General features: G+C 38.5%; 3 protein-coding genes and 1 pseudogene across 9 annotated transcripts in view; 1 reads left to right on the plus strand and 3 right to left on the minus strand.

Annotated features, from left to right (window-relative positions):
• The window catches only part of LOC147003578 (vomeronasal type-1 receptor 4-like), a 7,652-nt gene extending 997 nt beyond the window's left edge, over window positions 1-6,655 (minus strand). Inside the window, exons 1-2 of one of the 2 annotated variants that reach the window (XM_085842255.1) lie at window positions 6,468-6,655; window positions 1-3,310 (exon numbers count right to left, since the gene is read on the minus strand). The exon at window positions 1-3,310 is cut by the window's left edge and continues 997 nt beyond it. In XM_085842255.1, coding sequence (XP_085698381.1) covers window positions 200-1,117 — 918 coding nt within the window. In that variant the 5' untranslated portion in view covers window positions 1,118-3,310; window positions 6,468-6,655 and the 3' untranslated portion in view covers window positions 1-199. Of the gene's footprint in view, window positions 3,311-4,452; window positions 4,497-6,467 lie in introns of those variants that run through there. The other variant, XM_085842256.1, reaches the window with a different exon arrangement.
• Window positions 6,656-21,359: 14,704 nt separating this feature from the next.
• On the minus strand, window positions 21,360-92,473 carry LOC147003579 (vomeronasal type-1 receptor 4-like). 6 transcript variants are annotated; one of them, XM_085842262.1, is made up of 4 exons: window positions 90,717-91,220; window positions 50,318-50,446; window positions 32,370-33,178; window positions 21,360-22,103 (listed from the first exon to the last, which is right to left on the minus strand). In XM_085842262.1, exons 2-4 carry the CDS (start codon window positions 50,382-50,384, stop codon window positions 22,062-22,064), a joined length of 918 nt encoding a protein of 305 aa, XP_085698388.1. In that variant the 5' UTR covers window positions 50,385-50,446; window positions 90,717-91,220; the 3' UTR covers window positions 21,360-22,061. The 6 variants fall into 6 exon arrangements, with proteins under 6 accessions (XP_085698388.1, XP_085698387.1, XP_085698384.1 ...); XM_085842261.1 differs by lacking the exon at window positions 21,360-22,103 and adding an exon at window positions 92,330-92,473 and having other exon boundaries at window positions 32,225-33,178; window positions 90,717-90,893; XM_085842258.1 differs by lacking the exon at window positions 21,360-22,103 and having other exon boundaries at window positions 32,225-33,178.
• LOC147003580 (cell division control protein 42 homolog pseudogene) lies at window positions 33,841-34,694 on the plus strand (annotated as a pseudogene).
• Window positions 91,239-97,778, minus strand: LOC147003581 (vomeronasal type-1 receptor 4-like). The gene is made up of 3 exons (XM_085842257.1): window positions 97,645-97,778; window positions 95,632-95,755; window positions 91,239-92,946 (listed from the first exon to the last, which is right to left on the minus strand). Exons 2-3 carry the CDS (start codon window positions 95,702-95,704, stop codon window positions 92,024-92,026), a joined length of 996 nt encoding a protein of 331 aa, XP_085698383.1. The 5' UTR covers window positions 95,705-95,755; window positions 97,645-97,778; the 3' UTR covers window positions 91,239-92,023.
• Window positions 97,779-111,938: the final 14,160 nt, after the last annotated feature.

Below are 111,938 nucleotides of genomic sequence, written 5' to 3' on the forward strand. Positions count from 1 at the left end.
GCTTAGTATTCGATATCAAATTCTGTAAAAATAAATGCTATGATAAAATGTCTACTGATCACTCCACATAATGAAAGAGTCACTTCCAAGAAGCTTGATGTTTTCAAATTACAGTCTTAACATTTTACAACAGATCAAACAATATGCCAATATAGAAGAAAAAATTGACCACAAGATCTTATGTCATACATGGAGGAAGCTACCGCTTACCAAAGCAGGGTAAAAATGGGCTGGAACTAACGTTCATGTTGCTAATGATAACAAAGGGACAAAATATGGGAAAGCATATTTCTATAAATGTAAGTACACTTACCCCCCATAGCATTGGATATTTGGAGTAGGTTGTAAAGATGACCACTATGGAGGAGAATGAGTAAGAGAGGACAAATGTGCACATCAGAATGAGGATAGTTTGTGTGGCTCTGTCTTCAGGAGAGTCTTTTAGAGCATGCTGAACACTGTGGATATGTTTGACTTGTCTTTTATGTCTGTAGAGGATACTCACCATGGAGACACTTGAGCAGGCCATGAGAGTCAGACACAGAGCATCAGAGAAGCACAGTAATAACATATACAGTGCAGTTGCCACATTGTCTGAAGCAACCCATGAACAGTACCCATAACTCATGTTAGTCACATTTTTCTTGTAATTGGGGCCTGACACTCTTGCTGGAGTCAAGATGTTTAGAAACAAGTGCAGAAGCCAACTGACTGAGCAGCAATGACCAATGTACTTGGTGGTTCTGTGCTTAAGTGTAAAACACCTAGAGTTGCTAGGGTTGATAGTGATTGCTTGGAAACAACTGAGTAGGCACATTGCAGAAAGGGACATCCCCCTTGTTACTCGGCATATATACACTATCAATTTACATGCAATATCATCAAGAAAATCCTTAAGTCCACAATCTGACATTGCCCGTGGAATGCCTCTTGAGATGATAGACAGGCAATTGGCAAAAGTCAAGTGCTTTAAAATCAGATCTTTGGGCACTAAGTGTTTTCCAGTGAGTATCAAAAAAATGTAATGAAATAGTATTGAGGAATTGCCAAGTATTCCCAATGTAATCTGGGAGAAGAGAAAAATTCCCATTGCAAAGTGCCTGGTAGCCATTCTCATTTCTTTTTAAAAACTAAACAAATTTATTATGGTCAAGAGAGCAGGTAAATACTTTGTCAGTGTACATTGTTTCATGGGGTTAGCTAAAATAATATATTAATCATTTATGTGCATTTATATGGCTTTTCATTGAAGAAGAATGTCTAAAATGTTCTTTTATTATCTAATATTTAAATGGAAAGTATTGTATATGTTTACTGAAGAATGTATTCACTGGGCAAGATGCCACATGTCCTTTAACATAGCAATCAAGAGATATAGAAAGTCAGATATATGAATTTGAGGCTAAGCTGGTCTACAGAGTTAGTTCTAGGATAGCCAGTGCTTCACAAAGGAAAATCCCGTCTTCAAAAGCCCTACAAAATGATTCATGTTTTTGTTGCTTTTTGTCTAAACACAATAATTTGTGGTAAATTTGCAAAGAAAGAATTTTTACAACATGCAATTATTTTAGAAATTAACATGAATCATAATTTAAAATTTATCAAAAGAAACAACAGAAAGTATTTACAAATCATACTTAGACACAGTAGTAAAATGTTCAAAATATATAAATAATACTTTAAATTAATTTTTATATTTGTGTTCAATTATGTGTGTGCTGAGCGTGTTTGCATGTGAGTGTGAATGCCAACAGGACCCAGAGTTTGAGATCTACTAGAGCTGGATTTTTAGTTGGTTGTGATGCACTGAAAGGGACTAGGAACTGAACTGAGGTCCAAAGTAATAGCAGGATGCAATCTTAAACATGTACTCATCTCTTTATCCTCCAAAGAATATTCAAAAGTAAATTTGGAAAAAAAAACCCTAAAATATAAAACAAATGAGCAATGTGTCATGTTTTAGCTAAATCTACTATTAACAATTTGGATGGTCAACTTGTGTGTAAAATGGGGGTCAATGTCACAAATAATTAAGGAAAGACATTGTGGATATGAAAATCAAAGTTGTGATAAGAGATCATCACATCCAGGGATAACAGATATTAGTCAAAACAAATTAAGATAAATAAAAGCAGGAGTGAAAGTGGCAGAGCATAGGGTGAAATAAGAGCACTTGTGTAGACTTAAATGTTGTAGCTACCATTCAAATTAGTAATGTTTTTCTTCAAACAATTGATAAATTATTAGCAAGTTCTAATTATACTGTCATAAAGATCTGGGGGCATAAAAAGATCCAAAGCCACAAAGGGAATGAGCAGTTTTGAGTAATAAGGATACATGAGGGGTCTGGCTTTCCCCGATGTTACCCAGCTGAGCTCCAGCATTTCTCAGGAAGAATTCAAAAAGAAACAATCAAAATTTTGTAACTGAATGTTTAGTAGGTCTTGGTGGTCAGAACTTCTGATCATGTGTAAAATGGGTAAAATAGATATTCACCTGCAGAAAAACAGGCTTATGTTTATCACCCCTGACCTTGCACAAAAATTAATGTTAAATTATTCAAAAAACTGAAATGCTAAAACTCTTCATGAAAATTGTTAGTACTACAAGACAGAGTAAGGGGCAACAGGACTCAATAGCACAGAAATTGCACCAAGAATTAATGAGTGGAACTACGTAAAATGAAAGTCCTCTGTGCTTTAAGAGAAATCAACTGCTGAGTGAAGATATAACCTACAGAGGGGGAGAAAAAAAATTGACTTCTGTACTTTTGTTAGGAGCTTAAAACCTAGAATGTATCAAGAAAATAAAGATTAAACAACCTTTTTGGGAACATTCCTGTCAAGAGAGTAAAGGAATGGGCAGATATTCCTTTTAAAAAATGTGCAGTGAATTCATTTTAAAAATGGTCAACATATTTAGCCTTTCAGGAAATTCAAATTATAAACACTTTGAGACTACATTATGTGCCTTAGAATGATTATCATCAAGAAAATAGACACTAACAAGTGCTGGAAATGGTGTGGGGAAAAGGAATCATCATTCTATACTGGTGGGAGGGCATAGTGCTACATTCATAATAGAAATAAATACTAAGATTAGTTGAGAAATTAAAAACAGGATTGCCATGTAATACAGCCATATAATTTCTGGGCTACACCTGAAAGACTCTATGTCCTACTACAGAGATGGTGGCACATTCACATAAGATGTTGCTCTATTCACAATAGCAAAGAATTGATGTTCATCCTAGATGTTCATCAGCAGATAATGGAAGTATGGTGTCGCTACATAGTGGAATTTTGTTTATCTGTAAAGGAAAATGAGATCATGAAAAATATTCAGGAACTATACAGACTTGCAAAGAATTCAACAAGGTAACAGTCTCAAGAAAGCAAAAATCATATGTTCATCAGAGACATGTCCTTATGAATGTAAGGGAAGAGAAAGTGATGATTATAAAAACTGAACGGAGATCAAAACATGCAAACAAAAGACATGGAAATAGAATCAAGGGGATGTTAATACAGAAAAAGTGACATTGAAGTGAAAAGTATTATAAAGGATACAGAGAGGTACTGGGTAGTGTCAAGAGACTGGAGAAACAATATGAAGAGGAGAATCAAAAATAAATTTGTTTGAAAATAAAATGAAACCTAATAATCTGCATGATAATTAAAAATTTTAAAAACAAAACCAAAAGAGAATTATGGTTATGAAGTAAATTTTGTTATTGAATAATGATAATTTAATCAATGTGATCTTACATACTCACACTCATACTTAAAATTAATTGAAATTGTAATGTCATTCTGCATTATTTGTTTTCTATGAATTTTATTTTATTGGAAGTACTAGAGATTGAACCCAGAGTCTCATGCATAAAAGACCAGCAGTCTTGTCCTACTCTTTCAATAAGAATTTTAGATCAGTATGCCATATTGTAGAAGAATTAAATTTGCAATTCTTATTTCTTGGTAGTACAGCAGCTATGTTTTTATATTGTTCTAAGATTAATTTGCAGAAAATAGTCTTGCTTGTGTTCCTGAAATTTTTCTTGAAGAACATGGCATAAATATACATTCATCTTTGCTTTATAGAATATATTCTGAATTTTAAAATTTTATTCCTAAAAGAAATGCATTTTCCAAGACTTAGGCTGTATTTCTTATGCTCTATTAATTTTGTTACTATTATAAATACCTTTCTGAAATAAGTTCTTATAGTGTCTATGCCCTGAGAATATAAAGTACATTTTCATATGGAAGAGGAATTTCTATTTCATCCATTAATTCCATTTTTAAAATGATTTAAAAAGATTTAAAATGAGGGTCTTGAAAATGTACCTCCTTAGTCACTTCCAGAGCAGAATCACTCAAAATAGCTGAAAAGCAATCATTCCACACATCCATCAACAAAGAACTGAATGAAGACAACAAAGTGTATACATACAATGGCATTACATTTGTCCTTTGAAAACACAGTTGATAAATGCTGCAACATAGATAAGTACAATAGTGTTAAGTGCTATGTCTAGCTATACTGCTATTTGTTTTTGTCTAGCTCTTGTAGCTACAGTGAACAACTACCAAAAACACAAACTAAAATTATGAAAGGTAGCAAGCATGCTCAGCAGGTAAAGGTCCTTTCTACAAAGAGCAGTGACCAGAGTCCACCAAGCGTCACACATGGTAAAAGGAGAGAATCAGTTCCCAAAACATATCTTCTAACTGCAACACAAGTATGCTATCTTAGGTGCACATGCCCTCTCCCAAAATAAAGGGATCATTTAATGAAAATTGAAAGGAGAGTAGAATAATGACTGACAGGATGCAAGGAGAAGGTGATAGATGTTTGATTCATGGGCAAAGGGCTTTGGATTTGTCATGAAACTTTCTGGAGATCAGCTGCAGAACAATAGGATCCTCTTTCCCATGAGTGAACTGTGTAATCACAGTGGGTAGCATAATAAATATATGTATTTTGACTTTGGTTTTACCTTTAACAATAAAGGCATTGTGTTTAATAAATGAGAAGTTCTTGTTATGTTGTATGATATGGATCTACACTGATGACAGTCAACCGAACAGGACACTTAGTATAGGTTTGTGATATAAATCTTAGTGTCCCAATGATGAGTTTGAATTTTTTGGTCGCTAAGGATGATTTATAATTGGATAAGAGTATAATATAAGGGAGTTTTGTTGTTGTTTTGGGCTTCACTTATTAACAGCAATCCTTGATATCAGGAAGATATATGATAGCATCTGAAACATCAAAAGTGACTATGTCAATAGGGATAGAGAAAGCCAAACACCAGTGTATATTTTCCAAAAGTGGACCTGCCTAACTCTTTACATCAAAAGAAAACAATATCTGCAGGACCCTCTACCAGGCAAACTAAGGGCTTATTTAGTGAAACATAAAAATAAAATCAGGAAAACATCAGACATATTTTAGAATAGTTTTCTACCAAAAACTTTAAGCAAACTCCTAGTATGCATTCACTCCTTTCTTGTAATTCACTGAACTTTTAATTCTTATTCTCAATCTCCCATAAAATTCATTTTTCCTCATAGAAAATCATACAGTACTTCTCTTCTGGGATTGTTGACACAATTTTAATTACTGGAATCTATATTTGATACAAGCCATTCCTATACTAAAAGAATAGAAACACAAAACCAGAATGTAGTATTGTTCTGAAGTATATAAATAGTTGAACAGGACAATTGAAAAGAATAAAATACTTCAAGTTATTTAGCATAAGGTGGGGATGTAGATCATGGCCTGTCTAACCTTGAAAGTCCCTGGATCTGAAAATCAGTGCCATCATTAAACAAGGATGAAGAAACCAAAGAAATCTTCATTTAAAAAGTAAAACTAGGATGACATGGAGAGAGAGAGAGAGAGAGAGAGAGAGAGAGACTAAGTGAAAAAAAAGAAAGAACAAAATGAGATGATGTCAGTGATAAGAGACATAGGATTGGAGGCAAGTCTTCTCTGCCCTTTGTTGAAAATAGCTGCAATTTTACCCAAAATTACATTCATGTTCCCACTTCTTAAACAGAACCTGAGTTCCTTTTCCTTATCCTATCAATGTCTTGAGTTTTTCTTCCTTCCCTCCCTTCCTCCCACCTCCACCTCTCTTGTTTCCTCTCTCCCTCCTTCCCTCCATTCCTCCCTCTTTCATCCACTCCTTTTCTTCCTTCCTTCCTTCCTTCCTTCCTTCCTTCCTTCCTTCCTTCCTTCCTTCCTTCCTTCTTCCCTCCATCCCTCCCTCCCTTCCTTCCTTTCTCTCTTCTATCATTCTTTTCTGCAACAGTGATTTTGAAATAAGTTCTTAATACATACTGACTTTAAATACAGCTACAATTAAGAGACGCTTTAGAGAGCACATGAATGGCTTCTCTAAGGATTGCTTTCTAACATCTTGTTTTTACTAGTCCGATGCTCTGGTCACTCACCTCAGTACTTGATGACACCATGGTTATGCCTGTCACGATGAGAAATGAGACTCTGATGAAACTGTGGTGAGACACTCTTCTTCACTTAAAGGTTCATGATCTCTGAGTATTCTTTCCCAGAAGATTGGTGATTTTCAAGTCAACTCTGTATCCATGATGACAGCCTCTCCACAAGGATCTGCAGTAACTTTTAATCACCTTACTGACAGAACTTTGCAAAACAAAAAGTGGAAATTACATGAGCTACTACAAGAAGGCAATTGGGACTCTGAATAGGAACTTTTCTGTCAGTCTTTAGAGTACAAAGAGTATGGTAGAGAAAGGCATGCAGAAGGAACATCAGTGCTATTAAGTATAAGCAAGTTTCATGGCTTTGCCCCTGGAGGGCCATTCCTTATCACCCAGTATCCTAGAAAGTTTAAATGACTCAACCTTCTTTGGTCCCAAAGACCATGAGGATCAATGGGTTTCTGAGATGTCGATTAACATATCAGAGCATATGCTAGCTGCCAGACTCTCTCAGCATTGCAAGGACCTCTTACAGAGTCCTGATTCCTCTCCATACTTCTCACCCCAGATTCCTATCCTAAACCTCTGTAGCCTCTGGGATACATTTCCTTTCCCCTTGCTTCTCTTTTCTACAAACACAGACATTTTCACCATGTGCTCTTGGGCTCTTGGTTCTTCGCCTGCTCATCTTTCGCTTGGTTGCTTGGTTCTTTTTACCCTTGTCCCCCCATTAATGAACTTATTTTATCCACGTTTACATCCCAATCAAAGCCTGCCTGCTCTTTCCACCAATTTCCACTCACATGGTCCCCTACCTGAATTCCCACTCTCATTCACCTCTGAGAATGGGGCGGTACACGCTGAATACCAACCGACCCCGACAACTCAAGTCACTACAGGACTGGGTATATACTCTCCTACTTCGACTAGACAAGATAGCTTAGTTAGGAGAACAGGATCCACATGAAGGCAACTGCTGCATGTAACAATTAAAAAACAATCCATGCTATCACCGGCTTGGCACTGGTCAGTGGTCTCGGACTGTTCCCAGCTCTACACATAGCCCAATACCGTATGTTTCCCCTAGCCAAAGCCTCTTCCAAGAATGCTGACTCTGCCTCTCCAGAACTCAGATAGTTCTCTTAGACTCCATGGGCAGCTGGGGGTGTGCTCTTGCCAGCCTGCACCCCACTTGCTCACTATCTTTCAGAGCTCAGTCCTTGCCCAATCTTCCCATCTCAAAGCTTCATGAATTCCACCTTGGCTAAGTTGTTTCCCTCTGTCCCACCTGAGTCACTGTGGAATAGAAAGCACCAGACAATCTTAGTTTGTTATCAACAGATAACACAATTTCTGGGCATGGAATCTATCACCCCAAATCCATCAACTATTCTATGTCAGAAATCTTCTGGTGGATTTCTCTACCATTTCTAGCAGTCCCTGGTCTATATCTTGTCTGCTTTGCTCCTGCCTCTCCATCCAAAAGGGGCCCATTCCTTTCTCCTTGTACCCTCTCCCTCTCTTGGACCTGGAAGGCCTGCCTCCTCCTCACCCAGTAATTAGCTTCTTGTCATCTTTATTACCCAATCAATCAATTATGGAAAAATTCTGCTACAGGCAACAAAGTCAGGTTCTTCAGTCCTTCCCTCAACTCTTCTACAAGATTTGCTGAGCTCTATCTGCCTTGAATGTCAGGTAGTGTTACAGCCTTCCTCTTTCTTCTCACATCCACTGGAAGTAAATTTATGATTTCCTACACTCTTTCCAAACTGAGCAATTGTTACTTTTCAGAACCACTGAGTATCTGTAACCCCACCTACCTGAAGGATTGAAAATTACTTTTAAGTCACTTTCACTTAATATTATCTTGACAGCACTTGGGAGGCAGAGGCAGGCGGATTTCTGACTTCGAGGCCAGCCTGGTCTACAGAGTGAGTTCCAGGACAGCCAAAGTACACAGAGAAACCCTGTCTTGAAAAACCAAAAAAAAAAAAAAAAATTATCTTGAAATAAAAGTAAGAATAAATAAAGCACCAATAAATTCAAAAAAGCAATTATGATGTATTGCAAACCTTTTCCATGAGTGCTTAGAGTGCTCTGTGTGTTCCTTGAAGAAGCTTAGATGAGAGAAAGGTTCAATGCTAAGCCATGCCCTAGCATGTTATGGAGATGACATGGACATTGAAGATTTTGATGTCAAGTGTGGTTTAATGTGTAAATCCCAACAACCAACACATTAACAACAGCATGCTTACATGCCTGCAAAACATATCCTGCAAAAACAAACAAACAAACAAACAAACAAACAACAAACAAATTTCAATACACTATAAAATGTTTCCACCAGAAAAGAATATTCCTGTTTGCCAAGAAGCTTTTATATAGTGTGAAGTAGGCAAACTTTTCCTGGCTGCAAGGACTACAAACTGCACAGGAGCATATTTTATAGTTTTATGGTTGTAGATGTACAGAGCTCATCCCCATACCCCCTCCCCTTCACCTCTAGGAGGGTACCCCCCTCCCAGGAATACCACTTCATGGGCCATCATGTCTACAGAATAAGCTCATCCTCTGCCTCTGAGGCTAGACAAGACAGTCTCTGCTACACATGGATCAAGGGCCTTAGACCAGACCGTGTATACTCTTTTCTTGAGGGTTTAGTCTCTGGCAGCACCCAGGTGCCCAGGTTAGTTGACACATTTGGCCATTCTATGGAGTAATTTTTGGCTACTATCCACTTATCAATGAGTCCATACCATGCATGTCCTTTTGGTCTTGGCTCCCTCACTCAGGATGATATTTTCTATTTCCATCCATTTGCCTGCAAAATCCATGATGTCTTTGTTTTTAATAGCTGAATACCATTCAATTGTGGAAATGAACCACATATTCTGTATCCATTCTTTGGTTGAGGGACACTTGAGTTGCTTCCAGTTTCTAGCTATTATTAATAAGGCTGCTATAAATGTAGTGGAGCACTGTCCTTGTGATATTGTGGAGCATCTTTTGGGCATGTGTCTAAGAGCAGTATAATTGGGTCTTTAGGTAGAACTATTTCCAATTTTCTGAGTATCAGCCAGGTTGATTTCCAGAGTGGGTGTAGCAGTTTGCAATCCCACCAGCTATGGAGGAGTGTTCCCCTTTTCCACATCCTAGTCAGTATGTGCTATCATTTGAGTTTTTAATGTTAACCATTCTGATTGGTATTCATGCACACCTTCTCCTTGCCTGTTTTGTATGTGTGTGTGTGTGTGTGTGTGTGTGTGTGTGTGTGTGTGTGTGAGTTTGTTTGTTTGTTTTTTACTCTTTCACAACAGATTTTATTGGTCGAGGAGCAGAGTACAGACCTTCCAATTCTTATCACACATACCCCAAAAGAGCCATATACTGTGTTAATGTACCCAAACTCTGAAGAGTCACATTGTGTTTATGTACACAAATGAAGAGCTACATATTGTTTTTCTTTGAACTTATTCCAGTGATATTCCAGTCTCAAACTCGGCAAGTTACCCTAAGACCTCTCATAACAACCAAATGCCTGTAATGCTCAGTTCCACCAATTCACAATGTTACGCCACACACACAACAGACTCAGGATTTCCATCTTTCACAGCACATTATCACAACTGTTAGGGAAATGGACTGCCATGACCACATGATTCGCAGCACAGCTGAAGCATATTAATCAATGTTCAGTCTTAAACCTTGAATTACAATTCATAAAAACCTAATGGCTGTGACTAATTGTCTAGTGCAGAACAATAATAACCACTTCTTCTATTGGTCTTCATCTGCAAAATCAATATAATAGTTAATATACCAGAATGGTTTTCATCTAACTTGAGGAAGATCTTCAACATAAACTTGTTTTCTCACATAAAATCTCAAGCAGCTGTCAAAGAGAAATAAGAGACATACACTTGTTATTTATTCTCCATTTATCACACATGTATTTTAAATTTGACTTTGTAGAAGCATTTGATGAAGAATAAAAATCTGTTTTATATATTTTGGATTATTGAAGACATTTTAAGACAGGACATATAATATCTAAGCTTCTTCATATTATTTTTAAATTATTAAAATATATTTATTCTTTAAATATATTTTATTAAATATATTTATTCTTTGACAATTTTACATAATATATCATATTCTTTTACATTGGTCAGTTCCTCTCAGATCTTGCCTTACTCCACACACACTGGACTTTATATTTATTCTCCTTTTTAAAATTGGTTATTTAATTTATTTACATTTCAAATGTTAGCCCTCTTCCCAGTTTCCCCTCTGCAAACCCCCTATCCTACCCCATCCCTATTCCCCAAAAAAGGAAACTCCAAAGACATGAAAAGAGAGAGAGAGAGAGAAACACTAAAAATGAGTCTGAAAAGTGTTGTCTAACTCTTCATGAGTATGAGGCTTGATCTCAATACCATTGATATCCCTGGTGTTACTCTAGTGAATAAAATTGATTTTACCTGTCTTTTTAGCTATCATTTGCAAGTTAGTTCTTACATAGGGCTGGAAATTTCATAAATTCACATCAAAATTAGAATGTAAGTTCAAGGAGGTAGGGAGGAAGGAATGCATGGAAAGAAGTAAGGTTGAGATATTAAGAGGAGAATTCCACTTAAAGTAGGAAGGTACCAAAGATAGCCTTTGGGATATTAAAACATTTTGGCACCAAGCAATAAGTATCTTCCAATTCCTGTTAAAATCATTTCAATTCTCAATTCCAGTCACAGCATCATGGTCAATATCCCTGTACCTAGGTGAGTTTCAAGTTTATAATTATCTATCTCTTGACATGAAAGCAGTTCTCACCTGCATATTGTGTATTGTCACAAGAACAAGTGATGAGTCTGTTCTGTGTTGACATGAGACTCTGGCTCTTGATGTGTAGATTTTTTATTCACAGGTCCTCTTTTCTACTACAGAAGTGATTTTCAACTCAACTCGAGATCCACAACACCATCTACATAAAGGGCTGTGAGAACTTTTAAATGTCTTTCTAACAATTATATGTCAGTGCAAAGATGTCCACATCACAGGAACAAATGCAATGAAGCAAATAGGAATAATCAGTAAGTAAAGAGGTCTGTGATCCCACAGTGTTACAAGGAAGAAGGCAGAAGTCACAAAGAGCCAATTTTAAGCACATAAAGTTCATGAATACAAAATAAGTTGAGACCTATTCCCAATGTCTAGATATCCTCAGATATATGTTTAGACTCTGAATAGAAATAAAATTAATAAGCCTGAAGGAAGAAATTACAGTGAATGGCCTTTGTCTTCCTTTGTTCAGGCCATATTTCCTAAAAGATAGATTAATTTTACTCTGCAATTGTCATTCATTCTTTTTGAATTACACTTTACTCCATTACATACATAAAGTAATTTATATGGATAGTTAATTTTTGACCTCTTATTTAAGAGCATTTCCTCTGAAATTTTTCAGCTAAGTATGGTGCACACATGAAATGTTTACCCATGCAGACTGAAGACAGCCTTATGATTATTGGTGGAGTTTTGTAAATCAGTATTATTATTAATTCATTGAGAATGTCATATATGCATAAATGTACTTTGATAATTTTCACCCCATTACTTGTCCTTTTAAGTCTGATAGATCCACCCTACATTCTCAATCACTTACAGTTTCATGTCTTCTATTTTTCTTAACCAACAACATCCGTTTTCTGCTGTCTATATATACAAGTTGTGTGGGGACACCTAGATTATTTATCTCCATGTAGCAATATTATCTCATCTCTTAGCACCTATCACATTTTCTCTAATAGTCACAATGGTAGCTTTTATGACAAAAGAAACATAGCATTTTCAAGAAAAATATAAGCCAGTATAAATGTAGCAATTTTCAAGCTTCTTTCTTTGTAATTTGTAATATGTAGAGAAAGCTCACAGATACTGTATTGGATAACAGGTTAAAATTAAATCAGAGAATATTTAAAATAGTGTTAAGCTTCATAAAAATAAAAATATATATATTTTCCTTCTTTCATGAAATAGGCAAATGAAAGTAAAACTGAAAATGAGGTATCTGAACAAAACAATCTTAAAAGTGTGGATACAGACCTAATAAACAGAGTTGAGGCTGGTGCTCATGGCTTAGTGGTTTCACACATATTTAGCAAATAAAATATCAATTCTTCTTAAGAATGGAAAGTTGGAGTGATGTTGGAACGTGCCTTCTTTAATCCTAGTACTTTGGAGACTGAGGCAGGTAATTAATTCTGTGAGTTAAACACCAGTCTACTCTACAGAATGACTTCAAGGATAGTCCAGATACACAGACAGACTCTATCATGAAAAGTCACAAATAAACATAAAAGAAAGAAAATGAATGGTGAAGTGTACCACAGAACTGTAATAATAAAAATTTCATGTCTTTGAAATAAAAATAGGAATGATTAGCAATGTAATTGAACTTAAGTCTCTGACTTAAATCTACAAACCTAAGGATAGCTGAGATTTTAGAAAATATACAATGGGGTAAAAAGAATCTTTAACAAATGGTACTGGTCTAAATAGATGTCAGCATGTAGAAGAATGCAAATAGACCTATATTTACCACCCTGGACAAAAATCAGGTCTAAGTAGGTCAAAGTCCTCAATATAAAACAGATACAGTGAGGCTGATAGAAAAGAACCTGGGAAACAATCTTGAACATGTTAGCAGAGGAGACAACTTCCTGAACAGAATGCAGCACCATAGGATATTTCTACTTAAAAATGAGTGCAATATAAAGTTTGTTTTTTCATGTTCTATGTTACTTTTTCTCAGAATAATTTTGTTCTTATTCCATTCAAAAGACTATTCATGACTGTGTAGCTTACTTGTTGAACACTTCCCCTTCTACTAGGTTGCCTTGTTCACCCTTGATGTGATGGAATGTGCCTGTTCTTATTGTAGCTTGTTATGCACTTTGTGTTTTATGTCCCCGAGAGGGCAGATTTTTATAAGGAAAGGTGGGAGGTCTGCTGGTGGATCTGGGTAATGGGATTATCCATGAGATATGTTGAGGGGGTGGGAGAGGAAGGAGGGGAAACTGAAGTCAGGATATAACATATGAGAGAAGAATTTTTTGAAAAGGTCAGGAAGTTTGGGTCTAAATTTAGAATTTGAACATTTTCTCCCATGGTTTCATTTATTTCCTCTCTGCTTTGAGATGTTGCAGCTATTAGCCTCTATACTGGAACAATTAGGTGAATATTCTGAGAGACCAATGGAGCCCAACCTAGACCAATGTCTTCTTTGTGTAAAAGAGAATATTTTCCTAGGAGAAGTTATTATAAATTAAATATGTTAGTAATATAACTTCTCAGGAAAATTGGGAAGACAGACATGTATTTTTGAAGAAATAAATATATGCAAAAAACCATAATTGTACACAACTAAAGTATTTTGATGAACTTCTTGAAAGTGGGTGTTATAGAACATGGTATGGAGTAGCTGGAGTCAGGGAGATTGTCAAGTGAGTAAAATGAGCCAAATGTGAAATGGAGCTGTAGTGACAGGTTTTGAATAAGTTTTATTTAAAGAGCATATTAATAGTATATAGAAGGAGATTGCACTGTGAAGTTTACATATCTGTGTGTAGTGAACATATATGTATCCATTATCAAATCTATCTCCCCCTTTCCTACTCTCTCGTTCTTTTCTTATACTCAGTAGCTCATATTTATACAACCTTTTCAGGCCAGTAATGACACTGGAAGAACTGTGTTGTCCTCATATGAGAAGCAATACACAACAGTTTGGAGCTATAAACAACACTTAAATTCAGTGGAATTTTAGCATATATTTGATATTTCATGTCTCTGAGAATTAACATTTTCTTACAAAATATAAGAGTAAACATTTCTATTGAGCCTCAGTTTGTGGAATCCCAGTGGATATATTGAGTTACCTATAGGTTGCAAAGAACTTCCAGTATGATTTGCCCTCATGAAGTTTTAGATATGTAGGTCTGTAAATGTTCTTATAATTAGAGGCATTTTGGAAAAAATAATATGGCGAGGTTAATATGAGTTTGATTTGGCACTCTTGAAAAGCCCCTTCTGAGCTTGGCACCTTGTCCCTACCTGTAAATCTTGACAGACTTAATTATTGGTTTTGATAGGATTGTGACATGATTCTGAAAGAAAGATGAAATTTCAAGACCTGTAAGTCATATAAAGTACTTAGAAATTGCTGGTTGTTTGTGAGCCTAGAGGTTGCCTGGGGCTGAGAACAAAGAACAAACCCTGGCATGCCCTGTCATTAAAGCATTCCTGGGGACAGCTTGACCATAAAGATAAAGAGGAATGTGAGGACATAACAGAGCTATCTGAACTGAGTCAACAACCATCTGGCCCGGCACCTCCCTCTGTCCATTGCCCTTTGACACAGTTTAAAGTCATAAATTAACCAGATACTCTGCTAGCATTGATAAACATCCAACTCACAGAACCCTGACACCTGACCTGCACGTATTGTTTTGCTGACATGTAATCTTTCTGCTGATGTTTGAATAAGCCAATAGTGTGTCGCTATGCTGAATTCCCCACACCTAAGCCCTTTACCCCATAAAACCCTCTAGTTTTCAAGCTTCAGGGTCGAATCCACTGTCTCCTGCGTGAGATACATTGTGACCTGGAGTTCCGCCATTAAACTGCCTCTTGTGTTTGCAGCAAGAAGGATTCTTGTGTTTCTTTGGGTGCACTCTCTCTCCCGAGACTAGAGTGGGGGGTCCCTGAAAGGGGGTCTTACAATTCCTCACTAGCATTGGAATCCCTTGCATCCTTCTATCTCAAAGTCTTGAACAATGCGTATCAATGTTTCTAATGCTTCAATACTTTAAAAGTAGTCCTCATTTGTGGTGACCCCAACCATAAAATTACTTTTGTTTCCATTTCATAATTGTAATTCTGCCCAATCTGTGCCCCAAGATCATCCTATGCCACAGCACTTCATACGCAAATACTGCCAGGAGAAAGATTGTCTCTCAGGAGTAGAAATACACCTGTGAGCACAGGTAAGACCAACATTTCTGCTCAGAAGGACCTGCCAAGAACCCTCAGGACACAGAAACCAAGAAGTAGCGTGGGAAATAATCCTTCCAATTTCCATCTGTGCTGGGAGCTTATCCTGTGCCATAGCAACCTGAGCAGATCCTGTGCCACAGTACTCCATATCCAAATACCCCTGGAAGAGAGCTGGTCTCCCAGGAGTTCCAACACACCTGTGAGCACAGGTAAGATCACTAATTCTGACCAAGAGGTACCCACAGAGAGCCAACAGGACACAAGGAACAAGAAATAGCCAGGGACAGGATCCTTCTGGTTTACATCTGTACCCTGGAGCTGACCCTGTGCCATAGCTCTCCATACCCAAATTCCTCCCAAAGAGAATTGTTCTCCCAGAAGTACTGACACACTGGCTTGCAGGAGATACAAGCCACAGTCAGATACAGCAAGACCAGCTAACACCAGAGATAACCAGATGATGAGAATCAAAGGCAAAAACATAAGCAACAGAAACGAAGGCTACCTGGCATCATCAGAATCCAGATCTCCCAACATAGTGAGCCCTGGATACCCCAAAACACCAGAAAAAGCAAGCCTTTGAATTAAAATCACACCTCATGATGATGATAGAGGATTTTAAGAAGGACATAAATAACTCCCTTAAGGAAATATGGGAGAACACTGGTAAATAGCTAGAAGCCCTTAAAGAAGAAACACAAAAATCCCTTAAATAATTACTGGAAAACACAAATAACAAGTGAAGGAATTAAACAAAACCATTCAGGATCAAAAATGGAAATAGAAACAATAAAGAAATTACAAAGGGAGATAACCCTGGAGATAGAAAAGCTATGAAAGAGATCAGGAGACATAGATGCAAACATCATCAACAGAATACAAGAGATAGAAGAGAGAATCTCAGGTGCAGAAGATACCACAGAAAACATTGACACAACAGTCAAAAATGCAAAATACAAAAGGCTTCTAATTCAAAACACCTTGGAAATCATAACACAAAGAGAAGACCAATTCTAATAATAGGTATAGAACAGAGAGAAGATTCCCACATTAAAGGGCCAGTAAATATCTTCAACAAAATTGTAGAAGAAAACTTCCCTAACCTAAAGAAAGAGATGCATATAAATATACAAGAGGCCTACAGAACTCCAAATAGATTGGACCAGAAAAGAAATTCCTCCTGTCACATAATAATCAAAACACCAAATGCACAAAACAAAGAAAGAATACTAAAAGCAGTAAGGTGAAAAGGTCAAGTAACATATAAAGACAGACCTTTCAGAATTACATCAGACTTCTCACCAGAGACAATGAAAGCTAGAAGATCCTGGGCAGATGTCATACAGATCCTAAGAGAACACACTGTACTACAGAATAAAAATGTGGCAGAACCTTCCCTTAATGAATAAAGATTATAAGGGACCAATCAGTGGGCAAGTAGGCAGGACTTCTGGATCAGGTAGAGGAAGAAGGAAGGCAGGAGAAAGGAATGGCCCTTTTGGACAGCAGGAGCAAAGGGAGTCAGACAGAATGTAGAAAGCCAGAGGCTGTCTGTTTGAGTGGACACTTAAGGATTTAACATAGATTAGTTTACAAAATTAGGATGCTTGGTTCTGTGCCCAGCAATTGTGTCACCTATTGATTCTAAATTAAGATTGTGTCATGTTTTCCTTCATGTGGCTACTCAACTGGGTTCCAGAGAAAGGTATGGTGGTAGAACATGGGTGTGCAAGAGTACACCACAGCCAGGTACAGGAATTTAGAAGCACAGGGCATGTGTGACTACAGCCAGCCATGGGAACTCAGTGAATTGGGTGGAGAGAGCAACTTAGGAGTTCAGGAGGAGCAGAGCCAGTATGGGTGAGACAGGCCCTGACTAAAATGAAAGAATGCAGTCTCGGCCTGTCTGCTAGGCTAGAGACAGACCTAGGCTGCCAGTAGGTGCCTAGCTGGCATAAGCATGGGATGTTTTTCTATATATCACACAACACAAAAGTGACAAAAACTGCATAGTATTTGTACAAAAACAGATACATTGATCAATGCAATTGAATCAAGGACCCAGAAATGAAATCACATCTCTAAGAATACCTGATTTTTGGTAGAAAAAAAATCCAAAATCATATAATGGAAAAATGGAAGCATCTTCAACAAATGGTGCTGGAGTAAGTGGAAGTCTACATGTAAAAAATGATAATAGACTTAAACTTATCACCCTGCATAAAACTGAAGTCCATGTGGATCAAGGTTCTTAGCAGAATATGAGACATGCAAATCTCATAGAAGAGAAAGTTGAAATACCCTTGAATGGATTGGTATAGGTGACAAGTTCTTGAACAGAATACCAATGGCTCAGGCTCTAAGATCAACAGTTGATAAATGAGACCTCATGAAACTGCAAAAACTTTAATAAGGCAAATGACACTATCAATGGGAAAAATCAGCAGCCCACAGATTGAGAAGGGATCTTCAACAACACTATATCTGACAGAGGGCAAATATTCAAAATTTACAATGAATTCAAGAAATTAGACACTAATAACCCCCCAAAATAATTTAAAATGGGGTACAAAACTAAACATAGTTCTCAACTGAGGAATCCTGAATGGTTGAGAAGCACTTAAAGAAATGTTAAAAGTCCTTAGTTATCACAGAAATGCAAATCAAAACAACCATGAGGTTCTTTCTTACAACCATTAGAATGGTTAAGAAGATCAAAAACTCAAAGATAGCACATGCTATCCAGGATTTGGATCAAGGGAACACTTGTCTATTGCTTGTGGGAGTGCAAACTTACAAACACTTTGGAAATCAATTTGGTGTTTTCTCAGAAAACTAGAATTAGTTGTACCTCAATATCCAGCTATACAACTGAATACCCAAAAGATGCTCCAAGATCTCACAAAGATGCTTCCTCCACTACGTTCATAGCAGCTTTATTCATAATAGCCAAAAACAGTAAACAATCTAGATGTCACTTAACTGAGGAATGCATTTTAAAAATGTGGTGCAACTAGGTAATGGAAAACTATTCAGCTATTAAAAACCACTACATCATGAATTCTGTATGCAAATGAAGGAAATGAGAATATCATTCTGAGTGAGGTAACCCAGTCCCAAAAGTACATGCATAGCTTACTCACTTATAAGTAGATATTAGTCATAAAATACAAGTACTATGTTGCAGTCCACAGACCCAAAGAAGCTAAACAAGAAGGAAGGCCCAAACAAGAAATTAGCATCTCACTTAGAAAAAGGAATAAAATTGTCACTTGAGGCAGATGGATGGAGGGAACTGGGATGGAGTCATATGGGGAGGGGATTAAGGGATTCATAATCAGGTATGGGGAATGAAAAGAAAGATGGCTAGATGGCCATGAAAATGTATAGAATTGTTTAACTGATGGTGGTGAAGAGGTTGGGGGTATCTGCAGGACAAGCAGAGACCTGGGATAAGGGAGACACAAATGAGCCAGTGGGGATGACCTTAGCTTTGACTGACTACATTGGGCATATAAAACTTGAAGAGGCCACCTCTTGTAGCCAGACAGGAACCACAGTGGAGTGACAGAGTTAGGAGCCCACCCACCAGCAGAGTCAACTAACATGGATCTTTGGGTTTCTCAGATTCTGAATCACTGAACAAAGAACAAATATAGGTTGGACTTAGGCTTCCCTGCTCATATGTAGCAGATATGCAGCTTTATATGGGTCCTGAACAACTGCAACAGGGATATATATATAAAGCTATTGCCTGTCCATAGGATTTATTTTACTAGCTGGGTTGCCTTGTCTGGCATCAATGGGAAAGCGTGTAACCTCACAGAAACTTGATGATCCAGGATTGGGAGCATACCCCCGGGGCTCCCCACCTACTCAGAGGACAAGGGAGAGGGGATCAGGTAGAATTGTGGGAGTGGATGATAGGGAGGGGGCAGTGAATGGAATGTAAAGTGAATAAGTGTAAATAAATAAATAAATCCACAACAATAATTTATTTCTGCTTTTGCAATGGTAATTTTGATATTGAGCAGTGTCTCAGTTCCTAAGACCATAAAACATGTGTGCTTTCCAATGGTCACAAACAACATGTTGGGAATCCCCACTATTGACCAAGTCCCAAAGCCAAGCAGAAAATGGCTGCTTACTCCAATAATAGTTGTGCTGCAAATATAGCCATGTAAGAATCTTACTAGGATGGTCATTGTATTTTACAGTGATCACCACTGAGTAAGATTATTAATCTTTTCTTTCCTTCAACATTCTGAGTGTATCTTGAGTAATCTAGAATGTACCAACATCACGGAATCATATTGGTCAATATGAACTTTTTTTCTCATGTCCTATCTCCAAAGTGTGTGGTATCGTCAGCAAGTTGGTCTTGCAATAGTGTTGCAGTTGGTAACGAAGAACAATTGCAATTGTTAGTATTATTTGGGAGCCTCCAGACACTCAGACCAAAAACTCAAGGATAGGACAATTGCTTTTTAGTTGGCATCCTATAGCTTCTAAGATGTACATAACAGTCTGTATAGAATAAGCCCCAATGTTCATTCATACAGATAGATATACACTGACTTTCCGTATGTCTTTTTCAAGTCTCCTTACTGTTAGTTATCTACTCTGTTCATCCTCATCTATTTCCTTAATTTATGTAATGTTAAGTGATTTTTCTGAAAAGATTAAATTTATACCATAAGTATAAACGTTTCAGGGTTTACACATGCATATATGTAGACATATATGTATCAGTACATGTATGTATGTATGTATGCATGTGTTTGTGTGTATGTATGTGTAAACATATGTATCCTTGTTGATTCTGTGTTAGGATTTTTACATCAATTTGGTCAGAATCACTTTGTGTCCTCATGGTCAATTATGAAGTTTATAGTTAGAAAAACCTGTGCCATTTAACTTTAAAATATAAACTTTAATTAAAGGATTGATTTTATTTAAAATACTTGGCAGAGGTGGGAGATTATACCTTTTGTGCCCAAATAATTGCATAGCATTTCTATACCTCCTCTACCAAGTTTTAGCTCCTGAAAAAGACACAGAGACCTGGAATTTTTGTTAAAAACCTGCATGAACTAAGCTCAGAAGGTTCTGATCTAATTTAATCCAACTAGGGTAGTATTCTCAGCCAAATGCCCTGATGCATGCCATCTGGTCTCCTATGGCCAACTCTAGTCCACGTGTATCTTCATGGCTACTCTTTCATTAGTACCTCCTGGTGAATCCTCTTAGTCCATTCTCTTCCTGTGCCTCTGTCTCTTCTTTTCCTGGGGACCCTCCCAGACTGAGATTGGAAGTCCTACTTTATTCTCTTCTCCTGCCCAGCTATTGGCTGATCAGAACTTTATTAACCAATCAGAAGTGATGGAAAGCAATCTGTACACATCACTTATAGAGGAGATACTCCAATGATTACGACAATTCCAACACTTGGTTTGCAAGCAAATCTCTGGACACAAACATCAGCATTTCAATAGACAGGGCACAAAAATACCCTCTAATATTTCTTTAACTAAAAATTATATGTATATGTATCAACATGACAATTATGACTTCTGGTCCTCTTATTTCATTGTGGATATGACTGTAAGTCTTTCAGAGAGGTTAAATGAGTACAGAAGACCCTTTAATTCTGCATGATATCATCCCATACACTGATGTAGAGTCTTTTTTTTTTTTTTTTTTTGCTTAGGGGAGATTTTATTTCTTTTTTTTAATATTTTTTATTATGTATTTTCCTCAATTACATTACCATTGCTATCCCAAAAGTCCCCCATACCCTCCCCCGTACTTCCCTACCCACCCATTCTCATATTTTGGCTCTGGCGTTCCCTTGTACTGGGGCATATAAAGTTTGCATGTCCAATGGGCCTCTCTTTCCAGTGATGGCGTGATGGCCTACTAGGCCATCTTTTGATACATACGCAGCTAGAGTCAAGAGCTCCGGGGTACTGGTTAGTTCATAATGTTTTTGCACCTACAGGGTTGCAGATCACTTTAGCTCCTTGGATACTGTCTCTAGCTCCTCCATTGGGGACCCTGTGATCCATCCAATAGCTGACTGTGAGCATCCACTTCTGTGTTTGCTAGGCCCCGGCCTAGTCTCACAAGAGACAGCTATATCAGGGTCCTTTCAGCCAACGCTTGCTAGTGTATGCAATGGTGTCATCGTTTGGAGGCTAATTTTGGGATGGATCCCTGGATATGGCTGTCTCTAGAGGGTCCATCCTTTTGTCTCAGCTCCAAACTTTGTCTCTGTAACTCCTTCCATTGGTGATTGTTTCCAATTTTAAGAAGGGTCAAAGTGTCCACACTTTGGTCTTTGTTCTTCTTCAGTTTCATGTGTTTTGCAAATTGTATTTTATATCTCGGTATACTAAGTTTCTGGGATAATATCCACTTATCAGTGAGTACATATCATTTGAGTTCTTGGATTGGCAGGATCAACAATGTAAAAATGGCTATCTTGCCAAAAGCAATCTACAGATTCAATGCAATCCCCATCAAAATTCCAACTCAATTCTTCAACAAATTAGAAAGAGCAATCTGCAAATTCATCTGGAATAATAAAAAACCTAGGATAGCAAAAACTCTTCTCAAGGATAAAAGAACCTCTGCTGGAATCACCATGCCTGACCTAAAACTTTACTACAGAGCAATTGTGATAAAAACTGCATGGTACTCGTATACTGACAGACAAGTAGACCAATGGAATAGAATAGAAGATCCAGAAATGAACCCCCACACCTATGGTCACTTGATCTTCGACAAGGGAGCTAAAAACATCCAGTGAAAGAAAGACAGCATTTTCAACAAATGGTGCTGGCACAACTGGTTGTTATCATGTAGAAGAATTAGAATCGATCCATTCCTATCTCCTTGTACTAAGGTCAAATGTAAGTGGATCAAGGAACTTCACATAAAACCAGAGACACTGAAACTTATAGAGGAGAAAGTAGGGGAAAGCCTCGAAGATATGGGTACAGGGGAAAAATTCCTGAATAGAACAGCAATGGCTTGTGCTGTAAGATGAGAATTGACAAATGGGACCTCATGAAACTGCAAAGCTTCTGCAAGGCAAAAGACACCATCAATAAGACAAAATTTTTGTCACCAACAGATTGGGAAAGGATCTTTACCTATAGTAAATCAGATAGGGGACTAATATCCAATATATATTAAGAACTCAAGAGGGTGGACTCCAAAAAATCAAAAAACCCCATTTAAAAATGTGGCTTAGAGCTAAACAAAGAATTCTCACTTGAGGAATACCGAATGGCTGAGAAGCACCTGAAAAAATGTTCAACATCCTTAATCATCAGAGAAATGCAAATCAAAACAACCCTGAGATTCCATCTCACACCAGTCAGAATGGCTAAGATCAAAAATTCGGGTGACAGCAGATGCTGGCGAGGATGTGGAGAAAGAGGAACACTCCTCCATTGTTGGTGGGATTGCAAGCTGATACAACCACTCTAGAAATCAGTCTGGCGGTTACTCAGAAAATTGGACATAATACTACTGGAGGATCCAGCAATACCTCTCCTGGGCATATATCCAGAAGATGTCCCAACTGGTAAGAAAGACACATGCTCCACTATGTTCCTAGCAGCCTTATTTATAATAGCCAGAAGCTGGAAAGAACCCAGATGCCCCTCAACAGAGGAATGGATACAAAAAATGTGGTACATATACACAATGGAGTACTACTCAGCTATTAAAAAGAATGAATTTATGAAATTCCTAGGCAAATGGTTGGACCTGGAGGGCATCATCCTGAGCGAGGTAACACAATCACAAAAGAACTCAAATGATGTAGAGTCTTAATAAAAAAGGCCAAAGAACAAAGAACTGAGCACAAGAATAAACATCTCTACTTCCTGACATTGAACTTAATATTGCCACATTATCTTGTGGTGTTCTCCACACAAATCCATCTCCACAACTACTTCTTTTTTTTTTTTTTTTTTTTTTTTTTTTTTTTTTTTGGTTGTTCGAGACAGGGTTTCTCTGTATAGCCCGGGCTGTCTTGGAACTCACTTTGTAGACCAGGCAGGCCTCGAACTCAGAAATCCGCCTGCCTCTGCCTCCCGAGTGCTGGGATTAAAGGCATGCGCCACCACGCCCGGCTTCCACAACTACTTCTACCTTAGCATTATAGATAGAACCTTCAGAATGGGGGTGAAAGAAACCTTTCCTTCTTTGAGTGCCTTTTTCAGATCTTTTGTCAGAGAAAAAAATAACACATATATTAAATGGATTCCCACAAACTGGCTATTAATCACTCCACAATAATGAAGGAGTGAGTTACAGGAAGCTTAACGTTTTCAAATTGCAGATTTTTCATTGTATGTTAAGAGAAATGTAAATGATAATATATCAGAAAAGAGAGATGACTAGAGTTCATATCATATGTGGAGGAAGCTATCTCTTACCAAAGCAGGGTAAAAACAGGCTAAACCTAGACTTCATACTGTTGATGAGAACAACGGGGCAAACTATGGATAAACTTATTTCTATACTCTCCATAACACTGGATATTTGCAGCAGGTCCTAAAGACAGCCAGGATGCAAAAGAATGAGTAAGATCTGACAAATATGCACAGTAAGATGAGCATAGTTTGGTGGGGCTCTATCTTCATGAGATACTTTCAGGAAGTGCTGAGCATGACGGGCATGATTGACGTGTCTCTTATGTTTTAGAGGATGCTTATAATACAGACACTTGAGCAGACCATAAGTCCCAGACACAGAGCATCAGAGAAACACAGTAAGACTGTATATAGTGCAGTTATCCTATTGCTTGAAGTAAACCATGGGTAAGCAAACATAACTCAACATTTTAGAGTGTTTTTGTTTGTTGGTTTTTGGTTTTTGGTTTTTTTTCAATGCAAAATTTGCAATTTGAAAACGTTAAGCTGGATGTTTTCTTCTTTATATCTAAAATAAATCCTCCTCCTTAACCATACCTTATTATGGCATGCCCACATTTCATTCAAATATTTCAACGGAATCACTCTGTGTGCCTTCCATTCTCCATGTCAAGGTTTTGAAATGATTCATTCATCCTGTGTGTGTCATTCCTTGTTGCCTTCACACTGTAGAGAACTCCACTATGTGTGCATTAAAGAACTTATATTGATAACTGTTAGGTAAATCATTCTAGTGTGAGCTATCACATAGGATTTTTGCCTATGACTAAAAAATATTTTCCATAAATAACTATCCTATAATTATTGAGCTAGATCCGGAAACATGAACAATTGTTGATGAGTGTGCTTAATACTCTATTGTGCTCACCATTGAACAAATATTCCTTGAAGAACACTTCACTTGGATTCTTCTGCAGAATTATAAAAATAAACTTATATGTTTATTTCCTTTTATTAACAAAAAAGCATTTTATGTACACTGTAAAATTTTCTTTAGACAGACTTGTTATGATTTAATTAAGTAAATTATCTTAAGAAGTGCTTAAATGTCTAGTTCTGTATATAGGATTTGTAGCCTAGGTGTATAATGAAGGTAAGTGACAAAAGAAAAGCAACAGAAAATGATATTATGACCTTAAAATGGGAATTATGAAAAGGAAGCTCTTGCTACCTAATGAATTATATTTACACACTTTCTATAAAAGGGCAATATTATCTAGAAGGAAGTAGCTCCCACATTCATTGTGTTGCTGTCATATAGTTGAAAGCAGACTCCATATTACATGAAGATGCTTTCCATAGTAAGAAGTATCCTCCACAGGTAAGGAAGCAGTCTATCCTAGCAAGAAGTCATCACATAGCAGGGTATGGAACCATTACACAAATCCAATTTTAGAATCTCACTTAACAAAGTAGAAATAGAACTAAAGTGCCCTACTATCTTTTTCTGCAGTGTGTTGTTTCCTCTCTCTTGATATGAAAGAAAATATGTTCTAATGTACACCTAAAATCACATGGGGAATGTCTTATTTTGTCCTGTGATTATGATCAGATATGTGAATCCAACTTAAAATTTCTTATATCCTAGCCTCTTTCCAAAAAGACCAATTATAATTTTCATATCAACTGTGTATCCGTAACACCATCTACCTGAGATATTGAAAATTATTTTCCAATCACTTTCACATAATATTATCTTGAAGTATAGACAAGAACAAATTACACTGATATATTCAAGAAAGCAGTTATGAAGATTAGGGAGAACCCTTTTCCTGTGTGTTATTGGAGTGCTCAGTGTTTTTCTTGAAGAAGCATACATGACACAAAGGATTAATGATAAGCAGTATCCTAGACAGTGTTGGAGATGAGCTGGACATTCAAAGCTTTGTTGACAAATGTAGGGGTTTTTTTTGGCTAAATCCAAAGGAAAACCCATTAACAAGATACAGACCTTTAGCCAAAACATTTTTATATGCTTCAAAGAAAAACAAAACTATGCAAAGGGTTTCTATAAGAAAAGAAAAGAAAACAAAAAACCAACAACATCAGTCATATTTGGCAAGAAGTTTTTATAATAATGTGCAAAAGAGCAACGTATATGGTTGTAATCTGAACCAGGCAAGCTTCTGCTGGCATCAAGAACCAAATACTGCATAGCTACATGATTAGTACATAAGGAGTTTGGGGAAGAGCCATCAGGCAGACATTAGACTATTTCCCGTCATTATTTAATCCTTTCTAAATGGACACCTTTTCCTCTCCTGTATAATAATAGTTTAGTACTGGATGTGAGCAAACATGAGCCTAAACCCATTACTACCATTTGCCCACAAGTCTTTCACAACGTATGAAAGTACGTTTCCTTTCCTTCCTTCTGTCATTGTTGAATCAATGATTAGAAAATATTTGCCCCTTTGGTATCTCTCTTTGTAAGTAATATTTCTTTGTCAAGCTTCTACCACCAGCCATTATCACCATATGTTTACTTTGTAGTACTTGGAGTACATTTCAAATTCTGAATGAGGAGAGTGAAATGGATCAGAGTACCACAGCCCTTGCTCCCCAATGTGAGGAACAGAATTTTATCTGAGGAACCAAAACTGTGAAAGGAAAAACCAATTCCCATGCATATACTTGAAGACTCTTTGGAAGACTGTGAGACTTTGGTCTTCATTTCTTCCTAGTTGGAACTCACTGTTCTCTTACATGAGCTACATTCATGAATTTTAAGGCACTGAAAAATATTTCAGAGGAAAAATGCTTGACTTAGAATTATGAAAACATTAATTTGGATCTAAGGAACATGGCAAAAGTCAGATCTAAAACCTGCACAGATAGCTCTGAGGCCTTCTGGTCAAGAGCCTTTATTATTTCTTCAGATGATCCAGGTTCAGTTCCCAGAATCTACATGTGTCATTATTTCAGATCTAGGCAACTGGTCCACTTTCTGGCAGACAATCTCTCCTTCACATATATGGTCAAAGTACATGAAGTTGGTTGTACAGCCTTGGAAATATATGGGTCAAGCTTGGGGCCTCTCCAATGTCCAGACATCCTTGGATATTTCTTTAAACTCAGAACTATAACCTAACTGGGAGTCATGAAGGAAGGTGAGGCAATGAATGATCTTTAAATTCTTTTCTTGAAGCCATACTTTCTAATAGATATATTAATTTTTACTGTGCAGTTGTTATTAATTCTATATTAATTATCCTGTGATTAACTCCATGTTTTAAAATTAATTTTATACATTATATAGACATTTAAATGTATAGACTCTTATTTGAAGTTGTTTTGCTCTCACCTTTCTTAAAAGAATTATGCCACACACATATGTATGTTTTGTTATATACACCTAAGGACATGTTATGGTTATTAGATCTATCTATCTATCTATCTATCTATCTATCTATCTATCTATCTATCTATCATCTATCTAGCTACCATCTATTTTTCTTTTCATTTGCCCACAGGCTCTATAGCTGTAACTTTATGCCTGGAACCGTTGGTTTATATACATTGTGATTCTGGTTGTTGCATCTACTCATGAGGAAGCTCCTACATTAGCATCTAGATCAATAATGCAAAATTGTTATTTTCTGTCTGGAGTTCTCATGATCTCTATTTGAATTATGTTGTTGCTGGTATTTTGTTGTCCTAGCCTAAGATGGTCTTTATAATTATGACTTTATATCTTGAAACATTCTGCAATTTTTACTCTCAGGTAGCTGAGGTTTTCCCATCTTCTATCTCCATTCATTAGTTTATCAGTGGCCCATTCCTCTCCAACTGTTACTTCACAATGTTGTGTGACTGGGCTTTGTTCCTAACATTTATAATTATTTGTCTATCTCTAAGATCCCTAGCCATCTGTAGCTTTAATTGGGGGTAGGTTGTAAGTTTATTATTGAGTCCTCAACAGAACTCATTGCTGACTGAAACCAGTTCATCACCTATGTATGTCTCCACAACATGCACACTGCCTCTGCTCTTAGACTGCACTTTATAGAAGTAGTTTACTGGACTCGGGGTTAGTCATGAAATTCTTAATTAAAATAGCAAAAAAATAGAAAAGAAAGTAAAAGAAGATAGAACATGAATCTACTCAGTTTGGTCAAAGCATTGTAATTTCTTGTCAGACCACAATCTTCACATAATGTCTATCAACTACCATGTTTCACCATAAGGAAAAGTAACCCTTTTTCTATGGAGAGATATTAGCCTGGTTCACTCTCTGTCTTTTATATTATGCTTCCAACTATCCCTGGAGTCTCATTCCACTGGCAATTGTTAAACCTTGTTCACTGGAACATTTGAGATCCAAAACTGTGGAAATCAGGACAATTTTTAAAACTATGAAATGAGTCATATATGAGAACACAGGATCAGAATTCACATGTGATAAATGGCAATTTTAAGACTGATATGCTATAATATTCCGTCTGTCATGCTCCTCATTCATTACCAGGTCCTGTCTGTCTCTGGGATTGCCTGATTCTGTGCAATGTTGTTTGCTGACAGGAGTGCTTTTCAACTCAAATGTATATCCACAACATCATGTACATAAGAGACTGAAAAACTTTAAAATTACTTTCTACCAATTATTTGTCAGTGCAAATATGTCTGATTCACAGGAACAAAAGTAATCAATCAATTAGGAGTAATTGGGAAGAAACCATCTCTGTGATTTCACAGAGTCACAAGGAAGGATAGAGCTGGAAATAAGAAACAAAGCTAAGAACATGACGTTGGTTACATGGCAATGATAAATGTGGAAGAACTGAGAGCTTTCCCCAATGCCAAAACATCCTTGAGGATTTCTTTAAACTCTGAAGGACAACTAAGTTGATAGTCATGAAGGAAAAAGATGCGTTGAATAGTCTCTCTCTTCCTTTCTTCAAGCCACATTTTCTAAAAGATAGATTGATTTTTACTGTACAGTTGTTGCATGGTATATATAAACTATGTTGTAGACCATGCCACGTTTATAAACTAATTGGTATGGATAGTTAAATGTTATTTGGGGTTAGTTTGCTCTGAAATTCCTTGTAAATGGTTTGTAATATACATGTTTTTCTGCATAGACTTAAGAGCAGATTATGGCTATAGGAATACTTTAATATATAGTATGTTGATAAATTTTTCAAGTTACATATGTGTACAACACACTAAGACCATTTTCCACCCCTTTGCCAGTCCTCATAAGTCTTGTAGATTTATGTCCACATCCCCAAATACACTCATTTTCATATATTTGAATTTTATAATCCACCATGTCAAGTTCTGGTATACATATATTTATAGATATGTAAGATTATTCACCAGTGCTTGGATAACCTCCAAGGGATCATACCCTTATGAAACACTTCACCTCTCTGCCAAGAAGACATGAACTGTCAATAGCTTCTCAGTTAGGACTGGGTTACCATGAAACCCTGCATCATACTCTAATGTTGACTAGCCAAATATTTTGTGTGTGTCTTATGGAGGCACCCACAACTTTTGTGAGTTCCTGAGTGAAGTGGTCCTGTCATAGCCAGAAGATACTCAATTCATCTGATCCAACATCACATCTGGTTCTTTGGAATTTTTCATTGTATTTACCGTGATGTTACCTGAACCATTAGAGAGTGGAATGATGTAGATAGCCCACGTGTGACTGACCATTACAGAGTAACTCATTCTCTTCAATTTAGCCAGTGTGATAACTACATTCACAATACCCAGAAACTTTTTTGATGAGTTCTGCATCTTGCACAATTCTATTTCTATAGATATAAAAATTTGAAGGGGAGATTGACACTATGTCCATTTAGCAAAACAACAGCATCCATGGGTCCTATGAGGTCCTCCACCATGAATTTTGGTCCAATTTTCAGCCTGAAGTTTCCTGTAGAGCAATGGTTCTCAATCTGTGGGTCACAGAACACATGCATCATATGGTCTTAGGGATCCGTAACAACAAATTTAATTTTGTTGTCACAGGTCTAATTTTGCGACTGAGTAGTGGCTCAGTTCCTAAGATCATTGGAAATAATTGTTTTCCAATGCTGACAACTCATTAATTGAGAACTGTTACTATACAGGAAGCACCAAATCCAAACAAAAAGTGGCTGCTTACCACAATAAATGTGTTAACAATGTATCAATGGAAGTGTCTTATTAAGACAGTCATTGTTGTAGTTAGTAATGTTCATGGCATGGTAAGACTATTATTGACTTCCTTCCACCAATATCCTGAATGCATTTCAGGTGGTATGGAATATATATGTCAAGAATGAATCATCTTGGTCTTGGTGAACTTGATTTTTCATTTTCTATATTCAAAGTGTATGTTGTACTAAGCAAGTGGGTCTTGGCATCAATTTGTGGTTTGTAACCAAGAGCAATGGGAATAGTATGTATTGTTTGGGGGGTCTCCAAAGATTCAGACCAAAAACTCAATGGAAGCTTCTCATATATTGTTTTTTATGGCTTCGGAGATGGGTATAATATTCTGCATAGCATAACTCCAAAGAAACCCTCCCATAGACAGTCATTTGTAGTCCTACCTTATGGATTTTGCAAGGATGAATAGTGTTAGTTACCCTTCCCCACATCCCCACCCTGGTCCATGCTCATCCATTTCCATGATAATATAATAGAATCTTGTTTTCTGGAGTGGGAATAAAATATATCATGAGTGAAAATATTTGGGGGTTTACATAAATAGATATGTAAAGGAAGTGAAGTATGCACACATGCTTGTGTATATATATATATATATATATATATATATATATATGCATTTGTTGGTTTTTGTTTTGGGATTGTTTCATCCATTATGGTACATATTATTTTATCTCCTCATGTTTAATTATGCATTTTAGAGTTGGGAAACTGATACCACTTTAACCTAAAAGTATAGGCTTTTATTAAAAGACTGGTTATTGTAGTTAAAAATCATATGTATGAGTATCAACTTGACAGTATTTATTTGTATTTTTTAGTCTTCATTGTCCGTATGACTATTTGGGTGTTTCAGCAAGGTTCAACTAAGGGCAGAAGACCCACTTGAATATGGGTGATATGATCCCATTGCTGGTATAGAGTTTTAATGAATAGCCCTCCACCCAATTATGTGAAACAATAAACACCAGCTTGGAGACAGAGAACTGACTCACATTTTTAACGGTTTTAGTGATTTTGCAAAGGACCTGAGTTTAGCTCCCAGCAAACATATAGTGTCTCACCAGCACTTGTAACTATATTTCCAGAGGATCCAACACATTTTTCTTGTTTCTGTGGGCAGGAGGAATGCCTCTTCTATACATACTTACATTATGCACAAAAATATATACAAAATTAAAAATTTAAAATATTATCAGAACATTTTGGGGATGGACACAAATTTTGCTCCCTAACAGCACTGACTGTTCTTCTAAAACTTTGTCCCAGTTTTTCTTTCCATCACTTAATAATGGCTCAAATCCATCAGTAACTGAAGTGCTAAGAGGTAATGCCATATTCCACACTATGAACGTATTTTATACATGTCATACACAAACATATGCATGAAAAATAGACATTCATAAAAAATAAAAATGATGTTTTACATGTACACACACACAATTATTTCATGAGCCATTAGCTAATATCTGGTCTCTCCAATGTATTTTCTCATGTTCACCCATACTTTGACTAACATTTTGTATAATATTATAATTATTGGCTAATAAGTACTGTAAAAATATCATATGATTAAAAAAGAAAAACTAGGCTATGCTAGTGCCTGAAAAATACAGAAATGGATGCTCACAGTCATCTATTGGATAGAACACAGGACCCCCAATGGAGGAGCTAGAGAAAGTACCCAAGGAGCTGAAGGGTCGGCAACCCTATAGGAGGAACAACAATATGAATTAACCAGTACCTCCAGAACTCGTTTCTCTAACTGCATATGTAGCAGAAGATGGTCTAGTCAGCCATCATTGGGAGGAGAGGCCCTTGGTCTTGCAAAGATTATATGCCCCAGTACAGAGGAATGCCAGGGCCAGGAAGCAGGAGTGGGTGGGTTGGGGAGCAGGCTGGGGGGGTGTATAGGGGACTTTCAGGATAGTATTTGAAATGTAATAAGAAAAAGAAATAAAAAAGAAAAACTATTGATGATACTACATAATATCTAAGTGAGTTATAGAAAGCTTTATATTTTTAAGATGATGTCTTAGCATTGCACAACAGATACACCAATACATAATAAAGGTCAGACAATGAGGCTTCATCTTATTCTTTGAGAAAGCTATCTCTTACCAAAGCAAGGCAAAAGTATGCTGGACCTAGACTTCATGCTGCTGATGAGAACAAAGGGGCAAAATATAGGAAAACATATTTCTAGAAATGTAAATATACTTACCACCCATAGCATTGGATATTTGGAGTAGGTTGTAAAGATTATCAAAATAGAGGAGTATGAGTAAGAGAGGACAAATGTGCACACCAGGATGAGGATAGTCTGGGTGGCTCTGTCTTCCGGAGAGACTTTTAAAAAGTGCTGAGCACTGTGGATATGCTTGACTTGTTTCTTATGTCTGTAGAGAATACTCACCATGGAGACACTTGAATAGGCCATGAGACCCAGACACAGTCCATCACAGAAGCACAGCAAGAATAAATACAGTGCAGTTGCAAAGTTGCCTGAAGCAAACGATGAACAGTACCCAAGATTCATCCTGTTAGTAGTATTTTTGTTGTAATGGGGACCTGACACTCTTGTTGCAGCCAATATGTTTAGAAATAGTTGTACAAGCCAGCTAAGTGAGCAGGAGGGACCAAGGTACTTGTTGGCTCTGTGTTTAAACATCATCCATCTGGAATAGTTGGGGCTGATTGTGATTGCTTGGAAGCAACTCAATAGACACATAGCATAAAGGGACATCCCCCTTGTTATTCGGTAAGTATATATTATCAATTTACATCCAAAGTCATCTAGGAAATTTTTATATCCATAATTTGACAGTGTCTGTGGAATACCTTTTGAGATGATAAACAGGCAATTGGCAAAAGTCAAGTGCTCTATGATCAGGTCTTTGGGCATTAAATATTTTCCAGTGAGTTTCAAACTGACATAATAAACTAGTATTAAAGAATTGCCAATTATTCCCATGGCAATCTGGGAGAAGAGGAAAATTCCAAGTACAATATTTTCAAAAGCCATCCTGATTCCTATTAAAGAAGAAAATAATTTTATTATTGATCTGAGACTGGAGTAATACAGTATAAGTGTGCATTACTTCATATTGCTAACTAAAATAATATATTTATCACTTTATTGTATTTATATACATTTCCCCTTGAGGAAGAATGCCTAAACATTGCTCTTTATTAAAGCAAATATCCTCTATTATTAAATGGAAAGATTTAGAAGTACTTATTGAAGACTTATGTTTTCACTGGAAAAGGTGCTACATGTTCTATAAAATAACAATCAAGATATAGAGGCAGATAGAGGTATGAATTTGAGTCTAAACTGGTCTACATTGTAAGTATCAGGGAAGTCAATGCTATAAAAGCAAAACCCTGTCACAAATAGCTCCCGAAAATGAACATCAGCGTCATTTCTTTTGAACAAACACAATAATTTAGGGTTAATTATTGAATAAAATTTCCAAAAGAAGTTTTAAGATATGCTATTATTTCTGAAATTCACAAGAAATGGAATTATAAATTCATTAAAAGAAATAACAGATACTTAAAAATCATGTGTAGAAAGAGGGCTTCAATACTCAAAATGTACAAAAATCTTGACTTTTAGTTTTTACTTTCTTTTTCATTATGTGTGAGTGCTGGGGTTGGTTGCATGTGAGATGAGAGCTAGCAAGGGCAGAATGTTGGGACCTGCTACACCTGGATTTGAAGAAGGCTGTGAGCCACTGATAGGAGCTAATAACAGAGTTCAATCCAAGGAAACAGTATTATGCATTATTAAACAGTGGCTTACCCACATATCCAATAAAAATATTGAAAGTATATTTGAAAAAAATGAAACATAAAACAAATGACAAATGGGTTCTACACGTGAATCAATTTCCTATGCACAATTCAGATGTTCAAAATGTGTACAAAATCAGGCTCAACATCACCATTAATTAATGGAATACAATGAGGAAATTCAAATCAAATTTGCAATGACTGATCAACACATACTGTGTAAATAGATATTAATAAAAATAAATTTGAGTGCTGCCAACTCCCCAGTGGAGAAGCTGAGAATTTTGACAACTATGCAGTCACAGTTATGATTGGTGGAGAGCCATACACTCTTAGACTTTTTGATACTACAGGGCAAGAGGATTATGACATACTATGACCGCTCAGTTTTCCACAGACAGACGTTTTACTAGTATGTTTCTCAGTGGTCTCTCCATCCTCATTTGAAAGTGTGAAAGAAAAGTGGGTGCCTAAGATAACTGACCACTCTTCAAAGACTCCTTTCTTGCTTGTTGGGACCCAAATTGATCTCAGAGATGACACCTCTATTATTAAGAAACTTGCCAAGAACAAACCAAAGCCTATTACTCCAGAGACTGCTGAAAAGCTGCCATGGGATCTGAAGGCTGTCAAGTATGTGGAGTGCTCTGCCCTCACACAGAAAGGCCTAAAGAATGTGTTTGATGAAGCAATATTGGCTGCCCTGGAGCCTCCAGAACCAAAGGAGAGCAGCAGGTACATGCTGCTATGAACGCATCTCCAGAGCCCTTTCTGCACAGCTGGTGTTGTCATACTAAAAGCAATATTTAAATCAAAATAAAGATTAAAAATTAGGGCTGGTGAGATGGCTCAGTGGGTAAGAGCACCCGACTGCTCTTCCGAAGGTCCAGAGTTCAAATCCCAGCAACCACATGGTGTCTCACAACCATCCACAACAAGATCTGGCGCCCTCTTCTGGAGTGTCTGAAGACAGCTACAGTGTACTTATATATAATAAATAAATCTTTAAAAAAAAAAAAGATTAAAAATTAAAATTTGTTTCTGCAGTAATGGCAAATACCCTGCACCTACCCACATGCACTCATGTGAGACAACGCCCATTAGTATGGCCCCTCCTTGCCCTTCCAGTAATAGTTAATTTTGAATAATTGTGTATTGTCTGGAAAGCAATGAGTTCAGTTTTTGTTTTTCTTTTTTTTTTTTAAACAACAAACATCCCCCACAAACGTTTTGTTTTGTTTTGTTTAAAAGCAAGCATGCTTGAATTGTCTGTAACAGACTAATTCAAATTGTCAAAGCTGCTCCCTGGTTCCATTTTGGAGAGTAATCTGGGGCATCTTAGTGTCTTCTGTTTTTGTTTTGTTTTGTTTTTCCTCAACCCTTCTCTCCTCTTGGGGCATGTATGCGGTTGTTTCTTAGACTTGTATTTTAAAATTTGTTAACCATAGGACAGCCTGTGGGGGAGGATGACAGATTATTTCCACATTCCACTCCCTAGGTCTAGTTTAGCAAATATACCCCCATCTGGTGCTCTTAGGAAGGAGTATAGAAATGCCTCGATTAACAACATACTCCTTTTTGAAAGTTGCCTTTTCTCTCCACCTTTGAGTGGATCCAGTCTTTGATGAAACTCATGAAGGTGGGTGGAAGCTGTCTCACCCCTCTTTCTAGGATGCACTCTATATGTGACTGTAACTTTCAAGGGTATTTGTTTGCCATTTGCTGATTTGGGGAGGAAGAAAATTTCTAACTTCTTTCATTGAAAAATGAAAAGTATTGCACCTTTTAAAATAGAGCAAATGGACTGAGTTCCTAATTTAAAAAAGTTCTTTTGCAATAAATAAATAAAAATAAAATAGAATAAATTAACAGGATTTTGTACCAAAGCTCCCAGAACTGATCCCCTGCCACAGCGATACATATTCAAATACTGCTGGGAGAGAGCTAGCTTCTCAAAAGTGCAGACAAGCTTGTGAGTGCAGGTAAGACCACCACTGCTGCTAAGAGGAACCCTCCAGGAACCCTCAGGACCCAGGAACTGAGGAGCAGCCTTGGACAAGAGCCTTCCAGTCTCTCTCTGCTCCCAGAGCTGATCCTGTGCCACAGCACTCCATACCCAAATACTGCCAGGAGAGAGCAAGCCTCTCAGGAGTGCGAACAAACTTGTGAGCAAAAGCAAGACCACCACTTCTATTCAAATCCCTGGCCTGAGAGAGACCTGCATAGAGCCATAACAACACAGGAACCAAGGAACAGCTGGGGACAGGATACTTCTGGTTCCTGTCTATACCCTGGAGACAGCAAGACCAGCTACCCCAGAGATAGCCAGATGGCAAGAGGCAAGGGCAAAAACATAAGCAAGGGTACTTGGCATCATTAGAACTCAGTTCTCCTATCACAATGAGCCCTGGCTACTGCAACACACCAGAAAAGCAAGACTCTGATTTAAAATCACATCTCATAATGATGATATAGGACTTTAAGAAGGACATAAATAACTTCCTTAAAGAAATACATGAGAACACAAGTAAAAAGGTAGAACCCCTTAAGAGGAAGCAGAAAAATCCTTTAAAGAATTACAGGAAAACACAAGCAAACAGGTGAAGGAAATGAACAAAACAATCCAGGATCTAAAATTGGAAAGAAAAACAATAAAAAACTCACAAAGGGAGACAACCATGGAGATAGAAAACCTAGCAAAGAGATCCGGAGTCATCAATGCAAATATCATCAACAGTATACAAGAGATAGAATCTCAGGTGCAGAAGATACCATAGAAAACAGTAATACAACAGTCAAAGAAAATGCAAAATGTAAAAAACACCTAATCCAAAAAATTCAGAAAATCCATGACACAATAATAAGACAAAACCTAAGGATAATAGGTATAGAAGAGAGTGAAGATGCCCAACTTAAAGGGCCAGTAAATGTCTTCAACAAATTTATATAAGAAAATGTCAGTAACCTAAAGAAAGAGATGCACATAAACATACAATAAACCTACATAACTCCAAACAGATTGGGCAAGAAAATTCCTCCCTTCACATAATAGTCAAAACACCAAGTGCACAAAACAAAGAATATTAAAAGCAGTAAAGGAAAAATGTCAAGTAACATATAAAGGTAGACCTATTAGAATTACATCAGACTTCTCACCAGAAACTATGAAAGCTAGAAGATCCTGGGCAAATCTAATACAGACCCTAAAAGAACACAAATGCCAGCCCAGGCTACTATTCCCAGCAAAACTGTCAATTACCATAGCTGGGGAAACCAAGATATTCCATGACAAAAACAAATTTACATATCTTTCCACAAATCCAGCCATTCAAAGAATAATAGATGGAAAACACCAACACAAAGAGGGACACTACACCCTAGAAAAAGCAAGAAATTAGTCTTCTTTCAACAAACCCAAAAGAAGATAGCCACACAAATGTAAAAGTAACATCAAATATAACAGGAAGCAACAAACACTACTGATTAACATCAACGGACTCAATTCCCCAATAAAAATACATAGACTAACATATTGGACATGTAAATAGGGCCCAGCATTTTGCTGCATATAAGAAATGCATCTCAGTGTCAAAGACAGACACTACTTCAGAGGAAAGGTCTAGAAAACAATTTTCCAAGCATATGGTTCCATGAAACAAGCTGGAGTAGCCATTCAAATATTGGATAAAATTGAGTTTCAACTAAGTTATCAAAAAAGATAAGGAAGGACACTTCATACTCATCAAAGGAAAAATCTACCTAGAAGAACTCTCAATTTTGAACATCTATGTTCCAAATGCAAGGATACCCACATTCATAAAAGAAATGTTACTAAAGTTCAAAGGACACATTGTACCTCACACAATAATAGTGGGAGACTTCAACACCCCACTCTTATCAACAGACAAATCATGGAAACAGGAACTAAATATAGACACAGTGAAACTAACAGAAGTTATGAACCAAATGGATTTAACAGATATTTATAGAACATTTCATCCTAAAACAAAAGAATATACCTTCTTCTCAGCACCTCATGGTACCTTCTCAAAAATTGACCATATAATCGGTGACAAAACATAGCTTAACAAATATAAGAAGATTGAAATAATCCCATACATCCTATCAGATCACCATGGATTAAGACTGGTCTTCAATAGCAACAAAAACAACAGAAAGCCTACATACACATTGAAGCTCAACCACCCTCTACTCACTGCTAACTTGGTCAAAAAAGAAATAAAGAAATTAAAGACCTTTTAAAATATTATGAAAATGAAGGTACAATATGCCTAAACTTATGGGTCACAATGAAAGCAGTGCTAAGAGAAAAACTCATAGATCTGAGTGACTCCAAAAAGAGAATGCAGAAAGCATACACTAGCAGCTTAACAGCACATCTGAAAGCTCTAGAACAAAAAGAAGAAAATTCACCCAAGAGGAGTAGAGGGCAGGGAATAATCAAACTAAGGACTAAAATCAATCAAATAGAAACAAAAAGAACTATACAAAGAATCAACAAAACCAGGAGCTGGTTCTTTTAGAAAATCAACGAGATAGCCATACTAATCAGATAGCCCTTAGCCATACTAATCAGAGAGCACAGAGACAGTATCCAAATTAACAAAATGAGAAATAAAAAGTGAGACATAACAAGAGAAACTGAGGAAATTTTAAAAAAATCATCTGATCCTTACTACAAAATCCTATACTCAACAAAACTGGGAAATCTGGATGAAATGGACAATTTTCTAGACATATGTAGAATATCAAGATGAAATCAGGATCTGAAAAATGATCTGAACAGTCCCATTTCCTAAAGAAGTAGAAGCATTCATTAAAAGTCTCTCAACCAAAAAAGCCCAGGACCAGATGTGTTTAGTGCAGAATTCTATCAGACCTTCAAAGAACTCCTCATACAAATATTCAATCCATTCTACAAAACAGAAACAGAATGAACACTTCCCAATCCATTCTATGAAGCCACAGTTACGCTGATACCAAAACCACAAAAACCCAACAAACATTAAGAACTTCAGACCAATTTCCCTTATGAATATTGGTGCACAAATACTCAATAAAATTCTTACCAGATGAATCCAAGAGCCTATCAAAATGATCATTCATCATGATCAAGGGATTTCCCTCAGGGATTCCCGGATGGTTCAATATACTGAAATCCATCAGTGTAATCCACTACATAAACAAACTCTAAAGAAAAAACCGACAAGCCTCTTCCCGTCAGAAAAGCACCAGGGTAGCTAGGGCACAGGGTCGGCTGACACTCGCCAGCTACCCACAACACCCGCCACAGGATCTTAAGACTTCTGGTGAGTGGAACACAGCTTCTGCTCCAATCCAATTGCGTGCGGGACCTGAGACTGAATTAGTTAGGGAAGCAGAAAACCGGCCTGAGTAGGGCCACAGGCCTCTTCCGGCCTGACCAGCACCGGAGTACCTAGAGCGCAGGGTCGGCTGACACCCGCCAGCTACCCACAACACCCGCCACAGGATTTTGAGACTTCGTGTGAGTGGAACACAGAGTCTGCTCCAATCTTTAAACAGTGACAAAGATAACAACTAACCCCAGAGATTACCAGATGGCGAAAGGTAAAGGTAATAATCTTACTAACAGAAACCAAGACCACTTACCATCATCAGAACCCAGCACTCCCACTTCGCCCAGTCCAGGGCACCCCAACACACCGGAAAAGCTAAACCCGGATCTAAAAGCATATCTCATGATGATGGTAGAGGACATCAAGAAGGACTTTAATAACTCACTTAAAGAATTACAGGAGAAGATGGCTAAAGAGTTACAAGTCCTTAAAGAAAAACAGGATAACACAATCAAACAGGTAGAAGTCCCTAAAGAAAAAGAGGATAACACAATCAAACAGGTAGAAGTCCTTAAAGAAAAACAGGATAAAACAATCAAACAGGTAGAAGTCCTTAAAGAAAAACGGAAAAACACATCCAAAGAGATGATGGAAATGAACAAAACCATACTAGACCTAAAAAGGGAAGTAGACACAATAAAGAAAACCCAAAATGAGGCAACACTGGAGATAGAAACCCTAGGAAAGAAATCTGGAACCATAGATACGAGCATCAGCAACAGAATACAAAAGATGGAAGAGAGAATCTCAGGTGCAGAAGATTCCATAGAGAACATCGGCACAACAATCAAGGAAAATGTAAAATGCAAAAAGATCCTAACTCAAAACATCCAAGAAATACAGGACACAATGAGAAGACCAAACCTACGGATAATAGGAGTGGATGAGAATGAAGATTTTCAACTCAAAGGACCAGCAAACATCTTCAACAAAATTATAGAAGAAAACTTCCCAAACCTAAAGAAAGAGATGCCCATGAACATACAAGAAGCCTACAGAACTCCAAATAGACTGGACCAGAAAAGAAATACCTCCCGACACATAATAATCAGAACAACAAATGCACTAAATAAAGACAGAATACTAAAAGCAGTAAGAGAAAAAGGCCAAGTAACATATAAAGGCAAGCCTATCAGAATTACACCAGATTTTTCACCAGAGACTATGAAAGCCAGAAGATCCTGGACAGATGTTATACAGACACTAAAAGAACACACATTCCAGCCCAGGCTACTATACCCAGCCAAACTCTCAATTAACATAGATGGAGAAACCAAAGTATTCCACGACAAAACCAAATTCACACATTATCTCTCCACGAATCCAGCCCTTCAAAGGATAATAACAGGAAAAAACCCATACAAGGACAGGAACCACGCCCTAGAAACAACAAGAAGGTAATCCCTCAACAAACCTAAAAGAAGACAGCCACAAGAACAGAATGCCAACTTTAACAACAAAAATAATAGGAAACAACAATTACTTGTCCTTAATATCAATGGATTCAACTCCCCGATAAAAAGACATAGACTAACAAACTGGCTACACAAACAAGACCCAACATTTTGCTGCTTACAGGAAACTCATCTCAGAGAAAAAGATAGAAACTACCTCAGAATGAAAGGCTGGAAAACAATTTTCCAAGCAAATGGTATGAAGAAACAAGCTGGAATAGCCATTCTAATATCTGATAAGATTGACTTCCAACCCAAAGTCATCAAAAAAGACAGGGAGGGGCACTTCATACTCATCAAAGGTAAAATCCTCCAAGAGGAACTATCAATCCTGAATATCTATGCTCCAAATACAAAGGCAGCCACATTCATTAAAGAAACTTTAGTAAATCTCAAAGCACACATTGCACCTCATACAATAATAGTGGGAGACTTCAACACACCACTTTCACCAATGGACAGATCCTGGAAACAGAAACTAAACAGGGACACAGTGAAACTAACAGAAGTTATGAATCAAATGGATCTGGCAGATATCTACAGAACATTCTATCCTAAAACAAAAGGATATACCTTCTTCTCAGCACCTCATGGTACCTTCTCCAAAATTGACCACATAATTGGTCACAAAACAGGCCTCAACAGATACAATAATATTGAAATTGTCCCATGCATCCTATCAGATCACCATGGACTAAGGCTGATCTTCAATAACAAAATAAATAATAGAAAGCCAACCTTCACGTGGAAACTGAACAACACTCTTCTCAATGATACCTTGGTCAAGGAAGGAATAAAGAAAGAAATTAAGGACTTTTTAGAGTTCAATGAAAATGAAGCCACAACATACCCAAACTTATGGGATGCAATGAAAGCATTTCTAAGAGGAAAACTCATAGCTCTGAGTGCCTCCAAGAAGAAACTAGAGAGAGCACACATTAGCAACTTGACAACACACCTAAAAGCACTAGAATAAAAGGAAGCAAACTCACCCAAGAGGAGTAGACGGCAGGAAATAATCAAACTCAGGGGCGAAATCAACCAAGTGGAAACAAGAAGAACTATTCAAAGAATCAAACAATCAAGGAGCTGGTTCTTTGAGAAAATCAACAAGATAGATAAACCCTTAGCCAGACTCACTAGAGGGCACAGGGAAGCATCCTAATTAACAAAATCAAAGGAAAAAGGAGACATAACAACAGATCCTGAAGACATCCAAAACACCATCAGATCCTTCTACCAAAGGCTATACTCAACAAAACTGGAGAACCTGGATGAAATGGAGAAGTTCCTAGACAGATACCAGGTACCAAAGTTGAATCAAGATCAGGTTAATGATCTAAACAGCCCTATATCCCCCAAAGAAATAGAAGCAGTCATTAATAGTCTCCCAACCAAAATAAGCCCAGGACCAGATGGGTTTAGTGCAGAGTTCTATCAGACCTTCAAAGAAGATCTAATCCCAGTTCTTCACAAAATATTCCACAAAAGAGAAACAGAAGGTACTCTACACAACTCATTCTATGAAGCCACAATTACTCTGATACCTAAACCACAAAAAGACCCAACAAAGTTAGAAAACTTCAGACTAATATCCCTTATGAATATTGATGCAAAACTCTTCAATAAAGTTCTTGCTAACCGAATCCAAGAACACATCAAAACAATCATCCATCCTGACCAAGTAGGTTTCATCCCAGGGATGCAGGGATGGTTCAATATATGGAAATCCATCAACGTAGTCCAGTATATAAACAAACTCAAAGACAAAAACCACATGGTCATCTCGTTAGATGCAGAAAAAGCATTTGACAAGATCCAACACCCATTCATGATAAAAGTCTTGGAAAGATCAGGAATTCAAGGCCCATACCTAAACATGATAAAAGCAATCTACAGCAAACCAGTAGCCAACATCAAAGTAAATGGTCAGAAGCTTGAAGCAATCCCTCTAAAATCAGGGACTAGACAAGGCTGTCCACTTTCTCCATACCTATTCAACATTGTACTTGAAGTCCTAGACAGAGCAATTCGACAACAAAAGGAGATCAAAGGGATACAAATTGGAAAAGATGAAGTCAAAATATCACTTTTTGCAGATGATATGATAGTATATATAAGTGACCCTAAAAATTCCACCAGAGAACTCCTAAACCTGATAAACAGCTTCAGTGAAGTAGCTGGATATAAAATTAACTCAAACAAATCAATGGCCTTTCTCTACACAAAGAATAAACAGGCTGAGAAAGAAATTAGTGAAACAACACCCTTCTCAATAGTCTCAAATTATATAAAATATCTTGGCATGACTCTAACTAAGGAAGTGAAAGATCTGTATAATAAAAACTTCAAGTCTCTGAAGAAAGAAATGATAGAAGATCTCAGAAGATGGAAAGATCTCCCATGCAGGAGATCATGGATTGGCAGGATCAACATTGTAAAAATGGCTATCTTGCCAAAAGCAATCTAGAGATTCAATGCAATCCCCATCAAAATTCCAACTCAATTCTTCAACGAATTAGAAAGTGCAATCTGCAAATTCATCTGGAATAACAAAAAACCTAGGATAGCAAAAACTCTTTTCAAGGATAAAAGAACCTCTGGTGGAATCACCATGCCAGACCTAAAGCTTTACTACAGAGCAATTGTGATAAAAACTGCGTGGTACTGGTATAGTGACAGACAAGTAGACCAATGGAATAGAATGGAAGACCCAGAAATGAACCCACACACCTATGGTCACTTGATCTTCGACAAGGGAGCTAAAACCATACAGTGGAAGAAAGACAGCATTTTCAACAAATGGCGCTGGCACAACTGGTTGTTAACATGTAGAAGAATGCGAATCGATCCATTCCTATCTCCTTGTACTAAGGTCAAGTCTAAGTGGATCAAGGAACTTCACATAAAACCAGAGACACTGAAACTTATAGAAGAAAGTGGGGAAAAGCCTTGAAGATATGGGCACAGGGGAAAAATTCCTGAATAGAACAGCAATGGCTTGTGCTGTAAGATCTAGAATTGACAAGTGGGACCTCATGAAACTGCAAAGCTTCTGCAAGGCAGAAGACACCATCAATAAGACAAAAAACCACCAACAGATTGGGAAAGGATCTTTACCTATCCTAAATCAGATAAGGGACAAATATCCAATATATATAAAGAACTCAAGAAGGTGGACTCCAGAAAGTCAAATAACCCAATTAAAAAATGTGGCTCAGAACTGAACTTAGAATTCTCACCTGAAGAATACCGAATGGCAGAGAAGCACTTGAAAAAATGTTCAACATCCTTAATCATCAGAGAAATGCAAATCAAAACAACCCTGAGATTCCACCTCACACCAGTCAGAATGGCTAAGATCAAAAATTCAGGTGACAGCAGATGCTGGCGAGGATGTGGAGAAAGAGGAACACTCCTCCATTGTTGGTGGGATTGCAAGCTTGTACAACCACTCTGGAAATCAGTCTGGCGGTTCCTCAGAAAATTGGACATAGTACTACCGGAGGATCCAGCAATACCTCTCCTGGGCATATATCCAGAAGATGTCCCAACCGGTAAGAAGGACACATGTTCCACTATGGTCATAGCAGCCCTATTTATAATAGCCAGAAGCTGGAAAGAACCCAGATGTCCCTCAACAGAGGAATGGATACAGAAATTATGGTACATTTACACAATGGTGTACTACTCAGCTATTAAAAAGAATGAATTTATGAAATTCCTAGCCAAATGGATGGACCAGGAGGGCATCATCTTGAGTGAGGTAACACAATCACAAAGGAACTCACACAATATGTATTCACTGATAAGTGGATATTAGCCCAAAACTTAGGATACCCAAGATATAAGATACAATTTGCTAAACGCATGAAACTCAAGAAGAATGAAGACCAAAATGTGGACACTGTGCCCCTTCTTAGAATTGGGAACAAAACACCCATGGAAGGAGTTACAGAGACAAAGTTTGGAGCTGTGATGAAAGGATGGACCATCTAGAGACTGCCATATCCAGGGATCCATCCCATAATCAGCTTCTAAACGCGGACACCATTGCATACACTAGCAAGATTTTGCTGAAAGGACCTAAATATAGCTGTCTCTTGTGAGACTATGCAGGGGCCTAGCAAACACAGGAGTGGATGCTCACAGTAAGCTATTGGATGTATCACAGGGCTCCCAATGGAGAAGCTAGAGAAAGTACCCAAGGAGCTAAAGGGATCTGCAACCCTATAGTTGGAACAACATGATGAACTATCCAGTACCCTGGAGCTCGTGTCTCTAGCTGCATATGTATCGAAAGATGGCCTAGTTGGCTATCAATGGAAAGAGAGGCCCATTGGACTTGCAAAGTTTATATGCCCCAATATAGGGGAATGCCAGGGCCAAAAGAATGGGAATGGGTGGGTAGGGAAGTGGGGGGCGCTATGGGGGACTTTTGGCATAGCATTGGAAATGTAATTGAGGAAAATATGTAATAAAAAATATTAAAAATTAAAAAAAAGAAAAACACAAACATTTCATTAGATGCTGAAAAAACATCTCATCTGACAAAATTCAAAATCCATTCATGATAAAAATCTTGGGAAGATCAGGTATTCAACATCCATATGTAGAGATAGTAAAAGTAATATACAGCAAACCAGTAGCCAACAACAAAGTAAATGGGGAGAAACTTGAAGGAATCACACTAAAATCAGGGACTAGACAAGGCTGCTGTCTCTCTCCCTACCTATTCAATATAATATGTGAAGTTCTAGCTAGAGCAATTAGACAACAAAAGGACTTCAAAGGGATACAAATTGAAAAGGAATAAGTCAAAATATCACTGTTTGCAGATGATATGGTAGTATATTAACGTGACCCCAAAAGCCCCACCAGAGAACTCCTAAACCTAATAAACAACTTCAACAAATTGGCCGGACATAAAATTAACTCAAACGAATCAGTAGCCTTCATATACTCAAAGGATAAACAGGTTGAGAAAGAAATTAGGGAAACAACATCCTTCACAATAATCACAAACAATATAAAATATCTTGTTATGACTCTAAGCAAACAAATAGAATATCTGTATGACAAGAACTTCAAGTCTCTGAAGAAATAATTCGAAGAAGACCTCAGAAGATGAATAGATCTTCTTTTAGTATAACTAAAATCCCAGGATAGTGAAAACTATCCATCCCTGATCTCAAGCTGTAATAGAGCGCAGTACTGATCATTACTGCTTGGTACTGGTACAGTGACACAGGCAGGTAGTTCAATGGAATAGAATTGAAGACCTAGAAATGAAACCACACCACTGTGGTCACTTGATCTTTGACAAAGCATCTAAAATCATCCACTAGAAATAAGACAGCATCTTAAACAAATGATGCTGGGTCAACTGGCAGTCAACATGTAGAAGAATGCAAATTGATCCATTCTTATCTCCTTGTACAAAGCTTAAATCCAAGTGGATCAAGGATCTCCACATAATATCAGATATACTAGGACTAATAGAAAGGAAGTAGGGAAAAGTCTCAAACTCATGAGCACAGGGGAAAAGTTCCTGAACAAAAGACCAATGACTTATGCTCTAAGATCAAGAATTGATGAGTGGGACCTCATAAAATTGCAAAGCTTCTTTCTGTAAAGCAAAGGACACTCTCAATCAGACAAAATGGCAACCAACAGATTGGGAAAAGATCTTTACCAATCTCACATCTGATAGTGGGCTAGTATATACAAAGAAATAAAGAATTTAGACTCTACAGAACCAAATAACCCTATTAAAAAATGGGGAACAGAGCTAAACAGAGAATTCTCAACTGAGGAAACTCAAATGGCCGAGAAGCATATAAAGAATTGTTCAACATTCTTAGTCATCAGGGAAATTTAATTCAAAACGACCCTGAGATTCTACTTCACATCAATCAGAATGGCTAAGATCAAAAACTCAGGTAACAGCAGATGCTGTCAAGGATGTATAAAAGAGGAATACTCCTCCATTGATGGTGGGATTGCCAGCTGGTATAACCACTCTGGAAATTGGTCTGGTAGTTTCAGGAAATTGGACATAATACTACCTGAGGACTATACCACTCCCTGGCATATACTCATAAGACATTTCAATATGCAATAAAGAGACATGCTCTACTATGTTTATATCAGCCGTATTTATAATAGCCAGAAGCTAGAAACAACCCAGGTGTCCCTCAACAGAGGAATGGATGCAGAAAATGTGGTACATTTAAACAGTGGAGTACTACTCAGTTATTAAAAGTAGTGACTTCATGAAATTCGCAGACAAATGGATGAATCTTGAAAATATCATCCTGAGTGAGGTAACACAATCACAAAAGAACACACACAGTATGTTCTCACTGATAAGTGGATATTAGCCCAACCATTTGGAGTGCCCAAGATTCAATTCATGGACCATATGAAGCCTAAGAAAAAGGAAGGCCAAAATGTGGATGCTTCAGTCCTTCTTAGAAGCGTGAACAAATTACTCTCAGGAGGAAATATGGAGACAAAGTGAGGAGCAGAGACTAAAGGAAAGGCCATCTAGAGACTGCCCCACTTGGGGATCCATCCCATATACATCCACCAAACCTGGACCTTATTGTAGGTTGCTGGGAAGTGCATGCTGGTGGAAGCCTGATATGGCTGTCTCCTGAGAGGCACTGCCAGAGTCTGACAAATACAGAGGTAAATGCTCTCAGCCAACCATTGGATTGAGCATGGGGGTCCCCAATGGAGGAGTTGGAGAAGGGACTGAAGGAGCTGAGGGGGTTTGTAGCCTCACGGAGGGAGCAATGGTGACAACAGGCCAGACTTCCCCAGAGCACCCAGGGATTGGATTACCAATGAAAGAACACACATGGAGAGAACCATCATGTTGTCTGCATACGTGGCAGGACATGGCCTTATTGGACATCAGTGGAAGGAGAGGCCCTTGGGCCTAAGAATGTTTGATGCCCCAATGTCAGGGAGGGAAGACCAGAGTGGGTGGGTTGGGGAGCACCCTCATAGAAGCAGGGGCAGGGGAACTGGATAGAGGTTTCCGAAGGGGCAACCTGGAAAGGGGAAAACATTAAAAAATGCAAATAAGGAAAACATCCAATAAAAAATTAAGATAGTTAAAAGTGCCAGTTACCAGAAAATCAAATAACCCCATTAAAAAACTGGGGCTCAGAGCTAAACAAAGAATTCTCACCTGAGGAATACCGAATGGCTGAGAAGCATCTGAAAAAATGTTCAACATCCTTAATCATCAGAGAAATGCAAATCAAAACAACCCTGAGATTCCACCTCACACCAGTCAGAATGGCTAAGATCAAAAATTCAGGTGACAGCAGATGCTGGCGAGAATGTGGAGAAAGAGGAACACTCCTCCATTGTTGGTAGGATTGCAAGCTTGTACAACCACTCTGGAAATCAGTCTGGTGGTTCCTCAGAAAATTGGACATAGTACTACCGGAGGATCCAGCAATACCTCTCCTGGGCATATATCCAGAAGATGTCCCAACCGGTAAGAAGGACACATGCTCCACTATGTTCATAGCAGCCCTATTTATAATAGCCAGAAGCTGGAAAGAACCCAGATGCCCCTCAACAGAGGAATGGATACAAAAAATGTGGTACATTTACACAACTGAGTACTACTCAGCTATTAAAAAGAATGAATTTATGAAATTCCTAGGCAAATGGTTGGACCTGGAGGGCATCATCCTGAGTGAGGTAACACAATCACAAAAGAACTCAAATGATATGTACTCACTGATAAGTAGATATTAGCCCAGAAACTTAGTATAGCGACATATAAGATACAATTTGCAAAACACATGCAACTGAAGAAGAACGAAGACCAAAGTGTGGACACTTTGCCCCTTCTTAGAAGTGGAAACATTCACCCATGGAAGGAGTTACAGAGACAAAGTTTGTAGCTGAGACAAAAGGATGGACCATCTAGAGACTGCCATATCCAGGGATCCATCCCATAATTAGCCTCCAAACGATGACACCATTGCATACACTAGCAAGTGTTTGCTGAAAGGACCCAGATATAGCTGTCTATTGTGAGACTAGGCCGGGGCCTAGCAAACACATAAGTGGATGCTCACAGTCAGCTATTGGATGGATCACAGGGCCCCCAATGGAGGAGCTAGAGACAGTATCCAAGGAGCTAAAGAGATCTGCAACCCTGTAGGTGCAACATTATGAACTAACCAGTACCCCGGAGCTCTTGTCTCTAGCTGCATATGTATCAAAAGATGGCCTAGTTGGCCATCACTGGAAAGAGAGGCCCATTGTACATGGAAACTTTATATGCCCCAGTACAGGGGAATGCCAGGGCCAAAAAGTGGGAATGGGTGGGGAGGGGAGTGGGTGGGGAGGGTATGGGGGACTTTTGGGATAGCATTGGAAATGTAATTGAGGAAAATACGTAATAAAAAATATTTTAAAAAAAAGTGCCAATTAAAGTTGCATAGAATATCATGAAATAAGGACCCTTATACAGACAGTAAAAGAAGTAAAATGTTGCAGTAACCATTAAAATTAGTACTGTTTTTTCCTGAAATAATTGACTAATTATAACCTAGTTCCAGTTATAATGTTACAAAGGCCATGGGACTTGAAAGGATTCAAAGCCACACTGGGAATGACCAGTTTTGAGTAAAATGAGTAAATAAAGGATCTGAGTTTATGTGTCATTGCCCTGCTTAACCTCAGAAGTTCTCAGGAAGAATTTGAATATACAAAATCATAATTTCTAGAATGTTTGTTTAGGAGGACTCTGTGGTTAGAACTTCTGATCCTGGATGACTTCTGTAGAATTCATATTCACATGTAGAAAACAGGATTGCATTTATATACCCTAACCATGCACAAAAATTAATGCTAAATTATTCAAATACCGAATGCTAAAACTCTTACTGGAAAGTATTAGTGATTCAAGATACAGGTAGAGGCAACAGGACTACCTGTTGTCAAGAACAGTGACAATCTACCAAAAAATTGAGTTGTGACTGTGTGAAACTAAAAGTTTTTGGCCTTTAAGAATAAGTGACTGCGGAATGAAAATATTACCTACTAAGTGGGAGATAAACATTGATTTCTGCAAGTCAATTAGGAGATTAATACCTAAAATTTATAGAGTAAAATAATGATTAAACTCTCTCTTCACAAACTTTCAGTCAACATACATGGTAATAAAATAGGCACAGATTCCTTTAAATATTTAGAAATGTACAAGTAAATGCTTTTTAAAATTGTTCAACATTAAGAGCTTTCTAGGAAATGAAATTATAAATACTTTGAGACATTGCACATCTTAGAGTGATTATCAAGATAAGAAACAATAAAAATGCTGACCACGATGGGGATATAATCATTATTATATACTGGTATGAGGACAAATTACTACATTTACTATAGAAATAAATATAAAGATATCTTAAAAAATTAAAAATAGAATTACCATATAACATAGTTATTTAATTTCTGTGCTATACGGAAAGAACTCAATGTCCTACCATAAAGATGCCTCCACATCCATATAAGCTGCTGTTTTATTCTCAATAGCAAAATGATGATGCCCATCTTTGATGTTCATCAGCACATAAAGCCAATAAGGTGTATCTGTACAGTGGAATTGTGTTCATCTATAGATAGAAATGAAATTGTGAAAAAATATTGAGATACTAGGTGGACTTGCAAACAATTCACAAAGGTTAGAGAGGAAGGAAATCTAAGGTCACATGCCATTTGTCAAACAGGGACATTTGCATATGAATGTAAGTGGAGAGAAAGTGGTTTGGACTATGATAGCAGAAAGAAGATCAAAAGATGCAAAGAAATGACATGTTGAGGAATCCAGGGAGAGTAAGAGAGCAAATGTGGCATTAAAATGAAAAAGATTATAAAGTATGTATAGAAGTGCAAGGAGATATTGGGAGGACTGGAGAAAAAATGTTAAAGAAAAGAATAAAAATAAATTTGTTTGAAAATCTCATAATAAAATTAATACTATGTATGATGATTAAAAAATTAAAAACCAAACCAAAAGTGGATTATTATTTTATACTAAGTATGGCCACTGAATAATGACAGTTCTTATAGTCAAAGCAATTTTAAAAACTCACATGCAATACTTATATTATCATGACCATTCTTGTGGTTTTTTTTATCCTCTCTGGCAAAAATGTGCATTCTTCTTTATTTTATAGAATATATTTCAAATGTTAATAATTTTATTCCTAAAAGAAATGCTTTTCATAAGATATTTCTTATGCTTTATTAATTTTGTTGCTTATATAATACATTTCTGGAAGAAATTATTATGGAGTAATAACTTATGCATATAAAATATTTTTAAATGGAAGAGGAATTGCTATTTGAACAACTACTTCTACTCTTGCTATGATTCAAACAGAAGTAAAATTAGAGTCTTGAATAAATACTACCTTTGTTACTTCCACAACAGAACTTTCCAAAGCAGCTGAAAGATGCAGTCATTACACGTGCACATCAACAAACAATCACATGAAGAAAGCATGATATATTTATACAAAGGTATACCATTTGTCCTTTGGAAAGAATTTTAATACATACTACAAGATAAATTACCACTATAGTTCCTGTGTTAACTCCCATGGTCAATTATACTTCTGTTTGATTCCATATAGTGGTTGGTGTAACCAGAGTGAACAACTACAAAGCTACAGAAGTTAAGCTGATAAGACCCATCAAGACTACTCAGCAGGTACATATTCTTTCCAAAAAGCCCAATGCCTAGAATTTAATCCATGGACCCATGAGGTGAAAGGAGTGAACCAGTTTCATAAATGTGTTCTCTAAAATCCACACATGTGTGTAGTCTTAGGTACGTAAGCCCTCACCTACAGTAAATAAATCATGTAATGAAAATTTGAATGACAGAATAATGACTGATGGAGAAGCAAGGAGAGGATAATGCATGTTTATTTCATCCACACAGAGTTTTGCATTTGTGATGAAAATGTTCTGGAGCTTCCCTCCAGAATAATAGGATTCTTTTTCTCATGATTGAACTTAGGAAATCCAAGGTTGTTAACATTGAAAATGTTTGTAACTTGACTTTTAAGTTTTACAATAAGGGCATTATGGTTTATAAGCGAGGAAGGAGTTCTTGCTATATTGTATGATAAAGTTTGCTGTTGTTGTTTGGGGGGGTGGGGTTCACTTATTAACAGCAATCCCTGACCTCAGGAAGATTTATGATAGCTTCTGAAACTTCCAACCAAAACATGAGGAACACAGAAAGCCAAATATCTGTGTACATTTTTTCAGAAGTGGACATGCTAAACTCTTTACATCACAAGAATACTGTGTCTGCAGGCTTTTTCTAACAACAGGTAAGCTGGGGTCCTATATAAACCATTGTAGGACTGACTGCATTAAGTGTAACATAGAAGCAGAGCTAGGAAAATATCTATTAAATTTCAAAATAGCTGAACTATCAAGAAATTAAACATCCTTCTGGTATACATTTACTGTCTGATTGTAAGTCATACAAATTTTAACTCAATCTACAATCTTCCACAAAATTCCCTTTTCTTCATAGAAAATTACCCTATAATTCTATCGTTGATAAAACAATTACAATTAATATTTCCACTATTATATACAGCCCACTATTATATTACATCTATTCAAACACAAACATGGGATTTAATTTTTCATAAGTATACAAATCTGTGAGAAGAAGTATTTAAAGTAATAACACTTCAAACTACTTAGCATAAGATGGGCATGTATCTCATGGCTTGTCATGCTGTTGCAAGGCCCTAGGTGTGATCCCTAGTGCCCATAGTTTTTTTTTTAAAGAGAAAGATTCCAAGTGATTCCTTCTTTTAAAAATAAAAACTAAAAAAAAAAAAATGCAAAATGAGATGTAGGTGAGAAAGATGGAGATAGAGACAGAGACAGAGGTTAATTGAAGGAACTAAAGAAGAAAATGAGGTTGTATTAGTGATAAGAGAGACTCAGAACCTTCTTACAGGAGGAGCAGGGTTTACACAGCTTAGGGAAAACTCGAGAACGTATACTCTGTTCTGAGTTGAAAACACCTGCAATTCCACCCAAAAGTCCATTCCAATCCCCACTTGCTAAACAATACCGGAGAACCTTTTCCCTACCTTGTTGCTTTGAGATCTTTTCCTTCCTTCTATCCTCCTTCCCTTCCTCTGTCTCTCCTTCCATGTCTCCATCCTTCCCTTCCTACCTTCCTCCCTCCCTACTTCTCTCCCCTCTCTGTCTCTGTCTCTGTCTGTATGTCTGTCTTCCTCTTTTTCCTCTTACCCCCTTTTCTTCTTCTTTCTTCCTTCTTCTATGCAGCATTCATGAAGAGCAGGAACATGGATTCCCCTAGGATTGTTTTCTAATGTCTTTAGTTTTTATTAGCCCTATGCTCTGGACACTCACCTCAGCCCTGGATGACCCCATGATGAGGATGGTCACTATCAGAAGTAAGTGTGTACTGAAACTGTTGTAAGACTCTGTCCCTCACTTAAAGGTTTAAGATCTCCTGGTATTCTTTCCCAAAAGAATGGTGATTTTCAACTCAACTCTATACTTATGATTACAACATCTCCACAAGGATCTGAAGTAACTTTTAATTACCTTTCTAACAGAAAATAATTTTAAAAAGTAAACAAAATAAGAAGTTCAAAGTAAATGAGCTACTTCTTCAAGGAAGTAATTAGGAATCTGGACAGGAACTTTTCTGTCAGTCCTGATTAGTGGCAGAGAGGTGTACAGAACTTCTTCCCTATTAAAGTACAAGCAAGTTACATGGCCTTGTCCCTGGAGGGCCTTTCCATATAACCTAGGCAACCCAGACAATTTCAGTATTCCAAATTCCTTTGATCCCAAAGAAATTCAGGACAAAGGGCTAACTGAATTGCCTATTAACATATCAGAGCAGAGGCTGGCTGCCAGGATCTCAGCAAGCAAGTCCATCTTGGCTTAGAGGAGTCCTGGCTCCTCTAAGCATTTCTCAGCCCAGTCCCCTACCCTAAACCTCTGTTGCCTATGAGCCTCATTTCTTTTCCCTTGCTTCTCTTTCCTATAAGCCCAGACATTTTTACCATGTGCTCTTTGTTCCTTGGTTCTTCTTTTGGTTCTCCTTCTATTCTTTCTTGTCTTGGCACTGTGTCTTTTGCTTCTGTTAGGTGCTCTCTCCTCTCTCTTCTCTTTTTCTTACTCTACCCACTTCTCTCACCCATCATGGCCCATGCAGTCAACTGCCCATGTACTGCACTACCTTCTCAATCTGCTTTCAACTCTTTCTGATACATCTGGATATTTTATACCACATATATACAATATAAACCTTTTCCTAAATGATCCCTTGTATTGTTCATGTCCACATTTCCAATAAAAATGTCCACATATTAGGAGGTATGGGAGAAGAGAGCGCTCATAGATCTGTGTGCAACATATCCTTAAGGTAAAAAATTTCGAAATGATTCATATAAGCTGTGTGTGTGTGTCACTTTTGTTGGCTTCTATGTGGCAGTGAATCCATTACATAGCTATTAAAGAATTTATATAAATAATTGATAGCTTAAATTTTTTTAACATGAGCTATAATGAAGGAGGTTGTTGTGAACTTTGCTTTTGTTTAATTCAGATATATATATATGTAAAATATATATATTAAACTGAATATATATGATATATATATACATATATATATATATATTCTTGTTTTCTAAAGATGCTTTGAGATCAAAGCTTAAGCTTTGATTAAGTATAACTATATATTGGAATTTCCCTTTTGCAATATATGACAGAAGATTTAAGAAATAATTACAATAGTAACAATATTTCAAGAGCCATAACTAAGATTTGCTCTTTGATCTGACTTTGTTGATGCTTCACGGTGGCTGAATTTTGATCTGTTTTCTATTACATGGTTTGGAAATTCATGCTATTACAATAGCACTTATTACTTTTACAGAGGAATAGGTTGAGCTTCAAGGACTCAGTGGATAAAGCCATCCCTGATGAATCTACACTATATTCTGACCCCTATGGGTAACAGGAGAACAAGTGGTACACAAATAAATATAGAGCAAAATAGTCATATATATAAAAGTAAAGCTTTTTTTTTTAAGATAGTTAACTAGTCACCGGAGAGCTTTATTTGCTTGAGTTTTTTTTCTGCAAAAACATGACGCATTCTGACTAAGTGTGAGGTGCTTAAATCACAGAAATGTCTTCTTCCTTTGCCAGCTACTCAGAGAAGGAAGATGAATGTGCCTAAAACCTAACCGCTCTAATCATTGAGGGAAAATACCCAATAATTCCCTTGAAGAATTAAAAATAATAGATCTACATGTCTGTTTCTCACTCATTGACATAAACAGTTTTTGGATATACAATAATTTCCTTCAGATAAAACTTTTATTATTTAATTAGTTAAACTATCTTAATAAATTTGTGAAAATTTGTAGTTCTGTACTTAGGATTTGAAGCAGAGGGCCTCATAATGAACATAAAGTTTGGGAGTAAATAGCACAAAAAATATTTCAGCATTCAAAAGTGTACTAGAAAGAGGAAACTCTGATTACATAAGGAATCATATTTGCACAGGGTATAGAGAATGGGAACACTCCACCTAGCAAGGGAAAGCCTCTGTATAAAGTGATTTCCCTCCATACAGCAGTAAGCAGCTTCCATATAATAGGAAGCAGACACAGGAGCAATAAAAGGGGATAACATTTGAAATGTAAACAAAGAAAATATCCAATTAAGAAGGAAAGAAAAAGGAAGGAAAGAAAGAAGAGCAATGAGGTAGCAGTCATAAGCTATTCTTCTATACCTAATTAAAAACAAAATTAAAAGGAAAAAAAAAAGAATTAGCCTCCATATAGAGAGAACTGTCTCTCCTAGAAGAACTTGGCTCCCACTACACATGAACATCCCCTAGGTTCTTACTTCAAAACCTAGAAAGAAACACAAATTACTCCAATCCATGCATTTCTTCAGTATGCTATTCAGAATGTCTTCATAAGAAAGAAAAGATACTCAAATGCTGAATCCCACTAACATAATGTGTCCTGATGCATATGACTCAGAATATCCTGTGATTGTGATCATAATCTTAGTACACAATTTATAAATTTCTTATTCCATTGTTTATTTCCAAAATGAACAACTATTCTGCCTGTCACACCATCTATGTTAAGGATTAAGAATTACTTTGAAGTCACCTTGCATTAACATTATTTTGGTTAAAAACAAGAATAACTTACACAAACAAATTCAAGAAAACTATTAAGAGTATTTGTGAGGAACTTTTTCCATAATTCCTTGGAGTGTTCCATGTATTCCAGAAAGAAGCACCGAGGAGGCAAATGTTCAGTGCTAAACCATATCCTATCCAGTATTGGAGAAGACATGAAAATTCAATACTTTCTTTTATTCAGTTGACTTGTGTTGTAGTGAGTAATTCTACATAACCAACCTATTAAAAACTTTTATACATACATGCAGGCAAAACATTCGCACCCTGCAAAGAAAAACAAAACACAGCAAAAAATTTACCGGTTGGGACATCTTCTGGATATATGCCCAGGAGAGGTATTGCTGGATCCTCCGGTAGTACTATGTCCAATTTTCTGAGGAACCGCCAGACTGATTTCCAGAGTGGTTGTACAAGCTTGCCCAGATGTCCCTCAACAGAGGAATGGATACAGAAATTATGGTACATTTACACAATGGAGTACTACTCAGCTATTAAAAAGAATGAATTTATGAAATTCCTAGCCAAATGGATGGACCTGGAGGGCATCATCTTGAGTGAAGTAACACAATCACAAAAGAACTCACACAATATCTATTCATTGATAAGTGGATATTAGCCCAAAACTTAGGATACCCAAGATATAAGATACAATTTGATAAACGCATGAAACTCAAGAAGAATGAAGACCAAAGTGTGGACACTGTGCACCTTCTTAGAATTGGGAAAAAAAACACCCAGGGAAGGAGTTACAGAGACAAAGTTCGTAGCTGTGATGAAAGGATGGACCATTTAGAGACTGCTGTATCCAGGGATCCGTCCCATAATCAGCTTCTAAACGCTGACACCATTGCATACACTAGCAAGATTTTGCTGAAAGGACCCAAATATAGCTGTCTCTTGTGAGACGATGCCGGGGCCTAGCAAACACAGGAGTGGATGTTCACAGTCAGCTATTGGATGTATCACAGGGCTCCCAATGGAGAAGCTAGAGAAAGTACCCAAGGAGCTAAAGGGATCTGCAACCCTATTGTTGGAACAACATGATGTACTAACCAGAACCCCGGAGCTCTTGTCTCTAGCTGCATATGTATCGAAAGATGGCCTAGTCGGCCATCAATGGAAAGAGAGGCCCATTGGACTTGCAAACTTTATATGCCCCAATATAGGGGAATGCCAGGGCCAAAAGAATGGGAATGGGTGGGTAGGGAAGTGGGGGGCGCTATGGGGGACTTTTGGGATAGCATTGGAAATGTAATTGAGGAAAATATGTAATAAAAATATTAAAAATCAAAAAACAAAAACAAAAAAACAAAAAAAAATTTACAAAAGAAACAATTATCCACCTTGCTTGCCAAGGTACTTGTATAAAACTGTGAAAACCTATAAAACACATGAGGACAATATGGAACAGTGCTTTTCAACATTCCTAAGGCTGTGACTATTTACTATGGTTCCTCATATTGTGGTGACCAAACCATGAAATGATTTTAATTGATCCTTCATAACTGTAATTATAACCTGTTAGGTATCAAATGTAAATAACTGATATGCAGAATATCTAATGTATGACCCTCATGGAATCATGACGAACATGTTGTTAAAGCACTTGTCTAGAAGCAAGATTCTTCTGGCATCTAGGGTATCATACTGCATAGCTACATAATTAATGGTTTTAAGGTTTCAAAGGAGTCATCTGGCAGACATCAGGATTACTCCTCTTCTATTATTAAACCTTTCTATGCACAGCCTTCCCTGCCAGTTTAGTAGTCATTTACCTGTAGGTGTGAACTGATAGTGAATCCACCAAGCAGCTTATACCTATTATCTCCATCTGGACAGAATACTGTTTCTCTACCTGTTTACCTGAATATATAAGTTAACTTCATTTCCTCATTATTGTTATTGTGGAGTCAGTGATTAGAATTCATTTACTCTTTTGATCTCTCCCCACAAATAACATTACGTTGCACAGCTTCCATCACCAGACTTTTTCAACTCATGCTTACTTACTATTACTTGGAGTACATTTCAAAAGTCTGAAAGGGGCCAGTGAATTGACTCAGAGCATAACACCCCTTACTTTCCAATGTGAGGATCTCAATTATGTCTGGGGATCCCATAACTTGAAAAAAGAAAACCAATTACCACACAATTGAGAGTGTAAGGGAACACTGTAAGCTTCTTGTATTTGTTTCTTCCAAGTAGGTACTCACTGTCCTCTCATATCAGTTACATTCTTGAATTTTAATCATAAATGAGATGAAAAGATATTTCAGTGGATAAAAGTGCTTAGGTTAGAATTTCAATGACCCAAGTCCTGATCTTAGAATATAACAAACCTCATGTCTAAGAACTGGAGGGATAGCTCAGGGGTGAAGAGCCTTTATTAGTCATTCAGATGACATAGGGTTAGTTCCTACAACCTACATAGGACCTCACAACTGCTGCAATTCCAGATCCAGGGGAATCTGATGACTACTTTGATATACTGGTCCCCTTTACACAAGTGATGCTAGGGTCCTGTCTGCCAGCATAACAGTATCATTAATAGGTTAAGGATTGGTTCTTGCCCATAGGATGTGCCTAAATTTGGGCCAGCCATTTCTTGACATTTCCCTATTTCAGTGGTCTATATTTGTTACTGTACATCTTTCAAGCAGGTGACATTTTGGGTTAAAGGTTTTGTGGGTGGATTGGTGTCCTTATCCCTCCATTAGGATTCCGGCCCTGTGATAGGAGGTACCCACTTCAGGCTCCATATCCTTCACTACTAGGAGTCTCAGCAAGAGTCACCTCCATAGACTCACTGGGTCCACCCCCATAACAGATCTCTGGCATGTCCTAGAGATGCCCCCTCCTGTCTTCCAGTGATTTCTGTTCCCTCTTCCTAGCATTTTTGGTGACCACATTGTCTGTTTGTTTGCATGGCATTCAGAAAATTGTCTCCAGTGTCAATGAATTCAAGGATATTTCCTACTTTCTCTTCTGTCCGGTGTAGTGTATCTAATTTTAGGTATAGGACTTTAATTTAAGTAGTCTTGAGCTTTGTGCTTTCTCTTCTGATCCAATATATATGGTTTTTGGGAAGCTTCTTGTATGTTTATAGCCATCTATTTCTTTAGGAAAAATTTCTGCTATGATTTTTTAAAAAATATTTTCTGTTGCTGACCTTAGACACACACCAGAAGAGTGTACCAAATCTCATTACAGACTGTTTTAAGCCACCATATGGTTGCTGGGAATTGAACTCAGGACTTCTAGAAGAGAAGTCAGTGCTCTTAACCTCTGAAAGAACAATTTGCAAATTTATTTGGAATAATAAAAAAACACAGGGTAGCAAAAATTATTCTTAACAATAAAAGAACCTCTGGTGGAATCACCATCTCTGACCTCAAGTTGTATTACAGAACAATAGTGATTAAAAATACTGCATGGTATTGGTACAGAGACAAGCAAGTAGATCAATGGAATAGAATTGAAGACCCAGAAATGAACCCACATACCTATGGTCACTTGAACTTTGAAAAAGAAGCTAAAAGCATCCAATAGAAAAAGACAGCATTTCAACAAATGGGGCTGGTTCAACTGGTGGTCAGCATGTAGAAGAATACAAATCAATGTATTATTTTTTTTAATTTGATATTTTATTTATTTACATTTAAAATGTTACCCCCTTACCAGCCTACAACCCCCCAATCCATCCCTTGTTATCCTGCTTCTATGAGGGTGCTCCCCACCCACCCACACACCCACTCCTGCCTCACTTCCCTAGCATTCCTCTACACTGGGGCATCAAGCCTTCAAAAGGATCAAGGCCATCCCCTCCCATTGATGCCAGACAAGGGTCATTCAACTCCTTCAGTCTTTCCCCTAACTCCTCCATAGGGGTCCCTGCACTCATTCTGATGGTTGACTGTGATCATTCACATCTGTATTGGTCTAGATAGCTGTATTGACAGGAGCCTGATACAGCTATCTCCTAAAATCAATCCATTCTTTCTCCTTGTACAAAGCTCAAGACCAAATGGATCAAAGACCTCGACATAAAACCAGGTACACTGAATCTAATAGAAGAAAAAGTGGGAAAGAGCCTCAAAAACATAGGCAGAGGGAAAAATTTCTTGAACAGAACACCAGTAGCTTATGCTCTAAGGTCATCAATTAACAAATTGGACCTCATGAAATAGAAAAGTGTAAGGCAAAAGACACTGTCAATACGACAAAATAGCAACCAACAGATTGGGGAAAAGTTTTTTTACCAATTTTACATCTGATGGAGGGCTAACATCAAGTATATACAAAGAACTCAAGAAGTTAGACTCCAGAGAATCAAATAGCCCTATTAAAAATGGGGTATAGAGATAAATAATTCTCAACTGTGGACTATCGAATGAGTGAGAAGCACCTCTTTAGGTGCTTCAGTCTCCTTAGTCATCAGGGAAATACAAATCAAAACAACCCTGAGATTCCACTTCACACCAGTCAGAATGGCTAAGATCAAAAATTTAGGTGACAGCAGATGCTGGCAAGGATGTGGAGAAGAGGAACACTCCTCTATTGCTGGTGGAATTACATGCTGGTATAACCTTCCTGGAAACTAATCTAGTGCTTCCTTCCTCAGAAAATTGGATATAGTACTACCTAAGGATCCAGTTATACCACTCCTAGGCATATACACAAAAGATGCTACAACATATAACAAGTACACATGCTCCAGTATGTTCATAGCAGGCTTATTTATAATATCTAGAATCTGGAAACAACCCATATGTCCCTCAACAGAGGAATGGATTAAAAAAAAAAGTGGTACATTTATACAATGGAGTACTACTCAGCTATTAAAAACAATGAGTTCATGAAACTCTTAGGCAAATGGATGGAACTAGAAAATATTCTGAGTGAGGTAACCCAGTCACGAAAGAACACACATCGTATGCACTAACTGATGAATCCATATTAGACAAACAGCTCATAATAACCAAGATACAGCTCACAGACTATAGCTGTCCAGCAGCCATGTAGATGTGTGTGTGTAGATGAGCAGAACAAAGGGCACAAGATTTACTTGTATTCCATGACCCCTTCTAGGAAATATGTTCTCCCTTTCTGGGAGAACAAGCACAGCTTGTTAGTGTTTGTTTGGACAAATAGCCTTTTTGGTGCTTGTCTCTGTCTTAGGTTGATAAGAGCTCAAGAATTACAGTTGCCTGTGTCTGATCACTGGCCCTCATAAGCACACCTTTTGCCCATTCAGACTAAAACCATGTAGGACATATAAATATGTACTCAATGCATTTCTTCATAGTGATGAGAAACTGCTATGGTGAATATCTGAGCTTTCTGAAGATCATCTTCTGTGAAGGTGAAAAGGTCAGCTTAGGAACTTTGGGAGGGTCAATGAAACACTTGTGCCTCTGGAAGGGAGAGGCTAATTAACATGTCTCAGACAACAGGGCAGAACTGACCTGCAAGTGGGAACACATTACACAGGACAGACTGTTACCCACCTTCAGACAAGGGAAGTCCTTGTCACCTCATTCCCTAAAGACCAATTAGTTTAAAGTGTGCACTGTTCTGCCATATCGTTTTGTGCCTAGTTGCTAATGCTCTATTCTGCTCCTGGAAACCATAGAAAAAATTGCTGAATGGGTGCTGGAGGTCAGCGCCTCTCCTTTGGGTCTGGGACAACCCCAGTGAAATTGAATAATATATTCTTCTTGCTTTTTGCATCAATCCCAGTTCCATGTGGTCCACTCAGGGAGTCTCTGGTAAGCTAAGGCTCCCTGGAGTCTTACATTTGGTGCATTGGCCAGGAAGTGACTCCTTGTGGGAACACACTGGAGCAGTGATTCAGAGGTCTTGAGCTTTTACCATGGTTCCTGTTTGTCTTTCTGTTCATCAGAGTCTGAGTCTGTAAGTCTGTTTGAACTTTTGCTTGCAAGTGTCAGGAGGCTCAGAGAGCCTACCGTGTCTGGTATGGTTAACTGGGATGGGCAGACATGCTTTAACATCACGACCATGTGTGGGTGCTGACAGATGCTTCAGCCCCCCACCCCCCACGGAGAAAATCGGGAGGGCTCTGCTCCTTCTGGAAACAGCAAGGCAATATCAGCAGGAGCTGAGTCTTGCTATAACCTGGCTTACTTGGCTCCTGACGTATAGGCAGGAGCACCTGGTGTCTGTAACTGGGCCCACGAAAGAGGCAAACTGTGTTAATTGTCTTTTTCTGTGTTCTTGGACCTGGATGCCCACCCGTGGCAGGGTTGAGCTGTCTGTGTGGTTGACTGTTTTTCTCTGTGTTTGTTAGTATCTTGTTCTATGTTCTTGGACTTAGACTGATGGATATTTTTTGGACATTGGACAGATTGAAAAACAAGTTAGTCACTCTCTGTTTCTCCCAATGGCCCACTTTCAGAGTAGGGTAGTCACCTGTAGGGATCTTCGAATTGCACATGATCAAAGCAGGAGAGGAGAGAGGCCAGGATTCCTGAGGCACCCAGACCAAGTATTCTATATAGTTACCTGGAAAAGTCTAGTGGGGGACACCCCCCTCAAGGTTAAAAGTCTTCCTTTCCTAAGACCCACCTCACAGGTTCTGGCTGTCAGGAAGAAGGGAGCACGGGAGGAGAGATCCAGACCTGAGAAGAAGTTGATCCTCCAAGACCCTTCACCAGCAGACCTGTTGCTCCAAGACCCTCCTCCTCCATATCTCCCTACCCTTACTCTCATGGCCCTACCAGTGCCAGTACTTGTTCCAGGATCCTCAGCCCATAGGAGACTGGGGCCATTGCAACCCCCCCCCCCCCTTTACTGGAGGGAGGAATAGAAGGAGACTCCCAACTTCCCCATCCTGGATGGGGACATATAATCTGAGTGCCACCTCATCTGATATTACAGTGGCTTTCCCACTAAGGGCCTGTTAATCTCTTTGAGACTGTTTTATTTATAATGCAGGAAGCCAGAAGCCAGAAAGAATACCCCCTAGGACACAGGGTCACCATTCATTGACCAGGCTGGTTTTCCGTGACTAGACCTGACTGGGACTTTAATATTGTAAAAGGTAAGGGGCAAGGTCTACCACCAAACTCCACTGGCATGTCTCAAGGAGACTGCATGACAACCCACAAATTTGACCATGGTATGTGAGGTTAAGCAGAGACCAGATGAGTTGCCTGCAGCCTTTTTAGAGCACCAATAAACACCCCATGACCCCAGCAGCAAAGAGCACAAAACTAATGTGACATTGGCTTTCAGACCAGGTTAGTAGAGATATCAAGAAAAAGTGTCAGAGGCTAGAAAGACGGGATAAGTCTTTGAGGGATTTAGTGCAGATTGCTGAGAAAGTCTACTATAACAGGGAGACAGAGGAAGAAAAGGAGCAGAGAGAGAAAGAAAAGTGAAGGGAAGGAATCTAAAGAGAATCCTGACTCTCAGGCTAGAGGATGAATGCAAGTTCTTTGAGACCTTGGGCAGGGCACCCCAGGTCTCAGACTGGTGGCTTAAGGCCTTTTCCCAGGCCTGGGCTGAGAAAGCAGGGGTGGCAAGGGCCACCAACCAGTTTCCCATCCATATGGAGCTCAGAGCCCAAGACTTCCCAATCTCTGTGCACCAATATCTGATGTTGAGGGAGGCCTGGGACAGAATCTGGCCTCACATTGTCAGGTTCCTGGAACAAAGGATCCTGTAGAAGTGCCAATTGGCTTGGAATACTTCCCTCCTGCCTGTGAAGAAACCTGGGGCCAAAGACAAAGGAAGACTGTCTAGAGGGGACTAAATACCCTTGGAGGAGCTTGGAGGGTTGAGACACATTGTCTCAGCCAAGAAGGCTCAAATCTGCCAGAGAAAAAGCCCCAAGCAGGCACAGGAATTTCTAGGTAGGGCTGGATTCTGCTGGCTATGGATCCCAAGGTTTGTTGAATTGGCTGACCCATCCCCTCTACCCCCTGACTAAAAATGGTGGAAGGTCAAAGGCTTTTCACATGATTAAGCAGGCTCTGCTCAAGGTCCCTGCTCTAGGACTGCCTGGTGACAGTAGACTGTTCCACATTTATGTGGCTGAGAACAGGGGGATAGCCAAGGGGGTGCTCACTCAGTGGCTGGGTACCTGGAAACCCCCAGTTGCCTGTCTGTCAAAGAAATTAGACCCTGTCACTGCTGAGTGGCCTGCTTGCCTATGGATAGTGGCAGTGGTACCAGTTTTAGATGCTGATAAATTGACTCTGGGGCAGAACCTGTCTGTGACATGCCTTGGAAAGCATTGTTCACTAGCCCCAGGATCAATGGCTGACCAATGCCTGCATGACTCATTACCAGACTCTGTTGCTAAATTCAGATTGGGTGACCTTCATGTCATCAGTGGCCCTCAACCTGGCCACTCCGTTTTCTGACCCCAAGTGAAAGGACCCGTTGATCAGCCACTCCCTGATGCTGAGGTGACCTGGTTCACTGATGGCAGCAGCTACATGGTGGAGGGATAATGCAAGGCAGGGGCCTCCATTGTGGATGGGCACAAGGTGGTCTGGGCAGAACTGCATCCTCCTGGAATGATAGCCAAAATGACATAGCTAATAGCTCTGACCAAAGTCTTGGACCTGGGGTCAGGCAAAAAGATCAACATCTACACAGATAGCAGGTATGCCTTTGCCACAGCCCATGCCCACAAGACTATATACCAAGAGAAAGGACTGCTCAAATCAGATGGAAGAGAAACAAGCAGGAAATATTCCATCAGATGTAGCCAGAATCTGTGAGTATTATTCACTGCTCAAGACATCAGAAGGGAAGAGACTCAGTGTCCCTGGGCAATAACCAGGCTATACAGGAGCCTATCATGGTTATGGGCCTGCAAGGAAAACCTGCTGGAAATGGGACTGGACTAAGAGATGGCTTCACTTAAATATATATATGAAAAAAGGACTCAGATTGTTAGCCACCCTACCAACTATTACCAAGAGAAGGTAGGACAATAGCATACACGAGAAGGGAGAACTATACTCCCCAGAAAGCAAGTAAAAAACTTATTGGGCCAAATGCACCAATGGACTAATTTAGGGGATAATAAGCTTGTCCAAGCAGTTAAGGGACCTAAAGTATATATAATAGACCTCAGGTTCTGGACCAGAGAGATAGTAGAACAATGTAAGGTATGCCAGCAAGTAAATGCTTATGCAGCCAAGAGTAAACAGGGCAAAAGACCTAGGGGAGAACTGCCTAAAGTTTATTGGTAGGTTGATTTTTGCAGAAGTTAAGCCAGGAAAATATGGGTTACAAATACCTTCTAGTGTTTGTAGATGTTTTCCTTAGATGTGTTGAAACATTGCCTACCAAGCAGGAAACAGCTACTGTGGTAGCTAAGAATATGTTAGAAGAAAAATTTCCAGAGGTTCAGAGTTCCAAAGATAATTGGATTGCTCAATAGTCCTGATTTTGTCTCTTAACATAAGTCAGGGGTTGGCAGAGCTATTGGGAACTAATTGGAAGCCCCATTGTATGTTCATCCCCAGAGCTTAGGGCAGGTAGAGAAAATAAACAGAACCCCTACAAGAGACCTTGACTAAATTGACCTTGGAGACTGGCTTGGACTGGTTGGTGCCCCTCCCTGTGGCCCTGAAAACCCCCTACTATTTTAACAGGACCCCTTTTGAGATCCTGCATGGAACACCCACTCCCTTGGCTCTTGATCCCCCCAGAGTGACCTTTCAGGTTGACAAGGATCTTATGGCTTAATTGCAAGCTTTCCAGATCAGCCACCTGGAATTGTAGCCTAATATTAGTACCCTGTATAACGCAGGTACTCCAGATGTTCCACACAAGTACCAAGTTGGAGGTTAGGTATATGTCAAGAGACATTGTACTGAACACTGGGAAGCAAAGTGGAGAGGGCCATTCTTGGTATTGCTGACCACCCTGACCTCCATCAAAAGTGGATGGAATAACTGCCTGGGTTCACATCAGATTATCACTTGTGCCTGATGCCAACTAGATACCCAAGCAAAGCCCTTTTGCAAGGCCAGAGAAACCGAGAGACAGCTATGGTGTATTTTCCAGCTCTGAGCCTTGGCAGCCCTCACAACTCCAGGGTGACTTGACAAGTGCTCTCAGCCACTGATAATGTGGCTTAGTCCACTACAGGAGTTGTATCTGGTGGCTGGACCCTGTCTTTGATCTCTGTGATTTAGTGATGGGATTTGAGGTCTGGGGTATCCCTGCCCTGTACACACTTGGGGAGGGATTGCTTTAATGTGGGGCACAAGAGACTTGTTAATCTAGACCTCAACCCAGAAGTGGCTGTGGAGGGTAGGGCTTAGGGTGGGGACACCCAAAAATTGAAAAGTGTCCTGTGGGGGTTGGGGGGGGGGAAGAAAAACATATATGTGACCTCAAGAGAAGAGAAGCCAATGGTATGAAGAAACAAGCTGGAGTAGCCATTCTAATATCTGATAAGATTGACTTCCAACCCAAAGTCATCAAAAAAGACAGGGAGGGACAGTTCATACTCATCAAAGGTAAAATGTTCCAAGAGGAACTATCAATTCTGAATATCTATGCTCCGAATACAAAGGCAGCCACATTCATTAAAGAAACTTTAGTAAAGCTCAAAGCACACATTGCACCTCATACAATAATAGTGGGAGACTTCAACACACCACTTTCACCAATGGACAGATCATGGAAACAGAAACTAAACAGGGACACAGTGAAACTAACAGAAGTTATGAATCAAATGGATCTGGTAGATATCTACAGAACATTCTATCCTAAAACAAAAGGATATACCTTCTTCTCAGCACCTCATGGTACCTTCTCCAAAATTGACCACATAATTGGTCACAAAACAGGCCTCAACAGATACAAAAATATTGAAAATGTCCCATGCATCCTATCAGATCACCATGGACTAAGGCTGATCTTCAATAACAAAATAAATAATAGAAAGCCAACATTCACATGGAAACTGAACAACACTCTTCTCAATGATACCTTGGTCAAGGAAAGAATAAAGAAAGAAATTAAGGACTTTTTAGAGTTCAATGAAAATGAAGCCACAACATACCCAAACTTATGGGATGCAATGAAAGCATTTCTAAGAGGAAAACTCATAGCTCTGAGTGCCTCCAAAAAGAAACTAGAGAGAGCACACATTAGCAGCTTGACAACACACCTAAAAGCACTAGAACAAAAGGAAGCAAATTCACCCAAGAGGAGTAGACGACAGGAAATAATCAAACTCCGGGGCGAAATCAACCAAGTGGAAACAAGAAGAACTATTCAAAGAATCAACCAATCAAGGAGCTGGTTCTTTGAGAAAATCAACAAGATAGATAAACCCTTAGCCAGACTCACTAGAGGGCACAGGGAAAGCATTCTACTTAACAAAATCAGAAATGAAAAAGGAGACATAACAACAGATCCTGAAGACATCCAAAACACCATCAGATCCTTCTACAAAAGGCTATACTCAACAAAACTGGAGAACCTGGATGAAATAGAGAAGTTTCTAGACAGATACCAGGTACCAAAGTTGAATCGAGATCAGGTTAATGATCTAAACAGCCCTATATCCCCGAAAGAAATAGAAGCAGTCATTAATAGTTTCACAACCAAAAAAAAGCCCAGGACCAGATGGGTTTAGTGCAGAGTTCTATCAGACCTTCAAAGAAGATCTAATCTCAGTTCTTCACAAAATATTCCACAAAATAGAAACAGAAGGAACTCTACCCAATTCATTCTATGAAGCCACAATTACTCTGATACCTAAACCACAAAAAGACCCAACAAAGATAGAAAACTTCAGACCAATATCCCTTATGAATATTGATGCAAAAATCCTCAATAAAGTTCTTGCTAACCGAATCCAAGAACACATCAAAACAATCATCCATCCTGACCAAGTAGGTTTCATCCCAGGGATGCAGGGATGGTTCAATATACGGAAATCCATCAACGCAATCCAGTATATAAACAAACTCAAAGACAAAAACCACATGATCATCTCGTTAGATGCGGAAAAAGCATTTGACAAGATTCAACACCCATTCATGATAAAAGTCTTAGAAAGATCAAGAATTCAAGGCCCATACCTAACCATGATAAAAACAATCTACAGCAAACCAGTAGCCAACATCAAAGTAAATGGTGAGAAGCTTGAAGCAATCCCTCTAAAATCAGGGACTAGACAAGGCTGTCCACTTTCTCCATACCTATTCAACATCGTACTTGAAGTCCTAGCCAGAGCAATTCGACAACAAAAGGAGATCAAAGGGATACAAATTGGAAAAGATGAAGTCAAAATATCACTTTTTGCAGATGATATGATAGTATATATAAGTGACCCTAAAAATTCCACCAGAGAACTCCTGAACCTGATAAACAGCTTCGGTGAAGTAGCTGGATATAAAATTAACTCAAACAAATCAATGGCCTTTCTCTACACAAAGAATAAACATGCTGAGAAAGAAATTAGGGAAACAACACCCTTCTCAATAGTCACAAATAATATAAAATACCTTGGTGTGACTCTAAGGAAGTGAAAGATCTGTATAATAAAAACTTCAAGTCTCTGAAGAAAGAAATTATAGAAGATCTCAGAAGATGGAAAGATCTCCCATGCTCATGGATTGGCAGGATCAACATTGTAAAAATGGCTATCTTGCCAAAAGCAATCTACAGATTCAATGCAATCCCCATCAAAATTCCAAATCAATTCTTCAACGAATTAGAAAGTGCAATCTGCAAATTCATCTGGAATAACAAAAAACCTAGGATAGCAAAAACTCTTCTCAAGGATAAAAGAACCTCTGGTGGAATCACCATGCCGTACCTAAAGCTTTACTACAGAGCAATTGTGATAAAAACTGCGTGGTACTGGTATAGTGACAGACAAGTAGAGCAATGGAATAGAATTGAAGACCCAGAAATGAAGTCACACACCTATGGTCACTTGATCTTCGACAAGGGAGCTAAAACCATCCAGTGGAAGAAAGACAGCATTTTCAACAAATGGTGCTGGAACAACTGGTTGTTATCATGTAGAAGAATGGGAATCGATCCATTCCTATCTCCTTGTACTAAGGTCAAGACTAAGTGGATCAAGGAACTTCACATAAAACCAGAGACACTGAAACTTATAGAGGAGAAAGTGGGGAAAAGCATTGAAGATATGGGCACAGGGGAAAAATTCTTGAATAGAACAGCAATGGCTTGTGCTGTAAGATCGAGAATTGACAAGTGGGACCTCATGAAACTGCAAAGCTTCTGCAAGGCAAAAGACACCATCAATAAGACAAAAAACCACCAACAGATTGGGAAAGGATCTTTACCTATCCTAAATCAGATAAGGGACAAATATCCAATATATATAAAGAACTCAAGAAGGTGGACTCCAGAAAATCAAATAACCCCATTAAAAAATGGGTCTCAGAACTGAACAAAGAATTCTCACCTGAGGAATACCGAATGGCAGAGAAGCACCAGAAAAAATGTTCAACATCCTTAATCATCAGGGAAATGCAAATCAAAACAACCCTAAGATTCCACCTCACACCAGTCAGAATGCCTAAGATCAAAAATTCAGGTGACAGCAGATGCTGGCAAGGATGTGGAGAAAGAGGAACACTCCTCCATTGTTGATGGGATTGCAAGCTTGTACAACCACTCTGGAAATCAGTCTGGGGGTTCCTCAGAAAATTGGACATAGTACTACCAGAGGATCCAGCCATACCTCTCCTGGGCATATATGCAGAAGATGTCCCAACCGGTAAGAAGGACACATGCTCCACTATGTTCATAGCAGCCTTATTTATAATAGCCAGAAGCTGGAAAGAACCCAGATGCCCCTCAACAGAGGAATGGATACAGAAATTATGGTACATTTACACAAAGGAGTACTACTCAGCTATTAAAAAGAATGAATTTATGAAATTCCTAGCTAAATGGATGGACCTGGAGGGCATCATCTTGAGTGAGGTAACACAATCACAAAGGAACTCACACAATATGTATTCACTGATAAGTGGATATTAGCCCAAAACTTAGGATACCCAAGATATAAGATACAATTTTCTAAATGCATGAAACTCAAGAAGAATGAAGACCAAAGTGTGGACACTATGCCCCTTCTTAGAATTGGGAACAAAACACCCATGGAAGCAGTTACAGAGACAAAGTTTGGAGCTGTGATGAAAGGATGGACCATCTAGAGACTGCCATATCCAGGGATCCATCCCATAATAAGCTTCTAAATGCTGACACCATTGCATACACTAGCAAGATTTTGCTGAAAGGACCCAGATATAGCTGTCTCTTGTGAGACTATGCCGGGGCCTAGCAAACACAGAAGTGGATGCTCACAGTCAGCTATTGGATGGATCACTGGGCTCCCAATGGAGAAGCTAGAGAAAGTACCCAAGGTGTTAAAGGGATAGGCAACCCTATAGGGGGAACAACATGATGAACTAACCAGTACCCCAGAGCTCTTGTCTCTAGCTGCATATGTATCGAAAGATGGCCTAGTTGGCCATCACTGGAAAGAGAGGCCCATTGGACTTGCAAACTTTATATGCCCCAATACAGGGGAAAGCCAGGGCCAAAAGAATGGGAATTGGTGGGTAGGGAAGTGGGGGGGGGTATGGGGGAATTTTGGGATAGCATTGGAGATGTAATTGAGGAAAATACATAATAAAAAATATTAAAAATTAAAAAAAATAAAAATAGAAGAGAAGCCAGCAGGAGGCCCATTAGTGTTAGGGCACCAACCATTTCTTCTATGCTCTCTGGGGGTGTGAAACATCAGGAAGCACATCCTGGAGACCATTTTAGAGATAGTTAAAGATTCAGTGGTCAAGGTGAGAGAAGGGATAGCCCAGCAGAAGAGAGAATAGATACAGGGATGTTTTGAGTCTTGGTTTAACAGCTCTCCCTTTTGAAATCCTGCATGGTTCACCGACTCCCTTGTCTCTTGATCTCCCTCACAGTGACTTGATTTCTGTTGTTAGGATCCCTGATCATTTTGTTCCTGCTTCTGACCTTTGGCTCTTACATTCTAAATTGCTTAGTTGCTTTCATTAAAGCTCATTAGGTGATGGTCCTGAGACAAAGATATTAAGAGTTAAATGCAGATGACCAGAGATATGAGCTGTATAACTGTCTATAATAGCTTCAAGATTGAAGTATGAACAAAGAAAAGGGGGGTGTGTGTGAAAAGGTCAGCTTAGGAACTTTGGGAAGGTCACGAAACACTTGCACCAGTGGAAGGGAGAGTCTAATTAACATGTCTCAGACAACAGGGTAGAACTGAACTGTGGATGGAGACATATTCCACAGGACAGACTGTTGCTCACCTTCAGACAAGGGAAGTCTTTGTCACCTCATTCCTTAAACACCAATCAGTTTAAAGGGTGCACTGTTCCTCCAATCATTTTGTGCCTAGTTGCTGATGCTCTATTCTGCTCCTGGAAAGCATATAAAAACTTGCCAAATGGGTGTTGGGGGGTCCCCACCTCTCCTTTAGGTCTGGGATGATCCCAGTGCACTGGAACAATAAATTCATTTTGCTTTTTGCATTGATCCCAATTCCACGTTGTTCACTCATTGGATCCCTGTTAAGCTATGGCTCCCTGGAGTCTTACAAAGGCAAACCAATCTGCCTAAGATACAACTTCAAAATTAAAAGCACAAAGATTAAAATTGTCTACAGGTATGTTCCTGTGTACAGCCTATAATCTGACTGGTATAGAGATCTACTGTAGCATTGCCCTAATGGGTCTTATTCAGGCAATCTAGGATGAGTCCTTAAATGTCCAATGACAGTCCTTTAAAGGAACCATATGCTCTCTTAATTTGAGTTGTATTTGCATAAATAATTACAAAATTTGAAAATTAGAAATATCTAAAAAAAGAAAAAAATTTCAAACAATTGTAAACCATGAGCTATTGGCTATCTTTATACAAATTAAAAGCATGAATTTTCAAAAACAGTGGCTATAAAATGTAATTAAAAAACCTGTGCTGAAGCAGAGGGAAACTCAAGAGAATAAACAGGTAATCCAATCACATATACTGTTTTCCCATTAGGTAAGCCATCTCTAAATACAGTAAGCACTTCCTCTAATGGCTATATACACAAACTTATAGGAAGTAAAAATGCATTTATAGAAGCAAATTGTAACAACCTGTCTTTTGGACAATAGTTATCAATTTTGTCTAAAATATTTGCTATGCAATAGGCCAAGTATCAGTATTCTGCAATAAGCAATTTAATTGCTGTTTGAAATAAGGAATAAATGTTTCATCAGGTTCTTAAGACATTATTTCCAAAGTACTTTCATGATCCTATCCTACAATTCTGTATTAACACAGCAACAGCTTCATAATAGAATGTTAGAACTTTACTTGTAGATGAAGAAAGATGAATCCACATTAATGGTCCCTTTTGCTAAAGAATTGCTGTGGGCACATTGAGTAGCAATAACCAACATAAAGGACCAACAATTGAATAGCACAGCTTCCTCTACTTTCTGCAAAGCCTTTTGTCTCTCACCAGTTAGTTTGCATCCTCCTTGAGGACATTAAACAGTGGCTTAAGTCCTCCTGTGGAGAGCTGAAGGTGAGGGATTAACCAATTAATATCTCCTTTAAGCCTTTTAAAGTAAGTAAACTACCTTTCCTTTGAATTTTCTGTGTCACTGTTTGTTTAGAATATAACTGATGTCCCAAATATTGAAAAAGATATTGCCTTTGAATCTTTTTCTGGAGCAACAACTACTCCCCAAAACTTCAAAGCTTGTTGTATACAAGCAAAGGTTTGTAGTAAAACTCCCTGTCAGAGGGGTTAGCTAATAAAATATCCATATAATGAATAATATACACTGAAGGATTCAATAAACTTCTTTTATTGAAGCAGCAACTATATATATATAAATATATATATATATATATATATATATATATATATATATACACAATTAACTGTGGCAAAAGTATCCAATGATATTGCTTCATTGGTTCTTTAAAATTGCAAGCAAACAAGCTAATTGCAAACCTTTTACAATCATCAGGATGCAAAGGAAGATTGTATTAAAACAACCTTCTACATTTATAATAATTCTGTATGCATTTCCTGGAATGGCTGCTGGAATAGGCAGGCCAAATTTCAAGTTCCATAGCCTCATTAACCTTTCATAAATCTTACGTTTGAACTTTGTTTTGAACAACACCTGGACAAAGCTGTAGTAATGTTGTTTTGGCTTAAAAATAGTTCCCAGGTCCCTGGAGGCAAGGGCTCAAAAAACTGCCTTAGGCAGGGTTTGCAAAACAAAAGGGATGCCTCAACAAACCTCCACTAAGGCTTCTCTGAGCTTTGCATTAACTCAAATGTAAATGTTTACTGTAGTCTCCCTCAAGGCAACAGCCTGAACTTGCTTGATTTTTTTTCCTTAATTACAAATATGGGTGAATTAGAAATGCCAAGCCTGAGATGGAACTGCAAACTGCAGCCAAAAGAACACTGGCAGTTTAACTATAATTTTTAAGTTCTCTTGTAACATTAGAACACAACCCCTGAAGAGTCTTACATCTGGAATGTCCCACTCAAAGAAACATAGAGATGGAGATCGATGCAACAAGCAAGAGGTTTATTGATCTAGCGCACTGGGACTGTCCTGCAATTGGGGAAGAGAAGACCCCAAATCTCCTAAGCCCAGACTTTTTATACAGTTTAAGTGTAGACCTTGATAACAACAGGAGTTGGTTTAAGCACATTGATGGGCCACAGCTACCTTTTCATTCTCACCTTTAGAAATGGTAATTAGGGGGCTGGTGAGATGGCTCAGTGGGTAAGAGCACCCGACTGCTCTTCCGAAGGTCCAGAGTTCAAATCCCAGCAACCATATGGTGGCTCACAACCATCCGTAATGAGATCTGATGCCCTCTTCTGGAGTGTCTGAAGACAGCTACAGTGTACTTACATATAATAAATAAAAATAAATAAATAAATAAATGGTAATTAGCCTCTCCCTTCCGGAGAGAGAAGTGTTTAATGACCTTCCTTAAGCAGCATTGTTGGCCAGGAGTGAGGTGAGGTCTTAATCACCAGAAGAGGGAACCAAAACATTTTTGATTGTTATCTGCACCTGCCTTGAGGGAGGGGGGTTGGGGGGATTTCTTGTAAAGCTTGTTTTGCTGGGTCATTCCAGGAAGGGAGTGTTAATCACAACTTTCTAGCAGAAGATCCCCAGCATGCTATTCTAGCAAGGTCTTTCAGCAGCCATCTTATGTTCTCTAAGGTCACACATTTGCACGTTCCCACACCACAACTTTGGAAATCAAAACCCAATTTTAAACCATCCATTCTCTTTAAAAATCAATACCGAAAGATTTACTTTCACATCACACATTTTGGCTGCCAGTTGTTATATATAAATGCATAACAGTGTAACTTTTAATACCTCATAAAAGAGATATTGCCCTAAATTAGTCTGATTCCTAGGATAAGAATTACATAAAATATTATCCCAATTTAGAAGTATCTGTAGAGACCTGTTTTCCTGTGTTAGCTAATGCCATGTGTTGTTTAAAATGACCCCAACTCTGAGTTACCAGTTTTAAGCTAACTTTCTGTTACCAGCATTACAATGTTTTAATCATACCCAATAACTTATAAATCACTCTGTAACCAAGACATGCAGTAAACCAGTCAGAAACAAAAATGAGTGGCTACATAAATCTTATACATTTAGACCAAACAAAATTTTCTTGCTTTTTCTAGCTATAATTTCAAGAGAAAAAGCACCTTGTCACTTGCTGAACCCAATAATCACAGTTGCAGAGATTTTTCTAGGAGAAACAACTATCAGCTTACTTGCCTTAGAACTTGAGAAAGTTTTGGTCCCTTTAAAAGCAGCTTTTCTCCAGGTGTGCTTGTCTCCCAGCTACAGTGCAGGGTATCTTAACAGTTTCTGCTGTGCAAATTGAAACTGCCTTCTAATAAAGCTAAACTAAATTAAGGGATGAATAGCCAGCAGATAAAATTTTATCCATTTTTTTTCTCTTGAACATGAAACAGTACAACAGTCATTCAAACAACTAGACAAAAACAGACACATGTAGACAGATTGGTTCACCAAAGACAGGCAATACACAGAGATGAAGAGAAGTGGATGTCCTTTTTTGCTAACGAGACCTGGCAAAGGGACAACTGCTTTTCTGAAACCTGTTCTCCCACTCTTTCACATGTCATATGCATATTTACCATTCCTACTTATTGGATCCATGCACAGTATAAATATAGTTGAGCTAAGAATTTTTGAAACATCTTTGTTGTTGTTGTTTGGTATTTTTCTTATTTGATTTTATTTTAAACCCTGCTCCTTTTGCCTGATGCAACTCTTGGCTGCGGGAAATGCCTATATAGAATTCCCCATCCCAATTTGCTGTCATAACCCTAGGTGAATTCGGCATTGAGTCAACACCAACTTAGCCTAGCCAGTGTCCTTGTGCACCTCTTATGAAAACAGCCTCTAAAAGATTAAATTTATGACTAGCGCTAGCATGAATGCAATTTCTGGAGTATGCGCTGGAATATATATTGGATTGTTTTTTTTTTTTTTTCTTTCATTGGATATTTTCTTTCTTTACATTTCAAATGTTTTCTCCTTTCCAGGTCTCCCCTTTGGAAACCTATCCTCCCCTCCCTCACCCTGCTGCTATGAGGGTGCTCCCCTGCCCACTTCCCCACTCCTGTCTTCCTGCCCTGGCATTTCCCTACACTGGGGCATAGAACCCCCTCAAGCTCAAGGGCCACTCGTCCCACTGATTTCCAACAAGGCTATCCTCTGCAACATATGTAGCCAGAGCCATGGGGTCTCTCCATGTGTACTCTTTAGTTGGTGGTCCAGTTCCAGGGAGCTCTAGTGGGGTCTGGCTGGTTGACACTGTTACTCTCCCTATGGGGCTGCAAACCCCCTCATCTTCTTCAATATAGTGTTTTCATTAATTTTTTGAGAATGTCATATATGCATAAAACAGCATTTGATCATGTTGACTTCTTTGCTTGTCTTCCGAAGTCCTCTAGATGTGCTTTCATATTACCAAATCCTCCAACTTCATAAACTTTATTTATTTTACCATGTCAATTTCTGCTGTTCATGTATTTGTAGGTGTGTGAGTTTATCCACTGGTGCTTGGTTGACCTACTAGGGGCTACACCCTTAGAGAAAACTGCTTCTCCCTGCCCAGAAGCCATGAACTATCAATAACTCCTCACTTAATGCTGGTGTCTCATGAACCCCCCTATGTTATGCTAGAATGACGACTGATCTAATGTTGTGTGTATGTGTGTGTTGCCAAGAAGCAACATTGGGACCCCCAACTGCAAAGATCACACAGTTTGCAAAATCCCAAGCTTTTCTGAGTTTATGAGTGCAGTGACACTGACATACCTAGTAGATGCTTCCCCCCAACACTCCCACCCCCACCCCTCGCCAGTGATCCTTCCCATTTGGCCATTTGGATTTTTCCATCCTATTTACCATTACACTATTTGAAACTTTGATTTGGGAAATGATATAGGTATCCCATTTGTGACCGGAAGATAGAAAATCACTCATTCTTTGTGCTTTGGTCAATGTGATAATGACTTTCATAGCAAAAAGAATCTGTTCTGATGATTTCTTAGTGTTGCACTAATCTAAGGCTATGGATATATGTACAACACATGTTTCCTCTGTTCTTAGGAACCCACTACCATAAATTAATTTTTGTTGGTGTTTCATGATTGTAATTTTTCTAGTGAGCAGACTTTTAGATTATCAGAAATATGTGATTTCTAATTGTCAGTACCCACAGGTTGAGAATTACTACTGTATAGCAAGGCCCAAGAACTGGACAGTGACTGGTTACCCCATTAATAGTTGTAATATACATGTAGCATGGGAGTATTGTACTAGGACAGTCACTGTTGTATTTCATAGTGTTCTCAGCTGGGTAAGACTATGAATGACTTGATCTAAAAAAACCAATGCATTATAGGTGCGATGGAATGTACCCAGCACACTCCTGGAGAGTGACTTAACACATTTTAGTTTTGAGCACTGAGCCTATGGGACAGTGTTTTGTTACACTGCCGGGTTTCCAATGCAGAGGCTTGGTGAGGTGTCTGTCTGCAAACTGCATGCATTGCGTTCACCCATGTACAGCTGGGATGAGAACTGTCAGTGTGGAAGGGCCTGCTGTTAAAGCCCTGAGTGAGCTGGGTAGGTGACTGTTGTGCCCTTCATTGCCTTTGGCTAAGACTGTCCACATGTCTGTCCAGGCATATGACAGGTGTGAGGGCCTCAGCATTGGGTTCCTCATCTGTCTTTCTTGTTTGTCCCTAATTGCTCGGTAGCAACCTAGAAGACTGGACTCTGCCCCGGGGTGGCTCTTTGTGAAAGTGGTTTATTCTGGCCACCGGAGAAAGAGATGGCTGAACAATGGCACCAGTCTGGTTCATGCTGCATAGAACACTGTCTTAAGTAAGGTGGCCAAAAGAGGCTGCTGCAGCAAGTGCAACTCTACCAGGGCCTTGGCCAGGGGCTCCAATGAACCGAGACTCTTCATTCTGTTTATCAGAGTGCACATGTGTCCTGTTTCAGCAAAAGTAAAACTGTCATTTACGAAAGGTCAGGCTGTATCCTAAGCATTTTAATAAAAAGCTAAAATGAAAAAAAAAAAAAAAAAAAAAGAAAGGGAGTCTTCAGCCTTATGGTTTTGGGGCAAAAAAGCTGATAGATGGTTTTTTCCTAAGAAAATTCTCTGCATTTGTGATTATTGTATTTAGCTAATGACAAAGTGCTTTTTTATTTTATAATTATAGCTAGAAAAAATAAAATTCTCTGATTGGTCTAAGTGAAGCCCTTATTTGGTATCAGCTCATAAGCTATTGGTTAACATTAAATAATTGTTACATTGGTAACAGAAGGTGAGCCTTAAATTGGCAATTCAGGAGTCTTTTCAAACATGTGGCATAAGCAGGCCAAAAAACTGGGCCTCCTAAGATACTTCTAGTTGAGATAATATTTATTGTGATTCTTATCCTAGAAAGTAGAATTAGATAGATTTAAAGCAATGTCTCTTTAATGAAGCATTAAAGCTTGCACTGTCATACATTCAGAGGTATAAGTTGGCAGTCAAATCTTGCAATGTGGTAATGAAGATTTAATGTTTATTCTAAAGTGATATATTTCTTTGAAATTGGGTATTGCTTTCCCAAGGCTGTAGATACTATTCTAACATTGTGTAAGAAACTTAAAAATCATGGTTAAAAATTGCCAGTGTGCCCAGCCGGAGGACAGTGACCTGCCCTGCAGGGAGCGCCATCTTGGCTCCGGGACTCCGCCGAACTTAGTCTGTACAGGTCAGAGTGAGGACCACAGAGGCAGACAGCTTCTGGGACAGGCGGGAGCCACAGAGCCGCTGAGGCAGCACCCTTTTGGGGCCGCAGACATCCGGCACCCTCCCAGCCGGAGGACAGGGACCTGCCCTGCAGGGAGCGCCATCTTGGCTCCGGAACTCCGCCGAACTTAGTCTGTACAGGTTACAGTGAGGACCACAGAGGCAGACAGCTTCTGGGACAGGCGGGAGCCACAGAGCCGCTGAGGCAGCACCCTTTTGGGGCCGCAGACATCCGGCACCCTCCCAGCCGGAGGACAGTGACCTGCCCTGCAGGGAGCGCCATCTTGGCTCCGGGACTCCGCCGAACTTAGTCTGTACAGGTCAGAGTGAGGACCACAGAGGCAGACAGCTTCTGGGACAGGCGGGAGCCACAGAGCTGCTGAGGCAGCACCCTTTTGGGGCCGCAGACGTACGGCACCCTCCCAGCCGGAGGACAGTGACCTGCCCTGCAGGGAGCGCCATCTTGGCTCCGGGACTCCGCCGAACTTAGTCTGTACAGGTAAGACTGAGGACCACAGAGGCAGACAGCTTCTGGGACAGGCGGGAGCCACAGAGGTGCTGAGGCAGCACCCTTTTGGGGCCACAGACATCCGGCACCCTCCTAGCTGGAAGACAGTGGTCTGCCCTGCACAGGAGCCCTCTGCCTCAGGAGCAGGGAGCACATCTTGGATCCAGGACTCCACTGAACTTAGGAACTTAGTCTGCACAGCTGAGAGTGTGCACCACAGAAGCCTACAGCTTCTGTGACCTGCCAAAGCAACACATCATCTGGGAAAGGTCCTGTTTTCCGCCTTCTTCTTCGGCCAGGAGGAGGTCCAAACGCCAGATATCTGTACACCTTCCCTTTAAGAGGAAAGCTTGTCAGCAGGGAGTGCTCTAACCACTGAAACTCAGAGGAGAGAGCCTGTCTCCCAGCTCTGCTGACAGAGGATACTCAGAATCACCAGAAGAACAACCTCTGAACAGAGACAACTATAACAACTCCAGAGATTACCAGATGGCAAGAGGTAAAGGTAAGAATCTTACTAACAGAAACCAAGACCACTCACCGTCATCAGGACCCAGCACTCCCACTTCGCCCAGTCCAGGGCACCCCAACACACCTGAAAAACTAGACCTGGATTTAAAAGCATATCTCATGATGATGGTAGAGGACATCAAGAAGGACTTTAAAGAACTACAGGAGAACATGGCTAAAGAGTTACAAGTCCTTAAAGAAAAACAGGAAAACACAACCAAACTGGTAGAAGTCCTTAAAGAGAAACAGGAAAACACATCCAATCAGATGATGGAAATGAACAAAACCATACTAGACCTAAAAAGGGAAGTAGACACAATAAAGAAAACCCAAAATGAGGCAACACTGGAGATAGAAACCCTAGGAAAGAAATCTGGAACCATAGATACCAGCATCAGCAACAGAATACAAGAGATGGAAGAGAGAATCTCAGGCGCAGAAGATTCCATAGAGAACATCGGCACAACAATCAAGGAAAATGTAAAATGCAAAAAGATCCTAACTCAAAACATCCAAGAAATACAGGACACAATGAGAAGACCAAACCTACGGATAATAGGAGTGGATGAGAATGAAGATTTTCAACTCAAAGGACCAGCAAACATCTTCAACAAAATTATAGAAGAAAACTTCCCAAATCTAAAGAAAGAGATGCCCATGAACATACAAGAAGCCTACAGAACTCCAAATAGACTGGACCAGAAAAGAAATACCTCCCGACACATAATAATCAGAACAACAAATGCTCTAAATAAAGATAGAATACTAAAAGCAGTAAGAGAAAAAGGCCAAGTAACATATAAAGGCAAGCCTATCAGAATTACACCAGATTTTTCACCAGAGATTATGAAAGCCAGAAGATCCTGGACAGATATTATACAGACACTAAAAGAACACAAATTCCAGCCCAGGCTACTATACCCAGCCAAACTCTCAATTAACATAGATGGAGAAACCAAAGTATTCCACGACAAAACCAAATTCACACATTATCTCTCCATGAATCCAGCCCTTCAAAGGATAATAACAGAAAAAAACCAATACAAGGACAGGAACCACACCCTAGAAACAACAAGAAGGTAATCCCTCAAAAAACCTAAAAGAAGACAGCCACAAGAACAGAATGCCAACTTTAACAACAAAAATAACAGGAAACAACAATTACTTTTCCTTAATATCTCTTAATATCAATGGACTCAACTCCCCGATAAAAAGACATAGACTAACAAACTGGCTACACAAACAAGACCCAACATTTTGCTGCTTACAGGAAACTCATCTCAGAGAAAAGGATAGACACTACCTCAGAATGAAAGGCTGGAAAACAATTTTCCAAGCAAATGGCATGAAGAAACAAGCTGGAGTAGCCATTCTAATATCTGATAAGATTGACTTCCAACCCAAAGTCATTAAAAAAGACAGGGAGGGACACTTCATACTCATCAAAGGTAAAATCCTCCAAGAGGAACTATCAATCCTGAATATCTATGCTCCAAATACAAAGGCAGCCACATTCATTAAAGAAACTTTAGTAAATCTCAAAGCACACATTGCACCTCATACAATAATAGTGGGAGACTTCAACACACCACTTTCACCAATGGACAGATCATGGAAACAGAAACTAAACAGGGACACAGAGAAACTAAGAGAAATTATGAATCAAATGGATCTTGCAGATATCTACAGAACATTCTATCCTAAAACAAAAGGATATACCTTCTTCTCAGCACCTCATGGCACCTTCTCCAAAATTGACCACATAATTGGTCACAAAACAGGCCTCAACAGATACAAAAATTTTGAAATTGTCCCATGCATCCTATCAGATCACCATGGACTAAGGCTGATCTTCCATAACAAAATAAATAATAGAAAGCCAACCTTCACGTGGAAACTGAACAACACTCTTCTCAATGATACCTTGGTCAAGGAAGGAATAAAGAAAGAAATTAAGGACTTTTTAGAGTTCAATGAAAATGAAGCCACAACATACCCAAAATTATGGGACGCAATGAAAGCATTTCTAAGAGGAAAACTCATAGCTCTGAGTGCCTCCAAAAGGAAACTAGAGAGAGCACACATTAGCAGCTTGACAACACACCTAAAAGCACTAGAACAAAAGGAAGCAAATTCACCCAAGAGGAGTAGACGGCAGGAAATAATCAAACTCAGGGGCGAAATCAACCAAGTGGAAACAAGAAAAACTATTCAAAGAATCAACCAATCAAGGAGCTGGTTCTTTGAGAAAATCAACAAGATAGATAAACCCTTAGCCAGACTCACTAGAGGGCACAGGGAAAGCATCCTAATTAACAAAATCAGAAATGAAAAAGGAGACATAACAACAGATCCTGAAGACATCCAAAACACCATCAGATCCTTCTACCAAAGGCTATACTCAACAAAACTGGAGAACCTGGATGAAATGGACAAGTTCCTAGACAGATACCAGGTACCAAAGTTGAATCAAGATCAGGTTAATGATCTAAACAGCCCTATATCCCCCAAAGAAATAGAAGCAGTCATTAATAGTCTCCCAACTAAAAAAAGCCCAGGACCAGATGGGTTTAGTGCAGAGTTCTATCAGACCTTCAAAGAAGATCTAATCCCAGTTCTTCACAAACTATTCCACAAAATAGAAACAGAAGGTACTCTACCCAACTCATTCTATGAAGCCACAATTACTCTGATACCTAAACCACAAAAAGACGCAACAAAGATAGAAAACTTCAGACCAATATCCCTTATGAATACTGATGCAAAAATCCTCAATAAAGTTCTTGCTAACCGAATCCAAGAACACATCAAAACAATCATCCATCCTGACCAAGTAGGTTTCATCCCAGGGATGCAGGGATGGTTCAATATACGGAAATCCATCAACGTAATTCAGTATATAAACAAACTCAAAGACAAAAACCACATGGACATCTCGTTAGATGCGGAAAAAGCATTTGACAAGATCCAACACCCATTCATGATAAAAGTCTTGGAAAGATCAGGAATTCAAGGCCCATACCTAAACATGATAAAAGCAATCTACAGCAAACCAGTAGCCAACATCAAAGTAAATGGTCAGAAGCTTGAAGCAATCCCTCTAAAATCAGGGACTAGACAAGGCTGTCCACTTTCTCCATACCTATTCAACATTGTACTTGAAGTTCTAGCCAGAGCAATTCGACAACAAAAGGAGATCAAAGGGATACAAATTGGAAAAGATGAAGTCAAAATATCACTTTTTGCAGATGATATGATAGTATATATAAGTGACCCTAAAAATTCCACCAAAGAACTCCTAAGCCTGATAAACAGCTTCGGTGAAGTAGCTGGATATAAAATTAACTCAAACAAATCAATGGCCTTTCTCTACACAAAGAATAAACAGGCTGAGAAAGAAATTAGGGAAACAACACCCTTCTCAATAGTCACAAATAATATAAAATATCTTGGCGTGACTCTAACTAAGGAAGTGAATGATCTGTATAATAAAAACTTCAAGTCTCTGAAGAAAGAAATTATAGAAGATCTCAGAAGATGGAAAGATCTCCCATGCTCATGGATTGGCAAGATCAACATTGTAAAAATGGCTATCTTGCCAAAAGCAATCTACAGATTCAATGCAATCCCCATCAAAATTCCAACTCAATTCTTCAACGAATTAGAAAGTGCAATCTGCAAATTCATCTGGAATAACAAAAAACCTAGGATAGCAAAAACTCTTCTCAAGGATAAAAGAACCTCTGGTGGAATCACCATGCCTGACCTAAAGCTCTACTACAGAGCAATTGTGATAAAAACTGCATTGGACTGGTATAGTGACAGACAAATAGACCAATGGAATAGAATTGAAGACCCAGAAATGAACCCACACACCTATGGTCACTTGATCTTCGACAAGGGAGCTAAAAACATCCAGTGGAAGAAAGACAGCATTTTCAACAAATGGTGCTGGCACAACTGGTTGTTAACATGTAGAAGAATGCGAATCGATCCATTCCTATCTCCTTGTACTAAGGTCAAGTCTAAGTGGATCAAGGAACTTCACATAAAACCAGAGACACTGAAACTTATAGAGGAGAAAGTGGGGAAAAGCCTTAAAGATATGGGCACAGGGGAAAAATTCCTGAATAGAACAGTAATGGCTTGTGCTGTAAGATTGAGAATTGACAAGTGGGACCTCATGAAACTACAAAGCTTCTGCAAGGCTAAAGACACCATCAATAAGACAAAAAAACCACCAACAGATTGGGAAAGGATCTTCACCTATCCTAAATCAGATAAGGGACTAATATCCAATATATATAAAGAACTCAAGAAGGTGGACTCCAGAAAGTCAAATAACCCCATTAAAAAATGGGGCTCAGAACTGAACAAAGAATTCTCACCTGAGGAATACCGAATGGCAGAGAAGCACCTGAAAAAATGTTCAACATCCTTAATCATCAGGGAAATGCAAATCAAAACAACCCTGAGATTCCACCTCACACCAGTCAGAATGGCTAAGATCAAAAATTCAGGTGACAGCAGATGCTGGCGAGGATGTGGAGAAAGAGGAACACTCCTCCATTGTTGGTGGGATTGCAAGCTTGTACAACCACTCTGGAAATCAGTCTGGCGGTTCCTCAGAAAATTGGACATAGTACTACCGGAGGATCCAGCAATACCTCTCCTGGGCATATATCCAGAAGATGTCCCAACCGGTAAAAAGGACACATGCTCCACTATGTTCATAGCAGTCCTATTTATAATAGCCAGAAGCTGGAAAGAACCCAGATGTCCCTCAACAGAGGAACGGATACAGAAATTATGGTACATTTACACAATGGTGTACTACTCAGCTATTAAAAAGAATGAATTTATGAAATTCCTAACCAAATGGATGGACCTGGAGGGCATCATCTTGAGTGAAGTAACACAATCACAAAAGAACTCACACAATATGTATTCATTGATAAGTGGATATTAGCCCAAAACTTAGGATACCCAAGATATAAGATACAATTTGATAAACGCATGAAACTCAAGAAGAATGAAGACCAAAGTGTGGACACTGTGCACCTTCTTAGAATTGCGAACAAAACACCCAGGGAAGGAGTTACAGAGACAAAGTTCGTAGCTGTGATGAAAGGATGGACCATTTAGAGACTGCTGTATCCAGGGATCCGTCCCATAATCAGCTTCTAAACGCTGACACCATTGCATACACTAGCAAGATCTTGCTGAAAGGACCCAAATATAGCTGTCTCTTGTGAGACGATGCAGGGGCCTAGCAAACACAGGAGTGGATGTTCACAGTCAGCTATTGGATGTATCACAGGGCTCCCAATGGAGAAGCTAGAGAAAGTACCCAAGGAGCTAAAGGGATCTGCAACCCTATTGTTGGAACAACATGATGTACTAACCAGAGCCCTGGAGCTCTTGTCTCTAGCTGCATATGTATCGAAAGATGGCCTAGTCGGCCATCAATGGAAAGAGAGGCCCATTGGACTTGCAAACTTTATATGCCCCAATATAGGGGAATGCCAGGGCCAAAAGAATGGGAATGGGTGGGTAGGGAAGTGGGGGGCGCTATGGGGAATTTTGGGATAGTATTGGAAATGTAATTGAGGAAAATATGTAATTAAAAAAATAAAAAAAAAGAGTATTATATCCAATAAACAGTAAACAGATAAAAAAAAAATTGCCAGTGTTCCTTTAACTGCAGCTGGCAGTTTGATCGAAAATTTAAGATTTTATACTCACCCATATATTGTTAATTAAGATAATTACAAGAGTAATCATCTTATGAGAGCACTAACACAGCTCTCTATGGCTATACAGCCATACAAAGTTCAGGGCAGCCTCAGGGAGGTTTGTGTGACTTTCTTTTGTTTTGCAAACGGTGTGCCTAAGGAAGTTCTTGAAATTTGCCTCTCCTTGCCTCTCAAGAGAAGTTTACTTTAAATACTTGCTCTCACACAAGGAGCTTTTTAGTTCTGGGTAGTAGCTGTTGCTCCAGAAAAGATTCAGAGGCAATATCTTTTTAATACTTAGGGTTGTAGTTTGCTACAGAGGCTTTGCAGAAAATAAAGAAAGCTTTTATAATTGTTATCAATTATAATCAATGATAATTAAATATTAAATGTGCCCACAGCAATTCTTTAGCAGGCTGCATTGTGACTAGGATGTGAAAACTTTAGCTGTCATTAAGCTGACCCTAAAGCAGAACCACTTTATCTTTACTGTAAACATTTATCTGGTCCCTGTAAATCCTTTTGAAGTCATTCCTTTGTTTCGTGTCAGGTAACTTCAAGATACTTTGCCTGCTGTGACTTCCTACCCCCTTTATTTTCTGTATTCTTTGGCAAGAGAAAACATTATTCTTATCCTCCTTACTAGCCTGCTGCTGGCTGCTGCAGGGCCTTGGGGCACACAGCTTTCTGTGCGCGTGGTGGCATGGGAGGCCACCAGAAAGTGGGTGGCTTTGTAGCAAACTCAGGGGAGGTCCACCATCGCCATTGCCCCCATGAGACTCCTCCTGTCCCTGCTGGGGTAGTCGTATTTTTCCCACTAAGACTTGGGGTGCTCTGCAGTCCTCGTTTGGACTTTTTGGCCCACAACAGACTGGGCTGCCTTCAGCCTCTTCTGCCTGAGAGGAAGGCCGAGGTGGTGGGGCTAGGCTGAGGTGGCACTCACTTCAAAGCAGAGTTTCAGCATCCTTTTGAAACTACTGTGGTGCTAATAAAGAATTGTAAGATATATTCGTGTATTTTGGAAACCTGTAACAAAAATTGTGTCTTAGGAATCTTAAAAAGTGTCTATTCCTTGTTCTAAACAGCAATTAATTTGGTAATTACAGAATATTAATATTTGATCTATTGCATACCATCATTTTGAATAAAATTGACAATCATTATCCCAAAGATAAGTTAAAAAATTGTTTTTATGCATGCTTTTGTATCTTCTATAAATTCAAGAATGCATGCATCCCAATTATTGTGTTTAAAAACAACCCTTCTATGGGAAAATAAGTAGATGTGAATTAAATCACACGTTCATTCTTTTGAGTTTTTATATTGTGTATTGTGGATGGTGTTTTAAAATGCTGAACAATCAAACCTTAATTTGTATATTAATAGTCAATATTATATCTCAGAGCTCACAATTGCTTAAGATTGTTCGTCCCTCGGATGCTATTTATTCACAAATTTGCAATTGCTTATGCATATACAACTCATTAGATAAAATGCTGTCCTTTTAAGAAGGCTGTTTTTGGACATTTAATAAATTGTTCTGAATTTCCTGGACATCTTAAAGCAATGCCATGCTGGAATTATATCTCAGGCAGTCTATAGGTCCTACATATAAGATGGACTGGATATATAATCTTACTCTTTATATATTCAAAACAGCTATGGTTTAAGATAATATTTTAGTATTCTTGGAAAATGTGCATGTCAAATTGTAAAAAGTTCTTTGCTCTTAGTGTCCTCAGTTACTACCTGTTTCCACATAGTAGTGTTAATTCTTGAGGACTTATACTTAATAAATTGCTGCAAGTAAGTGCTCTAATTTCTGATTTAATAAATAAATAAATTATACACATGTGACTATTAATAACTTTTCAAGCTTTCTAGTTACAACCGCTCTTTAAGAGAAACAATTGAAAGTGCAACTAGTCACTGCCCATGTTACATTAATACTGACTATAACAGTCAAATATTTGAGACGTTTTGTCAACAAATTATTAATTCTCAAGGACAAGGTATTGTGGAACTTTAAAACTTTAGCTTTTTAAAAGACAAAGAAGGGGGAAATTATATCCCCGTGCATATTATTTAATGTATTCCCATGCACATTATTTAAATCATAATTTATTTTAGAATTTTGAAATTTATATGTGAAAGAACTTAATAAATGCCTTACAGTATTTTAAAAGGATCTACTTATTGGCATATGGCTTGATCCTGAATAGCTACCTTATTAGGAAAGGGAAAAGCATAGGTTCTCTTTACAGAACACTGCAGAAGCATGATGGCTAATTCGTGTGACAAGCTGACAGGTGAGTTCGCTCAGTGCCCTGACTGTAGTGACAAGGAAGCTGAATTGGGTACATGTTTTCAACCCATCATTGCTTGCCATTTTTTCCAGTTTGAACAAGTGAAACTGCCTTGCTTCAAGCTTTTTAACTTTATGGTAAAAAAGAACATCAGAGACTGTGTAATCTGACTTGGAAAGATTAGTCATATAATAGAGTTATAATGATTCTTCTCTTTCCTTCAATGTAACCAGTTATTCTAAGTCAATCTTGGACTGGTCTAGTAATAATTCCAATATTAGAGATTCCTATTGAAGATAGCTAAAAATATTAATTACCTAGCAAAGTTAATTTGGAGCACAGCCTCCACTTCCAGAGAATCTCTGGTTTTTCTGCTAATTCTCAAACCCACACCAGGAGGCCAGAACCTGAGCTTGGTCTTTGCTAATTTGCAACTGAATAAAGTACCTGGGTTTCCACAAAGAAGTTTTTATACTGTTGCTTTTCACTGCCCCACCTTTGTTTCTCAAGCAGGTCAGCCACCATTCAGCCTGACTGCAGCGGGAGTGAAGCCTTGCCTCCAACAGCTTAGGTGGCAGTTATTAATCTTCATCAAGAGGCATTTTAAGTACATATTGTGGCTTTGGTCTGAATTGGGAGTAAGGTGTGCTAATGAGGGCCTGAGAGTCAATGACAGGCACCCAAAACTCGGAATCATACCAATCTAAGACAGGAGTACATGCCAAGAGGCCGTGGCTGTTAATAATACACCACAGAGCCATGTTTTGTGTAAAATAAACACAAAAAAGCTGCACATATGCTCCTATGATGGATAAGGAAGATTCAGGAAGATTTAGGATTTCCTAAGACAGGTGGGTCCACCAGCCACCATAACTCCTGGGCAGGACTATGTAGCATAAGTTAATTTTATGCCTCAGTCCAGTTTTTTTTTTAAAATATTATTTAAAGGGGGAAAATGTATCCTCCTTTAGCATAGATAGGCTGGTTCAGACCATATGCCACTGAGGCAGGGACACCTGCTGTGCTGCTTCTCATCACTCTCCTTTGATGTTACACTGCCTGGCACCTGCCCTGAGGCCGAAAGGGTTCTCCAAGATTTTCCGGAGTTAGCAGCAAACTGTGAATTTGGCGAGTTTCTGCTAAAAGACTGTTTTGACAACTTCCCATCTCTACATCAAGAAACTTGGTTTGACTGGGGATGGGCTTCCCTCTTTATACGTGCAGATTTTATTATTAAACATTTGAACTCTGAGCAGACTAGGTTGTTTTTGTTCCATTATTTTTCTACTCGCCTAGATTCCCTCTTCTCTTTCAGCTCCAGGATGCCTCCCAGGCTCGAACCTGGACATGAGAGCCGCAGGACAGCCCCAACAGTCAGGCACTGGCATAGCCTCATATGAGACAGCTATAATAGGGTCCCTTCAGAAAAATCTTTCTGACATTGTGCAATAGTGTCTGGGTTTGGTGGCTGATTGTGGGATGGATCCCGGGGTGGGGTAGTCTCTGGATAGTCCATCCTTTCATCTTAGCTCCAAACTTTGTCTTTGTAACTCCTTTCATGGGTATTTTGTTCCCTATTCTAAGGAGGAATAAAGTATCCACCCATTGGTCTTCCCTCTTCTTGATTTTCTTGTGTTTTGCAAATTGTATCTTGGGTGTTCTATGTTTCTGGGCTAACATCCACTTATCAGTGAGTGCATATCTAATGACTTCTTTTGTGATTGGGTTACCTCACTAAGGATGGGCACAGAACAGCAATGGCTTGCATTGTAAGATCAAGAATTGACAAATGGGACCTCATAAAATTGCAAAGCTTCTATAAGGCAAAAGACACTGTCAATAAGACAAAAAGGCCACCCACGGATTGGGAAAGGATTTTTACCAATCCTAAATCTGATAGGGGACTAATATCCAATATTAACAAATAGCTCAAGAAGCTAGACTCCAAAAATTCAAATAACCCCATTAAAAAATGGGGTTCAGAGTTAAACAAATAATTCTCAACAGAGGAATACCGATGACTGAGAAGCACCTGAAAAAAATGTTCAACATCCTTAATCATCAGGGAAATGCAAATCAAAACAACCCTGAGATTCGACCTCACTCCAGTCAGAATGGCTAAGATAAAAAATTCAAGTGACAGCAGATGCTGGTGAGAATGTGGAGAAAGAGAAACACTCCTCCACTGCTGGTGGGATTGCAAGCTTGTACAACCACTCTGGAAGTCAGTCTGGAGGTTCCTCAGAAAATTGGCCATAATACTACTGGAAGATCCAGCAATACCTCTCCTGGGCTTATACCCAGAAGAAGTTCCAACTTGTAATAAGAACACCTGCTCCACTATGTTCATAGCAGCCTTATTTATAATAGCCAGAAGCTGGGAAGAACCCAGATGTTCCTCAACAGAAGAATGGATACAGAAAATGTGGTACATTTACACAATGGAGTACTATTCAGCAATTAAAAACAATGGATTTATGAAATTCTTGGACAAAAGTTTTAGTTCTTGAAGGATGGCTGGGAACTTAATAAAAGTGACGATTTTTCCAGAATTCCAGCAGTTCATTCCCATAACTCAAGATTTGCATGCTCAAAACTGTCAGTAACTCTAGTCTTAATGGGTACAAAATATCTTCTAAGTTCCACAGGTATTTTGTACTTGAGATATACAGACATTCATACAAGAAAAATGCCCATTCATATAAAATTAAAAGAAAATATTACAGAGAGAGAGAGAGAGAGAGAGAGAGAGAGAGAGAGATAAAGAGAGAGAGAGAGAGAGAGATATTTTCCTGGGCCATAAGATGATTCCTAGTCTTCCAAATGTATTCTCTCTCTCTCTCTCTCTCTCTCTCTCTCTCTCTCTCTCTCTCTCTCTCTCTCTCTCTCCCTCTACCCCTCCCTCTCTCTCTTTTTGTTTTTTTGAGACAGGGTTTCTCTGTATAGCCTTGGCTGTCCTGGAACTCACTTTGTAGACCAGGCTGGCCTTGAACTCAGAAATCTACCTGTCTCTGCCTCCCAATTGCTGGGATTTTCTCATGTTCACTATACTTTGCCTAATATCATATAACTATTTGTACAATATGATATTCTTATATATTTGAAATGTTGCTCATTATTGGTTAGTAAATTATGTAAAAAATGTTGTCATACTTTGGGTCTGGGTACCAGAGGTTTTCCACAGAGACCTCTGTCTAGGCTGGATGGGAAGGTTCCAGTGAAGGGAAGTTAGTGCAGGCAGGTACATGAAGTCTCTGCCATGTCTTCCAGGTAGCTCAGTAACTCCGAGCCTCTCTGAAGTGAATCCGGTCAGGCTGAGCTGGGGAAAAACTGACAATCCAGTGAGGAGTGTGGCAGGACCTCTGGTCGCTATTCAGGAGAGAAGATATCTTCACAAGTGTTACATACAGCTCTTGGAACAAAAGGCTCAGACAAAGGAACAGTTCTCACATACCTGTAATTCCCTGCATGGCTTTATATACAGTTCTGGGGGTGATTCAGGGTTTGAGAGCAGGCACTTCTCATTGGCTTGGACCGAGAGTTTGGGGGAAACCTTATTTGCATGTGGGAAGGCTTGGTGCTATTCCTAAGTGGCTGATAGCCATGCCTCTCCTGTGGGGGTTATGGGGGCGGTAACTCGGACAGGAACCAGATTCCAGGAGACATAAAAGAACTCCTTCTATCCCATGCAATTGAATTATCATTACCAGGTCCCGGGGTTCAAGATCTAGCCTCGACTGGAAACCAGGCTGCCTGTGTGTAGCCCATTGCCCCACATGATACCTGATAAACGACTACTGATGAATCCACATTATGAAGGGATCAGTTATAGGAAGCTTGATATTTTCAAACTGCAGTTTTAGCATTGTACAACCGATAAAAGCGTATGGCTGCCCCCTGAGAGGATTCCCCAGGATCTGACTAAGACAGATGCAGACACTCACAGCCAACCATCAGAATGAGACCAGAGACCCCAATGGAAGAGTTAGGGGAAGACCTGAAGGAGCTGAACATGATATTAACTCCATGGGAAGAACAACAATATCAACTAAACTGATTCCCAAGAGCTCTCAGGGACTAAATCACAAACCAAAGAGTATACAATGATGGCTTCATGGCTCCAGATATATATGTAGCAGAGGATTGCCTTATCTGGCATCAATGAGAGGGGAGGTCTTAAGTTCTGTGGAGGCTTGATGTCTCAGCATAGGGGCATGTTTCAGTGGTGAGTCAGGAGTGGATGTGTGAGTGGGGGAATACCTTCTTAGAGGCAAAAAGAAAAGGAGAATAGGCTGGGGCGTTGGGGAGGAGAGATCAGGAGAGGGAACAACATTTGAATTGTAAATAAATAAAATAGCCAAAAAATTATCAATTAAAGTTGTATGGGACTTAAAAAAGAATATGCCAAGGTATAAGAGAAGATTTATGGGCTCCGGGGCTTATGTTGTACTTGGCGGAGGCTATCTCTTCCAAAAGCAGGATAAAAAGAGGTTAAAACCAGGCTTGATATTGGTGATGAGAACAAAGGGGCAAAATATTGGAAAGCATATTTCTAGAAACGTAAATAAACTTACTCCCAATAACATTTGATGTTTGGAGTAAGATATAAAGACAGTCACAATGGAGGAGAATGAGTAAGAGATGACAAAAGTGCACACCAGGATGAGGATAGTTTGGGTGGCTCTGTTTTCAGGTGAGGCATTTAAAACTTGCTGAGAACTACGGATATGTTTAACTTGTTTCTTATGTCTATAAAGGATACTCACCATGGAGACACTTGAGCAGGCCATGAGCCCCAGACACAAGACATCAGAGAAGGACAGTAAGAACATATACAGTGCAGTTCCTATATTTCCAGCAACAAACCATGAGCAGTATTCATAATCCATCCAGTTAGTAACATTTTTGTTGTATCTGGGACCAGACATTCTTACTGGAATCATGATGTTTAGAAAGAGATGCACAAGCCAGCTTATTGAACAGGAGGGACCAATGTACTTGGTGGCTCTGTGTTTAAGTATCATCCACATGGAGTTTCTGGGGCTGATTGTGATTGCTTGGAAGCAACTCAGTAGGCACATAGCATACAGGGACATTCCCCTTGTTATTCGGTAAATAAAGTTTATTAACTTACATCCAATATCATCCAGGAAATCTTTAAATCCATAATTTGACAGTGTCTGTGGAATACCTCTTGAGATGATAGACAAGCAGTTGGCAAAAGTCAAATGCTCTATAATCAGGTCTTTGGGCATTAAGGGCTTTCTAGTTGATATCAAAATGCTATAATAAAATAGTATTGAAGAATTTCCAAGCATTCCCACTGTAATCTGGGAGAAGAGAAAAATTCCCATTGCAAAGTTTTCAAAAGCCATTTTCTTTCCTATTAAAAAAGTAAATAAATTTAATATGGTTATGAGTCCCTAGAAATATATTATCAGTGTGTACTATTTCATGATGTTATCTAAAGGAACGTAGTTATCACTTTATTCCATTTGTATAGCTCTCCCACTGAAGAACATTCAAAGGATTATTAATTGTTAAACTAAGTATTCTCTATTTTTTGTATGGAAAGTTTGAATATCTTCCCTTAAGATTAATGTTTTTGCTGGATAAGGTAATGCATGACCTTCAACATAGCCATCAAGAGATAGTATCACACAGACAAATGAATTTGAGGCTCACCTGGTCTACAGATTTATATCTAAGGCTGCCAGAGTTATATAACAAAAAACTCTATAATCTCATTCCAAAAATGCTAAATACATTCATTTCTTTATCTAACCAATACAACTTGATGTCAATTTTCAAAAACAGAATTTTTAAAATTTATTAATTCTGAAATGCACAAGAAATACCAAACTTATTCAGAAAAACAGCAGTTAATATTTGAAAATTTTAGGACTCAAAGAGAGGGACCTTAGATGAAATACCCTACATTGGGGAGAGGGAACTTGTAGAGCCCAGCTCCAGCAGAAAGACAGGGCATCAAGTGAGGGATGGGGTTGCCATTCTACAGTCAAAACTCTGACCCATAATTGTTTCTGTCTGAAAGAACTGCAACAGGCTCAAAGTGGGATCTGGCTCAAGAGGAGGCTCCAAGACCTGACACTATTACTGAGGCTATAGAGTGCTCCTAAAAAAGGACCTATCACAAAAAGGACCTCTGAAAGACCAAATAAGCAGTTAAAAGAGTCAGATGCAGATATTTGCACCCAACCAATGGAGAGAAGATGCTGACCCCTGTGGTTGAATTAGGAGAAAGCTGGAAGAAGCTGAGGAGGAGGGCAACCCTGTAGGAGGACCAGCAGTCTCAATTAACCTGGACCCTGAGATCTCTCGGATACTGGAACACCAACCAGGCAGCAAACACCAGCTGATATAAGGCCCTCAATACATGTACAGCAGAGGACTGCTGGGTCTGAGTTTAGTCAGAGTGGATGCACCTAAGCCTCAAGAGACTGGAGGCCCCATGGAGTTTAGAGGTCTGGAGCAGAGAGTTCGGGCCTGGGGGCATCCTTGTTGAGAAAGGGGGATGGGAAGGAGGTATGGGATGTGGAGGAGTAGGATGGTGGAACGAGAGGGAAATGAAACCTGGAGTTTAATATATATATATATATATATAGCATATTTAATTTTAAATTTATACAGTTTTTCATTATATGTTTTTAATTATGAGAGTGGCTACATGCAAGTGAATGTGCCAGCAGGGGCCAGAAGATTGTAAGCCACAAATAGAAGCTACAAAGTTAACTCACATAGAAAGTAATACCAATATGCACTCTTAATAACTGGCTTACCCCTCTATCCTGCAATAATATTTGAATCTACATTTGAAAAACAACATAAACTATAAAACAAGTTATACAAAACTGTTCAGATGTCAAGGAGGTGTGCAAAATGAGGCCCAATATCACCTATAATTAAAGGAATACAATGAAAAGATGCAAATCAAAGCTGTGCTGAGAAATTATCACATTCTGTGTAAACAGGTGTTAACCAAAACAAAGCATCATAAATAAAGGCAGGAGTTAAAGCTGCTGAGTATAAGAGTGAAGAGTTAAAGCTGCTGAGTGAAGTAAGAATCCATGTGCAGATTTTATAGGAAAGTATTGTTTTATCAACTATGTTAGTATTGTTTTTCTTTATTAAACCGATATATCATGACCAAATTCCAATTGACATGTCAAAAGAATCTGTGATCCTGAAACAAACCAAGCCATACAGGAAATGACTACTTTTGAGTAAGAAGAATAAATGAATGGTCTGAGTTTTCCTTCCATTGCCCAATTGAGTCTCAGCAGTGGTCAGATAGAATTTGAAAAGCCCCCATCATTTCTTTCTTTAGTATTTGGTAGTCAGTATTTCTGACCCTGAATTATTTTGTATAAAATAAGTATCAGAATGCATAAAAATTGGATTTGATTATATCCTCTCACTTTTCACAAAAATTGTTAATTTATTATTATGCCAAAGTGCTACAACTTTCAGAGGAAAATGTTAGTACACTAGAGGTAGATAAAGGTAACAAGACTCAATAATATGGACAAAGAACAAAGAAATTAGAATAGCATTGTTCACATTAAAGGAAAGTAAAAGCCTACTGAGGTAAAACCTACAGAATGGTAGAAAAATATTGACTTTTTTACTTCAATCAGGAACTTAATACCTACCATCTTTAACAAAAATGTAGATTAAGCTATATCTTTACAAACTCTCCAGTCAACAAACTGGGTAATGAAATTGACAGAAATTTCTTTAAAGAAGAAAGTAGTAAATGCTTTTTACAAGTGGTCGTCTTATTTAGCATTCCTGTGAAATGAAAATTACATATACTTTGAGATTACTTTGGACACCTTAGAATGATTATCATGAAGAGAATAGACAATAACAAGTGGTTAATGTAATGTTGAGAAAAGCAATCGTCATTCTAAACTGGTGAGAGGGTAAAGTGAAGCATTCATCATAGAAATGAATACAAAGATACGTCAAGAAATTAAAATTAGAATTACCATATAACACAACTATATAGTTTCTGGATATATACTCAAAGAACTCTCTGTCCTACCACAGAGAAGTTTGCACAGCTTTTTTTCACAGGAGTTGCTGCTTTTTTCACAGTAGCGAAACATGATGTCCATCCTATATGTTCATCAGTAGACGACGGAAATTCATGGAGGAATTTTGTTCAACTATAACAGAAAATAAAAACATGAAATACTCAGTAAGGAGATGGATTGAGAAAGAGTTAAGCAAGATGATAGATGCAAAAATAACAAAAATCACATGTTGTTTGTCAAATCAGGACATGTCCATATGAATGTATGTGGAGAAAAAGTCATTATGGACTATAAAAGTAGAAAACAGATGAAAAATGTAGAGCAAAGAGATGTTGAGGAACCAAATTTAGGGCAGGAAACACAGCATATGTGTCAAAGGGTGAATAGGCTTATAAAGGTTAGATAGAAGTGCAAGAGGTTGGAGGGATAAATGATGAAATCTAGAAGAAGAGAAACAAAAATAAGTGTTTTTGAAAATTTCATAATGAAATCCAATATTATATATGGTTAATAAATGAGAAGTTTTCGCTATGTTTTGTAGTGTGGAGCTATAGTGATAACTATACAGGACACTGACTTGTGCTTATATCTTTCTGATATAAAACTTAGGGTCACCATGATAGATTTTCATATTTGTGTAAAAAAGGAAGATTTAGATCTGTATTAGAAAAGATTATGATACGACAGAGTCTTGTTGTTGTTGTTTTGGGTTTTACTTATTAACAGTAACTCCTGACCTCAGGCAGATATATGGCAACTTCTGATATTCTCAACAGTGACTATGACATTGCAATAGAGAAAGCTGAACATGTGGGTAAAATTTCAAGTGGTAGACATCCTTGTTTACCACTTTGTTTAAAAGAACCTTGAGTCGGCATGTTCTTTCTAACAAGTAAGCTGGTGTTCTATATCAACCAATCTAAGGGATGATTAGAAACAGAATCAGGAAAATATCTGACATATTTCAGAATAGCTGAAGTACCAAGAAAATAAACTTATTCCCACTATGCATTTACTACTTTCTTGTTATTCATTTTACTTTTAATTCTAATTCTCAATCTTCTACAAAATTTATTTTTCCTCATAGAAAATCACCCTGTAATGCTATATTTGATGATATAATTTTAATTACTAATATCAATATTTATATAACCTATTTCTACATTACAATTCTTGAAACAAAAAAATTGAATGTAGCATTTTCAGGAACAAATAATAGGTAAGTAGAAGGAATTAGAAGAGTAAAATACTTCAAGCTCTTTAGCATAAGATGGGGATGTAGATCATGACTCATTTAGCCTTAAGATTCCTGGGTCTGAACTCCAGTGCCATCATTATAGAAAAATGAAAAATCAAAAAAAATCTTTTAAAAACCAAAAGTTGGAAGACACATGCAAAAAAAGTGACAGAGATAAGGTGATAAAGAAGATAAAGACAAAACACAAAGGAGAGATAGAGACAGAGGCTAAGTGAAGAAAAGAAAGAAGAAAATGAGGTGATAGCAATAATAAGAGAGACACAGCAGGAACTTATTAGAAGAACAGGGATCATTCAGCTGAGGGAGAGATAGTCTACTCTCACCAGAAATTACTTCAATTTTACCCAAAAGTGCATTCAAGTTCCCACTTCCTAAACAGTACCTGAGTGCCTTTCCCTTAACTGGTCTATCTTGCGTTTTCCTCCCTCCTTAGCTCTGTATCTCTCTGTGTCTCTCTCTCCTTCCTTCCCTTCCTCCCTCACATCTGTCTTCCTTCCCTCCTTCCTTCATTTCTTTCTTTCTTCTTTACTTTATATTTTCTTTTTTAAAAAGTCGTCTTCCTTACTCCTTCCATTCTCCTTCCATCATTTTTCTTTGCAGCAGAGATGTTTTAATACATCCTTAATACATATTTTAAGTACAATTAAGGTTAAGAGAGACACTCAGGAGGAAAATAAGATGAATAGAGAGCACATGCCTGGCTTTTCTAAGGATTTCTTTCTAATATCTTAGTTTTTACTACTCCTGTGCTCTGGTCACTTACTTCTGTGCTTGTTGATACCATGGTTATGTCTTTCACCTTGAGATGTGAATCTCTGCTGAAACTATGTTGAGACACTCTTGCTCATTTAAAGGGTCATGATCTCCTGGTATTTTTTCCCAGAACATTGGTGGTTTTCACCTCAACTCTGGACCCATGATGACAGCTTCTCCACAAGGATCAGTAACTTTTAATCACCTTCATCTCAGAAAACAGTACAAAACTAAACAAACCAAGAAGTGCAAATTATATGAGCTACTCCAAGAAAGCAATTAGGAATATAGACAGGAACTTTTCTGTCAGTCCTTAGAGCACAAAACTTATGGCAGAGAGGTACTCAGAGGGAACTTCAAAACTATTAAAGTATAAGAATGTTACATGGACTTTTTCCTAGAGGACCTTACCCTATCACTCAGCCTTTCACACAGTTTCAACATCTCAAAACTTGATTCCATAGACACACAGGACAAATGGCTAAGTTATATGCCTATTAGCATATCAAAACACATATTAACTGTCATATTATCAGAGCCTTGCAAGTACCTCTTAGAGAGTCCTGGCTCTTCCCAGCCCTTCTCACTACATCCTTGTACCTTAATCCTGTCTAACCCATGAGTTTCATTTTTCTCTCCCCAGTTTCTTTTTCTTATAAAACCCAGATATTTTCACCATGTGCTTTTGGGTTCCTAGTTTTTCTCTTGGTTCTCTTTCACTTGGTTCTTCTCTTGGCACTTTGTCTTCTTGCTTCCCTTGGAGACTCTCTCACCTCTGACAACTCTTCTATCTTCTCTAGTGACTTATTCAGTCCACAGGGCATGTCTACTGTAGGATGCACTATACCTACTCTGGAGACTTTCTGATACCTTTAGCTATTTTATACCTCATATATGCATTAAAAGTCTCATTCTTAATGATTCCTTGGTTTGTTCATGTAGAAATTTATCACAGTAGGGACAGAGAAATGACTTCTACATCTATGTGTTCTCTGTAGAACAATAGTTACAGTACATGTGAAGGCTCTGGAATATTCCTAATATTTGTATGGTTAGGGAATCAATAGAATACCTCAGTGAATCTCACATGTGGAGTTTTCCTCATGACACTTGCAGATAGCGAATGGCCCCAAAGTTGCTTTTCTGCCTCAGATGCAAACCCTGATTCAACCATAGGAACATCTTGATAAAAGCTTGCCCCAGGCTTACATCTTAGGAACTGGAGATACTTTGATTTGCTCTTCTGGCATCCAAAGGAATTCCACAAAAATTACCTTTATATTCAGGCTCAGACTACCTCTCTTCCTGGATAATGAGAAGGGAGTCCATCTCATTTCCAGGACTATTAACACCACTCTTTATTTCAGTAGCATTCCAGAAAATATTATAGTCTTCACAGTTTTCATATCCAGTGAAAATATATTTATTATTTCCAGGTCTCTTTCCATATAGGCAAATTGTTATTTTCATAACAAATTTGTATTGATAGCACTGTCTATCCGAAGGATTAAAACTTTCATGTCACTTTCATTTAATATTATCTTGTAGTAAAAGGAAGAACAAATTACACAAATAAATTCAAGAAGTTGGAAGGACTCTTTTTCCATGAGTTCTTGGAATGCTCAGTGTATTCCTTGAAAAAGCATAGATGGCACAACGTTTCAATACTAAGCAATGCCCTAGTCAGTATTGGAGATGACATTGGAATTCAAGACTTTTGTTGCCAAAAGTGGTTACATAAACCAATCCACACAACCAACACATTAACAACATACATACATACATACATACATTCAGGCAAAATATGCATAGCCTGCAAAATAAACCACAAATAACTGCAAACTAGCTCCATGAGAAAACACTAATTGTTCCTTATAGCCTTGTGCAAAACAGCTAAACACATGGTGATACTCTAGTATAGTTCCTCAGTTCCAAGGACTGCATACTGCGTAGGTACATAATTAGTAGATTTATGGTTGTGCAAGTGTCATCAAGTAGATATCATTATCTCCTTACCATTATTTAAGCCTTTTAACATGTAAAACTCCTTGCCTGTTTAGTATACTACTAGAAGTGAACTGCAAGTGAATCCATTGACCAGCCTCAATCCAGTACCTCCATCTGCACAGAATTCCTTTTCTCTACTGGCTTTACCTGATTTCCCAAGTCAAGCTCCTTCCTGTCTTACTGTCATTGTGGAATCAATAATTGGAAAGTATTTACTATTTTGGTATCTATGTGTGGATACTATTGTATTGTACAACATCAATAATCAGCCATTATCACCTGTAGGTTACTTGCTAGTGCTGGGGTACACTGAAAACATCTGATGAAATACCTCCTCACATAATAGCCCTTGCCCACTAATATGAGGATCTAAATTCCATCTGAGGGTTCCACATAGTGAAAAGACAAAACTAGTTCCTACATAGTAAAGTACGTAATGGGAAGAATGTGTGGAACACTGTCTGGTTTTCGCTTCTTCTAGTTGGAACATTCAGTCCTCTCACATGAGTTACATTGTTGAATTTTAAGCACTTGTGGGATAGAAGCACTGGATTTAGAATTATGATGACCTGAGTTTTCATCTAAACAGCTCAGCAAAACTCACATCTAAGAGTTAGAGAGATGGCTCAGTATTTAAGAATCTCTATTACTTGTTCAGATGATCCAGGTTAGTTCACAATAATTACACAGAATTACAAGTCTTGGAATTCCAGATTCAGGGAAACCATGCCTCTTATGACATATAAAGCCTCTTTCACACATGAGATACATACATAATACACTTAGTCATAAACACATTAAATAATTTTTTGGGAAGTCTATTACAGTAGTGCATTTCTATTATATCTGCTTCCTAAGAGATGTGGAGAATGAAGACAAGAGGATCTCTATGAGCTTCAGGGATACTTCACCCCAGGTAGAAATTGCTGAATAAGAGAGAGTCTGTCTCAAACAATTTTCTCCATTGCCTAATAAGTTTATGAGTATAGTCTAGGCTACGAGACAATATTTGCTGAAACATGCTAGTAGCAAAAAAATAGAAATGGAATGAAAAAGGAGAACCCAAAATTCCTGGTTTCTGGCCACTCATTTTAATTCCTCATCTGGTCTATCAATCATTAATGTTTTATAAGAAGGAAATATACTTTCCTCTCTGTGTAGAAAAAGTTAATCTGGTTCATCCTTAGACATTTTTTATATTATGCTCAGACTATTTCTGGTTGCTTCTTGCCCTTATCTCATTCCATAGTTAATACTTTGACCATGTTCATGCAAAATTTGGGATCTAAACCTCTGTGTAAAACAGGAAGTATTTACAACAATGGAAGAAGCCACATGTGACTACACAGAATCAGAATTAATGGGAGATAAATGTGAATCCCAAGACCACTCTGCTGTAATACTCCATCTGCAGGGTTCCTCACTCACTTTTTCTTTCATGTTGCTTGCTGACTGGCATGTTTGCCAGCTCAAATCTAGATCCACAACACCATCTACATAAAGACTGAGAAAACTTTTAAATGACTTTCAATAAATTAAGCAACAGTGCAAATGTGTCCACATCACAAGATCAAATGCAATGAAGCAGTTAAGAATAATAAGGAAGAAAACATCTGTGTGAGCCCACAGTGTCACAAGGGATTCAAAGCCAGTGCTAAGAATATGAAGTTGATTCATGATCTTGATAAATGTGGTACAGTCTTAGAGCCTTTTTCAATTCCCAGAAATACTCTGATATATGTTTAAACTTTGAAGAACAACAGAATTAATAGGCCTGAATCAAGGAGTTACAGTAATTTGTTTTGTCTTCCTTTATTAATGTGATATTTTTAAAGGTAGGTTCATTTTACTGAGCAATTGTCATTCATTCCTTTTGAATTACAGTTTACTCCAATATATGCATAAAGTCATTAATACGGAAAGTTAATGTGTGACTCTTATTCAAGATCAGTTTGCTCTGGACTTATTCTTTCAACATATTGTAGTACACACATGCATGTTTGCCTATGCAGACTGAAGAGAAAGCCTTGTGATTCTTAGTGTAGTTTGAAATTATGTATTGTTTATTAATTAGCCAATTAATAAATGAACATTGGTCATTGTAGGGTTCATGGAGTCCCGCATCCACTCCACCACAGGGCTCCACTACTCAGGGAGGCAGGATGCGGGGGGGGGGGGGGGATTCCACTGTAGTTACCCCACACTGTCACTAGGGTGGTGTAGGGCAATAAAGCAGCCCCAGGGACACCAATTCAGGGGTTGGGAAGCATAGTCTGATATGTGGGACATCCTGAAGTGGCTGGGTTGGGGGTTGTCCCTGGGCCTGCAAGGAGGCCAGGGCAGTCTGGTTCTCAAGCTCGTGGACACCCAGGCTCCACTGGAAGCCCTGGAAGAGCTGAGAACAGAGTGGGGGCCTTTGAGCTACATCTAGCCCGAGGGAGGGGGGAGAGGGGAGAGTAAAAGGGGAGCTCTGGCTGGTTCGTTGAGGGAAAGTCCTTGGCTTGACAGTGTTTGGCTTGGACTTGGCTTGGTGGTGGCCATGGCTGAGAGCATAGAGAGGCCTTTTATAGGAGGTTAGACAGCAGCTCTACAGGCTTCCCATAGCAGATCCCTATGAAAAGAGGTCATCCATGGTTTTAAGGCATTTATTTTAATGGCAGAAAGATGATGATTAAAACCATACCCCACTTCTCAGGGCAAGCCTGAGGTTAAAGGCCTTTTGCAGGGAGGAGTGTCTGGGAAGGAAAGTTTACTGTCTAAGCCTCCAGGCCTTTAAGTACCTAATTAAAATGGAGCTCTGTCTTGAGCCTATGTGACCTGTGGTCATGTCCTCTACATTTGAAGGGGATAGGGTGTTGCCCTTATGTGACTGATGGCCACAAATATATGGAGAGCTGTGGCCTCATGCCGAGGAACAGGTAAAACACCTACTGTCCCTTCAGCATCACTGGGGTTTCAAGTCTTAGCTCAACTGGAAACAAGGCTACTTTTCACAGTCCTGGTCATGTTCATTCCCTTACACACCTTCTAACGTCTTCTAGATCCACCCTCACATTCCCAACCTCTTGTAGCTTCATGTTCTCTCTCTCTTTTTTATAACCACACATCCAGTTTCTGCTGTCTATGTACACATAGGTGTATGAGGCTATCCAGATTATTTATACATGTTGAAACATTATATCATCCCTTAGCGTATTTCATATTTTTCCAGTAATCATAGTACTACCTTTGGGGCAAAGGAAAGAAAGCATCCTTGTGAAAAAAAAAATCTAAGCCAGGACAAAATATAGTATTTAACAACCATCTTTCTTTAGTGTATGTTTATATCCAAATTGTATTTTGTCAAAGAAAGATTCACTAAGATAAGACAAATTACTGACAAGAAGTATAAAATGAGAACAAAATCCTCAGATGTTTTGGATCTGATCACCAAGTAATAATTTCAGTAATGTGCAGAGAAATCTCATAGATAGTTCATTAGTTAATATGCTAAGAATTAAATCAGAGATTTATAACAATATTTAACTTCTTTCTAAAAAAAGATAAGGACAATTGTCCTTTCTTTTTTTTTGAAATGGGCAAATGAAAGTAAAACTAAAAGTGAAATATATAAATAAAACAACCTAAAGAGTGTGGATACAGACCTTGTAAAGACACTTGAGGCTGCTGCTTATGGCTTAGTGATGCCACAGTTATTTAGAAAACAGTATGTCATTGCCTCTTGAGAATGGCAAGCTGGGATGGTGGTGACACATGCCTTTAGTACCAGTACAGGGAGGCAGAGGCAGGCCAGTCTTTGAGAGTTCAAAGACATCCTGGTCTACAGAGTGAATTGCAGGACATACAGGGCTACCCAGAGATTCTATCTTGAAAAACAACAACAACAAAAAAAAAAAAAAGGGAAAAAAGAAAAGAAAAGAGAAAAAGAGATTGGTAAGGTGTGCTACAGAGCTATAGTAATAAAAATGGAATGACATTATCATAAAAACAGATGTTAGTCAAGGGAACAGAATCGAAAAACCAGACTTAATTCTACAATACAATGGGTACTTGAATGTTGATAAACAAGACATAAACAACAGAAAACAGAAAGCATCTTGAACAAATGTTTTTACTTTAGCAAGGTGTCCATATTCAGAAGAATTTAAATAGAACTATATTTATTACCATGGACAAATCTCAAATCCAATTAGATCAAAGACCTCAACATAAACCAGATACACTGAGTCTGATAAAAGATAAAGTGGCAAATAGTCCTGAATACATTGGTAGAAGAGACTTCTTGAACAGAACACCAATAGTACAGGAAGCTATGTCATCAATCAATATATTGAATACCAAGAAACCAAAATGGTCCTTTAAGGCAAAAGACCTCATCAATAGGACAAAATGATAGCCCACAGAATAGCAAAAGATTTTCACCAACTTTACATCTGACAGGGAGTTAATATCTAAAATATAAGAACTCAAGATTTTAAACACCCACAAACCTAGCAACCTAATTAAGAATGGAGTACAGAGCCGGGCATGGTGGCACAAACTTTTAATCCCAGCACTCAGGAGGCAGAGACAGGCAGATTTCTGAGTTCGAGGCCAGCCTGGTCTACAAAGTGAGTTCCAGGACAGCCAGGGCTATACAGAGAAACCCTGTCTCAAAAAAAAAAAAAAAAAAAAAGAGAGCATTCTCAAGAGAATGTCAAATGAATGGGAAGCACTTACAAAATGCTCAACTGCTCAACATCCTTGATGATAGTAATCATGGAACTGCAAATAAAAATGACATTTTATCTTACACCTGACCGAGTGGCTGAGATCAAAACACAAATGACAGCTCATGATGGAAAGGATGTGAAGCAAGGGGAGCATTCTTCCAGTGTTGGCAGAAGTGCAATATTCTACAGCCACTTTCGGAATTAGTTTGCCAATTGCTAAGAAAATTGAAAATCAAACTACCACAAGGTCCAGATATACCACTCATAGGTATATAACCAAAGAATGGCCCACCACACTATAATGGCACTTGCACAGTTAGGTTCGTAGCAGCTTAATTCATAATGTTCAGAAACTGGAAACAGCCTAGATGCCCCTCAACTAGAGAGTTGATAAAGAAAATGTGATCCATTTATATGATGGCGTATTAATCAGCTATTAAAAGTAATAGTATCATGAAATTTGAACTCAATGGATGAAATTAGAAAAGACCATCCTGAGTGGGGTAATCCAGACCCCCCCCCAAATCTGGTGTATTCTCCTTTGTAAGTGGACATTAATTGAAAAGCAAAAGGCAATCATGCTATCATTCACAGTCCTAGTAAAGATAAGCACAAAGGAGGGCTTTAGGGTAGTTTTCCAGGTAGGCAGCCTTCCTCTGAGCCTGTCCTTGTTTGCAAGAATTATGAGGCAATCTCTACATGTGAGGGTCACCAAAAGAGATTCCACTGAGTCCCCAAACCACATAAATATGAGGAATGTCCCAGACCCTTCAAATACACTTATAACCACAGTGCTGCAGAGAACACACAGGAAGGAGAGGTCACTTCTCTGGCCCTAGTGTCACAAAGACTTTTCTCCAGTACATCCATAGGGACATCTTCAGAAAAAGTTGCCCCAAGGCTCAGTTCCTAGATCTGGTGCCTTGAGTAGCTCTTCTGATATCCTGAGGAACTCAACAAAACAAAACAAAACAAAAACAAAAAAAACCAAAAAACAAAACAAAACAAAACAACAAAAAAAAAACACCTCCACTAGCTCATGCTAGTTTTCTTTCTGGGTGATGAGAAGGGAGTCCACCCGATTACCAAGAATATTAACAGGACTGTTCACTTCAGTAGTGTTCCAGGAATTGCTGCAGCTGACCTATCTGTTTTCACTTCCCTCACAAGTAAATTTAGGATTTCCTTCAGTCTTTCCAAACAGAGCAATTGTTATTTTCAGAACCACTGTATGTCTGTAATACCATCTACCTAAAGGATTGAAAATTACTTTTAAGTCACTTTCCCTTAATATTATCTTGGAGTAAAATATGAACAAATTGAACAAATAAGTTCAAGAAATCAATTACAATGTGTTGCAAAGAAACTTTTCCCATGAGTCCATGAGCACTCAGTGTGCTCCTAGAAGAAGAAAAAAATGAAAGAAAGGTTCAATGCTAAGCCATGCCCTAGCATGTTATGGGGGTTACATGGATAGTCAAGACATTGTTGTCAAGCATGGTTTCGTAAATCCAAACAATCCACCCACTAAGAACAACATACATCTTCATTCTTTGAGGATAAACTAACCAGAGACTACCTCACCCGGAGATCCATCCCATAATCAACAACCAAACCCAGACACTACTGCATATGCCAGCAAGATTTTGCTGAAGGGATCCTGATATAGCTGTCTCATATGAGTTTATGTCAGTGTCTGGCAAATACAGAAGTGGATGCTCATAGTCATCTATAAGATGGAACACAGGGCCCCCAATGGAGAAGCTAGAGAAAACATCCAAGGAGCTGAAGGTGTCTGCAACCCTATAGGTGGAACAACAATATGAACTAACCAGTACCCCCCAGAGCTCATGTCTCTAGCTGCATATGTAGCAGAAGATGGCCTAGTCGGCCATCACTGGGAAGAGAGACCCCTTGGTATTGCAAACTTTATGTGCCCCAGTACAGGGTAATGCCAGGGCCAAGAAGCAATAATGGGTGTGTAGGGGAGCAGGGCGGGGGTTGGGTATAGGGAACTTTCGGAATAGCATTTGAAATTTGAAATGTATATAAAGAAAATATCAAAATAAAAACAAAGGAAAACATACGTCCATGCAAGTAAAATATTTATATGATGCAAAACACATGAACAAACAAACAAATCTCAAAACACTGCAAACTGTTTATAAAGAAAAGAATAATTGCTCCTCTTTGCTAAGAGGCTTTCATATAGCCTAGATTAGGCATGCTTTTGCTGACTGCCAGGACTATAAATGATACAGGTACATATTTCTAGGTTTATAGTTGTAGTTGTATCATCAAGTAGATATCTGACTATCCACATGCCATTATTAATTCACTATTATTGTTAGTAGTAGTAGTAGTATTGAATATTTTATTTATTTACATCCCAAGTGTTGCCTCTCTAATACCCCATCTCAGAGTTCTTCCCCTCCTATGCCCTGCCCTTAGCCTCTGAAAAGCTCCCTCCCTGGAGTATCAAGTCTCTACAGGATTAGACACATCCTCTCCCACTGAGGACAGACAAGGTAGTCCTCTGCTATATATGTTCCAAGGGCCTTGGCCTAATGCGCATAGGTTCTTTGGTTGGTGGCTTAGTCTCTAGGAGTTCTCAGGGGTCCAGAATTTTTGACACTGTTGGTATTTCTATGGAGTTGCCACCCCCTTCAGTTCCTTCAGTCCTTCCCTTAACTCTTTCTTTAGGGGTCCCAGACCTCAGTCCAATGCTTGGCTGTGAGTATCTGCATCTGTCTCAGTTAGCTGCAGGTTGAGCCTCTCAGAGATCAGCCATGATAGGCTCCTGTCTGCAAGCACAACATAACTTCAGTAATGGTGTTAGGGACTGCTGCTTGCTCATAAGATGGATTCCAAGTTGGCCTAGTCACTGGTTGGCCATTTGTTCAGTCTCTGCTCCACTTTTATTCCTGCATTTCATTTTGGCAGGAACAACTTTGGGTCAAAAAATTTGAAGATGGTTTGGTGTCCCCCATTCTTTCACTGGGGGTCTTATCTATCTACTGGAAGTGTGTTCTTCAGCATCCATATCCATAATGTTGGACATTTTGGCAAAGGTCCCCACATTGTATCCTGGAAATTTATCTCATCTTACATCTCTGAAACTTTCTAGGTTACACCTACCCCTACCTTTGCAGCTGCATATTTCCATTCATTCTATTGGACATCTGGGCCTTTTTCCTCCCTCCCTACACATCATTTTCCCTGTCCTCTCCCTCTATCACCCAGGTCTCTCCCTCCTTCTGCCTCCCATGATTATTTTGTTCCATTTCTAAGTGGGATGGAAGGATTTTCACTTGTGCCTTCCTTCTTGTTTAACATCTTAGGTTCTCTGGGGTGTGTCACAGGTATTCCATACATTTTGGCTAATGTTCACTTTACAGTGAGTACATATAATCCATGTCTTTTGGAGTCTGGGTTGCTTTACTTAGAATAATATTTTTTAGTTCCATCCATTTTTCCAGCAAAAATAATGATATCCTTGTTTTAATAGCTGAATAGTATCATGATGTGTAAATCAACCACATTTTCTTTGTCCATTCTTTAGTTGAGGAACATCTGGGTTACTTCTATCTTCTGGCTCAGATAAATAAGGTTTCTAGGATCATAGTGAAACATGTGTCCTTGTAATATTGTGGAGCATCTTTAGATACATGCCTAGGAGAATAGTGTTTCCCATTATTCCACAAACAGGAGGGACCAATGTATTTTGTGCCTCTGTCCACTCTTGGCTGAGTGGAATCTTTGGAATCAACTAATAGACACATCTTTTAAAGGGACATTCTTCTTTCTGACTCATATGAGAGGGATATTAATTTATAGTCTAAACTCAACTCCAATATTTTTTTTGTTCCTTATAACATCCTGGTTTCATTTCATACTCTGGTCCTCAGATTCACAGCATAACAGATTCACATTAGTCAATGTTCACCCTTAATCCCTAGACTATGATGGATAAATGCCTATGGTGGTAGTTAACTGTGTAATATAGAACGATAATAGCTACTTTCCCTGGTATTCATTTGCATAAGCAGCATAATACTTAATTGCCAAAATTTTTTCTCAACTAACCAAAATCAGTCTTCAATATGAACTTGCTTTCCACATCAAATCACACACAGCTGTCCAAGAGAAATAAGACACACACACGTGTTAGTTTTTCTCCATCTGTCACACATAGATTTTCAATTCAACATCGTAAAAGGCTTTGGTGAAGCAAAAAAAAAATCTTTTTTGGATAATAATATTTTGGATTATTGAAGAAATTTTAGAATTTGAGGTGTAATATCTATATTTCTTCATATTATTGTTCAAACATTTAAAATGTTTATTCTTTGACAATTGATAAAGTATATTAAAGTAGATTCTATCACATTGATCAACTCCTCTCAAATACCCCCTTAACCCATACACACTAAACTTTATATTCATTCTCCTTCTTGAGAAAAGGCAACACCAAAGACAAAAAGGGGAAAATATCACTAAAATTAGTCTGAAAACTGTTGCCCAATGATTCCTGAGTATGAGGCCTGACCTCAATGTGGTTGATATTCCTGATATCACTTTAGTGAAGAGAACTGCTTTTACCTGCCCTAGTAGCTATTATTTGCAGGTTTCTCCTTGATAAGTGCTAGAAATTTAACAAATTTTTATCAAAAGTAGAATGAAAATGCAGGGAGATTAGGATGAAGAAATACCTAGGCAGCAGAAAGAAGAAATGAAGAGCAGAATCCCAGTTAAAGGAGAAAGATATCAAGGAGAGTCTTTGGGATCTTGTAGAGGTAAATCCTATTTTCACATGAAGAGTTGACACAAATTTTTCTGCAATAAATATCTTCCAATTCCTCTTAAAATCATTTCAAGTCTCAATTCCAGTCATAGCATCATGGTCAATATCTCTGTATCTAGGTGAGTTTCAAGTTTATAATTATCCACCACTTGACATGAAAGCACTTCTCACCTGCATATTGTGCATTGCCACAAGAAAAAGTGCTGAGTTTAAAGGCTAAGTCTGTTCTGTGTTGACATGAGATTCTGGCCCTTGATGTGTAGGTATTTATTCACAGGTCTCCTTTCTACTACAGAAGTGATTTTCAACTCAACTCTAGATCCACAACACCATCAACATAGAGGGCTGAGAAAAAAATTTTAAATGACTTTCTAACAATTATATGTCAGTGCAAAGGTGTGCATATCACAGGAACAATGCAATGAAGCAATTAGGAATACTTAGGAAATAAAGAGCTCTGTGATCCCACAGTGTTACAAGGAGGGATGCAGAAAGCACAAAGAGCCAATGTGAAGTTCATGAATACAGAACAAGTTGAGAACTATTTCCAATATCTAGACATCCTCAGATATATGTTTAGACTCTAAATAGAAACAGAATTAATAAACCTGAAGAAAGGAGTTACAGTGAATGACCTTTGTGTCTCTTTCTTCAGTCCATATTTCCTAAAGGACAGATTCATGTTACTCTTCAATTGTGAATGTTTTTTTTTTAATTACAATTTCCATTGTATGTATAAAGTAATTTATATGGATGGGTTTTTAAGAGTATTTCCTCTGAACTCTTTTTTCATCACAGAAGTGTACTGCTCACTTGGAATATTTGCCTGTGTAGATTGAAGACAGCCTTATGTTTATTCTGGGGTTTTTGAAATAAAGCATTTTTACTAATTATTTGAGAGTGTTATATATGCATAAGTGCACATTGATCATTTTCACACCCTTACTTGTCCTCTTAAGTCCTCTAGATTCATCCCAATATTCAGATGCCATTGCAGCTTCATGTCTTTTATTTTTCATAATTTACAACATCCAATTTCTGCTGTGTACACAAACGTGTATAAAGCAACCCAGATTATTTATATCCATGTAGCAATATTATCACATTTCTTATTATCACATTTCCCCCAAAATCGCAATGGCATCTTTGGTGGCAAAAGATACAAAGCACTTTCAATCAATTTGGCTTCCATCCCATGTGTGTACACCAAATCCTGATACTATAACTGTGGCCATATTTTGTGTACAGATAGGAGACTGGCATGGCTGTCCTCTGAGAAGCTCACCCAATAACTGACTGAGACAAATGCATATACTTTCAACCAAAAATGGGTTGAGGTCGGGACCAATATAGATGAGTTAGACAAAGGACTGAAAGAGCTGAGTGAGATTGAAACCCTATAGAAAGAACAACAGTGTTACCCAGCTCAGACCCTCATAGCTCTGAAAGACTAAGCCTGAAACTAAGGAGCAAACATGGGATGGTTCACGACCCCGGAAACATGTAGCAGAGGATTGCCTTGTATAGTCTCAGTGAGAGAGGATGCATTTAATCTGATGGAAACTTGATGTCCTAGGGAAGAGGGAAGCTGATGTGGATCAGGTGGGGATGGGTGGACAGGTGGGAGTGCACCAACTCAGAGGCAGGGAGATAGGGGAGTGTGGAGAGGATGAAGATCTCAAGGAGAGGGGACCAGGAAATGGGGCAATTTTTGGAAAGTAAATAAATAAAATAATTTAATAAAAAAAGAAAGAAAATCATTCCAAAAATGAAAAGAAAAAAATCTGATGCAGTATTAAATGTATCATTTAGCAAGCCTTTTAGTTTGAAGAATGTTCACATATAAATTGTATTTTCATCAGAAAAACTACAAATATGTACATGTAGAGATATGTATATGTAAATGTAGAGAAAACTCTCAGATACTGTATTAGACAACAGTCAAATCTGAGATGATTTAAAATAGTGTTAAGGTTCATACAAATAAAAATAAAGATAATTGTCCTTTTTTATGAAATAGACAAATGAAAGTAAAACTGTAAATGAGAGATCTGAACAAATTAATCTTAAAAGTGAGGATACAGATTCAATAAACAGAGTTGAGGCTGGTGCACATGGCTTAGTGGTGTCACAGATAGCTAGAAAATAAAATGTTAATGCTTCTTAAGAATGGCAAGCTGGAAGAAGGGAGATCAAAGTGTAGGTGTCTTGGTCCTTCTTAGAAGGAGAACACAATATACCCACAAGAGCAAATATGGAGATACAGTCTAGAGCAGAGACTGAAGGAAAACCCATCCAGACACTGTCCCACCTGGGGATTTACCCCATATATAGTTACCAAACCCAGGCACTATTGTGGATGCCCAAAAGTGCATGCTGAAAGGAGCCTGATGCAGCTGCCTCCTGAGACACCCTGTCAGAACCTTACAAATTCAAAGACAGATGGCAGCCATTGGACTGAGCATGGGGTCCCCAATGGAGGAGTTAGAGAAAGGACCAAAAGAGTTGAGGGGGATTGTAACCCCACAGGAAGATCAACAACACCAACCAACAAGTCCCCCAAGAGCTCCCAGGAACTGACTAAGCCATTAAAAAGAAGTACACATGGCTCCAGCTGCATACATTGCAGAGGATGGCCTTGTCATGCATCAACAGGGGGAGAGGTCCTTGGCCCTATGCAGGCTTGATAGATGCCCCAGTGAAGGGGAACTGAGAACAGGGAGGTGGAAGTGGGTTGGTGGGTGGAGGAACACCCACATAGAAGCAGGGGAAGGGAGGATG

Source organism: Mus caroli, unplaced genomic scaffold, assembly GCF_978045245.1.
Source record: "Mus caroli unplaced genomic scaffold, Mus_caroli_1 scaffold_8, whole genome shotgun sequence".
Classification (NCBI taxonomy): domain Eukaryota; kingdom Metazoa; phylum Chordata; class Mammalia; order Rodentia; family Muridae; genus Mus; species Mus caroli.

Excerpts from the sequence above, each read along its gene's own strand:
- LOC147003579 (XM_085842261.1), bottom strand. The coding sequence starts at position 50,384 with ATGGGCATCATCATTTTGCTATTGAGAATAAAACAGCAGCTTATATGG. Across the intron at positions 33,179-50,317 it reads GATGTGGAGGCATCTTTATG|GAATCAGGATGGCTTTTGAA; the intron begins GTAGGACATTGA and ends CTTCTTTAATAG.
- LOC147003581 (XM_085842257.1), bottom strand. The coding sequence starts at position 95,704 with ATGGACATCATGTTTCGCTACTGTGAAAAAAGCAGCAACTCCTGTGAA. Across the intron at positions 92,947-95,631 it reads GCTGTGCAAACTTCTCTGTG|GAAAGAAAATGGCTTTTGAA; the intron begins GTAGGACAGAGA and ends CTTTTTTAATAG.